Source organism: Falco rusticolus, chromosome 15 (genome assembly GCF_015220075.1).
Source record: "Falco rusticolus isolate bFalRus1 chromosome 15, bFalRus1.pri, whole genome shotgun sequence".
Lineage (NCBI taxonomy): Eukaryota > Metazoa > Chordata > Aves > Falconiformes > Falconidae > Falco > Falco rusticolus.
The window spans coordinates 7,250,170-7,376,896 of record NC_051201.1 but is presented as its reverse complement, the minus strand read 5'-3'; the positions used below and the strand labels follow the sequence as shown (position 1 = coordinate 7,376,896).

Genomic DNA, 126,727 nt, shown 5'->3' with positions numbered 1-126,727 from the left:
GGACATTGCTTAGCTCATGGTTAAAATATCAAGCAGAAAAGTTTCTGTTGATTTTTCTTACGCAATGAAAAAAGGAAGAGCTTTTCTATTTGTATAGCGTAAAACACTCATTTCCCTAGAAATCTCAATTTCCTTTGTCCTGACTTCACCCTCCATGTTAGCCCTTCCTGACTTCTATTTTTAACTGTAGATGTAGACCACATTTTGAATTATTTCTTTAAAGAGTAAGGCAAATGCCACCACTTGTGTAGCCCATCTTGTACCATGACTTCACAATGTGACTCGGCTGCATTCCAAACTCTTGCCTGAAATGGTTTCCAATTTTAATTTAAAACATCTGATATATCGACCAGCTAGACTTTAGATATAAAATGATCTCAAAGTGAGGGGGAATCATACTGCATGCTCAGGAAGTAGTTGTGGCCCTTCCATTTTACCCTGAAAGAGAAAGATTTATCTGGAGTGGCCACATTTTCTTGCAGTTTTTCTTAGATTGGCCAAAAAAATCAAGCAAATGATTGCTTACATGGATACCTAATTGTGTTAGGTCATACAGGGAGATAGCTGTATGATCTAAAGCTTCCATGTAGATCATTTCACCAGGATTTCAAAGCCCTTTAGAAATGTCTCAAAAAACCAGAAATTTTTGAAAGGCACAGCGATCACAACCATGCAATGCTATTACACCATGGTAGTGAACAAAGTCCCCACTTTGACCCCTTAGGACTTCAAGGGCTAGCATCCACTGTGGCCAAGTTCTACAATTTAAGTGTGTTTAAGTATTTTCTCTGAACACTTATTCCTGATAGTTCAAGTTACTAAAATTAGAATCCATTTTCACAGTTTCTAGGAGGAGGGAAATATGAGTGCTTCCCTTATGCAACAAGGTATGTTGTCTACCTTGAGTCAACAATCATGTCCTACCCTGCTACTAAGACGTCTCTTACCATGCAAACTTGGTATCACTGAAAGAAGTGTGAGAAAGCTGTATGGGCTCTCGACTCCTGACCTTTTTTTGCCCCAGAACATCCAAATCCACTTACAAATCGTGGAGTCTATTGGGTCGGATCTGATCTCTCAAAATACTGAAGCACTGGGGAATCATTTGTCTTGGTTACAACTATGAAGGTTTGCTGTGCAAGGTTTACATTAATTTTGTCTCCAGAAATCACCTTTATCTAATGTTTAGCTGATTATTATCAAAAAGCATATTGGAAATTAAGACAATACTTCTTCCAAGCCCCCAAGAAACACAACAGCACAGTCTGTCCCCTTCTGTACTAACACTGGTGTCAGCAAATAGTCCCATTTCAGACTACAAGACTTGTTTTTCAGTTATCTTGCAGTACAGTGAGATACAGCTACAGATGCAATAAAAGTCGTAAAACTAGAACACTTATTCTAGTGCTATTATAAATACTGGGTACGGTGCTGTTACCAACAGTATAAGCTTACCTAAAGTACTTCATTAGTATGCCTAACTAGTCTAAGTAACTACTTCTCTAGGTGGAAAAGGCGTTAAGATTTTTCAGGCCTGTCCTAATTTTTTAGTTTACCTGTTAAAATTACTATAAAAAGAAGACAGCTGTCTCTTTGGTTGTATTGTGTGTTAACTCCCGACGGGCAGATAAGCCCCAAACAGCTGCTCGCTCTCTCCCCTGCAGTGGGATGGGTGAGAGAATCTGAAGGGCAAAATGGAGAAAACTCGTGGGTTGAGATAAAGACAAATCAAGAAGTGAAGCAAAGCTTTGTGTGCAAGCAAAGCAAAATAAGGAATTTGTTCACTGCTTCCCAGGCAGGCAGATGTTTAGCCATTTCCAGGAATGCAGGGCCTCTGCCATAACCCTGAGTATCCCCTCTCCCTCCTCCTTTGCCCCAGTTTTATTGCTCAGCACAGTGTCATACGGTACTGGATACCTGTTCCATCAGCTGGGGTCAGCTGTCCCAGCTGTGTGCCCTCCCAGCTTCTAGTGCACCCCCAGCCTACTTGGTGCCGGGCCAGCGTGAGAAACAGAAGCGTCCTTGACGCTATGCAAGCATTGCTCAGCCACAGCTAAAACACTGGTGTGTTATCAGCACGGTTGTGGTCACAAATCCAAAACACAGCATCAAATGAACTGCTGTGAAGAAAATTAACTCTGTCCTAGAAAAAAAGAATACAGGTTCTAAACCCTGCCTGCGAACTCATATGTTTTTATTCATTGAAAATCCCTGTTTCTGCCAGCCCAGGTAAGATCTAACCTAGCAGCTTTGTAATGAACAGTTCCATTAGCATCATAACTGTGCTCAGAGTAAACCAATCTCCTAATAAGCTGACATCTATGGTTTTTGTTATAGGTAGGTTTTGTTTTGGTTGGTTGGTTGGTTTGTTTTTTCTCCAGAGGGAGACTAGAAGAGAATACAGCAGCACACTCAGCTGGTTTATTAAAATCAATGAGTTAGAAAGCAGTAACTAGCTATGGAACTGAGAAAAAAAGACCATTAACAGACCATGATAAAACAGTCCATAGGAAACACAATTATGCTAGAGAGCATCCTGTTCCTTTCTTCAAAAGGCCCATCACCATCACAGAGGGCACAGCCAGAGTGGTACTGAAAGCTTCATCAAGGGTTTTTTAGGGAAAAGAACTCTTTGTATTGTAAACCTTACAGAAATTCTGTTCTGAGACAGAGCTCTCACACGAGCTGTAAATTAATATAATGCATGCACGTTAAAAATCAAGCTTGAAGCATCACTACTACCAGAGCAGCAACATTTATCTTGCATGCTTACACTGCAACTTCAGAAATATGCAAAACAGACCTCAGCTTAGTAAACCTAAAAGCTCATCTTTGTTTCCTTGAGCAGACTTGGGAGCTACCTGTACTATACATAAAAATACTTAAAGAGAAAAAAATAAGAGCCACAAAAAGTTAAAATAGCTTTGAAATTTGTAGAAGGTAACTTTGATCAGGAATACATTGCATTATTAGATGTAATCAGTCTGGAAGACAACATTCACAGGCAAATGTTCCTGACGATATTGTGCACTGTATTGTAACAGTGGGTAACAACCAGATGTAACCGGTATAATAACTGGATATATCCACTATAACAACTGGATGTGCTTTTCAAACTTATTCTCAGTATTTGTTGAATTCTCATTCTTCTGTACTATTCAGCTCTGTTGTAAACTTCAGAGACATTTTTTCACAAGCTTCTAACAAGTTACTCTGGATCCGTAATTACTGGGAACAAATTGAGTCAAAATGCCAGGTGGGATTACTCTTTCTCAATGCCTGGAGTCACACAGAAGGAATACATACATAAAGCACCATGTGCATCCCCTGATATGTAACAGTCCAGATACTGAGCACAGTACTTTCAACAGGAGATTTAACATGTGCAGTAATTCTTCACTTTTACTACGAATTACCTTAAAGAACAACATATGAATAATGTGATGCTTTTAAGCAATGACAGTACTCTTGTACTCACCTACTGTAACTTTGCTCTCATTGTGATTTGCTATCCATTTCTGTAATTGTTTTCTGACCTTTTTTTTCTTAATGTCCCAGTTGAGTCCAAAAGGAAATATACAGCTTCAGTTTTACTATAAAAAAATAATATAATAGAGGGGGTTTTCAGTGTAAAAAATATTCAGGGCTTTCAGAAAACACAACAGAATTGTTAGAATGTACAGACAGCAGGCGAAGATACTGAACAGTATTTTTTTCATTACACCATGTATTCAGTTAGCCAAACAAATAGATGGTATGGCTCCAAAACTAAATGTTTAAATGAAGCTTTGTTAAAAGGGCTTATTTTGGTATTTCCATGTTTATTGACGACTATCATCACCATGCTGTAAAGAACTCACAATCCATTTAAAGTTTCTTAAATTGTACTATTTCTTGATCAACAATAATGTGATCCATTTATTTAAATTTCTATTGTACCCATCACTGAATTATCTGAGCATAATTTCCGTACAAGACAAATGATAAAGTAACGAAGGAAACTATAACCAAGCAGTCAACAGGGTAAGTCATATTGGCATATATCTGCCTTGTCAAATCCCATGCAAATGCTTTGATTTCTTTTCCTCTTTAATTTAAAATGCAACACATTTTCATTACTCCTGATGATTCTGAGGAGCTTTAAACTGTTTCTATCTACTGCAGGGAAATGTACAGTTCTTTTCAGTGACTATAAACACAGAATTGCTTCATTGCTTCTATGATTGATACATAACTCCACCAGTAAGAGAAAGCCCCTGGCAAAGATAAAATAAAATAAAACAATTATCTCAATGTGAATTAACCTTAGGAAATAGAGGTCTCCTCTAGAGGCCCAAACAATTAAATCTAGCATCCTATGCTCTTAGGAATTCTTTTGGAAATGTCTGTCTTTGTTAATACATTCCACACACGGATTCAGGGGGGGGAATCACCATTTTCCTATTGATAAGAGATGTCATGGACTGTAGGTTATAACAACAGCTGAAATAGGTATCTGAACATGCTTTTAAAACATAATACATAAGATGCATCGTCTGTCAAGCGATGTGGATGTTTTATAGCACACAAAGCTGTAGGGGGAAGATGTTGAACAAGACTGAAAAGTTAAGAGAGTCCTGAGGATTTATTTTCTGTGTCTGCACTAAACAGATTTTTATAACAGTAGACTCTAAAGAAAACAATGTTTTCGAATTCAGCATCTTAAAAGTTGCACTGTTTATGCATTAAAGCAGCCAGAACATCTATCAATATGATTTTACTGATGTAATATATAACTATTAGAAAAATACATTATTTAGCTTAAAAATATTTTTAATACATTATTCTCTAAGCCAAAATGTGACTTATGCCCTAGAGAAAATTACTGAGATAAAAAATGCAATATTATCCATTCTGAGGGTTTAGTTTTGCTGTTTATGTGTTTACTTCCCTTAAGCAAAGTGATTAGCCATTATTCAGGGTCTTAAATGTTGTTTCTGCTACAAAGGGAAAGTGATACAATGACATCAAGTCCTTTTTGAACAGAAACCTCATGGTTCTTCCAAAAAACCCCCTGATACAAATACATAGTAAGTATTTAATACAGGATAGTTCTTTTCCACAAAGGTCCAAGGGCTGTTTGGTTTGGTATGGCTTTTTTTTCATCTCTGCGCAGAATGAAATCTTGAACTGAATTAATCTACTTTACATTTTTGACTATCTTCCACATGGTCTGTGTTTCCAGTAACAACTTTGATTTCTTCAGCTATCTTACTCCAGAAGTATGTAATACTACAGTTAGATTTATCCTGAATGGCTGTTCCCCTCCATGAAATTCAGACGTGAACCCTCAAAGCAACATCTGTGAAGAAGACCACTTTGCACCTGATACAGTCATACATAGGTTCTTTCGCTGAACAAGTGATTGTGTTCTGGAAATAAAGGATCTGAATCAGGAAGAGATGTTGACTGTAACTGCTAGCATTTATCCACAAGTACAATATTCTATTTCCTTTCTTTTGTACATAGCATTTTAAAAAATCACTATTGTAAGGAATAGATATCACCAACTTGACCAGCATATAAAGATGGTGACCAAAGAACTCTTAACTCCCTTTTGTTCAGGTTCTCACAGCATGCTCATTAATATTGTCATACCTGACTATACCCACCCAATCCAGTCCTATGTTTTCACTTTTACAGGTCTAATCCACTCACTGCTGAAGTCAGTAGAAAGCCACCATTAGAATGTTTTTATTGGTGTCTTAAGTGATACGAATGGCCATCCCACAGAGTGTTTCTAGACTGGTTAAATTTACAGTCAACTGTCAGAATAAATACTGCTTTTACATCTTGGCGTACGCTTCTGTACTGCATCATCTAATATTCTTAAAGAAGTGGTTATGATTAAATCAAAATACGGGAATCAGGATTATGCAAAAATATCTGCTACATGTTAACTCAGCTGCCACAACTGATGTGTGCAAGTACTGGTTCTACTGTACGCAGCACGTCCTGTTTCTAGACAGTGGCCATCCTTCAATCATTTTAATGTGCAAACAGTACACAATTAAATCACTCAGAGTAAATTACTTTTGGTTCAGGACCAAAGAGGAATAGAGACAGCTTTAAATCGCTATGGGTACGGTCAGTCAGAAAACTCCCAAGCCATCAGCATAAACCAGGACTACAGCAGCAGGCAAACCAATGCAAAACAAATGCAGTCTAAAGGTCCAGCTTCACTTCTTTGGGCATTTCAGACCGCTGGAGTGATGCACGTGAGCTGCCCCACGGCCTCTTCATTACTCTGGATTTCACTTAGTTGACATATGCTACCTGCTTTGCTTTCCCCAGTCATTCTGCACTTTGCCATTCATTTGAGTTAGAACTGTAATAAGATGCCAGCTGAGTGAATCATTTGGAGTCAAATGCGTGTTATTCTTTATTCAGCTGCTGCCCGCCTGGTCATGCATTCAAATGGCCAGATCTAAAGTGACAGAACTTTGTATTCACTGTTACAGCACCGAATTAGCCGAGTATAGGGAACAGGGAAAGGAATAGTCACAGTATCGCCAGGGGAGCAAGGGGGAAAACCAGCTTCCTGACCTTTACAACAGTTAGATCCCTCCACAGCTGTTACTTGGAATGAAGTGGACGGCACCGCTGTAACACCTCACGCAGAAAATTCTCGATGGTGTTAATGAGCTGGTTTTGAATCTTTGTCCAAAACATACCTCAAGGACAACGTAAGAGGTGTCTGAGGCATCAGGCTACGCTTGTGATAAAATCTGTTTGAACTTCTTGAGATAATGAAGCAAGTGCAGCCTCCCTGTGGCTAGTTCTCCTTCTCCTCTGCTCCTAACATGTATTTGTTTACTGCTTCAATTATGACAGGCTTAGATGACAAATTCTCAGGAATGGGCTTTAAAAAATACTTTGTCTGCAAACTTTTTACAGACTAGACAGAATAAACCAAAAAGTGTCACATACCAAGTACAAAGAAGTACGAAAACTGTGTCCATTCCTCCACCATCTCACTTCGTTAACGCGAATGAACATGTTTTAGCTCACTACTTGTTATAGCTAAAACATTTCCAAGTTTTTTTGCTTCGTCTAAATACAACGCACTGAATACATAACTCAAGATGAAGTAAAAGCATATTGTGAAATCAAGGAACGCAGACCGCAGCAAATCCACAGCCCAAAGAGGTGGTGGTGATAATCCCTACCATGACTCAGAAAGGTCCTGAGAATTATTCAGAAGAACTCAGTTGCTGCCGGGAAGGTGATGGGGGAACTGTATCCACAAAGAGGTCTGCAGCAACACTCACTGTACACGCAGCATGCTGCGAGGAATTTCGGAACTCCATAAATCCATGTATTTACACGCAAAATTTTAGGCATGTAAGAAGTGCATTTATTGAGACCGAGGGGGCCGACAACAAACTGTTGAAGGCATCTCATACTGAACTCAGCAGGCAGAATTTAGACACCCGTGGAACCACAACTAGTGATCCCCCCAAAATCCACGTTCAGCTGTCACAGGTGAGGCTGCAGGCACCCACCCTCACCAACACAGCTGCGTGCCCTGGGAGGTGGTGGAATCACCATCCTGGAGGTGTTTAAAAAACACATAGCTGCGGTGCTTAGCGACACGGTTTAGTGATGGGCTTGGCAGTCCTGGGCTAACGGTTGGAGCCGATGATCTCAAAGGTCTTTTCCAACCTAAATGATTCTGTGATTGTATGATTCTAAGTGGCCGATGCCTGCGCCTCATTAGGTCCCCCTAGACCAGGCTGGTCCCAGGAAGCTCCAGCTGCTGGATGTCTTACAGCACACCCTGAGCTCGCACGAAAGGAGTAAGCTCCCTGCAGAAACCAGCAAACACCGGCATCCATCACCAGGATGAAAACCAGTTGTATAAAGGCTTAAATGTGCTGTACAGCGGCGCTGCGGGCTCGGGTCTTGCCTGCAGGTGCGTGTGTCAGGCGTGAGGCAACAGCCACTTGTGTGGTTTTCCTGGCGCTAGGGGTGTTCACCCAGCTGGCCCGAGAAATGCTTCGGGACGACGGGGAAGGGGCGATGGTGTGCCCCGGGGCCCCAGCAGGGATCAAGGCGTCGTCACCTGAAGGGAGCTTTAAGCAGCCATGCCCTTAGGTGGGGCGCGGAAGGGATGGGGGCGTCTGAGGGAGCCCGGCCTGGTTTGGCAGCCTCTCCCCTGCCCCAGCTTGCCCAGCCGCCCGCCCGGGGGCTTCGGGCTGTGCCCCGGGCGTGAGACCAGGGCGTCGGTGGGGGCATTTTTGAGCTTCGCCTCGCGGGGGGGAGCGCCGCCGGCCGCGGTCCCCGCTCGGTGGGGAGGGGGCAAGGGCAGGCCGCGGCCGCCGGCTCCCGGGCGCTCGGCTCCCGCCCGCCCCAGCCCTGAGGCGCGGGGCTGCGCCCCACCTCGGCAGCCCCTCAGCCGGGCGCGGGGCCGCCCCAGGCCGCCTCCGGGGAGCGCCGGCCCCGCCCGGCCGACAGGTGCGATTTTCGGCGCGGCGGCGGCCCGGGCGCGCCCTCACGACGCCGCCGGCGGCCCCTCGCCTCCCGCGCCGCGGCCGGGCCCGGGCAGGGCACCCGCGAGGGGCGCCGCGGGGCCGCCTCCCTCCGCGCCGGGGCGGCGGATGGCGCTGCGCCGCTAGTCGGTGCATTGCGGCGGGCGGGCCGAGCGCTCCGTGCCGCTCCGCGCCGCGCCCGCGGCCATTCCACACGGCGGCACCGCGCCTCGCACAGGAGCAGCCGGCGGGAGCCGCGCCGCCGCAGCCCCGCCATGGCCAAGGAGGGAGCGCAGCGGGCGGAGGAGACGGAGCAGATGATCGAGAAGGAGGGCGGCAAGGAAGGCGCCGAGGGCAGCGCCGCCGGCAGCCTGCGGGCTGGGGACACGAAGGAGATGAGAGCCGTGGTGCTGTCCGCCTTCGGCGGGCTCAACAAGCTCCGCGTGTCCAAGAAAGCCATGCCGGAGCCGCAGGAGGGGGAGCTGAAGATCCGCGTCAAAGCCTGGTCCAGTATCGCCGCTCGCCCTCTCCCTCGCTCGGGGCGCGGTGGCGGGGCGGCGGGGGCCCCCTCGGGCGGGCGGGGGCCGGGGGCTGCCCCGCCGCGGCCGCCTCTCCCCGCAGCGGGGCTCCCCGGGCCTCGGCAGGGCGCGGGGGCGGCGGGCGGGGGATGCCGGGGCGCGGGGCGAGCCCCGGGGCGGGCGGCCGTTGCGCCAACTTCCCTCACTTGTGGCTTCCCCCGCGGCGGGAGCCCCGCTCGGGCCGCCGCCGCCGCTCGCTGCCCCCGGGCGCGGCGCGGAGCCCCCGCGGAGCCGTGCGGGGCGGGCGGCGTGCTGGCGGCAGCAGCAGTGAAGAAAAAAAAATACTAAAAAAAAGGTCGTTGATGTTCACGGTACCGGCAGGGAGAAATGGGGGGAAGAGCCAGCAGGGCTCAGGGTGGTGTGCGCTTCCCGAGAAATGCGGGTGCCCGGCTGTGTGTGTTGCTCAGCACCTGCCCCTTACCCCTCTGGTGCTGGCCGTTATTTTCCTCCTGGGAATCACTTACTTCGGTCGGGATCGTTTTCCTCCGGAGCTGGTGTGCCAGCAGAGCTGAAGCTGAGGATAACTTAGTGCTTAATGCCTGTGCCCGGCTGACAAGTGGCTAGCGATCTGGTAGCATCCCAAAACGAGCTTTCCTAGAAGGCTAATTTTATTTTTTTTTTCCCCAGATAATTGGAGCAGACTGTTCTTCCTAGATAGCTGGTTCTCAGTGCACATGTTCCTTCATGAAAATAGGATTTTTTTTTTTTAAGTGACAGAAGCAACGTTAGGATCTTAGTGCACAAGTTGATGTGTACCAAAGACTTAACCAGTTTTGCCTAGGCAGCGATTTATCTTTTGTTGTCCTCTTCTGCTATGTGAAAACATGGTGCTTCCAGAAGATAATTTCCAAGGTGAAGGCCGAGTTGTTTCTTTTAGAAGTAACTTGCATTAAAAACTATGCTGGTATGGGACAGTGAGCTTGTTTGTACCAATTTATCCAGTGCATGTACCTCAGATCCTGGCATATTCTGGTAGGTTAGTGCAGCTGAATATCTTGGCCTGTTCAGACACTGGGCTTTCTGGCCTGTGCTTAATGGGGATCGTAAAGGTTTGTGACCTGTGTGAGTATTTTGCTCCCCTCACAAGGCGTTGCCCATGGTAAAATGGTGGTATCCATCAGTCTGAATAAAGACTAATAAATGAAGGGCTGAGATTTTTTGCATTCTCATTTGTGTTTTTTTTTTTATTTTTTCTTTACTATTCGCAACGGATAATGCAAGAAATTCCTTGCTAGGTGAATAGAAGTAGTAACGGTAGCATAGCAGCTGTTAGATAGCTCATCTTTCTGTCAAGCAGGGCTGTAATTCCATTTGAGAATAGGCTGTGTTGTTTTCTAAGTGATTTTTTCCCCAGCTATTGAGTTAACAGAAGTTTAACATGCAAAACTTAAAATGTTCTGAGCATGCAGACATAGTCCTTTAAATGTCTGAGGGGGTTACAGCATGCTCCAGTACCTCTGTGAATTCCACTTTCATCAAAACAATAGTATCACAAATAGCAAGTTACCTGCGAAGGAACACTTGGCTGCAAAATAGAAATACTCAGCTCTGCTACAACCACAGTTGCTTCCCAGGGTTACGTTATCACTAGTGAACTGTGCAAGTTGCATGCTTGCTGTTTGACATCAGTAGACCCACTCAACTGCTTCATAGTTATTGCCAGGTTGCACAGTACTGTGTGTGTTTTGGAAGCTTCCCATCATGCCAGAGGAGCCTGTAGGCTGTGTAGCATCTGCGCGTCATTCCTGGCTGGAAACGGCCACAAGGCTGAAATGCGATCAGGGCACCAAAGTGCGCTTCCAAGGAAGGCAAAATCAATTTGCTGATCTTCTTGACCCAAGTCTGGAAGTGTGGAAGGTTGATCAAGATGATGATGGACTTGCGGTCTAGTCTGGGAGACTGAGTGAGAAAAATGTCTTGGCTTTGCCCGGTGTAGTACGCACATGTTAATGCGTGCGGTGCTGAACGCACCAAAGATGGGCTGCTCTAGAAAGGCATATTGATGTCAAATTATGTTCTTAGTTGAAACAGTTTTGCAGTTGACCATCATTATAGATGGTGATTATTTTTCTCCACAAGTTGATGGAGAAAAATAATCTAAGAACGTGTGCACGCATGATAAATAGTAGGTATCAGTAGTAAGTGCAAGTTCTGTGGAATCTCTGCATTTACTGGGGGATGAAACCAGTTGAATCATATGTATACACCTGTTGAATTGTATGCATATGTTTTGTAGTATGGTACTATAAATGGAGGAGATGGAGGATACGTTGCTGTTAGTGCTAAGCCAGATGAATAATTCTTTTGAAGGTCTGGAATATCAATGATCCAATTGAAAATGTGTCAGCTGAGATGAGTCATGTGTTAGCCTCATTCAGTGACTAAGAAATGGAACAGCCATCGATGTCCAAGTTGAGTCACAGCTTCAGCATATTTCCTGAAATAATTTTTGATTGATAATGACAAAGCAGTTGAAATTGCTGTGTTTGTTTAGACAAGTAGCTAGAACAAACCAAAGAAGTATTTCAGATAGGGTGTGTGAGTAAGGAATGGTATCCTGTAATTACCCCCTTTATTTTTCTTTTCTCTGTTACGATTATTTCTTCTTTGTGCCGCTATATGTGTGCGTCATGAGGAATGAGGCAGAAGTGACCCTTCTGACTCCGATTGTGAGATAACAGTGCTTTGAAAAACTGGTAGCAAATCATAGAAATCCCAAGTATAGCAGAGTAGAGGACGGTGTATCAGTTTTGTTCTTAAAGGCAGCCTTGTTCATGTACTGTGGGTGTTTCTGGGAAAAAAGTGTAGGATCTGACCATTTTAAACCTTTGTCTACCCCCACCCCCCCTTTTTTTGTTAGAGATTGTCAGGAATTTGGCGGGCCAGGGGTAAGGGGAAGGATTTTAAGAATGTAAAACTCAGTGGTCCTCTTATTCACTCTGTTGTATTTTGTGAACTTCTGTAATTAACTTCAGTGCAGTCTTACAATGAAATAAGTAAGATGGGTCAAAAGCAGCACCTCTCCATACGAAAGTGTGAAGGATGGCCTGCATGATTTGGTCTTTTGCAGTGGAAGGTGTTGAGCATCCTGGAGTGCATGGGACAGAGCAAGGAGAACCAGGCTGATGTCTGATGGTGAAAGAGGTCTGGAATACAGCTTTCTATTTGCAGGACTTTCCACAGTTAAAAAAAAAAATAAAGTGCAGCAAAGCTAAACCATAAGTACAGAAAATAGTATTCAAGATCCTCAAAATTGGTGGAAAGGCAGAGCATTGCAGACTTAGAAAGTTAAATTCAGAGGTACTTCTATGTTTGATAATCTCTGCCTCCAGTTATACACAGGTAACATAGTCCATGTGGTTCACACCAATATCCCTGCTCTTTCACAGAATGGTTCTTGCAGAACCCCTATGTCAATGTATTGATCTTGGTAATTCATATCCTTCCCTGTCTTCATCTGCATCCAGCTCTTGATTTAGGATTAAAAACACAGACTGCGAGAAATTGTGCACTTTTTGCCGCAGGATCCCTTTGCATTTACACTTCTCCCTCTGCACATGCCCTTACGTAAAGTTCAGAAGTCACTTTCTCTTGCCGCACACCAGAACAGGCTATGCTGGTCTGTACCCAGTACAAGAAATGAATTGTACTTCTTTTCTAAAACCATCACTCCTCATGAGACACATTTTCTTGTGTCGTTCTGTGCAGCTAGAAATAAGGAAAGCTAGGCTTTCCTTTTTCTGTGTATGCTGTAGGTTGAATCTCAGTGAAGGACTTGGTAAGATTGGGTGTCTTGGAGGTAGTTACTAAACCAGCCATTCATCTTTGGGCTCTCCAGGTCATTGAAAGAAAAAAAAAATTGCTGGTTTTACCATACAGCTTAATTGTGCTTTCAGGTCTATGGGTGTTGATAAGGGTTGGTCAAATTTGGCAGACAAAATAAAACAACTTATTTCTGCCCTTATTTGAAAGTGAAGAGTGGGACAAATGCACGTTTGAGATCAGTAACAGGGGTGTGACAACATGTATACGTATAAGAGACTAAAGATGAAATGAAGAAACTCTCTGGAAAGTGATTAGCAATGCTGATCAACACTCTATGTTCTGGCTAGTATATATATATAATATCAGTATTTTCTTTGTATCTAATATATATTCTATCAATATATAATAACATATCAATAAAATGATAAAAACATGTGACTTAAATACACAAGGTATGTAATACCTTTTTCTTTCCTTATCACACCTGTTCCGGTATCAAGTCTTGCAAGTTCTTTGTAATAGAGATGAACTCTGTTTTACTTGATATTGCTGCCTTTGTTTATATGTTGTTAGACGCAAAACTGAGTATTTGCCCTTTCAAAAACTAACAAGTTATTTTGTAAGAATGAATGTCTCTTGAAAGAGCTGCAATAATGTATTTGTAATCTTATGTCATTATCAGATAGCTATGGCCTTTGCCATATCCATCCATCCCTTGTTGCCTCCTTGCTATGACATCATGGTGCATGTTCCTACATAGGTTTCTGCATCACAGTTCTGCCTCCAGCTGCCCTTTCTTGCAAGCGTGTAGAAAATTAGCTTTTTGTAAAATGTCCACAGTATGGAAAGATGTATTCGAAAGATCATCACCGAAGTTAATGTACACAGATAGTGCTTGCCACCAGTTATGTTGTGGTGGTTTTGGTTTTGCGGTGTGTTTTGGTTTTGGTGTTTTTATGTTTGTTTGTTTTGTTGGGTTTTTTGCCCCCAAATAAGTGCCTTCCAGGCATTGGAATTTCTCTTTCATTATCAACATTATTCTCTTTCATTATCAACAGTGGTGATGTAGGAGGTGGACTGAGCCACTGGATAAGAAGTGGCCTTTCCAAAATCATCTGAAAGCTCCCAGCTTAATTGTGCTAAGCCCCTGCTAACCTTATGTATGGTTAACATTATGAGCTTTGCATATGAGCATGTTGGGAATTTTTTGGTTGGATTTATTATTATTATTATTATTATTATTATTATTAATAATAATAATAATAATAATTTTTTATCCTGAGTGTATCAAGCTAGATTGTCAAAGTCATGATTTCAAAAAATGATTATAATCTTGCTTCTACAGAGCTAACAGTTGGGGATTCAGGTTGCTCTTAAACCCTCCACCACAATTACAAATAATTACATTTGGTGGGTTTTCCTTTTTTTTTTTTTTTTTTACCCCCCCCCCCCCCCCAAGACCTGCGTCTCATGAATGCTGTCTTGTCTTTGTGCTTACACTGCATGTCTACTCTGTCTTGTTTGTTGGGTCTGTTCAATCTGTTTGTGTCTTGACTGGTATCTGACTAAAGCTCCGCTCCATCTTACAAGTACTTGTGCACATCAGTAATTTTATGCACCCAAGGAGTTGCTGATATCATACGCATGAGTAGGGCTTGCTGTCATAGAGTCAGGGGAGTTAGTTATGGAGCAGTTTTGGCTAACAGATCCAGGGCTGTGTTTTGGAAAAATGGATTAATGCTGAAGTATATTTTAGCTATTTAGGTGTTTTAGAAGTTTTAACTGTGTATGGCATTTGTGCCAGTAGTCAGTATACACACATAGTAGATAAATGGTACCTTTTTTGGTTGCTTTTTGGGTTTTTTTTCTTGTGGCTGCCTAGAAACTCACAAAATTTTACTTAATAGAATTGGATAGCAGGTGAAAGATAAAAGGAAAGATGCTTCAAGAGTTTTTCAAAACTGAGACTACAGGGGAAGGCCTGAATTTTTTTTTATTGACCAGCAACACTGAGGGCTCCAAAGACCTAATTAACCTTTGCAAAAGTGTACAGAAGTGATCCAGGAGGAAGAGTTCTAAAGCAACAGCCTATCTGATACTTAATAAGTTCATGTCAAAGGTTGGACTCCCTCCTGGGATGAATACAAGATTCGTTCCTGGAGTCACATCAGAGGTAGGGCAGTTCCATCAGGTTGTTCTTGGCCTAGGACATCTGTAACGTCTGAGGTTTGGTGTGTTCTTCTGAAATGGAACTGGGTTTACTTGCCAGCTAGTGCTGCATGTGTAGTAATCATAATGTTTCACTGTGCTGAATTTTGAAATGCCCTTTGTGAATTCCTATGTGTGACTTCTAAACAGGCTTGTAAGCTTTGGGGCTAATAACAGATGTGCTTGTCTTGCACGTGTACTCTTCTGCCCGAGGCCAGTACAGCACAGCGTAGTCAGTCCGTTCCACGCATGAGGAGTGTGAATGTCTGCTGGGTCCCTCATATGATGTAGAGTCCAGTTTTTTAATGCTGCCCTGAAAGTTTTCTGGCTTTCCCATCACTCAGGTCAAGTTTTCCTCCTCTGCTTTGATCTATGGTAATAGTCTTGATTTTATTTTTTTGCTGTGTCTTGCAGTGGTTTGAACTTTATTGATTTGATGGTGCGACAGGGGAATATCGACAACCCTCCTAAGACGCCACTTGTTCCTGGATTTGAATGCTCTGGAATTGTAGAAGCTCTTGGAGATAGCGTGAAAGGATTTGAGGTAATATTTTCTTTATTTTCAGAGCAAGACTATGCAATCACCAGTTCACTGAGTACATTGTCCCTAATCCCTTCTGGTCTGCCAGCAACAGCAGCCTTCACAACCCTGTTGAGATTTGAAAGGGCAATATTTCCTTGCTGCTTCCCAAGCATGAGAATGACCTTTAAATTAGTTTCTAAAGCTACCACTGTTGTCTCCTTCAAATCCTTCCTGAAAAGCCGCTTGTGCCATGTGCATATCCTGATGGCTAAATAGGAACTGGAAATCATGACTGATGTGCTTTAAGAAAGTAAAACAAATTGAATTAACTTGTTAAGTTTCTTTTCTTGGCCATGTTTGCTGCCATTGTTGCTCTGTTCCTCAAAGCCCATGTGCTGCTGATTCTATTTCCAGTTTTTGACTTTGAGTTAATGAGACCCCCATCTACAATAAGCATTGTTTCTTACAACCATGTGTATTCATGAGACGCAGATAAAATTGGGACCCTGGTTCTGGGTATATAACGCTGATCGCTCGGGGAAAGGTTCTATTTTACCTAACAGAATAGTGATAAATGGCAAATAGTTAATGTATATAATAAAGCTTTCTTAACTGGTTAGAATTAGTATTATGTACTCTGTGGTATCTCTTACTAGATATAAACAGCATTCTGTCCTATCTCCTATTCCATTATTGATGTTAAACATCTGTATTCCCTCCAATGTTGCACTTTATTTCCTAAGTAGATGGGAAAATTTTGAAATAAAAACTGCATTAATGCATGTCAATCCTATCTTAGCTGAGTCAGTCATGTCACCAAGTAATTACATTTTTTGAATTCTTACTGTATCTTGATCTTAAGAAGGCAATTACCTAAAATATGTTTATTTAAAGGTAACATTTTGCTTCTTCTAGAAGAGCTGTAAAATTTCTCAGTTGAGTGAAGATAATGGTCAATTTAGCTTCTAGTAGGGTCTCAGTGATGAGATTTTCTTAGGATACTTCTCTACTTACCTCCTCCTGCCCCATATCTGCCTTGAAACAAGTCAAAATCTTCCAATGTTTTTTTCTGACAAACAGTAACTGAAAATAACTTTGCTGTCTGGAAATCTCTGCTTCAGTTGTTCCACTCTAGTATCTGTGGTTTACAGTTAGGCTCCGTATCAAAGAATATTCTATGAAACGGGCATTGAAAGACTCTGCTCTAGATCAGCATTCTCAGTGTAAAAGTTCTTGCTACTTTTGAAGGGCATCATGAGGCTACAGCATATGGTGCTTGTTGGAATAACATTGCACCTGGCTGAATATACTGTGTCTCTTTTAAAGTTTTATCTTTGTTCTGATTATAGAACGTGTTTGTGTCTGGTCTACTCCCTGAAATTGAAATAAGCCATGGTATTTAATTTTTTGCATATAATCTGCATAGCTGTGGCAGTGTTTGAGTGATCTCGAAGAAGAGTTGACACTCAGAATAACTGCTGTCTGAACCCATTAATGAGAGAATGTGCCATGGGGAAGACGGAAGAATGTTTTGTCGGTTTCTGTATGGATTTCTTGCACAGAATAGGAGCATGCCAGATGCCTGCCTGTGGTCTCCTTGACAGATGCTGTTATCACTGTCCATAGGAATGGCAAAGAACACACCGTGCATCTTCTGACCTTCTTTCCCTCTGTAGATCAGTCCCAGTTCGAGCCACGTTAAAGTTGTGGGTATTTCATGCTTTGGAAAAACGTGTCTTACAGACCCTTAGTCTGTACTACCTGATACTGCCAGCCATTTATCATCTTAATTTGCTGTGATTGCATTACTGTATGACAAGTGACAGCACTGAATGGCAGTCCACTTTGACAGCAATGTGTAAGAACAGATTTTATGTTGAAGGAAAGCCTTTTTTTTATGGAGTAATGGTGTAATACCTATTCCTTCTCCATTAAAATAAAAAGCTGATTTCTGCTGAGCTGAGATGTATCAGGCCTGATCTTTCTAGTTATGGGGATGTTTCTCAGGAGCTAAGGCCTAATCTGACATGATGGCCAAGCTCTTTATAGTGTTTGTGGTAAAATATGGAATTTATTATTGCTAAAAAATCCCTTGGGATTGAAAGTCTCAACAAAAGGGACTTCTCTGCATTCATTTTGGTAATCATTTATGCTTGTTTGCAAGGATATAGGCCATATTAACATCTTCACTAGTTAATCCTAGCAGACTAGATTTTAGGTGCTTCTCTAACAGCAAAAGGGAACCACAGAGCGGTTACCAGTGAGGCATTGTTAATTTGAATGTGTTTTTCAAAAGGAGGAGTCATCTTGGTGAAATTGGAATGACAGTTCTGTTTAAGCATCCTCATTCGCAAAGAGACAAACCCTTCAGAACTGTCAGCAGCACCCTAGCTTTTAGCAAACCCGTGATATCCCAGTGCCAAAGTGATGACAAGTACTCGGGAGACCAAAATGTGCTTGTGCTATAAACGTTTGCCTGAAGGTAAAAGTGTTGTGCTTTACTCCATTGCTGTGGAATATCATTGAACTAGTCCAAGCACAACATGTAGTATTTCTAAAGGATTAGCGGGCATTAGTAGAATGTAAGATAGTGAATATCAGGCAGATGCACAAAGGTATTTTAGAGGGACAGCTGCTGTTTTAGTTAAAACGTCAAGACCTGAAGTTTGACGCTGTTCCTACCTTATTACTGTACTGTGACACCATCCTTTAGTGGGTAACGGTGCTGCTTCTCTTGGTGTATTACAGAAAGGCAGAGAGGTCTAAGATGAGGGAAAAGGTGCTGCTGGTGACAGGCCATTATCAAGAGTTTTTAAGAGCCATGCCCGTGAAGGGTTTAATATACACTGGCCAAATGTTTGCTCACAGGCCAATTTCTACTTCTATGAGAGAGTTGCTTTCCAAGTCTGGTTGTACCCCCGCAGCAGCTTTGGAGCTCCAGCTGCCTTGTTATTATTCTTGCCCATCTGTGGGGAGTCACTATCTCCACTTTAAGAATCTGAGGCTGCGATGAAGGCCATTATACAAACATGTGAATTTGGTGTGCCTGGACCTCCAAAAGGTTCCTAGAAGCAGCTGATTGTATCTAATATTAACGTAAAATCTTCATTTTTCCATAGTGAAATACTCATTACTGCTGTATATTTTAGAAATTGAGTAAAGAAACGTTGCATTCAAAGAGAGTATTTCACTGCCTCTTCAGATCCTCACAGGTTTATTTTGTAGGCTTAGTAGTGCCTCGGAATCCAGAGGTATATTTTTTATGTTTAAGGTGGATGATACGAAGTTGCATGATCAAATTCTGCTCTGACATGTGGCTGTAGAAATTCCAATCACAGAAATGTATTGGTAGAATCAGTTACTAAGAAAATAAAAACAGAGAGTGTATACGGATGGTTTTATCTTCTAAATGAGTGGTTTCTGAACCCTTTCACGTGTTCTATCTACCAGAGTACAAGGCCTCCCCTTCTCAATCCACAGAGAGGAAAAGTATCTCTGATTAGTGTGAAGACTGAGAAAGCAAAGTGAAAATTATTTTAGATGTGATTTTATTCCATGCGTCTCATCAATATCATTATAATATTTTTTCCTTTTTTTTTTTTCTTGTGTAAGCAAATTTCCTTGTTATCAGTAAGAGTGCTGTTTTCACTGCTTACAGCCTCATTTTTTATTTAGGAGCTCTGCTAGCAAAAGGTGATCTGTATTAATGATGGTAGAAGACTGCTCCATCACAGTGTAGCAAAAAAGAAGAGGTGGCTTTAACTTCGGGTATTTTTGTTAAATTGAACTTCTTAAACAAATACAATAAAAAAATGGTAAAAGCCCAGAGCTGAGCAGCTTAACTGCTGTTTTGCCAAAGATGTGGAGCACTGGTATCTTCACAGTCAGTCAGTGACCCACAGCTTGAACAGGAGAGTTTCAGGTCTTACAAGTTGCTCTCTCCAGTCTCAACTGCAGCCGTATCCTCAACGTTGTTTTCTTCTTTCTTTGTAGATTGGAGACAGAGTCATGGCTTTTGTAAACTACAACGCATGGGCTGAAGTAGTATGTACCCCAGTAGAATTTGTCTACAAGATCCCAGATGACATGAGTTTTTCTGAGGCTGCTGCGTTTCCCATGAACTTTGTAACTGCCTACATGATGCTCTTTGAAGTTGCTAACCTAAGAGAAGGCATGTCTGTGCTGGTTCACTCAGCAGGAGGTGGGGTGGTAAGTTGGAACTTTACTTACTTTCCTGTCACCAAGTAACTGAAGCAGTCTGATGCATCTTGATTTCTGAAATGAGCCAGACCTTGCAGTTTGATTTGATATCAGACTTCCCTGTATTAGCATTGCAGTGGGAGGAACTGCGTCTGTTTCCCCATCAAAACGCTGATGTGAATGTTTGGCAGGAGCTTTTGGTGAAATAAAAACGTTGTGACAATAAACTCTACCCCAAAACTCCTCCAAAACCCTCTTAATTGGTTGTCAGAGATCAAGGACCAAGTGTTTTCCCAACATTGCATTCCTGAACTTATGTATCTTGTACTTCTTCTGTGTAAAAGAAGGCTGTAATGAAAGGAATAAATAAATGCACTCGCTGCATGAGCTATTTGTAGGTAACTAATCCCCCTTGCAGTAAATGGCCCTCTTGGAATACTCCTGCAGGTACCACGTGCAAGTGTGCGTGATGCTTTCTCTGTGAAAGATATTTTTCTTCTTTTTTTCCCTCTTTTTTGTAGAGAGATTAAAAGTAAGGAAAAGCATTATCATGCCAACCCTGAGGAAAATATACAAATGCTGAGTTAAGAGTTAGTGGTGGCTGCTGCGTGTCATAGTTTGGATTATTAGTAAGGAGGCATTGTGTTGCATGGGCAAAACAACAGTAGGCCGAATTCAGTGGAATACCAGGGTGTACAATGAAATAAAAGATGGTTCAAGGAACTGGTAAAAGAAAATGCTGACTTTTTAAGAAAATCTCTCTCCTTTTGGAAAATATTTAAGCTTGTACAAAATATTAAGATGCTGACAGGGTTGTTTGTTTACATTTGAAATTATGCAGTCTTTTTCCGTAAGACAGATTTTACAACCTGAGAACATTAGCAGATCTCAGCCTTTCGAATTGGAGTACCTCTTCTGTTTTCCTGCGGTGCCTTATTTATGCTAAATTAATATTCTGTTGTCTGCTGAGGTCTGGTGGGCAGCGCCAAACACCTTATCCCTAATTCTGTGCCCTTAGAACTTCTTTCAGGTTCTCATATAAAAGAAGGCTGTAATCAGAGGAATAAATTCATGGGTTCCCTGTACAAAGTATTTTTAGCTAACGATAATCCTACTTGCAGTAAATGGTCCTCTTGGAATACTTCCGTAAATGAATGGAATTTATAATCGTATTATGCTTTGACACAGTACAACCTAGAGCGTTATGGCTGACTTTATTGTTCTTTAATATTAAATCTTTTCATGTGGAATTTAGGACTGTAAAAGCAACATGAGACCACACATTCAGGGGGACTGTGTATTCTGCAGGAATTGAAGGCTCAGCTTTAGCTATAAAGCCATTTGCCCAGCTGACACTATACGGACCCAGGCTGAGCACACAGAATGAGCGAAACGCCCAGCTGCAATCCCTGCACGGATGCGTGTATCTAGAGAAAGTTAACTCATCTTCCTTGTTAAGTGTTCTTGCTAAATGTCTTTATTCCTTTTTCCCTTCCTATTTCTAACCTCACTTGCCTCTGTTATTTCTTTCTTCTCTTCCTGAAGCACTGTTAATGCTCTACCAACTCTTAGGTAGTCTTCCTCACTAGTGCCCAACCTCTGTGCTGGGCTGTTCCTGTAAGGAGCTGCTGGCTTACTCTCTTTTATTGCAGATGGTCAGTGAGCAGTTTTTGACTGGTTCTCTGCTGTGGCTGCTTGTGGATCTTCTCTGAGGGGAGCAAGGAGACACCAGATCCATCACCTGCTAAGTAATTAAGTAAAACAGAATTTCCAAGGGAAGGACCAGAGATGCAGGCAGAACAGTCAGGTTGGCCAAAAACTGATGAAGGTCTGTATGTGATACAGGACAAGACCGTACCTAGGAGTGAGACGGGGCTGGCTGGCCTGCAGGACAGGAGCTTGTTGCTGTGTCACAGGGGAGAGTGCCGCATGCAGCCTGTTGTTGCTTGTAAGGGAAGAGCATGTATAGCTAGAACTGGGAAGGAAAGTCTTTTCCCATTGCTTGATAGGTCTTACAGGTGAAATATCACTGGAGGTGCATGGAATTTTTTCCTTTCTGCTAACTAGACATAAAGATTTCAGAGGGATTTGTGTTACCCTTTAAACCACTCTAATAGTGTCTGTTAATTCTTTGAAAAATTTAACAGCCACAATCAAACAAATCATTTTCACAAGGTTCTTGGTTAATAAACCAGAAAACTGGCGTTAGAACTGGTATGGGAAGAGGTATTTTTTGTGCTGTTGCTTTAATAGATACAACAACCATTCCCACTTTCAGCAACTGGGAAACCTGTCCAGTTTGTTTCTAAATGTCATAGAAATTCCAGAGCACTTTAATGAGACAATAGGCTCCCTGTGGGACTAGAAGTTTGTAATTGTTCCTTTCTCATTATGCAAGATCATTATTTTAGCTGCTTCAGGCAGTTTATTGAAAAAGAGCTTGTTGCTTCATAAATGTTTGTGACGTTCTTTGTTCTGGCTCCCCAGTCTCCTTCAGGAGGATCTTGCAGCTTTTTCAATAAATGGAAACAGGGAAAATTCTCCGGGACCTCTACTTATGTATTGACAGTTTATTTATGCGGCCTTATTTTTGTTTATAGATATTTTGGTAGTGAGGTAACCATAGCAGTTGTCTTCCCCTCTGTGCCTGGGGTATGATCGGTAGATGAAGGTATCCCTTAATGTCTGACAGGATGCTTTAGGTAAGTCAATTTGTTTATTTCCAGAAGTTCCAGGGGACATCAGAAGATGATGTAGGAAAAAAAGGAAATGCACCAAGATATCTTGAAAAAAAGTCTCGTGTACCTGTCTGTAACAGACACTTGAATCCTGTTCCATATACCAAATGAGCACACTCCCTGCCACCCACTCAGCTGAAAGGTCAGGGCACCGTGCAGTCTTCCCTGTTCACGGTAGGAAGTGTGGCTGGTTGTAAAGAAGCACCTCAACCAGGAGGAGAGAGGTGGACACTCACAAACTGTGCTGCTGCTGACACTGTTGGTATATTGCAGCCTTCCATCTGAAGAGGAGGCGCTGCTGCAGTGTTAGAAGGGGGGGTTGAAAGGAAAGGTTGTATTTGCTTTTGTTTCCTGGGGCTGGCTTGTTGATCTCGATTGTTTGGAAAGAGGACTGCTTTGGGGTTGGGTTGGTTTTCCTCTTTTGCTCTTGAGGTAGGGGTGGGCAGTTGAGAGACTGACTCTCAGCTCTCACCTGGACAGTGAAGCAGGCTGGAGAAATTTTAGGGGCCTTCTAGGAAAGCGTGGTACAGGCTCACAGCTGCGTTACATGATTCAGTCAGACTTTGATGAGAAATTAATACTCTGCCCTGAGATTCTGTTATCATTGCTCAAGCCGCTACTGACCAAGATCTAACAAGACAGTGGTTGTTACACGCTCCCTTTCAGGCCTCTGTTTGGCAGGACGCTTAACACTTCTGCTTGACCAGTTTGATTGAGTGGCAGGGCAGTTTGATAATTAACAAAAGATAAAATTGTGTAATACAAGTAGAATTAAAATGCATAAAGCTACAGAAATGTTTAAGTGTCCTTCTGAACCAATTGCTAAAGTAAGGAGGAAGTCAGCTAACACTGAACTTCAAAAACTTTCTGTTATCCATGCATAAAAATTAATGCTCAGAAATACAAGTGTGCAAGAACATATGACTTACTGTAGGACACATATTGGCCTGTCTTAGCAGTAAAATGCTGTAATGTTGGAAATGACTGCAAGACAATGATGGAGTAGCTCCTTTCACAAATATACTCCCACGCCTTTTTAAATTTTTTTTTTTTAAGTGAAGCAAAGTGGCAACTGAAGAAAATACACCAAGAAAACTGAACAGTAGCATGCACCCTGCTGGGACTGATCTGCTGTATGCAGCAATTAGTTCTTTAACATGAAGTCTGTTTAAGTCAGTGCATTCAGTGCGTGTCACAGCACAGGCTTGTATGAAAGTAATAACTTTAAGAGCAACTTTATAATGTAAATTTGAAAACTGTATTCTGGATTGGTTGAATTAGTATAAATACAGGACTGTTGTATTACCAAAAAACCCAACAAACCCAAACACCAAAAAACCAAAAGAGCAAAATCTTTTGTCTCACCTCTTCTAGCTTTAATAAATGCAGTCTCTCTCTCTATGATACCTACCTGGAAAATTAATTCTTTCAGGGATTTATATGTGTGAGATACAGCCATTATGCCCATGTCCTTATTTGTTTGCTCTTTATGTACTTCCTATCTGAATATTTAGAGCACAAAACTTGGGTCATTTACCAGGATTGTGCAATTTCATCGCGTAACCCCTCAGACGCAAGGCAGAGTTATTAGCCAATTCTTCAGCATTTCAATCTTAGAGATGCGAAAATTAAGCTGCCTTTTGTGCAGGAGCATCGATTGGTGTCCTGAAGCTGTGATCTGACCTTCCCTTTCAGGCTCAGCAGCGGAAGAAGTGCAAGCGGAGTAAGTTACAGATACAGCTCTCATGTCTGAATTTGAAGGGTAAATCTGACTTGGCAACAGATTTGGGTCATCCTGGCAGGACTGGTTACTGCTTGGCAGGAACGCTCTTTTTTTTATTGTGTCTCCCCTGCATGAATTGCAGATATTTGAGGATGTGTTCCAAACGCAATCACTGAAGTAGCGATATTTTATGTGACAAAGAACTGGCACTCCTTAGTAAATCTAGTCACCTGCTATCACAAGTCAGCATATAGGAACCCTTTGAAGAGAATTACCAGATTTCTTCCCCCCAAAAAACCCTATGTGTTCATCTCTTCACGTTCTCTCTGCTTAGTCTTGCTCAGTGAGAAATCTTTCTCAGTTTCCAGACTTTGTTTGTGGCCAGTTAATGTATCTTTGTTGTTCTGCTAGTGTTGCCCATTGATTAAACTTAGCTATTCTTTCCTCTTGGGGCACTTCTTTCACATCTTTTTGGTGTGATGTGTATGTGTTTATGGCTAAAACAAGCTCAGAATCAAATCTCTCTTTGGCCTGGTTTATTCAGACTGAAAGCAGGTTGGTTTGTTCGTAACCCTTTTTTGTAAGGTGAGTTGTCAGTTTCCTTGGTCGTCCTACAGACCTTGGTTCAAGCAGATACATACCTGTTTCCTGGCCTCTGAGCTGGTTGGCAGCAAAGCAGCAGTAAGCTGCTATGAAAGCCAGAGCCTTTTAAAATAGGTCTCACAGCATCCCTGATCCTTTTAAACATTGTATGGGTAGGCTGAATTTAGGTCTGCCTGCACCTAGCAGGTAGGAGCACATTAAACAGCACTCTTGTGTTTGAGTCAGTCCTTCCTGAATGTGAGTAATTAGAATTTACTCTGCACTTTGATGGCCCTGGCCGGCATACTGTACAATGTCATTAATACTTCCCACTTCACTGAAATTTTCACTCAGCACCTCCCAGGACTGCGCTTGCTATTTTTGTATTAGCAGTTCATAGCCGTTCTTGCGTTTGATGAAGTGCTTTCCTCTTATTTCATCTCTAGCAGCCAAGGAAGGGAATAAATCAGCTCACACAGAGCTCTGTGTAACCAAGCCTGGGCTGCTTTAAGTACCCAGGCTATCTCGCTTAAAGCCAGACAGGGTGTGTTGACGCTGAGCTGCCCTGTGCCGCTGAATGCCTCTAAAGCCGTGGACGTGCTCCTTCAGCAGCTCAGGAGAGTCCCTGTGCCATGCCTCAGTCTATTTCCAGACACTGCCTCAGAGCATAATCTGTTAATCAAACACAAAAGCCTGGCGAGCCATACACGAAAAGCAATTTCCCTGACCAGAGCAGGCTGCAGTCTCTGAAGGCCTTTTTCTTTTTGCCTCTTGCAGCCCTGCACTCCCCACAGGACATGTCCTTTCCCCAGTCGTCTGCTGAATCACGTCACAGACAAGCAGTGCATAACTCTTCCTTGGATGCTCTACCTTTTCAGACAGCGTTTATGTCCTCTGGATGAGGATCTTGCCCGGGGTTTGTTGTTGTAGCTCCACTAAACTGAAGAGGATTTATGCCAGATGGAGAGTGAGCCCCGAGTTCTGGATGCACCTCAGCTGCACAGCTTTGCAAGGGGGTAGGAAAAAACATACCCTACTAGTTGTTGCAGAAAATAAGAGATGTTGAGGGTAAAAGAGATCATTATCTCATGGTGACTATTTCTTCCCCTCTCTCTTCCCCTCCTTTTACTCCAAAACTTGCGTGTGATGCACCGGGTGTAGCAGATGCCACCTTACGCTTGTTCAGGAATCACGCTGCAGTTTGTCCACTGCAGTGTTCACCTCAGGGTTTGGTTTCCAGTTTCCTCTGCTGTAATTGGAAAAACAACACCTTCAGGAGAGGGAGTGTTGCGTATCTGACTTCTAACACAAGAGAAAAGTTTTCCTTGATGCCAGGAGGTTAGTAGATGTCTTCTCTTGCAGATTTCTTACTATGTTTGTGTACTTTGTGACACTTTCAGATAGGTTATGTGGCATCAAAGCATTTTGGAAATGTGTATTCTCCTGACATTTGGTTCCAGGCAGGGTTTTTGTGCAAGGTTAGGTCTGAATACTCTTTTTAAAAATGCTGTAGCATCTTTGGGCTACAAAAATATTTCTTGCTGTTGCTCTTGGTCCTACTACATGTAGTTTTGCAGGCTAGTACCTTTTAGATGGTTTGTTCTCTACTGCTATAAAGCAGGTCTTAGTTTACATTATAGCAGAAAAGATGGTTTCTTAAAAATATACTGCTCTGTAACTGCGGTAATTCAGTGCACAGCTTGCACATCTGACTGGGGTCTGGCTTGTGCCATTAGGTCAGACCCTTTGGAAATCCACTAGCTTATACCCCTTATTTATATTTTATCCAGTGTTAAGTTAGTATTAATAGGCTAATTAGATTAGTAAAGTTTTCTTGTATTTGTGCTTCCTATATTGACTTTTAGATGTCAATGACCTTTTTTTTTTTTTCTTTTTACTTTTAGATTGTTTAAATGCACAGAACAGTCTATTTCATTTTTTCTTTTATGTGATTATCTCAGTAGGAGAGGTTTCCAATCCTGCATATTTGAAGTTGGGTTTTAAAGTAAAGGAATGTAAAGAAATCTGTCTTTTTACTGGATCTAAAATTACTATAAGGATATCCATTTATAACAGATTTTGTAATAATCACATGTGTAGATCAGGTTCAACATACTGGTTTTATAAATGGACATGATACCTTGAAAAGGAATTCATCAAATGGACTTTGAAGCTAAAGAGACGCAAGACTGCTATGCCAAATCCAGTATGAGGCATGCTTCATTGCCACAGCATACTTTAATCCAAGTTATTAATTTCTTTGAGGACTCACCATGTGGAGTTTTGCTTGATTAGTAGTATATAAAAAATACATATTTTAAACGAGATTAAAACCATTATACGGGACTGTTTTGTAACCATGTCTATCCCTTCAAGGAAGCAATTGATCATTTTTATGTTTCAAAAAATGCTAAATCCTGTGAAAGGTAAAATTAATTGTCCAATTGAGAATTATTTTTTGCCACTTACTGGTTTTCCCAGGTTGAGGGAGCAAGAATCTAGTCATTATCTATCTGTAGAAACTTGCATCGTATATGAAAAATTAGATGTGTGAAGAGTTTTATCTTCATTTTTCATATCATGCCTATCTAGTTAGACACCCTCTTGGAAGGTTTTAGAGTTCATATGCTATTTCTGATAACATGGTGCCTGCTTCCATATCCGTGTGGTCTCCACAGTGAAAGCTGGTAGCAGAGATGATGCGGTTTTGTCTGGGCAGGGGAGGAGACGGAAAGCACTCTTGTCTCTGTTAACCAGAGAGCAATTTTTAGGAGGGGAATGGCTTTTTGGAATCTGAAAGGCAGGACAGGGTTCATGTGCCCCTGTGATCAAAGGGTGGTTCCTGGTGACGGGGGGGAGCAGGAGCCAGCGTGGATACCATGCCTGCCCCTCCACATCCCTGGGAAGAGGACATTTTTCCTCCTAGCTGCAAACCCCTTTGTGCATACTTCATTTGCGAACTACAGACGTTCTGAACACCAGCACCTCGCATACTTGCAAGTAGAATGTATAGCCCTCTAAACACTAGCTACTAATCCAGAGGTGGTGGCTACATGACTTGAGGGATTAGAAAAGAGACTTAGGAGTGACGTGTGTAGCCACAGTGCTGTTCTGGAGCTTAATCACATTCCACAGAAGTGAAATGTTTTGAGTTCATAGGTTGAGTTCAGTATTACTGTTTTGGTGGGGAAAGCATGAAAGGTCCAATACGGCCTTTATTCTTAGATTTCTGAGATACAAATGCAAAGAATACTTTGCACAAAAAATAAGTGCAAGTCATCATCAAATTCAGGTCTTCAGAAAGCTGTAGAAGAAGAAAGTTTCGTGGAATTGCCTCAAAATACTTAAGTGATGTTCATCCAGTTATGAAAGTACTGGTCATGTGAGTCAGTTATAGGCTTTAAATATCTACAGAAAGCTGGAAAGTATTTTGATCTGGGATTTTAGATAAGATTATCTCTATGGGCGGAGGGAGGGGTGTAATAAGGAGTTTGAGTCAGGAGGAAAATAGGTTATGCACATCCTGGGTTTTTTGTGCAGTTCTATTTATCTGACTGCCAGTTTGTTAAATGTTAATCATCTGCAGGATAAAAACCAACATGTTTTCTACTCTAATATTTGACCTTTTAAACAGTCAGTTTTTTGGTTCAGGATATACTCATTACCCCTCGTCTTCTGAAGTTACATGGAAATTGCAGAAAACTAATTAAAGAATAGATCAATAATGTCAGAATTTCACTTAACTAGCATATATTATAAAATACAGACTTACCTAAACCACTATGTGTGATGGTTTTCTGGGAAACACAGAAAGTGAGAAAAGATAATTGCTAGTGAAAATGGCTAAGAAAAGGAGAGATAGAAAATCCAGATCAATTTATTTCTTGTAATTTTGTTACAATGTTTGTGGACACGAAAACCTGGGCTTCAGAATGAGATGGTAAGTAATAGAGAAATAAAGTATGAGAAGAGTTTTCTACTCCCCAAAGACATTACTTCTTGTGAGATGAGGCCCCTCAGGAACGGATTTTCTTGTGATTTTTCTAAGCGATTAGGGATTCCAACCCAGGAAAATGGGGGATGATTTTAAAAAGGAAAGGTCGTTTGCGTTTGGTATTGGATTACCGTGCTGTGAATCTGCGTTCATATCTGGGTCCTGCTGTAATTTTCTCTGAGCTGTTGGACAGGTTGCTCAACTTGCTGTGCTATTCTGTGTCTCACCTGTAAAGGAAGAATGAGAATGCATCCATCCCTTCTCCTGCTGTATTCCCTGGTGGTGGGCTATGTGTCCAAAGGATCATGTAAACTGCGCCTTGCTGTGGAGCTGTTTACTGACTGATCCAGTAGGAAATCAATCTGAAACTCCTGGGTGCCACCACGTATAAATAATGATATTGTCCTCTCCTGCGATGCTCAGCTCAGAGGATTGTCACTAGCAATTACATTCAGCATTGTATGTGAGGATGCCAACACCCCCAGGGTATGCAGGGTTATCTAATTATTCTACTGTAAATAAAACCCAAGCACTGATTACTGGTATTTACATATTAACAATCAGGGATTCTGGTTGGAATGAACAGAAATGTGTTTATCCATGGATAATTTTCCTGGTCACGCATACAGTGTACAAGTGACAATCTTTTGGCTGTAAATGTAGTCAAGAATCTGCTGAATTCTGTCAGACATTCTTTTTAGAATGGCAGTGCCATTTCTTGCTTCTGGATATATCTGTGTAATAATAAGTGGAATAATGCGGTTACAACACGGGGCAGGATGTGGCTACCAGAAGTCTGTCTTCCGTTTGTTAGTGTATTAAGAGTAAAACAAAAGCCAGGGTTGTAGGAAGATGACTTGTTGGGATCTTTTCTGAAATCTAGATGGCCCAGCATTTATGTAGTGATTCTCTTCTCTCGGCCTCATGAAATTAGAGGTTAAAACTTAGGGAAAGAAGTTAAAGCCTCCTGCAGCCTGAAGCTGGAAAGTCAAAGCACAGACATTTGAATGCGCACATTGTCTTAATGCCGCAAGTCCTACCTAAACAGTGACGTAGCATCTGATTGACTCCACTGGATTCCTGCCCAGACGCAGGAGGGATGTACGAGGGGAATGATTTTCCTATACATGCTCTAGGCAATTTCATCGTCTCTGCTGTTGGTCAGTTTTCAGGTTAGGGCATGAGCCTAAGCAGACGTTTCAGTGGGACTCAAGGCTATTCCTGCATTTTGAATAATCAGTAATAATTACTTTTATGAATAAGAGGTAAAGCAGATTTGCATTATTATGCAGTATTTGTTATACCAACTTGCTGTCTCCCACTGAAACCGTAAGAAAACGTGATCACTTAGGAATGGTAGACTACGTGCTGTCCTGGGACTGACTACGCTAGACCTTCTGTATTAGGACTGCAAAAAGCTGAGGCATGAAAGCTTATCTGAGTACCAGAGGAACCAAGTACTTTACATTATCTGCCAGAAATTCTGTTCTGGCATCAGGTGCTGCAAAGCCTTCCCCATGAGCAGAGAGGTTTTGAGTCGCATGCGGAAGCAGTCAACGCTGTTCTTAGGTGGGAGGTGCAAAGAGGACTGCTGATGTTCCTCAGGGGACACCGGGGGAAATGACGTGGGATGCATATACCGAATGAAAAATATTTCTCTAGCACTGTTGTGAGTAATCCTTTCCAGTGGTCTTTGTTAATTAATGCCCTTCCCTTAAATTACACTGCCTCTGTTAAAAGATCAAGAAGAACTCTTTTTGCAATAGAATGTTTTGATACATTAAATTACTTTTATCCCTGCAGTTGCTTTGTCTTCAGAATATCCTTTTGATTTAAGTGTCTTCTCCTGTGGCTGAACTGCGTTGCACTGGCAAGAAATTAGTTTGGGAAGTCCTTGCACGTGACACAGCAATATCCAAGACCAAACATGAGCGAACTGGCAGCTGCAAAGTCTGTTAACCAATTTCCATGTCAGTCAACTAACATAATAATGTGTTTGCAGGGTCAAGCTGTTGCTCAGCTCTGTTCAACAATTCCCAATGTTACTGTTTTTGGAACCGCTTCATCTTTCAAACATGAAGCAATCAAAGACTCAGTAACTCACCTGTTTGACAGAAATGCAGACTATGTTCAAGAAGTAAAAAGGTAATCTTTTATTTTTCTGAGTAAGGGTTGTATGGTACCTGGAAACAGACAATGAAAGACACCGGGCTGATCATATTTATGGGAGGAGGTTACATTTGTGAGTTTGGCAACTGTAGTTTATTCTGTATGTTCCATCTGTCCACTACAAGGGACAAGATGGCAAGCGTCTCCCTATTTCTTCATAAAGCAACATAAGATTCGTTAGTCTGTGTTCATACGTGAACGTCTGTTGCGAGCAAAGTAAATTAAGTGAAAAAGTGTATCGGCTTTAACAGAAGGATGTACTTTACTGTTATCTGCGTATGTAGGAGCTCACTGCAGTGCACCGAGTAAGATATTTTCAGTGGATCTGCAAGTTATCCAGGTCTTGGAGTTCTGGGTGTGCTTCTGTCTGCCTGGGTTTTTATCCTCTGCCAGGGATTGCTATCAGAGCACATGATGTCTGTTTTAATTTAAGATCCTTAGATTTTGTTTGTTTGCATCCAGATTAGAATCAGCCTGTTGCCTTTTGAAGTACTCATGTGTGTTTGTATTTACATGCTTTCAAATACTTTGATTTCCAGTTTGTCTGTTTTTAGATACTGCTGTTGATGCAGGTGGCAAAACTTTAGAACTGATAAGAAACTTAGTAAAAAATGTCTTTTTGATTTTTATTTGTCAGACAGATAAGAGTAGTATTTTCCCTCCATCCTGTATTTGTCAAAATGCTAGATTATGTAGCTGGGTATAAAACAAGACATTTCTCAAAGGGGAGCCCCAAGGTAGTACAATTGACAGGTTTCCTGCCAAACTTACGCATTCCTCAGAGTGATACGTAAAGTCTCAGGTGGTCTCTTAGTACCAGGGTTACTAGCCCTCAGAGAGGACATTCAGTTTATCGCAGACTTTTGTCAGAGCTGTTAGCAATCCAGCAAGCTGTTGGAGGAGAAAGCAGGGTGTCTTGCTGCTTTTTCTGGAGTGTTCCTAAGGGCTTAAGAGAACATTTGCAATGATCTGTCACAAAGGACATTTTATATCAAAGTAAAACTTTTCCACAGGGGAAGTTTTACAGGAAATGGAGGACCTGTAGAGGTCTCATCTGCTGGATTATTTTCTTACAGCTCAGAAGAATCACAGCACATTTCTTCAGCCCTTTGATAGCCTTTCTTTCGGGGAAGTGTATGTATCTAAGTGTTTTGCTGCCCCTGGAAAATCGCTGTTGTGGGGTTAAGACTGGATTCTAGCAGTCCCCACTTTACAAACATTGATTCAGCAAGAGGGAACACTTGAAAACGTTAATCAGAGTTCAGCACCAACCTTAATCATAACTCTTTGCAGGGGCAACAGATCTGATCTAAGTGGGTATGTGATGTGGGAGCAGATACAACAGATATCATTGCTTATAAAAAGGAATAAAGTCCTTTTAACATCTGATAACCTCATGAATGCAGAGAACGTTGACTGCTTCTGCCCTTCATCAGGACAGTTTGTTTTGGGACAGTTCCTGACACTGCCCCTGACTCTGTATAGCAGACTGTAACTGCTGAAATCAAAAGGAGTCCTGGTTACAAAGGGGTGGAATTCTGCTCTGTTGAGTCTTTTAAAATCGCTTTTGGTGATCCTGCATTTTCACATGCTTTTTCACCTCTCAGTGAACCAATGAGGCAGAGAACCAGTGGGTACAAAAGTTGAAATATAGGTACAGCAACCTAGTTTGTTTGTCTTTCCTGGTCTAGAGGTGCGTAGCATTATATTAGCACAACTGATAGTCCTGACTGAAGTCAGAACTGGCACCTTGCAGAATATGCCAGCACTCTGATTTGTTGCTCAGATCTGTGTATTTTCACTTTGTATTGAAAGAAAAGAAAAAAAGTACAGTGGTGATTTTGAGAGTGTTATGAAGACAAATTGGCTTTTGAACAAGGCAGTGGGGAGAACAGTGTAGTTGCTTGGTTTGCTGGATATTAGCTGTAGACTTTGTTCTGCTTAAAATGTGTGTCCAGCAGGGAGGACAGCTGGTCTGCATTTGTCTGCTGCACACTGGGTCAGGGGGAGCCCTAAGGGAAGGAGAAGACTCTTTCTTTCTTCAGAGGTTGTGAGCAGGAGAAGGTGGGCCAGTGGCTGAGAAAGGATAGTGGAAGGAATCTGCTTTACTGCAGGTGACTGGGGTATTCCAGGGAAGAACTTTCATCAAGGAGAAAAGTAAAAAAAAAAAAAAAAAAAAGCAACCCACCTACCCCCCAAAAATGAAAAAAAACCAAACCCAAAAGTGATATGAATGTGGAAATGATCCTGGGGGATGAGGAATCATTTCAACTGTGGAAGGCACCAAAAGCTGTTTGATTGCAAATTATTCATTTACAGTGAAAGCTCATCCAGTGGCCTGAATGTAAACCACTTAGTACCCCACCTACGGCAGCAGTAGCACACAGTGAAATTGTCCATTTTGCTGCTGTTTGTAACCAGTGGATGTCTGAGTTTTGTGAGGAAACAAGGATGCGTTACAAGCCATAAAGCTTAACCTCTTTCCTGACTTCTCATTGCAGTTACACCACTGCAGAAGGCATGGTCATCAGGTGCTAATTGGTGTTCGTGGGGATTAGACGCTGTTGACTGCCCCTTAAACCTTTGATAGTCTCCAGGTTGCAATTTTCCTGTAGTTTCTGCATCAGTTATTTACATAACTGTTTCAGAGTGTTACTCAAGAATTTACTGCTGCTTGGGCTGTTTATTTGGTTAGGAGGTAGGGTATTAGACTTAGGTCAAACTAGTGATAGGATTTTGCAGCTAGTGTTTTGCCAGAAAAAAAAAACCTACATTGGGGTATTGGTGTGTGGTATTTGGTTTGGTTTTTTTTTTTTTTTTTTTTCTTTTTTTTTCCTTCAGCATCCTATTGACATTGCATTCACAAAGGTGCTTATTGGAAGATCATAAATATGCAAGCTGTTTATGGAAACAATATAAATAGTTTGTGATTTCTATAATATGACCTGATTGTATCCTTAGAGCTGGGTTTCTAGCTCTTGGTGACTTCTCTTTATGCTTGATTTAACTCTTCGCTGATGTCTAGTTTGTACAAAGTCTGAAACAGAAGACTCTTTAAGTAACTGTCCAAGGGCATAATTTTATCTGGAAAGGACTAAAATAAGATATGTTTCCCTATGAATTCCAAAAAAGAATATAAGATGTGAATAACAAAAATGTCTTTTTTCTCTGACATTTGTTGACCAGAAAAAGACAATCTCTGACATTCTCATTCACTCAGAAAGAACTTTGTCTATCACCTGTTTATATATATATATATGTATATATATATATAAAATATAATTTCACTGAAAACCCTCAAAAAGGGGGAACAAGATGGGTTCCCACCCTTCTAAGCCTGAAGGGCATGGGTTGGCTAGCCCAACAGACTTGCATTCCAGCACCTGAATGAGTTTAAAAGGTCTTTTGATGCAGAGAAAGTTTTCACATAGTCATAGCCTCAGCCTTAGAGTCCTTTCTAAAGCACCTGGAAAATGTTAGTACCATGTTACCAATTGGCCTAGATCATGCTGGCTGACCAGTCCTCTGGATCTTACTGCAAAGTGAGATTTCTTTCTTGCTTTTCAGAATCTCGACAGATGGAGTAGATATTGTTTTGGACTGTCTTTGTGGAGAAAATACTGGGAAAGGCCTCAGTCTCCTCAAACCACTTGGGACTTACATTTTATATGGTGAGTGGAAAAAGCCATGTACATACTTCAAAACAAAAGCTTTGCAAAGGTTAAAAATCTCTTAAAATCACCCATGCCACTCCCTTCGTTACTGGAGGCTACCGTGTAATACTTCCTCAAATTGACCATTTCCAATCAAGGATTTTAGTGAAGCTGAGCACGGACTAAATTATTGAGAAGCAATAGGTAATACAAATAAACTCTTTAAAAAAATAATTGAAAAAAATATCTAAAAGTGAAACCAAACGTATGTTTCAGATTGTTAAACATCATTGGGTGATACAGAAGTGTAGGAGAAAGATTGGCTCTCTCATTCTACACATAGGAATCACAGTGTGGCCAAGGAAACTGTAAAATAGTTCTTGTGGGAGGGAAGCTTGGAGGAGGATTTCAGGAAGAATGCTATCATTTTTATTTGACATGACGTTTAGGAATTCAAGCCCAGGCTTCTGTTCACAAATTCCTATTCATGTACATGGACTACTCCACATCCTGAGTGAACACGTCTTTCCTGCAGTTCTGCCAGGCTGCCTTGTTGTGCGTCGATAAAGCAGGCCAAGCTTCTGTCGGGGGACAGCTGAAGGGATTGCTAGATTTTGAAATGAAGAATATATCTGTATCACAGTGGAAGGTGCAGTGGCATCATGGATAAGCACACCTGCGTGCTTGGGCTTTCATCTAGCTAGCAGGATGGCAGTAACAAATGCCTTGTCACTCAGATTCCTGCTTGGGCTGTACAAGCCAACCTGGCTGCCTGTTTGTAATGAGGTCTCTGCCAGCAAATCATCGTTACCTTTCTTAACAGGTTGTAGTGCACGTACATGCACACATGTAGTAGTCGTACACATTTAGCTTTACGGATATAGAAAAAGGATACCTGTGTGGTGATGCTGCTAAGTAATAATGGTCAGAGACAAATGGCATGACAAATTACATTTTACTGCAGAGAGAGCTACAGAAGAGTTTTGGTGTCAAGATGCCTAGTAACACTTAACCTGTTCCTGGTTTTGGAAGATTTGATAGTTTGTTCTTGTCACCTCAAAATACCTATAAACTTGGAGGGCTCAGTCACCTTGGCCTCTTTGTCAATTATTCCCAAAGTATGAGGACATCTACTAATCCTTCTTAAACCTGTGGAAATGTTTTTTCTTAAATATGAATCACGGAAATGATTTTACATATGATAAATGGTCTGCTTGTCGGCATGTAATAAGTTGTGTGTGAATATACTCTTATTTTACAGGTTCTTCTAACATGGTTACTGGGGAGACAAAAAGCTTCTTCAGTTTTGCAAAATCAGTAAGTGTCCCAGTGCTGTGATTCTGCTTTTCTAACTTCAGTCTTTTCTGTAGTATTTTCATCTTCATCATTCTTATTTATCTCTAATAAGTTTTTACTTCTGATGTTGCTAAAGTGGGTGTTTTTCTGACTGCAGTGGTTTGACACGTTCTCTTCTGGTACAGCAGCTAGACAGGAATCAGTTCTGTGTGCAATGCATATTTAAATCATGAAACGGTTTGGGTTGGAAGGGACCTTAAAGACCATCTAGTTCCACCCCCTGCCATGGGCAGAGACACCCACCACCAGCCCAGGCTGCTCCAAGCCCCGTCCAGCCTGGCCTGGGACACTGCCAGGGATGGGGCACCCACAGCTGCTCCAGGCAGCCTGTGCCAATGCCTCACCACCCTCACAGTAAAGAATATCTTATTTCTAAACTAAATCCACCTTTTTTCAGCTTAAAGCCATTCCCCCTTGTCCTATCGCTGCATGCCCTTGTAAAAAGTAGCACTTTAGCTGTCTTGTCAGCCCCTTTAGGTGCTGGAAGGCTGAGATAAGGTTTCCCTGGAGCCTTCTCTTCTCCAGGCCGAACAATCCCAACTCTCTCGGCCTGTCTGCACAGGAGAGGTGCCATCAGACGTACCTCTCTTACACAGCTAAGTGTAAAGTCAGACTGCATTATTTATTTACTTATGGATAAGTATCCATGGATAGGGATAACTGTACCCTGCAGGTTCTTCATATCTGAAAACACTGTCAGGACAGTGCAGTAAATTAAAGGAAGTATCAAAGAAGATATCTCTTTTAAGGTGGGGCTTGTGTCCAGTCATTTCCAGCTTTTCAGAAGCTAGTTCATAAGAAACGCATTTGTCAGTTCTCCATGATCATTGCAAATGACATCAAAGAGGTGATGATGTTGCATTTGTTTCCTAATTGATGATGTCAACAAATCCAAAATTCAAATGTTATATTTTTTTCTTCAGCTTACTACAACAACAAAAAATCTGCTCAGAAATCCTAGAGATCAAAAAAGGGACAAATATATCAAATAAACTGCTAGTGAGAAATAAGTTAACCAGGAGTGAAAGTGATTACTTCAGACAAGAAAAACAGAGCGAGAAGCCTTGACTGAAGATCTGTCATATCTTTCTGCCAGGAGCTCATTTACAGCTTCCAGCAAAAACCCCTTCCCAGGAGAAACTGGCTTCAAAAGTCTCTATGTAGTTGAAAACAAGATAAATCAAAGACTAGCAAGAAGCTGTTCTTTGCCTCCTACATTTTCTTAATGATTGTAGTGGCACGATCTTTGTTGACAATGTGTTTGTGAACTAAAACAAGGTAACCTTTACTATGCAGCTTTTATACTGTTAACATAAACATATCCAGACGAGTATAATTGTAGGGTAGGTTGGCCCGACAAGATCAATTTCAACTGAAATGTTTTTCATGTATGCTGGTATTTGTTGACTGAATAAATTGGATTTATAAAAAATAGCATATCAGATTTTGTATTAAAAGTATAACTACTTTCTTGATGTAATTATACTGCAAAATTAACTCATAAAAATTGTATGAAAATTTTAATTAAAAATTGACTCATTCAAATAAAACTTGCTAGGAAGTAGGATCTCAGTCTCAGGATGCTCTTGGGCTAAATGAGATAAAACAATTTCATGAGACATTGTGAGGGTTGCTCAGATACCACAAACAATAATGGCTGAAAGGTACGTGGAAGCTGATAAGCAGTGCATGATTTCCTTTTTTTTGAGAGAAGAGTACATGTCAAGAGTTGCTTGCGAGCATTTGGGAAGCTCGCATGGCTCTGTTGAGATAGCAAAGGATAGGAGAAAAAGAAGGGAGGTCCAAATTCCTTACTCCTAGACCCATGCCCTAAAACCAGATCTGTTCACCATTTTTCTAACACCCTCATTTCATGCCACGCAAGTCTGTGTTTTATTTCCGCATGTCACTCAGCTGCATACTTTTTTGCCTCTTCCTTAAATAAAATTCTTGCTGTTTCTCTTTGGCTGTTGCTTCAGATCTGACAGATGAGTTGTGTATCACATCTGCCCAGACCGTTTTGTTGTGAACTTTCCTGTACATTTCTTGAGAAATGTTTTTCTGACCCTGCTGCTGTTTATTGCTTTGCAGTGGTGGCAGGTTGAGAAAGTAAATCCTATCAAGCTCTATGAGGAGAACAAAGTCATTGCTGGATTTTCCCTGTTGAATCTACTTTTCAAACAGAATCGAGGTGGCCTGATCAAGGGTGTGATGGACAAACTTCTAAACCTATATAACAGTAAGAAGATCAAGCCTGTGGTTGATTCGTTATGGGCTTTGGAAGAGGTAGGAGCAAAATTTCCTTCCCCATTTTGAAATTTCTGAAATACGTGCACTACTAGATTTAAATATGTTTTCTAGTTATTAATGTATTCTGCTTTTTAGTTTGTGCACAAAGCTGTCTCCAAAGCCCCTGCTATTCAGAAACTCCATGATCCAGAGTTACCAAGACATTTCTCTAATAAATATTTCTGGAGTATCAAATGCTCTGTGCAGCGTTCTTGAAAATACTACTAATAAATGCGGTTTTTCAATCTTAGAAAATTATATCAGTTTCCTAAGTGCATGAAATGTGACTAGTAAGTGTGGCCTGAAGTGCAGACGTTATAATTGAAAACAACTTAAAATCTATTCTGAGGAAAAGATCTAATACATAAGCTTTAGTTTCAGTGTTATATTTGTGCTAGCAAACCTGGGAAGCTTAGAGGTTTTCGGGAGGCTGCTGAAAATGTATCACAGGCAGTCAAATCAGACCTCACTTATAATGTGAGGTACAGTTGTGCAGTACGGTGTTTGTTTGGTTCTGTTTTTAGCTTTAATGGCTTAGCTCTTCTTAAAGACATGTAAAGGCACTTAATATGACTGTAGCCTGGGCAAATAAACCCCTTGATCAAAGCACTGTTTCTGAGACCTTTATACTTAAGATGCCAATAAATGAATGCAGGAATTTTTGAAGGTGTGAACCAGTAACATTTAAAGAAACGGTGTGATTATAGTAGCAGTGCCAGATTAATATGTGTCTTACGTGTTTGTGAAGTGCACTGAGCCTGACCCATCGCGTAGGATGCATGATGCTTTGCTGAAGGTGGACTGTGGTTATATCGTATGGTTGCTATTCAGAAGGTGCTGTGACAAAATTCTGTCTGTGTCTAAACACGTGAGCTGGTATTACCATGCATCCATGAGGAAATAGTAACCATCAGACTTAGCACATTAATAGTGCCTTTTGTTAAGATTTTGAATGCGCTGTGGGCAGGGTTGTGAGCCCAGCGTGATGCTCATTTTCAAGTGGCCTTACGGTACCACCATTGTCACGGACACAGGTAAGATATCCTGAGTTGCGGGGCAGGACTCCGCAGCCTATGACAGTTCTTGGAGCAGGATGCATTACCTGTTCCCTGGGGCTGGCGTGTGCCTGGGCTGGGTTATATGATGACAGAGTGTGTACCGCCTCAGGTTGTGGTAATGTGGGAACTGTACGTCTCTTCATGCTGTCGTTACATCTGCCCCAGTGGACCCCAACATACCACTTTACGTGGTCCAGCAGATGCAAACGGTCCAGCATGAGATGTGCTTTGTTTGTTCCTTTCAAAACAGGGGATGACAGCTTCCCTGGGAATCTCTTCCTGCTTCTCTAGAAGGTCTGCCTAAGGCCACCCTGTCACTGATAGCAACTCAGTTGCACCTCAGGGTTTTGCCAGCCAGTGGCATGGAGTGGCTAATTCTCACCATCGAACTGCTTAAGGGAAATCAGATGTTGTGTTTAAAGAGCAGCTGGCTCATGCAAGACAAAATCCTCTACTATTGCCTGAAAGGAAGAGCCCTTTGAAGAGCAGTGTAAAATAGAAATGGGATCAGATGTAGGTTTTTCACGTGGGTTTTTTTATTATTAAATAAGCTTACAGAGTATTTTAAAAATGTGTCACAAGTCTCTGGATAGGCATTCTGCAACTTCTTCATGTAAATACATACTTTGCATGTATCGGTGAGTAAGAAAAGGATAATTAAAATAGTAACAATAGCTTAAAAAATTCTTGCTTGAGGACATAACGTGAAAAATTACACATGGCAGGCTGATCTTAATAGCCAGCATGATGGGAATTTGTTGGCAGACTTCTGTTTGATAACATTTCATCCAACATTTGGCAGTAACACGTATCATCCCTACCGGTAGATTGTGAAATATGTAAATACATCTGTTAGAAAGCACAGTCAAGAAAACTGCAGCTCATTTATCATGCCTGCTCACTTTCCATGAGCTATCTGGTAATTTACAAAGGAAATGTCTGGCTAGTATCTTCAGGGATATAATAGTACTAGAGGTGTCCTTAATCGATTGCAAAGTATAACTGAAATATTACTCATTTTGCCATTATCATTTTGGGGACATGTTTTTGTAGGTATAAAAATAACTTAAGGCTGACTCTCAAATTAATATGATGCACAGAAAAATGTGTCATAGCTGAGGACCAAGTAGAACCAGACTGAAGAAAGGTTAGTATGCATTTTTGTTCTGTTTTGGGAAGTTTCTTTTTTTAACGTTATGGCTCTAACATCTTCCCCCTTTCAGAGTTTGCCATTTGATTGCTTTCTATTTCCTATTGAGTAAGCCTGATTTTGGCCAAATGAAAGTGGACATGTGGAGATTCTCAGTAGTCTTCATTCGAGAATAAACCAGTGTGACCACGTTTTACTGTTGATGTTTCCTGAGGAAATGTCCTGACCCGTTAAAGAACATTGAGATTAAATATGTTTAAATTGAGAGTGGCCGAAAGGTGGATTCCCTGCATGGCATTTGAAAATGAATGAATGAATAGTTTTCTATGGAAGGATGTCACCCCTCTGCAGATGCTCACAGAAGAATCCATTTGTCCTCTTGACTGGTAATTTTGCCATAGACATGACCTTGAATCCACTAAGTGACATTAATGAAAATATTTTAAGGAAAAAAAATTCAGAGGAGCCTCAACCATGGGACACCTTTCCAAATGTTTAATGTTAAAAACCTGAATGTATCATCACATATGTAAAAGTTTGGATCCATATATGAAAGGCATATCCCCAACGTGCCCCTTCAGCTTGCTTTATTCACACTGCATCTGTTTTCATGTATTCTTTCTTTGTGCAAGTATCAATTCACAAATTAATGCAGATTCTCTGAAGCCAACATAGAAGACATCTGGTTTTCTTCCAAAACTGTATTACAGTATAAATACTTATCTTTTCAACCATAGATCAGTTGCAGTAGCCATCTATGTATCAGAGGTGAAAAGCATCTTTGCGGTCTTAGAAGACAATGAGTTATATCTGCAGTGCTGTTCACCTTTGCTGCTTAAGGCTGGTTGCTACAGGAGTACTTTCTTGCATGATGACCCAAAATTGAGGGCTTTACAATCCAGTGCTTTTGAGAACAGCCAGAGAAAGGTTTTGTGTCTAACAGGTCTCCTTGAACTGGGCAGCGGGGGGGAAGGGCGGCAAATAAATCATAGTTCTGAAAGCCTGGTATGGTTCCTTGAACAGCATTTATTTGTTTGGGCTTTTTGCAAAAGTACACAGTTTGAATTAAAAAGAATATGTACTGATTAAATAATACTATAATTGCAGTAAGATTTTGCGTTTTAAAGTGTTTCAAGTGACAGTAATACAGGGTTTAGACAGATGGGAATCTGATAACTTTATCACGTAGTGTATGTTAAGTGATGTCTAGTTGATTGTCAAATAATACTCGAAGATAGCAGAGCTTGCAAATTGTTAGACAGACTTGGCTTGATACTGTTCCTAATGAATGGTGAAGGTTTGTCTGATTGTCAATGAGATCATATTAATTAGGATACAATCTCTTCTGGTGTTCTGCTTTCCCTGTTTTCAAAGGAAGCCAGTGGAAGGACTCCTGGTTTCACTGCTCTTTGTTTTAGGACCAGGGTTGCCCTGTCTTTTCAGTACAGGCTGCTTAAATGAATTTACCAGTTGTCTGAAGAGAGAGTGGGACAGAATTTATTCTGGATGGAAACTTAGCAGTGACTTAATTTTCTTCAGTGCATCAGATTATGGTTGACACAAGGGAGATCAGAATCTAGACTTGACTACTGCTATGGAGCAAAATTATTTGTATTGCTGTGTTATCTGTTGGTGTTGGCTTGGGAAGGGTGATTTTTATCTCAAATTCACATCCATAAATCCTAGTAAAGTCAAGTCTGTTCTCAAGGAGGCCATTAGAGTCATTAATGTAAGAAAGGTTTAACAAAGAGAGACAGCAGCAAAATCCACAGATACTTCAAAATGGAAATTAACTGGGGAATTACTCATCATGAGATGAGTGAAGTCATACAATGAATTAGCTGTTGTTGAATGTCTCGCTGTTTTGCAACTATTTGTTTATGTGTTCAGGTGTTGAAAAGACATAGATGGTGCATGCTTAAAATATTGTTCCTGTAGTAAAAAACTGATTGTCTGTTAAGATTGCAGTTCATTACAAATAGTGGAGTTTAAAACAGAATTGGTATGCAGTCAGTATTTGTCAAGCTGTGTGGTTGTTTGTTGGTAACTACTCATCTAATCCTTAATTTGCAGTTAGTTACTCTTCATTCTGATTAATTTGTGTGCATTTATGCTTTAGCATTCTCTGGAGGGTCTGTGAATCTTCGGCTTCACACAGTAGATGATTCTAGATTATTAATCAGGGTGAAAACTGGAGGTTCTCAAAATCTGGCATTCAATAAAAAGTCCATGTGGCATTTTCCTATTAAAATTCTGTTTTCTTCAGCTTTTTATAATTGCAAAAGAAAATATATACTCAAGGTGGAAAGGGTTATTAACAGTTACGCACGTTCTCTGATGATTTACAGCAGTTAAAAGTAGCACTGATAGCACGTGAAACAAAACTCGCAAAGTCTTGCGCGTGAGCTGCCAGACAGGAAAGTGGCAGCACAAAATCTGGTCCATGTCATCAAATCCCCGTAAGCCCCTGCCCCTCACACTAGGCTACCTGTTTCAAAAGGGACTCACAGTATGTCAGGAAGTTTTCAGACTTGGGCTATTTTGGCCCAGATGGGTGACCAGTAAGATGATGGAAAACCATCCTGTGTTGTGTGCCAAGGGATTCATTGCATTCTTGTCTCGCAAATGATGTAGTGTGCCATCACATAGTAATAATGGTATCAAAGACCTGTACTGCCTTAGGGCCAGTGAGAATGATGAAGATTCTGAAACCTGGGGAATAGAGCTGCTATTTAGTCTAAAAAGTAAGAGGATAATCTGATGACATTACAAGATCAGGTCGGTATATTACAGCAGGCACTGCACGTCACCCCGTGCCGTTGTTCCGTAGCGATAATGTAGTAATGGCCTCAGCAGCTCCTTACTTAAATAGAGATGTGACAGCTGGAGCCCAGATCCAGGAACATACAGTGGCATTCAGCTGGGATTGGAATCAAGGCACTAAATACACTTAAGGTTCAGGCCCTGTGGATCTTGATACAAATATCAGAAGACACTAATGATTGTGCCTCGTGGTTCAGTGCATAGAATATTTTTGACTGGAATGAGCCATGCACCTTAATTTAGTTTGTAAGGATCACTGCACTATCAGTTGCTTTTTGGGTTTGGGTTTTGGGTTTTTTGTTGGGGTTGTTGGGTTTTTTTGGCTGAATAATTACGTGAATGTTGCAGGTCTAGCTGTAAATAGAATTCTTATATAAATGAGATCTCCGTGTCTTGAAGCCAGAGCTTTCCTCTATGATAAATTCCTAAGGTAAAAACAAGCTGTGTTTAAGAACCTAAACCTACAGGAGTGCAGTGCAACTGATTACATTATAGAATACCTGCTGATACAATAATCTTCTTTAAAAGAAATGTTTTCTCATATATTGCTGTTCTCATATAGTTACTGTTCTCTGCATTAGCTTTCAATGTTACTAGCCTGCAAAGGAACACAGTAGAAACCTTCCATCTCAGATCACACCCTTATCAAGTTGCAATCCAGTGACAAGAACTGGATGAAGGAATATTTTCCGTACAGCATTTACAACATACTTTGGGGAGGGCAAAGCCATCACAATATGGGTGTTTAAAAACAGCACTGCTCTGTGGCTTCAGAGGTTTCAGGTACTGTAAACTTGTTTGGTTTTTTTTTCCGCTGAACTCATCCACTTGTGCTTTTAGATATCAACAATATCAACAGTATTTGGGGCAGGGGGGATGGCAAATCTCAAACCCATGATAGCAGAATAATAACAGTGAACCCCCTAAAGCAGATACTTTGATTTCATCAGATGCTATTCATGCCTTTCACTGATCTTCACTTTAGGGCAAAAAGCCTTCCATGTATCGCTATAGTAAGACACAGAGAAAATTAACCCATTAGTTACTTTTAACATAGTAAGAAGGCAATCTAATAATATCAGATCAGGCTGGTACCTTGTTATGAATACTAAACGCCATCTTGTGTCTGGTTTTTTTAGCGATAATGTAATAATGCATGTGCAGGTTTTTCTGTCTTCTGCTTGATGAAAACAGATTCTTTAACTGACCAAACTACACCTTTTTTGAATCAAGCAACTTCTATAGCATTTAGAGCCTGTATTTGTTCTTCAAGGTATGCAAAATAATCTAGAGTAACGTGATGAAACTGCAAGTTAATTTGTAACCAAAGTAATAACCCTCATGGAAATACAGAGAATAATAATTTTTTCGTAAGCATAGAACAGTTTTCTTTGCAGTGTTATATTGTAGAAGGAGGGAGATGTAACCCATTCTGAGAAAACTCCCATGAACATGTCTGTGTTTCCTTTGCTGTGATTATCTCCTCTAGCATTACAATGCAGAGTCTGCTTGTTTGGATGCTGTGCGTACTACTTTGACAGGACTTCATTTAAATTTGTTTTCATTTGCAGTTGTTCATGAACTGCTTTCCTGATTTACAGGTATTAGCTCTGCATATATATGGTCCTGTGATACTGTCTTAGAACACTTTGTTCTTCCTATGTGTGAGGTTCTGTTTCCTTTGACTGTATAAAATAAACATCTGTAGTTCAAAGTAAATCTAAATATTCTATCAGTACATCACCATTGTTTCTTTGTATACAAACAAGTCTAACACAAGTTTCATACAAGCTTCATGCAAATATCAAAGCGCACAGAAATGCAAGGAGCTGTGTCTTACTGATGTAACAGGTTTCAGAACAGAGACGTGGGGAAAGCAGACTGAGAAGCAAAACCTGGGTAATCCAGGGTAGTTTGTTTCTATGTTCACGATCAAATGATACACAGTTGGAGGCCAAAATACCTTTCAGATGTTGTGAAGAGTAAGGGGAAAACTATTCCACTTGAATTTTACCTCACTAAATTAAATGCAATGAATACAAGTTCTAAATGAATGAAAATTTAATCATGGGTAAGGTAATTTTTAATAAAGACTTTGTGAAGAATTTTTCCCAAGATGCTTATCTGAAGTAAATATTAATTAAAAATCCAAATAATTTTGGTGCTGTATGCTTACAGGAGTGAAATATACCATGGAAGTAGTGGAGATGAATTACATATTGCAGTTCTTTTCCCTCTAAAACATTGTGTGTGCTTGATTATGGGATCCTTGCTGGTCTGACATGAATTATTTTCTACTAAATGCCTATATAATTTCATTTACATTTCTTCCCCGTTTAATACTGTTTAACGGAACTTCATATCACTTTGTAACTCATTCTACCCTTCCTACCTGTATCAGCAAGCAATGGCATAAGCCAGTAGTGGTTTTGGATTCATACACTTTTGATGGCAGTGTAACATGATTATGATTTTATTAAGAGTGAGATAGAAGTAAGACAAGAATTATATATAGGCGCTGTGGCTCTGTAATAAGGCCTCAGATACATGACATTAGCTATGATTACCGCAAAATCAGTTGAGTAAATGAGCTGTTTTAGGAAATTCAAGACTTCACGTGTTAAGTCTGTTAAGTATGTAAGCAGAAGTCAATTATTTTCAATTGCTATATGTTATTCATAAACACTGCATGAAATTCAAGCTACATGGATGGAATTTAATTAAACAAGTAATATATTTCAGGTCTGTGCTTTCTTTTATTTTCTTTTACAGCTTCTGAAATTTAGCTTGTTTTGTCTAGTCTGCTGGTTGAATAACTGTGTTTAAACAACTTTGCCGTCTAGAGTCTTCAGAATGTTCCTTTGTGCATGCTGAGAATATTCATGCTATAATACTCACTTAATAGATAAATAACAGACGAGATGGTGGCTATCTTCATTCGCCTGATGCCATGCAGCATGTTAGTGGAAAGATCATGGATCAGCATGAAAATCTCTTGATTTCCAGTTCTGACCTCTTAACGGCCAAGCCCCTGAGCTGCATCTCAGCATCTCCATGAGCTTATGTGGTTCCGTGTGTTTACTGGGGGCTCTAATTGCAGAATGGTATGTCTTCTACCAGATTTCAGTAAGCCGTTTCATTTCAGGGGAACGGTATCTTAATGTTTTGGAGTGAAGCAGCAGACATGGGAAAAGTATTTTGGCAATATTTCTGATGAACATTGATTCTGTGTTCAAATGTTGCTGCTACAAAGGTTAGAGGCTGACTAGTGTGAGACTAAGCCTCTCTCAATTAACATAAATACAGCCCACAGCTACAGCACTTTTCTAATCTACTTAGTAAGCACTCTGCTAAGAATTAATTAGTTATGGAGATACGCAGGCAGAAAATACTTCTCTAGAAGGCATGAGACACTGGAAGTTGAAAGTGCAGTGGTGAGTCATGATAGGTGTTTCTGGGTCAGGACAGATTGTCATTTCTGTTTGCCCTTGTGTGCTGCACAGATAATAGCTTTCTGTAACTGCAGGGCAAAGGAAAACAACACGTAGACATGGTTCCTGATGGATAATGTGAGGGTGGGGGGAACGGGCAGGAAAATAATACAGGAAGAATTGATAGATTCCACTCAAGAAAGTGTGCGCTATTAAAGATAAACTTGTCAAATGCTTCTAGTTAATTAAATTAGTAACAGGAGTTTGTATATGGGGAAAACTGGTTGGTCATTTATTAGAAAAAAAAGAACAAACCTGTAACAGGGAGCAAGCTGCTGATTCATTCCTGTGAAGAAGCGGTATTTTACAGGGGTAGTCTGCTTACTGAAATACATTAGCTGGCTTTTAGGTAATAAATTGGTACACATTCCTTATGTATTGAACTGATACGGTGATACCGTACCCGTGCAAGACAATAACCAGAGACCTAGTTAGGGAAAGCTTTACCAAAGCAGAGGGGATATACTGTAGACATCAAGGACACTTTTAAAAAACACCAATGCGTGTGCATACCTCCAAGTGATATACAGTAAATTTCTTCTATGTTTATTGTGAATGGTTGGCTCTAACATACTTCTTTTACACTTAATTTTTGCTGTTTGTGTCATAGAATTTAAGCTGTTCTCAAGAGTCAGGAAAACGGTTTCATGAAGTCATTTTGCTGTTCAAAAACAATTTCTAGACTCTGTGAAGTATGAGAGAACAAAAGCTATGTGCTTTTATACCCTTGATTCAAATGTGCTTCATTCCATTCATTTTTATTTCTACCTAATAATGCAATGAAGCATCTGCCTGTCTTCCCCTAGTCTTGCATGCGGGTTGATTAAATATATGCCAACACGTTACATCTATCAGCAGAAATAATTTTGAATGGATTGTAACAGAATGCATACTTTATCTCCTGTTCCACAGACTCGGTAGTACCACTAACAGGTAGTACCATAAAGGAATTCTTAAGATTTGGTTAACAGTGACTGTTTTCTGTCACTCAGAGCAGAACTCTTGGATACCATAAATGAAAAACACTAGATACATAGTAGGTAGTAAAGGGAAGATATTAGAAACTAGGTTTTCAAAGACACATTCAGATGCTATTTCATTCCTGTGCTATGCGCTGTTAGTGTGTGTAGTTAAAGCCGCAGAGCCTGCGAATGGAACCTAGCATTTTCCTCTGTGTCAAAAAATTCCACTCACGCTTCTTTGTTAATTAGTTGACTGGTTCAGAAAGAAAGCTCTCGGTTGTTCAAGTTCAACTGGCAGGGACTGCTAATGTGAGAAATTCAGCTTTCCTCCCAGGGTATCAGGAAGGAGAAATCAGAGGTGTGTGTTAACAATTCCTAGTGGTTGTTTTCATTCTTTCAGAAACATTTTTTGGTCTCAGTTAAAATTTTAAAAGACCTATTTTCCAGGTGCTAAGGATTTTTTAAAAACTGAGGTAGAAATAGTGAAGTCTACTTGGCAATTTTGAGAGAGCTGAGATGTCACCCTTCTGTCTGGCACAACACAGAATACAAATAATTGAGATTCCTCCTGCCTTTGAAGCCCTCCCATTTTCAGACAGAGACCCTTGATGATTTTGGATGAATTTTGGCCTCTAATGTGCAAAAAAATCAGACTAGTTGTTTTGTGTTTTTTTCTGACTATAATCTGTGAGTCTAATACTTCATTAATCAATTAATGCCTAGAACGCCATCTTAAGGAGTCACTGAAAAGAATCAAAAGGGAGTGGGAGAGAACAAGCGAAATTTCTCCTGACATTTAAATGTCGTAGGTCCGTTTTAGACAAAGTGATGCGGAGTTGGCAGCATTGGTCTGTGTGGCCTTCTCCTGTGACTGACAGTGAGCAGAAAGGTTAATAAGGCAGAAGGGAATGAGATGCTTTCAGAGACTGCAGAATTACTGTAGTGAGAAACATCAGTAGATACTAAGCCTTCAGCATTTCTGCTGTATATTCTAGCTCACATTTTTCTGCTTTTGGGGGATTTTGCATGCTTGGCCTAGGAAAAGGTAATGCTGATGTAAGCTTTTACCTATAGTAGAAGGATGTTTAGTTGTTAGTAGATGCAGAACTCTGGTAAATTAAATTAATTGGGCCTTTTTGGTTTTAAAAATGCCTTTCTAAAGTGAACATTCTAGTTCTCCTGGGATCTGCTTATCAGCATATCTATGGAACAATAGCCAAAGAAAAAGTAAATTATTACGTTCATCAGCAAAACCAAGTTTGGCTCTCAGCAACTAATGATGTTGATGACTGGTTTTGGCAGACTGGTAGAATTGTTTGGTACTCTCATGAGCAGTAGCACAAAATTCATCATAATTTTTATTTTATTTTCATACTAATAGTCTAATTAGGTTACTAGATTCTCTTTATTGCAAAGAAGACACAATTTTTGTGTTCTATTCGATACAATTTTGCCAGTATCTCCCCCAAAAAGCACATACCACTGTCTTACCTACAAGACTTGTAGATAAGATCATTTTGTGGTTTTATGTAGGTAATCTACATATTAACCAGATGATCGATTGCTGGCATTGATTGTAATTAGGAAGGACAGTTGACTGTTAAACTTCATGAGTCAATGCATTCCAGTGTTTGAGTCCTACCTTACATACCTTAAGATTCATGACTGGATCATTACAACATGGACTAATTCATTACTTTCTATATATCAAGAAAATGAATATCACAGTTGTGCTTTAAGCCCACTCTTGGGGTTCACCACCAGACTCTTGTAGTTTCTCCAAAGGCTTGTGGAAGTTGATCAGGGGCACTTCATAGCAGAGGGGGCACATACCATGTAGAATTCTGTTTTGATGCCACCTGATCATCAGGCTGTTCTGATTTGGAATTTTTTTCAAATAATCTAAAATTCCCTGTCACGTGGCTTTTAAAGTCTTAAAGGTTTAAGACCTTATAACACATTACAACATTAATGCATGCTATGATTAAATTCTCCTTTTCTAAATATAGTGCGGAACTTCAGTTGGAAGCAAGTTTACTTTTCTGGTTTACATAATTTTATCCTGAAGAAAATGCAATGATTTTATCCAAAAAACCACTTCATTTTAGCGCATAACAATCATTAATCAAGGTAAATATCCTCACCTAATGAAAATGGCTCATATATTCTTTTCAATAGTTTTAAACACAGATGAGTTTTAAAAGCAAAATTACTCTTGGGCATAAAGACATCTCTTAGCATAATATAATCCAAATTTAATGTGATAATTTAGAGGTTTTATGTGTTATTGCAGTTTAGTAATGATATTATTGCTCATTACAGGTAATGATACAAATTAACAGCAAGGCAGCAAAGCAGATAGATTGTCATTTGTATTGACAGTTCCCTGTATATTTTAGTCTGCTGTGAGTGACCAAACACTAAGTTATTTTGTAGGGCAAATCTGTATGTTACAGTCACTGCCATAAAGGAAGCAATTCTAAAAGGAAGCAATGTAATTTAAGATCTTCAACTGAGAACTGATTTTCCACTGTTTTGATTTTACTGAATATGCTAGTTTGACTATCAAAGTTCAGGCCTTGAATGTGGCATTAAATTGCGCCCATTTGAAAATGTAGGCTGTATCTGTAAGAAATAAAGCCTCACACGTCACGGACTGCTTCAAATCTTTGTTAAAAAGCGTTCAGTTTAGTAGAATAAAGGTTGTGTAAAAGTGAATTCCCTACCATCAGCAAATGCAGCTTTGAGAAGAACCTGAGGGGTTTTATTTTATTATATGGTATGGTTATATCCTGGGTAAAATATCTTAAAGATCTTAAACCTTCCTGAGGAAAAAGGGCATTAACGCAATGCTGTATCTTTTCCTTCAGTTTAAAGAAAACATCCAGTGTAATTCTAAGAGTTCCTACAGTTAAGCCTACATTCGCCTGCAGCTAGCAAAATAAAAGTTCTCACCTATTTTCTTGAATTATTGTAGCTAGTGTACATGTTGTTTGTTTTGCAAGTGTAATTGAATTCGATTAGAAGCTGCCTCGGCTGAATCAGTGACGTTCTATCACATGAACGCTTCTGCTTTGGCTCCCTGCTACCAATTACATAGCAATTTGATTTCAGTCAATGCAGTGTAATGCTAAGCTGAATGTTAAGCCACACATGAGCATTAAACGTGTTGTAAACTGAATCAATTTTTATAGCAATCACATTGGCGCAGTACTTAGGCAAAGTTAAGATCTTTAATATAGGCTTAGAATGAGACATTTTTTAGCAGTGCCAGGAGAAATACTAAGTAGTAAAGCAAATAGGACTGCAAAATATATTGTAAAACTGCCAGCTAGCGAACAAGATAAATTCAAATACCTTTCATCTTACCTAGATTAATTAGTTCAATCTTATGGTAAACTGATGTAGCTACTGAGGATAATCATGAATCACACTCTCTAACATTACAACTGTATTAAAATTTAATATATCAGTGGGTTTTGGTTTTATTTAAGTGTAATTTTAGTGAAGTTTTGGAGTGGCACCCAATGGTAGAGTCTGACAGCTTTTTGAATAATCAAAGCATATGATGACTTACGAATAATTAGATTTGCAATCCTCATGGTACTACTTTCTGAAACAAAAAAAGTTATACAAGAAATCAAAGGAGAAATATTTTCTTGTTTGGATATTTAGAGGCCTCTGGGATTTACCTTGGTGAGTTTCAGGAATTTACATAATTGGTTTACTGATTAGGGATGACTTTTATTGGAGAGAATCCATTGTTACAAAAGAACATGGATATTTTTTCAAAGACACAATGTATAATGTGCTCTTGTAATCTGATCCTAGTAGGTGGATTTGTATATGAAGCTTCTTAGACTTTGGAAATTACAGTGTCAAGGCTTTTTAATCACTATGTCTTTACCTTCTGGGAGACTGAATGTTTACTGTATTTTGTAACCAGTAAGTTTGGTTCCCATGGTTTGGAATAGTGGTTCTGGAACAGAGCACAATTTCTTCTCAATAGTAGTAATGAAAACTAGGACAGGAATTTCTGATTTTTAGTTACTGATTTTAAGATCCCATATTGTGAAATAAAAATCTCGGAGTAGAGCTCAAGGAAGAATCTCACTTTAATTGTTTAGAAAATATGATGAAAAGTTACAGTGGCAGAAGTCATGTTGGTCACAGGTTTTGTGCCTGACTTCCAAAAAAAGTCATCTGCCATTTGGGAAAGGTAGGGGAAGAAGCGCAGGTTTTCATGAAGCTGAATCTTATTACAGGGTTCAAGTAGAAGCAAGCAAGGCACAGTCAGCGGCCCCTACTACTGCAAGGCAGAGAAGAAAGGCCACAACAGGGAAGGTTAAAGGACAGAAAAAGGACACAGACGGATGTCATGCAGGTTGTGCTGTAAGTTTGGGTTTGAAAGTGTTGGTGAGAAATACCAAAAGAAATGGTGGTGCTGGTAAGCTATAGAGAGGTCTGGAATAGCAAGGTTGTAGAAATGAGGTTTTTGTGAAGATCCAATTATGGAATGGTGGTGCTGGTGGATTAGAGAACTGGAACAAGACTGTAAGACAAATGAGCTGGGAGTAATATAGGCCATCAGCATGGAGTGCTGGTCAGGTAATATGAGATAAAAAGGGACCTTCCTTTTGGAAAGTCTTCTGCACTTTTGCAGCTTCCTAAAACAAAGCACATCCTCTCTAGTGAGGTACACACAAAGAAATGTCTCCTTTATTTAAAACACAAATGTTTTGTTGCCAATAAACAGAAATTTGAATGAACAGTTACTGATAAAAGCTTGGGAAAGAGCAAGGAAGTAAACACATGTGGGTTTTTGATTTTGTTGGATTCCAGAAGGTATTTGGAAGGGCTTTTGGTCTAAACATAAAACTGTAAAAAAAAATAAAAATTCCCTCCCCCAAACCTCTAGGTTTTTTACCATAGTAGCAAAAAAGAGATAGCACAAATTATTTCTTCTGTACGCACACAAACCCAAATGGTGTGTGTAGGTCCGCATCCTTTAATGAGGCAGAGTAACTAGTACTAATAACACATAGGAGTTAAATGTCCATCTTTATTCATGCCTCAAACTCCAGTTTACCTGGGTGAGCTCAGGTTGCATTATCCCTAATTTGATTGCATTTGAAGCATATTAACAGTCGTATGAGGTCAGAACAGGGTTTCATCTGCACCAATATCCAGCTTCTAACATGACAAGGACTGTTGGTTAGAGAGAATAAAAGAAACAGCGTATAGAAAAGGCACTTTGAGCTTTCTAGAATACTTCTCTTATGTTATTTGACTCTGAACACTAAAAAATTGTAGCAGCTTGTACACTAAAGCTGTGGTATGGTTTAAAGGGCCACCTGACTGAGGCACTAGCACACTGCAGTATTACTCTGGAATATCTAAGTATTGTGTGTTGTCTTAAAAGACAAAGAAACCAAGGCATGTAATTCAGATGCTTTGCACACAGCCATACAGTGAAGCTGTGTTAAATCCACAAATAATACCCTCAAGTGCTGTCACTGTGAAGGTTTAACACTGCCATTACTGTGAAGTCTGCTGTGCCTGGAAACCTGGGCAGTCAGGGCCCCGTAATCCCCAGTGTTGCTCGGATGAAGCAGAGTCCCTGCAGAAAAGAGCCCAGTCTTTGGTATTTCATTATATTCTGGTGTAATTGCATGTGTATACAAAAACATGGTAGAATTGGCATTGATTCTTGACAAATGCTTGTTCAAGAATCGCCTAATATTTGGCAGGCTGGTGTGTTGGGTTCCCCCCACCCCCAAGTGGCACTGGTTGTGCCCCTTTGCCCAGAGGCAGAAGACTTGGATTGACTTGGAAGACCTCGAAGCTCATTAGCTCAGAGACAATTCAGAATACTGTGTCAAAGAAAAAAAAATCTTCTGTCTTTAAATAGTGTCCTGCAAGTGTCTAGACAGTCTGTGTGAAAAGCTGTGGTTCTGGAAGTATTTCAGACTTGGAGTTCTCGTATGGCTGTGAAACAATATAGTTCCAGAAAGGCTGGCTGATCTTTCACTTGTGTGTGAAGAGGGATCTCTGTTTGCCAGATTCCCACAGAGAAGTAACCAGACAGGATTGCTGCTGCAAGGCTGTGGAGGGGAGGTCAACAGCATCCACCTTTACAGCCTAGGCATTATAGTTGGAAAGACAACAATACACCACCAGGCAGAGCAGTTATGCTTACAGTTAAGTCTGCATGTTCTAGGGGTGGAGGAGGGGGTGCGTTTGGTGACAGTCATAACTATTAGAACATGGTGATGTGAAAGAGAACAAATGAAACATATTTGTGGGTTGGTGCAGTTGTTCTCCAGACGTTTTTTTCAGAGAGATCACAGGGCAGTGTTGCTGAGGCAAGAGTTTAAAGGCTGATGTCATGGAGCTTTGATAGTCCATAACAAGATAAAATGTCTTTTTTTTTTATTATTGCATAGTGATGAATAAACTTTATTTCCTGCCATAAATTGTTACAACAGATTGTGATGGAATACACCAAACTGAACATGATATATGAATTCAATTTAGGCAGGAGACTGCTGCATCTTAACCAAATACTGAGGGCTTGTTTCTTTTGCCCGCGACTGCCAAAACTCCTTTGCAGCCAAAGGAATTTTCCCCATTGTGAGATCTGCTGCTGTGGATCAAACCAGACTCCCTAGAGTGGTATCTGAACCACTACGCTTTTAAATACCAAGGTTCAGGAGTGTCTGGGGCATCCCTGCATGTACAGTTGGCTGCAGCTTTCTGTAAGATGCATTATTGCTCAGAATGGAGGAGAGTACCATAAAGGTGACAGTTCTGAGCTCCTCTGCTTGTGGCTTTGATGTGCTTAAAGCCATCTTCCTAGTATAAATTAGGACCATGCTATCGTAATTTCTACCAGCCATCCCAGAGACTCAGATGGCATCTGGGATTTGTTGGCTCACAGGCGTATAGTAGCAACCAGAATTGTGATGTAAGAGGGATCCCCCTTTCATCAGTGGATTTGGGAAACTTCTAAACTTTGTCACAACAGTTCTTTATTCCTTCCACACAGCACTATGCCAGTCTTCAGACTGGTTAATCTCAGTGTAGAGTCCATACGATTGTATTGTGCTATCAACTGGACAGACTGCTGCAGACAATTTGGGTTCTGGCTTTGTTGCTGCTCTAAAAGAAATTCCAGCATGGGATCCTTAAAGCTTCATCCTGATTCACAAGATGTGGCTTTTCTGCTTGAGTGTGTTCCAGGGATTTCTTCACCGATCTCTACCTTTCAGAAACAGCCCTTAACTTTGAAAGTAATAAGGTAATTATTTCCTGTATTAATGCAAAAAAAAGCCTCCCTTTCTCTTCAACCTTATGTTAATAACAAGTGATATTGAGAAAAGTTGTGCTGTGCCAGTTTAAATCAAAAATAGCTTTCCTTCTCACTCTGTACAGGTGTTTTCTAAGATAATACCACACAGTCTTACAGAGATGTTCTTTCTATAGCGTTCCCCATGCAGCCAAAACACTAGTGTTTAGCTGCCGAAGTGCTGAACACCCCTGTGCTGTCCTAACTTGCTGGAATTCTCTGTTGATGAATTTCAATGCCTTTTCTTCTTTTACCATGTAGGAAAGGTCCCACCAAATTGATAAGCTAGGCACTGATGTTTGGTACTTCTAAATATTTAATTTGATGTTGGTTCTGCCTTTTCTTCTGCTTTATCCCTGTTGACTCTGTAAGTAAAAAGCTGGCAAGATTTGGCTCGGTTATTCTGTAATTATAAGGCTTTAAATCTTTTTCCTTGAATTTTACTGAGGCAAAACAAATACTCATTGACGTCAGCAGGAGCTTATATGAATAAGGAAAGAGTGAAAACAGCACCGTTCTGCGGCTGTAGCTCTCCATCTAAAAGATGTATAACTTAATAGATATCTTCAATAGCCGAGGGAGGACTCAGAGCCAGAATTTGCCTGTAGCGTCAGTTTTTATTCCTTTGACATTTTTCTCATCTTGGGTCTGGTTTTAAGTCTTGCTACCATGGCAACATACAGAGAGGCTAAAAGGTATTCCAGAGAAAAGGTCTCTCCTTGCTGACAGGCAGCAGAAGGAAATAGAGGCCAGAGCTGCTGTTCGCAGCTGTGAATGGCAATGGAGGAATGAAAGGGATTTAAAAAGTCCTTTCCATTTTCACCTATGCAGGCGAAACCATTGGTGTGTAACAGAGCATAAACAAGTGGGTTGGATAACATAGTTTTTGATTTTAGATGTATACTAGCAGGATGACATGATGTGTTAGTTTCACAGCAAGGAAACAGACTCCACGACCCAAGTTAGTTTCCTATTCCTGTGTCTAAAATATTCTAAAAATCATTGCTAACAATACTGTTTAACACTTTAGTGGCTGATTTTGATTGTATCCGTGTTTTCCCCATGCACATTTTTTCTCAGTGCTTGATTTCTGCATGTTAAGAGCTGGCTGTATTCACCATGGGCAGGAACAGAGCCTATTCAAAATCCTGTAATATTATGCTTCGCTTTCATCTGTTTTGCGAGGTGCTGCATACCCTCAGCCTCCAGGAGAACGAAGAGAATTTGAGAGGTCTCTTTAGAATTACTGGTGTAGGGAAGAGAGGAGAATCAGCCTGGGAAAGTGAGGATAGTCGAGGGCAATTGCAGATGGCAGGTTTGCCAGCCTCCCATATACCCATACCCAGGTGCCACGCAGACACGCAATTGGAGTATTTTGTCACAGCAGTTAGATCAATTAAATACAAGAAGCACTTTTCTGCTAGTTATTCTGCTGCACAGTGCAAGGAAAATATTCCTATCACAAATGCAGATCATTCCCACGGAAGTGTGTTGTGGTCAATAGAGGTTATTCCATTTCTCCTGGGGAAATAATCCCTACCAGCAAAAGGATGGTTTTGTCCAGGTAACTGTGTCTATGGTAGGGTGATTGTCAGTAATCACCCCCAGGCAAACAGCTTTTCTACAAAAGCTTGTGCAGAAGACTTAGCCTGAGAAAGGGAAGTATTGCAAACTCATTAAAAAAAATAAAAAGCCTTAAAAAAAAGTCAGCATGTTTTCCAATTAAATATTATTCCAGTACATCACATTGCATAAACCTGACAGAGACATTGCAAGTTTAGTGAGGAGGAGCAAATATGCCAGCAAAAAAATAGGACTATATTTTGAGAGATGTCACCGAGAGTAGAAGGACACAGTCACCAGTGGAGAGGAGCCAAGTGCCTGGTCCCTGCCTGTGTCACAGGGTGTCCAGGGAGCCCGTGTTCTGTCCCTTCTCTTAGCCTGAGCTGTGTTAACAGGGCTGTGGCAAATGTAGCCTGAAAGGGAGATTTCCTTTCGCTCTGTACTTCGGCACCCTAATGCCCTGCCAGAAATCTATGTGGAGTAGTACACCAGTGCACTTCCCTCAGAGCTGCCAGCAAGTTTAGAAACTGTTATCCTTGGTTTCTGGAGTTTCCTCCCTTCCATAGAACAAAGCTACAGCCATGGAGACAGGCTGCATGATTTCCCTTTGTAGAGAGGGCTGCGTTCAGTTTTAAAAGCCGTATATGCCAATGACGTGAAAGAAAACTCTTCTCCTGGTCAGAGAAGAGCGTCTGCAAATACAGCGCAGCTTACGAGTTATATTAAAGACAACGTTGCTTTGTAATAGACCACAGGAGCGAGTCTGAAATAAAAATCATGTTGCCTTAAAGCACTAACGAAAGCTGTAATATTAAAGCTTTGCCTACGTGGAGTCTCAGCTAGAATAGACTGCAGTATGCATCTTTTTCTTCATTACTGCATACAAATGATGCTTAAATAAGTATTATTGATATTAGTGTTTGTAATTCTAGTGGAGATAGCTCTGGGCTTATTAAAATAGTGTCTGTTACAAACAGCAACAGAACAGAACCAGCCCTAGAATGAAAAATGGGCACGTTTTTAATTCACGGGATTCTTCCATTAATCTGAACAAGATTTGGATCATTACCTGTGACACTTGGGTTGCCAAAGTAACCTTGACTAGCCAGCTGATGTTTGCATACCGCATGACACTATCACCATGGAGATCCTGGCCGTGTGATTTTGCAGACATGATGCAGTTGCAGGCTTCTCAGACATACGACAGTGAGCAAGAGAGGAATTAATTGGTAAGGAATGCTCTTGCAGACAGCTTTTCTCTCTCTCAGAGAGCCCCTGCATGGAAGTAATGCAGAAGCTAAACTTCTCTTTATTTTTTTCGCAGCATATAGAGGATGAGGGCGAGGGTAATAGGAGGAAGCTCCCTTGGCTTTCGTAAGGAGAATACCGAGTTCTCCTAATGGAAAGTTCATGCTCTGCCAGGAAAGTACTGACCTGCATGAAAACAATGTGTGAAGGATAATACTGATTTACAGAATGTGTGTTCAAGTAATTGAAGCCTATTGAACACTACTAGTTGACAAAGGAATACTGAGACTTTTATCCTCTTTCAATACCTGCTCTTCTCATTCACGTGCAAGCCAGTGATGTCAGAGAAGTTGCATCAGTGGAACAGGGAGTGAAATTTGGCCATATACACAGAATATTTCAAATTCTTCTCAAAAAGTAGCTGTCATGCTGTGTGCTTTCCTTTCCAGTATCTACTGAAGCTCACAGTAGCACTAGGAAGTGGATTTTTGGACCTGTTCTGCACAATACCCAACCAAAGACCATATCGAGTGTTAGAAAGATCCTGTGAAACAATCTAATGTTTCTTGGTCTTTTCCAACCTATTTCTGAACCAGGGCTTGTAACTTTTAAGTTCTGGCATATGCCTGTATGTTCAGACAATTATCTAAACCTCTTTGCTAGTTTCTGTATTTCTTGTATTTGGCCTGTACCTTACTGCTGTTTCTTTCTCTTCTAAATTTGAAAGCTCTTGCATTGACAATACAGTTGAAACCAACAAACAAACAAAACTTTTGAGAAAAGACATGATTCTGTTTCTGATGGTTAAGCAGGCTAAATGGATGCTTTCTCCTTTCTACCCATATTCTTTGAATAACAGAAGTACATCAGCCTCAGGATAAAGCTGTTTTTTCCTGTTGCAAAGTGCTTTGTTCCACCTCTTTTACTTGTCTATGAAATTGGTTGTACGATGACAGGTGGTTAAAAGGTGCTGTTAGTGTTTCAGTGTGCTACAGCTCTAATTAGTAGGCTTGGCTATGATCAGGTGGGGGTTCTGTTGACAGATATACGCACCCCTAAGAAGACACCATCCCTGCTTCAAAAACTGCCCAAGAGCATCAGGTGGTACGAGCCAGGAGGTGAGGGAGCACGGGGTAGCTATCGCATGACTGTGGCAGCTACTTCTCAAATAATCAGCTGTTTTCAGCCTCCCATATACACACCAAATGAGACTTAGGAAGGATTTGAGGGGTGTAGTGACATCATTGGCATTTTGGGGATTGCCATAAAGAATCATAAAGCGCCAGCTTTGGGGTTGTCTTTGTTAGAGACTTTTTTATGTGTAAGTGCAGCACAGGAAAAATCGTGTGAGTGCTTAAAATAATAGTGGGTGAAAGTGCTCTTAGGAGGTGATGTGGGCAGAAAAGACGGGCTGATGGGCAGATGCAGAGACTAAATGTTGCCAATTACGTCTTCGCTTTTCATCTGAAGAATCAGGGAGGGATTAAAGAGGGAAGGGACATAGCTGGAAAAGTAAGTTTTTTGGGGTGATCTTTGCAGCACAGGTTACAGTGGATGAGGGGATTATTTCATGGCTAGAGGGGAACATGGCTTCTTCACCTGCTGGAAGGCTTGGACATTTTCAGTGTGAAAACAGAGGACAAAAGTTTTCTTTGAGATGATGTGTAAAAATAAACAGTAATTTTTAACCTAAAGGTGTGGAACTAATGAGAGGGAAAATTATAGTTGTAGATCATAAACTAAATTAATGCTGTGTTCCACTGTGCTCATCTGGAGGCGAGGGACGTTCCCTTTATTTGGATGCTGATCATCTTTTTGACAACATGTAATGATACAGCATTAGAATGATTGGCGAGTTTGACAGATTATACCGAGATAATTGAACTAATTTCACTTCTGGCTTGGATTACATTTGTAACCTTGGCATAAGATTCTTTAGCCTTTTGTACTATGGCCTAATTTACCAAAAAGAGGAATGAAGGGTGCCTTTCTTGTAAGCAGAAATCCTTTCATATACCTCGGGGAAACCCACTGTCACTGGAGGTGCCCAAGAAGAGAAAGTACACCGTCCTCTGCCACCATCCAATAAGCCTGCCTTAGCTGAGAGTGAGGGGTAGAGAAAGTCATTGCAAAAATGACACTGTCATCTGTAGATGCCAGTTTGTGCAGCAAACTGCATTCAACCTCATGGAATTAGAAGAATACCCACTCCCCTGTTGCAAGAGTGTCTTTTAATTCCTTCTCTTTTTTTTTTTTTTTTCTTTGAAGTAAATGAATAACTTTACTTAAAAAATAAATAAATTATGAAATTCATTACATTACTGAGCTGAACAGCTTCATATAGGATGATGAAAGCGTTATGTTTTGACATTTCCACTAGGAAGTTTTTCCATGGCATGTTGCCTTCATTGTTTCTCTCTACTAAACATCCCGATTACTAAGATGGGCCTAAAACCCCCGATGTGTTATATTGGCGTAGTGAGCAGTTTAATGTTCCAACTTCGCAGTCTCTCTTAAAGATTGTACTCCTGAGATTGGTTCTTTATACGAGCCAAATACAGAAATGGATCATTATGTTTAAAATAATATCTAAAGGCTTGAAAATAGCATCCATTTCTTAGGCAGGCTCCATTTGTCTTTCACACTGTGAAATGGTGCAACAGATAATTAGTAATATATTTTCCATTTAACTTTGCCTTGTATTTATAAAGCGGTAGGCTGCTTTGCTGTATTCTGATAACAAAATGAAGTTCTATAGACAACTGAACGTCAGCAAGCATTTATGAATATCTCAGTAGAGACTACTGTTGGTTCTTGATTTCGAATGCAGAACAGCCAACAAATTAGTTTCAGTAAAATGGGTAAATAACTGGAGGTTTGACAGTAGCAATACAAAGTTGGAGTATAATTATTTGTTTCAGGCATATATTATTTATAAAGGGTGAGACTTACATTCAGGAAAACATCTGTATTCAGGAACTTTCCAAAGTGATCATGGTCTCAGTAGAGTTCTCAAGCTTATTCTGTAATGTGGATCCAGGGTTAAATCATAAGATAGCTTCTGTAAGGGACGGCACTCCTCACTTCGTCTCACTTCAGTTGCAGGCTTCAGGAAATTGAAGGATCAATGCCACGACTACCAGGACAGTAGAGGTGGAGACCTGAAATGAATGACTCGAGATGAAAAGCCAGACAAGAAATCTGTTCCAGTTACTAATTTTACCTGTGAAAAACATAGTGCTAAAAACAAAGAAGAAAAATCCAGGGAGAACATAGGAAAAAACCTAGTGTGTGTACAATGGGTATACAAGATGCATTTCAGGGAAGGAAGTCTTTTAGTCAGTTTAAAATGGACTGGGGTTACACAGTCCCATCAAAAGCTATGGAAAACCTATGTAATCAGAAGCTAGCTGCCGATATCCAAATGTGATGTCATAGTCTGATAGCATATTATGTTACTTGCTCTGTTTGAAATACATGTTGGTTTTCATTATTTTAGATTTGAAGAAACTATTTGAGTAAAAAAATGTATTGTGGCTGCTATTTTTAGTTTCAGTATGAAGATCTTTTTTTCCTGTCTGGTTGGTTACGTGCTTAATTTTACGCTTTTTGAACATGTGTTTCTCACATAGAAATGTATTGCAATTAGTCAGGAGTGCTGACAGAGAGCTTCATTAAACTTACGTAAGTCGTTTGTGGACATAACGCAGTTTCTAGAAGCTGGTTTCTTAGTTGCAGTATTAGTACTTTACTACTAGTATTCTGCTATTATTAGTACTTTACCATTTTAGAAATGCTAGTAAGAAACCAAAATAATTCTTGTTTTTATCAGTTTTTTTATGCAAGCTTGTACTTACTTTAAATTAGAAAAGCTATCAGCTTGCTAATGACAGAATGACTACAATAAAATCACACCATGTTCCCAGTGCATACACTGGTGTTGTATTTTGTAGAGGAAAATAATTTATGGCTGTTACTGCAGGGTATTCTCTTTCGCTTTTAGTGAAATAAGAACTTTGCAAATCATAGTCTGCCATGGGTTATTAGCTAAGGAAATACGGAAATCTGCCTTTCTTTTAGAGATACTATATCAATTCAGTGTCCCATTGCTGCAGGGAACAGGAAATCTTTTGTATTTATAATACCATGCTATTTATCTTTAACGATATCTAGAGCTAATGTGATACTATTAAATTAGCTGTTTTGATCAACTGAGACTATATAGGCATCTCTGAGAGCTACAGCCTAGTTGAAATCATTCTCTTTGCTGCAGTGACAACTTCATTGTTTACAAAAAAATACCATTTTAAGATTTCACAGACAAACTTTAAAAATTGCTTAATTTTTGGCTTATTTTGGCAATAGGTAGCATCAAGACCTAAGTATCAGTAATTTCAAGGTACATAATTAGTCCTTGTAAAATTACATCAAATTCCCCAAATCCAATATAATCAGTAACACAGTCATTTTGACAACCTACTCTATTGGAAAGGTATCGTTAAAAAAACCCACAAAGTAAAAGACAGACTAATCTTTTCCCCATGCCAAAACACGGAAATAAACGCTCACCCAAACCAGACAAACAGAATGCCCCAAAGTACATACAGAGTTGAAGCATTGTCCTGAGATGTGCTGAGGTTTTTCCTGTTGTTTTCTTTATGTTGCTTTTGTATGAACTGGACAGGATTATAATATTCAATAATTTTAACTTATTGATCAGTAAAGGGAGGTTGAGCAGAATGTTGGATGCCATTACCCTGACCATGGCACCATTTCTAAATTTGCAAACACCTATTGGCACAGCCAGTTATATCGAAGTTCTCATTGAGGAGAACAAGTATTGAGCTTTCTCAATTCAGGTTTTAAAAATCTGTAAGACTCACATGGAATTCCAGACATCCATCATTAGAATTTCCAAAATCCTATTCTTTACTGTGTATCATCACTTGCATTGCCTTTGAAAGCCTGTAGAGCTCAGGCTTTCTACTTTGAAAGTAGAAAGACAAGGCAGATAGCTGTCCCGTGAATCTAGAACCCAGTGTGCCTGGTCAGCTTGCTTTTTCTTTGCTTGTCTATTTAGCTTGTATGTAGACTTTTAAAAATACTAACTTATTGCAATACTTCACCTGTACGAAAATGGTTAGAGGGAGGCCTTGTTATTACAGCTTGTTTCTGAAGGCAGAAAATCTAGTCTGGTAGGAGGTGAAAGTATTAAACTATTCTGAAAATTACCGTTGTTGGTTAAGATAAGTGGCTCAGCTTGATTTTGAAAAGATTTGAGGCTGGAGAAGATGAGCCTATTTGGAGCAGAATAAGAAATTTTAAAGAGGGCACTATATTCAACGTTCTGGATATTTTTGAGGAGTACTCCAAGAGAGGCACTAGGGCGTTGTTGGAGCAGATTTAGTACAGCTGTCAAACTTTATAATTCCAGAGAACACAACTGGCGTGAAACCTCTTTTAGAATATTCTCTGACCAGTAACACGAAGGCATTTCTGTTCTTACTCCCCTACCAAGGTCTGTTGACAGTAATTGTCACTGTTGTCGATATGATACAGAATACAGATGGACCGAAATGGCTCTGATTCAAGAGAAGCTCCAAGATCCTGACCATAACATCCCCTCAGGAAAATATACTTGAACGGGCTTTTTTGCAACAGGCTGCCTTTGCCAGCCTTGTGGGTTTTTTTATCCTGTGTTTGTGTCCAGGCTTCTTTGAAGAATTGTGTTGGTAGCATTGGTAGTGTAACACCTTTGTAACTGTGCAAGTGTGTGTTAATAGATTAAAATTTTCTAAGAAATCTTAAAGCTGCTAAATTTTGCCTATAATGCTAACACAGTGCAGTGATTCTGTGCATTCCTGTTTACACGCTGTATATGTTACATTCCTTGTGCCTCTGCTTGGGTCCAGCAGAGTGGTATGAGGAAGGAGCTCGTAGATGGCTCTAAGTCTGCAGCACTTGGGGAGTTATGGTGGAAAATGAGAACGTGAGTGTTTCTCACAGGGCATAGTAAGCATGACTTGTAAAGGACCTTGAGGTACTTTGGTTTTGTCTTTCTAGACCTTGCTTTGTTGTTGTTGTTTTACAGATGATCTCATTATTGGATAGGTCATTTCCAGATTCACTGTCACTGCTGAAAAACACCTGAATGAGGATATGTGATAACATAGCCATGACTGTATTGTTTGTAGAGCTGAAAGGGATGGGAAAAATATCATTGTTCAAAATTGTTTCTCCAATTATAAAAGCATATTCCCTAAAGCAAATGCAAATTGTTTCAAACTGAGTTAAAAAGGTCTTTTGCCTGCATTTGCTATCATTTTCCACTAGACTGAATAGATAGAGGAAGATGATTCTACTCTAGAGTATCCTTAAAAACAGCACATCAGACTACAATATGAATTAATGCAAATGTGCTTGAGGGAGAAGGCAAACTTGGGATTCCTTTTATTTCTCCTTTGCTATTAATAATTTTCCTCTACTGCTGCCTAAGAGTGCCTGTGTTGGATCCACTGGGCAGTGCATGGCTCTGCAGCATTCTGGGTCTGTTGTTTTTCAGTAACTGGTTTGCCAACTTTCCTTACATAAATAACATGGAAAGTGGAAGCGTTTTCTAATTGTCCACTAATGCATATAAATAGTCCCGATTCCAGTGCAGAGCTCTGTGGTACGTACTGCATCCATTTTGGGGCTCTCAAGGCTAAAACCTGTAGTTAGCATTAGTTCAGACACAGACCTTCTAAGGACTGAGCTATACTGAAAGCAAACAAAGGGCAACAGAATTTGTGTCCTTTATTCCACTGGAAACTTTTTATATTAGTAGACACTCCTTTGCACTATTTCCAATCCAAGAACCCTCTGCTGATGGTACTGCACAAGAAGAAATTCAACTGATGTGTCCATATAAAGAAAAACTTGGATTTGAGCTGACAAACGCAAATAGCAGACAATATAGAGTAATTGGTGAAAAGGAATTGAGGGATGCAATTCTGTTAAAAGAGGGACACCCTTTTGATCCTTCCTCCTGGAAAAGGGATATTTATTGTGAATCAAACTTCAACCACTTCAGAAAACCTGCATTAAATTCCAGGATTTCCACATGCCTCACTGGAGTACCAGTTAAGTAAGACTGCGTCTGATTTTAACCAAGTGCAGCATGGTTCACTATCTTTGTTGGTAATGTGCACTCAGGCACAGACTTACGATGAAGCTCCGTACCACGCTCCACAAAAGGCAGGCTATATGCAGCACTTAAATCTTTACAGTTAAAGTAAGTGCTTTTATATAGTTTGCATAGAACAACTTAAGCTTTAACCATACTTGCATAGCAAAGGTTTTTAATGCTTTCTGCCCTCTGTAGGATTAAGAGGGGATGTTTAAATATTCAGGCACCTTGGGAAACAAGTAGTTGCAGTCTTTGTTGAATAAATGGATTGTTAGCAGCCGTAAACATAAAAATTACTCATTTATAAAATAGCTCAGGGTCTCTTTAACACAGACATAGTGTACTGAACGGCATTGCACTAGTACAGAATTTGACTAGCTGGGTAAATAAGTTGCAGATAACACTAAAATATACAGATGAAGTATCAGCTCTTCAAACTTTTTTTCAGATATTTTTATATATTTTAATAGCTCCATCTGGATTCCATAGCCACTATTATTGTTACAAGTTTTATTGTTCCCTTTGCCTCAACCTGCTGTTTGCATTTGCAAGCTACTTAGAAATGCCCTGGAAACAACTTCTGAACCTTTCTCCAGAGTCTTAAATTTGATACTGTGCATATGAAAAATGCAGGGAAAGCACATTTTCTCAAATTTGCCGTGCCAAATATGATATGGTCCAAATTAAAATAAATGTTGCATACCCTGCTTTCCACATGATGTTCTGGTAATAAATGTCAATGGACGGGTAAGTGTGTTTCCTGATTTCTCCAATTCTGTCACATCTATATTGGTTATTTATGCTCTGCTATAGACTCCTAAAAGCTTGATTTGGCTAATAAGAGTAATAAAAAATAATACAGCTGCTGCTGCTTCAGAGTCTTTGTTGGATATTCTTAAAGGAATACTGTCCATAGTGCAGAACAAGTCTTACAGGGTAGTTAGGTGTTGTTTATGCTGTAAGGTAACTTCATCAGTTATTGTGATTTTGTGGACTACATTTAGAGGTCAACCTTCTATCCAGTGGGATTCAGAAGCTTGTGTTTTCCAAGGTTAATTTACAGTTACGCCCAAAGTTAGAAAGTCACTGTGTTTTGCACTGCAATATTTCTTTTGTTCTAACAGATACTTTTTTTATGTCTGGTATTTACTATTTGAGGGAAGCACGTCGCAAAATTAAAGTTGTAATACTGAGTTCACTGCAGTCAGCTTTCAAAATAAGGTGGACAGGTGGTAAAGATATTTTGTGCCCAGCATCCATTAAATTTAATTGGAAGTCAAAAGCTGTATTCACTTTGTATTGTAAAAATCTCATACCTCCTCCTATATTAGATATTCAGTAATTATCTTAGGTACCTGGACCCCAATTCAGGCTTTTAAATGTACTCTGGGACTCACCTGTTCCCAAGTCAGCATATTGTTTCAAACTTCTATGCTATTATTCTTAAAATATTCAATAAAACTGTGTCACATATGGCAGATCCTATTAACATAAAACTCTTTCTTGTCTCAACATATCCTGTTATGCCAGCAAAAAATAGCGTGATGAGGATATGAAACAGCCTCTACGTGTACATCTTCAGTTCCTGAAGTTTCCTACCATGACAGTGAGGAAACTCTCGACATCTTCCAATTTTCAGTGATTTAATAGCGGTCTGCATGCTGCACGTTGAACAGTCCATGCAACATGCACACAATTTCAATTCATCAACACCGAGCTCTCATGAGTTCTGAGATGTCATACATCAAAATAAGCTCCTCTCCAGTGCACTAGTAAGAAGTTTTTGGTCCTTTCTCACATGTGCTAATTGCAGCCAGCTGTTGAAAGTCTAGTCTTAGTGGTATCTGTAGGACACTAGTTATTTAAAATTTAAAAGAAAAGAGGAAAAAAAGTGGAAAAAAAGGAGGAAAGAAATACTTTCTTATGCAGTGAGAACCATCATATTGCAGTAATCACAGCCACTGCCTGAACAGGGCATTCCCTCTATATGAACGCAAAATAAATTAATTGAAAAACATCACAAGTCAATTAAAAAAACATTTCATACTTTCACTGAAAGTAGCGTTTCTTGATAAATATTCTGCAAAGAGAAAATCTAATGAACAACCTGTAAGGATTAACTGTGTGAGCCTACATTTCTCTCTACACCTCAGCTAACCATTACTTTTGTACTGTGTTAACATTTTGTGTGTATTATGCTATTCAGAAACTGTCATCAAGACTCACATCCCATGCAAGCACAATGCAAAGATCAGGTCTTAGAAATTCACTAAAAATGTTTAACCATTAGTTTTGCTTCAAGCAGCTGTTTAAATGACCTTGCACATACCATGCCTTAAATGCTGCTTTTGGAAGGAAGGAATTCAGGCTTCTCTTAGTGTGTGTCTGAAAATTATCAATAGCTTATCTTTCTTTCAGGTGAAGGAGGCCATGCAGAGAATCCATGACCGAGGAAATATCGGAAAACTAATCCTGGATGTGGAGAAAGCACCCACTCCCTTGGTGAGTGCAAAGCGCTACCTGCATGGTGTACAGTCACACAAGTTAAAGCATGGTAGTGACTTTCGGAGACATGAGACATGTCCCTTACAATATTCTTTTTAACACTGTTTTCTTCTAAATCCATAGCACCTAAATAAAACCAGTAATAATAATTTATATATTTAACCCAAAGTGAAAACATAATTGTAATTCCTGGAGTCCCAGCAGTTACTTTTCTGTACTGAATGGCTATCTGCCTCTCCAAAAATGAGTCTGCAACTCGTACATCAGGGTAAAACTGCCACATTTATTTCTGTCCCTGTGATGGAAAACAGATAGACATTTCACGCAATACAACATCCTTGTATTAATAAGTGGATTGAACAGAAAAAACTACAGTCAATATTACATCAGTGTACAAATGCAGAAGTGCTTTCCGATTCCCATACGAAAGTCAGAGTATACCTTTGGTAGGAATGTCTTTTGCTTTTTTAATAATATATGAAGTATACTATCTAAATACTTCCTTCTAGAAATATCCTGAAGGAAGATGGTTTTGATGGAGCTCAGATCCACTGGATTTGGAGCACTTAACATGCTACTGAATCATTACAGAGAGTAGTAGTTAATGAAAATGAGGCTCACACCTAAACATTCACTGATGGTGTAGGAGAGAGTAGTAAAGAAGATAAACTGACTTCAAATCAATACTGATATATGATGTTTTCTTTCAGACCCGAGACATTTTCTGTTTCAAAAGAACAGAAAAGAACCTGGAATTACAGTTAAGCTCTTACTTGTGCTTACTCTAAAATTGGCTTCAAATCTCATACAAAATTACTGCAAGGAAAAGGAAGGCGTTTGGGACCTCACATATGGAAATTGGATGTTATTTTGTAGATTAATTGCATCTTAAAACTGTAAACAAGAATCCATAACAATATTAATTCATTTATTCTATCTGTTCTCTTGATAGTCTATATCACAATAGCCATTTGTTAGAAGGTGAGAACAAATTTGATACACTTTCACAAAAGGGTGTTAATTAAAAAATATAAGTAACTTCAGAGCATTGCTTTTCTCCGTTAAAATCAGGTTGTGTTTGAGATGTTTATTTCCAGTAGAGGCTAGTAATCACACAGGGAAGGTACAATGTCTCTGCCTTTCTCTTTAAAGAGTAAATGGGTCCCTCCCTTAGTTTTGAAATAGTTACAAGCTCATACAAGAATCTTCTTGTGCCCTAAGAGAGGTAATGGTGGCGTGTTAGAGAATTTAGTCATACTAATGTATGCTGTTAAACACTACCGCCTGTCCGGGTAACCACATTCTTGTGCCTCCAAAGACAAGGTGAGGTACAGGAGAGTCTTACATCTTTACAGAGTTTCTAATAAGTATTCCCATGTGAAAAAACACATGCTCCTTAAATGCTATCCTAAACTACAAAATTCTGCAATTGCCTACTACCTACTACTACTATCTTCAATAAAATACAGAAATACAGTTTGTCCCCACTCCTGTATGCTCTGAAATTTGCACTGCCATGGGTATATTCTGCCAGTATCTACATATCCACTGCTCTGTAAAGTTTCATTTGCTCTCTGAGTTTTCATGACATTATGCCTCATGTGGGACCTGATCCCATTCATTACCTGGTGTTAACCATAGTGTTACGTGTGCCTGGAAGAACAGATAACAGGAGTTGTAAGTCAGAGGTCTCACACATTCTGTAAACTTCCTACACAGTCGTATTTTCTGTCCGAGAGCTTTAATACCAGTTTGCTCCAAGTGCACAGATCAGAGTCCATTTGTCCTACAAAGCAGCATTCAGTTGTGTAATTCAGCTGTGAGGGGACAGCTTACAATTTTAGCTGGAAGTGGTGTAGTGTCAGCAAAATTTCTGCACAGACAGACTGTGTATTTTCATGTTGCAACCATGTCTTCTTTCATTCTTAAAGCCACTTTATCAAATGAATCAAACTGAAATAAGAACAAATAAAACGATGTGAAAGGTGCTCTGATGTCCTTCATCTTTCATCCTACAGATGGCCAATGACAGCACAGAGACAAGTGAGGCTGGAGAAGAGGAAGAAGACCATGAAGGAGACAATGAGAATAAAGAGCGCATGCCATTCATCCAGTAACAGCCGGAGGTGGAGGAAGCAGAAAGATTGATGGAAGTAGAAGGGAACAAGACTGGGAAATCTATTCTGTGCATCAGTGAACAAATGCTGTAGTACAGTGTGTGTTGTATTTGTCTGCAGTCAGCTGAGCTATGAGCTGTTGATCATTGTTGTTTTGAACTCAGTGCCATTCTCATCCAGTGCAGTATTATGACATTCCTGTGTAACACCCAGTTTCCCTGTAGGAGTCCCATGGATTTTTCTGTTTGGTTTAAAAGCCTTATTAACTTACTGTGTAATTTTAGATGGGCATCTTTCTCATGCAAATTCCAACATTTTGCATAAAGTTATTTGGGGAGGTTGGGCTTTTTTTGCAAGTTGGAAACAGTAACAAAAAAAATTCCCCACTTGCTGTCTGGAAGATTCTAGTAACTGGAGGGAGGATTTTAAGTTTGTGCATTTTCAGTGTTAAAATAGATTTCCTTTTATGAACCACAGATAAAAGTTGCAAAAAAGATGAGTTTTCATTTTCCTCAGCCCTGCTTTATCATTTTATAAGCAAATCCTATCTTCATTTTCAAAAATACCTCGTTTATAATTGTGGAATCTGAAATTATGCAAGAAATCATTAATTGAGAGACTTTGATTCATATTGTATAATCACCTAAGTCATCAGCACCAGTAATTAAACACATCATTCAGAGTGCCAACTGTCATGCTTTCCTGTTAATCTGAGCTGTCACCCCATACGTTGTAGGCAAAGAAGGTGGTCAGTGAACCACTCTTTTTAGACACAGAACTTCAATTGCCTGTAGCAATTAGCAGTTATTGACAGATGAACACCTTCTGCTAAGGACACATTGATTCAGCTGTGTCCAAAATCAAAACCAATTTTAAATTTCATTTTAAAATCATATTGGTAAGGAACTGAATGTGGATGGAATTTGTCGGTGGAGTTTACTGCTCTGGAATCGCTAAAGTATTGATCAGCTATCAAGCTGGAGCTGAACTCCTACAGAAGTTAACCCTGTTAAAAATGAATTTTAGGCATTAATCCCATCAGAAATTATGCACAGGGATAACTTTATCTAGTTGAGTAGTTCTAGCAAAAGCTCTGCTCCGTATGTCCAGTTATGTTTGTAGGATTTAATTTGCAGGATTGAGCATTCAAAGACCAGCTAGTCTTATCTACCTCCCACTAGCGGAAACTATATGAAAACATGACAAAAGTAAATACTTTTTCCTTGTCTTTCACTATTCAAGCAGCAACTACTCAGCTCCTCAGTTGTCTCGTTAAAACAGTTATTTCAAAATGACTGCAGTCACCAACAATAGAAATGCTAAAGGAATGACAAGAGACCTTGTATAATGCCATGTATCTTTGAATTAATATATTTTTTCCAAAATAAAGTATTTTCCCCAGGCATGGCTAGTTGTTCACCTAAATCTCCAAGTATCCTGTTAACAGAAGTTAAAAAGTAATACAGAAAACTGGAGAGGGAAGGCTTCTAGTGCTTTTCTCAGTGTGAAAGAACTTGTGGGTCTGGATGACTTTTATGTGTGGTTTTACAAGATTCTCTCTTGGTTTTTTGTTTGTTGCATCTTGCTGCCTGAGTATTAATGTCCATCTCTTTACACTGTACTCATGAAGTTGCTGTTCTAATACCAGATAATTGTGCAGAATATTCATTCTGAAGGAGTTTCCCTTGGGTTAAACATATTCAGAAATAATGAGAAGTAGTAACTGGAGAAAAATGCCAAAAAAGCTTTTGAAATATTAGTTGAACCAGAACTTTGGTTTTCTCTAGATGTTGATGCATAACTTCAATATAGTTGATTTTCATTTCAAGCTGGACTTGCCTACACTTCCAGTGCCGTATCAGCCCCAAACAGGGACTTTTTCCACAGAAAAAATAAATGTTCAGTGAGTTTTCCATGTATTGGGCTTGCCAATTGGGCTTTTAAGAAAGACCATTAAGTTTTCACGACTCATAAGCTGAAAACGGTAGGAAACATGCCCAGTTTTGTTTTGCAGTTAGTGTAACGATGTTGTCCTGCAGCAAACCTTAACATAACTAGGAATTTTGATTTGACGCCAAAGTGAGCAATATTGCTGGTGACCTTCGAGCTGGCAGTAAAGTGGCATTCTCAAGGCCTTAAATTAGTAGGGCAAGCAGAATAGCAAATCCGTTCTGTTGTAAACCGCAGCATGGTTGGCTCTACAGTTAAATTGCCCTTCAGAACTAATAGATAGGTGATCTTGGTCATGGCCACAGACACCATAGGGACAACAATCAAATGAAATAATGTTGGCTAGTTCTTTCTGGTTTTGTTAGCAAGGCAAAAATACTCTTCATGCTAATTCATACCAATTTTAGGGCCATTTTCTGATCAGCAGAATGTCAGGTAATTGCAGTGAGTACAAAGGAATACTTCTGGATCTACCTAAGTGCAACACAGATGAGTATTGCCATCAGCAAACTAAACTGCTCGGGTTTTTGCTGGTATTAATATGGCATATGTGAAGGTTACTGTTGAAATGAGTGGCAGTTTTTCAGGTGTGTGTTCTGGAAGCAGGATTTGTGCTAGCAGAATTTGGCCTGCAAGCCCTAAGTACCTTTTAGAATACCACAAACAGTAGTATCACGTGTGACTTGGTAGAGGGCATGCTATACAAAATGACAATGCTGGGACTTGTTACTGACCAAGTCTTACTATAGTAGAAATGAAGGTTTGTGCTTACTACTGACAGTGTTGTTGAAACAGCTCTTAAGACAATTGGATAGTTTCTTCAAGTGAAACCAATTATTTCTCAATTTGCCTTAAAAGAACTGTGAAAGCTTCTCTTTAACTTAAGCCTGATTGAAGTGAACTGAGACACTGTTTAATTGTATTTGTTGCTTTAGAGCTTTTGTTATATTGTGCCTACAAAGCAAATTATGTTTACATAAAAATATAAATAAAATATTGAGCATAGCATTATCCTTGGGTTACATGTTTTATTCTAATATTATGATCACATTAGGGAACTGACTTGGAATTGGTTAAAAGGAAAATGTGAAGTCTTATTTTCTATTTTGGTCACTGAGGAGTATACAGATATTTTTTTTTAATTACAGAGTACATTGAGGTTGTTAAAGTGGCCAAATGTGCTATTGTACAGAACATTAAAAATTTAGATGTAAAATGTTGAATGTTACAGTCTAAGAAATTCAAGACATTATATAAGCAGCATTCACGACGCGTTCAGGGAAGCATATTTTGATACAGATAGAAACTAGTTTCCAGAATTTTAGCACTCTGATTGCACTGGGAGATGAATGGACACACGTTAGTTATCCTCAGAGAGACAGTTCCTTTCAGAAATGAAGATACTCTGAGGGAATAATCTTAAAATAGGATCCAAACTAGCCACCAGCAAATGAGCTGGCAGAAAGCAGGAGGACATGGTTACATCTAAAATCCCACTCTGCCTGGGTCTTGGTCTCAACCGCGGGCTGCAAGGAGGCTTACACCTTTTCTTTCAAAGAATGGATTACAGTTACCAAATCTTACAGGTCATCTCAAGCCTGTACTTGAATACATGGCTTTAAAGGTCTTCCTGCATGAAAAGAAGAAATGGTTCAATGAACTTCAGTTTAATATCTAAACAAAGAGGAAATGTTAGCTTGGGTTCATCCCAGTCGTGCAGGACGTTCTAAAGCCTGTAATGTCCCTGAAAAATCTCACTTCAGTAGTTACTGCATCTGCTTTGTAATCTAAAAGCTCATATGAACACTGGATGATTGTGAAGAGGAGCAGAGTAAATTTCTGCCCTCTGGTTTGAAGTCGTAATAAGCAAATAATGGATCAGTGCATCCCTAATCATAGGGTCAGGATGAGGCTGAAAGCAAACAGTCATAGGCTTTTGCAAAGTCTCAGTGATTACTAATAAAGCTCTGCCTTTTGCCAGCTTTCCCACTGGGCCATCTATACTCGACTGTCACACAATCTAACACACAGATGCTGCTACCAGGCAAGTGGGGATGCAGCAGGCTGCCTTTGTGTGGCATCTGGCCAGATAAAATGCAAAAATCATCCTAGGATGCTGAATATCCCTAGGTCTCACCTCATCCTCCATTTTGTGCTTCCCCTCTCATTTTCTGTGAGCTTAGTGATTAATTCTGGTTGGTTTCTGTCAGAGAAGATTCTTCTAGTATAGCTGTGATTATCAGCACACAGCGCACGTAAAACCTCCAGCTCCTAGAGAATCATGCAGGAGTTTCTCCCCCCGGCAGCACCTAAGTCCCTTGGTGTGAGCTAGTGTTTTGTTTGACTACAGAAAGAGCCAAAACAATCAAAACACCATAATTGCTATCTGCATCAAGACACCTTTTCTCCAAGTAATTTGTAACATCTAGGCAAACATCCTAACGTTGTCCTTTGAGAGAATAGCTTGGAGTGTAAATGCAAATGTCACTTTATCTCCTCAGTCTGAGCTGTGTGCTGATTGACTGTGCTCAGCTGATCCTAAGCAAGCTGTTCCTTTCATGTTTACCTGGCCTGTCTCTGTCAGCTACCACTGCGGGCAAACGGTGTGGTTTTCTGAACATTGCCTTCGTCTTTGCTATCGGTAGCAATGCTGCATTGGGCACCTCACCACCAGCATGCTGTGGAGAAACTGGTAGGTGGCGTGAGAACAGTGTAGATGATGAAGAGTTAGAGAATGAATGCATGAAAATAAATGAATCATGTATGTCTTTGCCCAAGAGTAACAAGTGAGTCGAATCTGCAGCATGTTATCTGTTTATTTATTTGCATGCTTGAAAGGGAGTTTGTGAGGTGGTTTGTTACAGATGTGGGGTTTAGTCACCACCCAGACTGTTGCACTCCTGTGTGGCAGCCTCCAAGGCTTTCTGGTCTGTGCTCTGTTCTCTACTTTGCTGGAAACCTGACTCACTTCAGGGAAAGGCCTCCGTCTCGCTCCCATCTCTTGTCTGTGAAGCTGTGGGAGGTGAGCGGGGCAGCTGCACCATGGCTTCCTACCCCAGCCAGCCTGGTCTCTGCAAAGCCAAGCCAGGGAAAGTCCAATAGATGCAGCTTGTTACTGTGTAAAGGGGTGCCTGACACTGGCACTGCTGTTGCTGAAGTCAGTATCCCCCTTGGAACTACTTTAGCAGCCCCCCCCCCCCCCCCCCCCGCCACCTCTCACCGGGTTTGACATGGGGGTCCCAGCCTTTCTCTGCAGGGTTCCTAGAGTCCCTGCAATACTCAACTATCATTGTTGTTCTGTGGTAGCACTTCAGGAAAATTCATTTTTTACCTCCTGAAAAACACTGGATCCTGTCCACTTTCATCCCCCACACAGACTGCCTTACAAACTCCCAGTGGATTTAGCACGCGTAGATTAACCCTTCACATGTGGAAACTTTCTTCTCATATATGGGAAGCACAGGCATTTTGGGCAAGATGAAAAAAAAGGCCAGGAACCAGCATTGACCGCCCTTATAGTGACTGCTCTGTCTCTTAAAAATTCATACACCTGCCATCTTAAAAAACAAGTTCTCATTTAGAAAGGAACAGTCTTCACAGTTGTTGATAAAAGCTTTAAAACTGACTGAACTAAAACTTAATCTAAACAGGCAAAGAAAGACTCTTGGATCTCTTAGCTTCTGAACCCTCCTGAAGTTTAATGTTTGGTACTGACACCACTAGACAAAGCTGCAAACTGGGCAGCCAGGGATTAAATGGGTGGGCTGAGAGATGCCACTGCCACTTGGCTTAGGGAGGGCAGCTGCCAGCTATAGAAAGGGAAAGAGGGTTGTGGTTTGGGTTGATGGGGTCTGTCACTGAGGGAGGGCTGCAGGGCTGGGGGCCTGCTTGTTTTCCTTTTGAGATTAGGAGGGCTTTGATCTGTCTGGAAGAGCTTTTTTTTTTTTCCTTTTTTTCCCCCCTACCTTGCTTGCTTAGTGACCATCCTGAGGCGCTACAATTAGCTCAAAAGAATGGGGAAAAGTAGTGAAGAAGAAACTTCTGTGCATTCTGAGGGCTTGGGGAATAGGAAATGAGCACTTTTGTGGGGGCAGGAGCATTCGTGCCACCCATGCCCATTGCTCCTGCAAGCTGCTGTGCCCGCCAGGCACAGGGGCTCTCTGCCCACCCCAGGTCCAAGGCCCAGCTGCCATCAATCGGCCTCCTGCTACCTGCAGCCCAGCTGGAAGCGGCTCTGCCTCTGCAACTGCCAGCACTGGAAATGTGCTACGGTCTGCCAGACATTAGCTGTGTCCCTGCCAAACATTGTTTTCCTGATAAGCTGCAGGTTCCAGTACAAATCATTTTATGCTCTTCTGCTGGGTAATCTCTGTAAGTACATTTCCCATGTAGAGAGATGTGTTCCACTATATAGCACAGCAGTAAATGATGCAGCATCTTAGCTGCCCTAGAACGGAGTGAGACAGCAGATATACTAGATGCATTATTTATGATAACGATTGCTGTACTTTCCCCGAAATGGCTAGCCCTTGGGCTGGCCAGGTGATAAGCTAACAACGAAACAATATTTGTAAACGCTAGTGGGTGAAGTTAGCTGTATGGTGACTGGGGTGTTTTCTGGTGATAAAGGCACTGTGTGGCCTGGAGGACGTGTCACATGAGTGATGTTTTCCAGAGGCTTCTAGGAGAAAACATTTGTTTTGTTGCTAACACAGAAGAGAGATGATGACAAGTGGGTTTCTTTTCTAAGTCAGTTTGCCTTGGCAGATTTTCTTTACTGCTGTTTTTTCCTTCTAGTGTCTGCATTTTACATTAGGAATATTTTCCCATTGGGGAAAAAAAAAAAAGAAAAAAAGGAACCACATCTCCTGTGACCCACTAAGTATCTCATTGGTTGTATAAAAGCACCCTTTTGAGTTCCTGGACCATTTGTATTTTAGTCAGAAAAAATGAAATTAGGTGACTTGTCCATAATGCCATAAAATACTGCCATTTGGTTTAAGGACTTACGGTTCTCTATCATTTAATTCTTCACTTACTGAAGGAATCCTGACTAAACTTAGCTGAGCTGGAAGTTTTGCCTCCGTGGCTGAAAGCTGTGTCTCAAATCATACCTGCTCCAAAGCAAAGGAGATGCACAAAACCTTTTGCTGAATGTCCTCAGCCAAGACCCTGTCAGCAAAGCCCCATAGAAATATATACAATTGAGAGATGACAGTCTCCATTTTCCTTGCTTTCTAATCAAATATGGTAGTTCAGAGCCTGAACCAACACTTGAATGTGGCCATTATAAGCATTTTCTACTATTTTCTTGTTCATCCTCTCCACGCATATTTGAGTAGTTGCCACTGGCAGGGCATCACAGGGAAGGAAGCAGCCTGGATCCCTAAACACAACCTTTTCCAACAAGCGATGCCTGGATTCACATGAGAATGCAGATCCAGCCACTCTGGCTCATCCTCACCTCATGGGTGGAAATGGGATTTCTTCACCCAAGGATCAGATGGGAGATGGTATTGCATACTGGGCTGTAAAAATGAGTGCCATAACGATGTCTGATTGTCAAGTGATGTTGGACCCATACATCAGAGGTGTGTTTATGCAGCGTGTCACAGAAGAGAGGCAGTACTTCAGAAGCTCAGCGTAGGCATGTCACAGCAGATTTACAGAAGGAATTGTCTTTAATGTCTCACTTGAATGATCAGTCCACAACCACTCACCTAAATATATCAGATGCCATTAGCTGTGCTGTGTGACACTTGCTCTAACCAATTCTCACAGTTCACATACTAAATATTAGTCTCATTTCAATATTGTTTTTCTTGAAGCACATTCCCTGGCATTGTAGCTTAATTTAATAAAGCATACATAATATGATTCATGGGAAGTTTTGATCTGTATTTTGTTCAACATGTAAGTGATGTATAAAGTTATTACACAGTGTTCTGTTTGCTAATCATCAAGCGAAACAGGGTAATAAAAGGATAATTGTTGCAAGCTTCCTTCCTTATTCCCATTAAGATGGTAAACTCAACTCAAATTGGAATCTCACAGGAGTTCTACCACTGGCTATGATAGGGACAGCATCAAGTTGATTGGTCCTCTAAATGAACCTAATTGCTGCAGTATTAAAAATTCAGGGAGTAATATTTATTTCCAAGTTGTAACTTGGTGGGGAAAAAACACAAGATTTTTTTTTTAATCCTTACTCAGTTCTCCCTATTAAAATATACATTGCCAAACCCAATTATCTTTCTTGAGGATGCAGTATTGGTTTATACTGGTTTTATGGAGCCGCTGGAGCAAGTAAATGGAGTACAAAATGAAAAATCCTTGCACAGGGAATACAGCTGCTCCTCTGCATTTGCAGCTGTGCTGCTTCTGGCACTCCAGGGCACTCGCTGCCCTCCACTCTACCAGAGGCAGCATGCAAACTTTGGCCAAGCTCCTGCATCAAGTGCCAGGCTGTGTAAGAATCCTGGATATGCAAAACCAAGCACTTGCCTTACAGATCCTGCATGAGAGATGAATTTGGCTAGCCTTTCTTTAGAACAGCTGTTTTGGTTCCTGGTCACATTAGATCTCCTGCAAAGGGGCTGCCTTGATAGAGACCACTCACGGCTTGCAACCTGGGGAGCATCTATATCAAGTAGCAGCGTGGAGCCTCAAGTTCCGTGAACTAATGGAGACCCAAGCTGTTAAGTCTACGCAGAAGCATGATGCACTGCGCAAACCTGCAAGTTCATACTTGGGAGCAGTCTTGCCACCCCAGATGGCTGGACTGGGTCAGATCTAGTGCTGCAGAAATATTACTGACTCACTGGTACATGTCCAGCTTTGGTGACCTGGCATATTCTTCTTATGGGAACATGGTCCTGGACTGTTCTGCCATTATTTATCAGAGAAGGAGTAAAGGCTGTTGGCCTCCTGCAGGCAAAACTCTGATGCCTTTAGGGAGAATGTAACTCACAGGAACTTCCCCATTGCTGTGGGCTGAGAGTCTTCCACCAACACACAAGTCTGTTGAGCAAGGGACAGCACAGGGCTTGATAAAGCTAGAAAAAAACAGCTGTCTGCACTGTTTGCCCAGCACATTTGAGAGGGGAGGAACCACGGCACATGGCTGCAAGCTCAGCCTGCACTTGCCAGCACTGCTGCCGCTGTGTACCACTGCCAGTGCTGCAAGGGGAGAAGCACAGGGCAAGGAGCAAGGTAAAAAGCATAAGACTCAGCGGGTCCACTTGGATGCAAGCCTCCATGTCAGCAGGGATCCTGTCAGCAGGCCCTGCAAGGAGGCGGGGATGAGAACTGCAGAGAAGATTTATCCCGTGGCTGGAGGGGCACCGAACATGACACAGGCACTGAGTGTCAAATCCAGTCAAACCTAACCTGTTTGCTCTCCCACTGCAATGAAGTGGTATCAAACACATGTGATCCTGAGATTCAAAGATCTTTAGAAGATTAATAAGCCAATTTAATCTGTCAGATGTCCATGTAACTTGTGAAATCATGTCACCTTGTTATATGAAACTGCTTTAATCCGGGCAGAGCCCATAGCATTATTTTAGGGAAGAATATTGACAAAGCCAGAACAAACAATCTCCCATTCCTTTTGAAACTCCAATTGTACCAGCATGCTTGACCTGATGTCTGTGTGTCTGCAGTTGCTCCTCCTACAGTAATGAAGCATCTAGAAAATGAGTAATCAGACTGAACATGATCCTCTGCTGGGTAACACTGGTGTAAAGCCACATAACAAAGTAGATTTACCCTGAGTATTAAGCAGACAGAGGAGAGACTGATCTTTTCCTTTGATGGATAAGCAATATGAAATCAGAGCTCTCCTAATCATTCCTAGGGCACTTAAGACATCTGCTGGAAATGAGAATAAATTGCAGTGAGAATGTACATGACAGAAAGAATAATGAAGTAACAATAACATTCTGTTAAGTTTATGTTTACACAATGTCTAAATTACTTGGCAAATGCCAGAATATTTTCCATTTGAGAGTATTATTTGAAAATATTTGAATAAATACCCTGTTTATTCCTGCTGTTCTAGTTGCCACTGAGGAATCAAATTTCAGTTTCAAAAAGCTTCATGTGTGAATGAAGACATTGAACTCCTTTCTTCTCTGATATGTAAGGTCACGTAACAGACATACATGCACAACATGTAGCATCATGTGCTGGGACTGAAGTTACAGGACAGGTTTCAGGCCTTGGGTGGATGTAAGCATCAGCTGTCTTTGCGGCTGGACACAGGGGTCACACATATCTCTCTTTCCCTCTTTACTTACAATTTTTTTTAAAAAATGCCTTGCTTACGAACCATGTTGTGACTCCAAGTCCTTTTTAAAGAACTTCCCAGAACACTGTATATTTTGTTGGGGTGTGTGGCCCTGCCAGTGCACATCCTCAGCTGCTTAACCCCACACTATAAGCCCACAACTCAGGTTCTCTGGCTGCACCTCGCTTGTGGGGTCATGATGCAGTGAGAGGATGCTGCACTGGGCTGGAAACACACAGAAGACGGACAATGATCCAGGAGCACAACATGAGGTTCAAACACAGCCCAAGCAGTGCACAGACAGATACGTGTTTTAATGCATCCCCCAACTCTACCAAAGGAATCTCGTTTTTTAGGAAGAAAAGAAGATGAGGACAAGTGGGGATTTGTATCCCCCTTTTCATGACCAGCAACAGCTTTAACTAGGTACAATATGAAAATGTGAATTCCTTCAGTTCTGGAGGATGCTATGTCCAGACCCATAATACCTGCTTCTGAAATCTCCCTAAAATGCAGATGAGTCCACCCTCTCAGGTACAACTACAGCTACCTTCTTGCTGATTTCTTCAGCTTCTAATTTAAAAACTGGGGTTCTCCCAAACATGTAGTGCAGGAGTTGAAATGCCCTGCAATTTCTGAAACGGACTAATCCTACTCGTTAAATAAGGCCAGTATCTCAGGCAGGGTCTGTCTGCACTGTAGACAGTACAGCGAGTGCATTTTTATATAGACATTAGCAAGCTGGCTTTATACTAGATAGCTTGAGTGCCATCAGCAAACAAGCTACAGGACATATCAGAAAAGATAGGTAAATATATGTTTAACTAGTCTGCACTGGAGGCCATGCTAGTCTGGCTACAATCATGACGTGTACTAAGATTTCGAATCCTTAAGGACAGCAGATAACAGGAAAGGTGGATGCTGTGCTACCTTGTCATGGGTTCTTTCTGCCCAAGCTAGACTTCAACAGGGAAAAGCAACCAAGGTCTCCAAAAATCCCTGAAAGATTTCTTCTTTGCAATTAGGAAAATTTTAGGTACAGCGTTTGAAACAACACCTAATACCATAACAGCATATAACTCATCAGTGTACCATCAAAATATAGCCTTAAGGGTAGGAGAGGGGAAGATGGGAGGGGATGTTAATATTGACCTTTCACAAGAGGGCAGCATCCCAGAAATGTTATTTCTCAATAGACGTATTGGGCTGTTAGTGAAAATTGCACTGACAGGTTATTTTTCCTTTTCCACTCCCAGCACCCTTGTGTGAGCATCTCCCAGGAGGCGATGTGTGGTTTGCATGTTCATCCCATGGTGGGAGCAAGGACACGCATGGTGTGAGGTGGTAGGCTTGTTGCGGGATCTGTCTCTGCCCCGAGCTGCCCCTTTCCCAGCCCCCATCAAGGCAGGGCCACTTCTCTGGTCTCATTGCTGGAGTTTGCCTGCAGAGACAAGCGGACATCTCCCAAGCATTTACATTTAGGTACTATTTTTCCTTCCTGACTAGGCAGCTAAAAACCTTCTTTTACATTTTAAAGAACACTGTTTTATTTGGACTACATCACATGTTTTCCAACCCTGGGGCTTGGTGCATGAGCTGATTATGCCTGTGCATGGGGGTAGTGCTGCTTCTAAGACGGTAAAGCAGGGTCAGCTGTTTGCAGATCTTGTGACAGCCTTGAACGGCGGAGCAGTGTTTTGGCTTCTTTCCCCAAGCCAGGCTGGCAGCCCCCAGCTAAAGCACCTCCTTGTCCATTGGCAGCCACACCGGCTGGGTGGCAGCAGCAGCACTGGGAGTGTCTCTGAGAGTACCTCTATAGAAGGGCCATGGCACAGGGGTTGGGGACCTCAAAGGCCGTATGGGCACACACGAGGTGGGAACTGGAGTTTCTGGGTTGGCAAAGTGGAAGGTCTCAGCTCTTGAGCAGAACCTTCAAGTACTCAGTGAAGTGCAGCCACCAAAGGGAGACATGATCACACTCCCGAGAAGGTCTGGTTTTCCATCTCATATAGGAAAACCCTACAAACAACTACACAAGCCAAAATGTGATCCTCCCTCTGACCAGCCCCGCTGGCAGTATGCAAAGCTGCACTGTTGGTAACCTGCTATGAACCTCTGAATGTGCAATTCAGACTGTCTGGAGAGCTTCACAGTGCCTAGATCATTGTCCAAATCATTTTGTCTGGCATATGTAAGGATGAGCAAACCTATTAAGATCATGTTAATGTGAAGAGACTGTGATGATCAAAAATAAAATATTTAAAGGGAGAAATTAAATGCTCAGGATGTTTTCAGATCATTTCCAGGAAGAAAAAAAGGCAGCACACATTACAGGAGAAAAATTAGCACAACAGGTAATTTCTGTTTACAAAAGAGAAAGAGAGACACATTCTCACATACATCCCGAGGGCTAAACAAGCTGAGCTGCTGCCAATAATTCCCAACATGGAAATATTGCCAAGACCACAGGAACAGCATTTTAAAAGGACCCCATTCAACTCCTCTATTTGCACCTGGACTGCAAAGAAACTGCTTTAAATTTTCTCCTAAAGTCCCTTATCTTTAGAGATGATGCAGTCAGCTGATCTGTAAAAAGTCTGTTTTGAGGGGGATTATGGTTAGCTCTCATTGCACATTTCACATAGGCATACAAACATTTTTCTCTAAATAAGTATTTATTTGGGGTGCTTCCTGCCTAAAGAAACAGACAACAACAGTCTGCAAAACACTCAGCACCTACTTATTTTTGCAGCTAAAGGCCTGAAGTAAAAAAGATTTGGCAACTGTGCCATTCATTTGAGCTATCTGAACACTGTGCAGAGTGGCATTGGATAGGTAACCAAAAAAAAAGGATGCAATGGCTTTGCTAACATTGCTTCATGTAGATTTGGTGAATCTCTTCTGAATCTGCCTTTGATAAGCAGTATTTTCTCAGCTTTACAACCTGTAACCTATATTCACTGCCATTACAAGAGAATGAAGGGAGTACAAGTGGGAGTTTGGTCACATAGACAAGATGATATTTGCCTTAAATATGTGTGCTAGATGTAAGACAAGTATTTCTGCTGCCTATTGTGAATTGTTTGCCCACCTGTCTGCTTGCTAAGACTCAGCTGTGAGATGCTTTGTGGCAAAGACCCCAAATAAAAGATACAAAAAGCACTTACTCCAGAAGCTCAAAATACTCCCCTGATTCATCTTTTCAGTACACATACATTATTTACATCTCCAATTTCTTCATTTTTTTGAAGCTTGTATTTACAGCATGGGAAGTGAAAAGCACTAGATCTGTAGGTAATAGCAGTCAGGTCTGGAACTGAAAAATGCCACATCGAGAAGCCTATTTATTGATCAATCCCATTATCGGTACCACAGTGCCAAGGTGAGGCATACATTTGGGATAGCAGCATCACATATTTAAAGAAGACTAAGTGCCCTCATTTCAACACTCAGTGACATTCAGTGCAGGTCCAGCCTGGCTTTGCAATAAACCTGGAATCTCCTTTAATTCTAACAGACAGAGAAGATCACTTGTAGCCAGAAAATTTCTTTCCAAAAGAGCAAATTAGCATGATGGGAAAAAACTTGAACCGATTGCAAAACCCAAAAATATCGTTAATAAGTTTCACAAAACCTTGCATACCAGAAAGCTAGCCCTTCCCTTTTCTAAACCATGGTTCATTTGTACAAATTTCCCCAAAATAACTTTGGTGTTGGGAAGGCAGCCATAATCCTGCCTCGTACCTGGTTGGACTGAGATCAAATCCTTAAGAAAGACTTTGCAAGACTTTTCAAGGCCACGGAAGCCAAGCATACAGTAATTTTCCAGGTACTTCATAATCTGTGACTAGCAGAATTTACAAAATTTGTTACCTTTAATTGAAACAAACTAAAATCAACCAGTGGATCCCATTTACCACCCAAGACAGTTATAAAAATGGATGTATAGGAGGTGATAAGCCTTTTACTAACCTTTGTGTAGCTTACTTTTGTTGGCTATACTGGCTCTTCAGATTGCCTCACTTGAAATTCCTTAGCCTGGCAACAGCTCTGATCAGTTTTCATTTTCTCTTTTTACTCTGAGCAGAAGGGGCAAATAGTTATCCACATGCAAGCTTTTTTCCTAAATCCTACACTGAGCTGATTTTTCCACAACTGAAATGCTGCAAAAAAAGTTTGCTGTGATTTCAGTGGCAGATAGAGCCCATCAGTTTTCCATCTGATCAAACGTGCCACAAAACAATTAGCTGTGAAGCATGGAGGGCACTGTAGATCTCAGTGAAACATAGCCAGCCTACTAGCAATATGTGAGCAGTTCACTTTTAAACAGACTGAAGCATTAATTGTCTTTAAAGGTATTTTTTTGTACAAGTAGGGTGTCTATTTGTAACTCTGCTACCCCAGGAGTTAAGTAAAGGGCATGATTGCCCTACATAGCATCTTACTCCACACAACAGGAAATGGTTTCTGCAGCCAGACCTGTTTCAGGATCCCAGTCCTCATCTCACACCCATTTCTCATACTCTGTGCCCAATTGAATGTTCTTTCCACAAATCCAGTGATGGCTGAGGATGGAGAGGAAAAACAGCTGTATGAAGAGGTTTTCTGAGCCAGTTTACAGGAGAATATAAAGGTAGAACTGTCTCAGAGGGAAACAGTCTTTTTACCTTGAAGAGCCTCTGTGGAGAAACTGAAATAAACCTTGTACCAATGGCTCTGAATGGTGCACTTGTCTGAAAGCAAAGCGAACGAGGCGGGGAGATGGGAGCCAAAAAGCCAGATGTCTGCACAGTACAGCAGCTATGTTTTTTGCAGGATGGTTGTTATCAAACAAGGCACTTCAAGAGTGCTTTGAATTGAATTAAGCACTTCAAGAGAAACCATGATTTTGTCTGTATGCAGAAGTTTTACTATACTGGTGTAAATAAAAAAGCGCAATCCTATCCTAGTCTGGATGCAGCTATAAAACTGTGAGACTCTTTTTATTTGAATAGCACATTCTGCTATGGGAAAAGGAATAGTTTTTCCCAGGAGAAAATAATTCTTTACATATATAACTGTGTTCACTCTCTATGCTGTATGTTACTATAACTATGCCAGTAAAAGAAAAATTGTAACTCTAAGTGACATTGTAATGCTGGTTTCAAGACCACGCACAGACCAGGTACTCACTTCAGTGATGCTCTAGACCTTCTATATGGTTCCATTTCCTGCTTCCCCACAGTAGCACTGGGAGTTTACATCTTCTCAGCAACATATTTTGACTTTTCTCTGACTCTCCTGCCCACACACTATATACAAGAATTTAAACTTGTTTCCTCATTTGCTATAGATTAGTCATAAGTGTGAAACCTATTTCTTAGGTACTCTAGACAAATTCTAGACAAACAAACCCCTATACCCTTGTGGCCTATCACAGCAGCTGCAAGGACAACTTTGTGACTCAGGTTCTAGGAGTGAAGTCCAGCCGAGCTATTTGCAGACTGGTGAAATGGTCAGAGAGACTACTGAACGAGGGGGGTGAAGCTTTCAAAACAGTTTCAGTCTGTTTTTAAAAGGATGTAACACGACATATGCTAAAAAGCACAGGTTTGTATTCAGGCTCTGGGCCAAGAGCTCTCAGAATACCAAATTGTGTTTTCTCTATACCTCCATTTCTACAGAGTTGCATGCTTGCCTCAGTATAGTACAATTTATTTTTCTGTCAGACTCATTTCACAGAAAGAAAAGAAAGCCTGTGTTAGAAAACTCCATTTCCTAGGAGCAGGAACAAATACATTCTGATACCGAGTCCTTCAACAGGCACACTAAAATGCTTGCTGGCCACAGCTACTGTTCCTGCCTGTCTCAAAGCCTGGGGGATAGCTAAGGTCCAAGTGAAACAGCCCTGGGTGTTTACAGCTCCCTTGTCAAGGTAACCCAAAATTATCACTAGGTTAATATGTCAGGCTACAAGCTGCAGTGGTTCAGGACCAGCTTCATGTGCAATTCCACCAACAACCTCTGAGAATGCACCAAGTGAATAACTGGAGGTAGTTATTGATTCAGCTGTCTGCACTTAATTAGCTCATATTGATGCCCCAGTATCACTGGGATAAAATATGGATCAACCCTGAACTTAGGGCTAGTTCTAAATGACAGATTAAATCTTGAACCAGACCCTTGCCAACCTCCTTGTTTTCTTCTCTGACAGCTCACATTTCAGTTTCTCATGTGCTAGTTGGAATGACAGCCCTTTGCACATTTCACTGTGTACTGAAACACGCAGCTGTGGGAGTGATTTGTTAGACAGTTGTGGATGTGCGTGACTCGAAACAGCCATCTCTGGTGTGCTGTGCTCCGTAACAGCACTAAGGCCTTAGCATTGTCGATCCAGAGGTTTCCCTACACAACGTCACATACGTCAATATTATGAAGCAGGGCGACTGAAGTTTTGTCCTATCAGGGTGCATTTATGAAAAGTTTAGTAACTAACAGATGCTTACTGGTGATAGATTATTAGAATACAGCTAGTTGTTTAAGGGTATCCAAAACAGATGGTTCAGGTGTGTTTTACATTATACAAACTGCAAAAACACTGTACAAGGGGGTTGGAAAAACCCATGATGCAATCATGTAGTATAACAGCACTTCCCTAAATCTGAGCTTTCATTTAATAAAGTAATAAGTCTCTTGCTGTTACAGCTCTGAAATAATCTGGCAACATGAGCAGAATGTAATCAAGTCAGAGATGGCAAAGAGACATCTGGAACAACAGCTCTGAAGGGCATGAACAGTGCTTGCCAGCACCCCATCACGCAGTGATGACTTTGGTGTCAATATTTTAAGCAAAACCTCTCTTACTTGGGGAGGAGGGGAGAAAAAGAAAAGAGTGTATGGGTGGGCACATTATTGTGACAATTTCATTTGTCCACCAAAATCAGTGAGAGGTTCTGCTACTTATAGCAATTCCAGTTCAAAGGCAGCCCCAGAAAACTCCAGAGAGCTGAAGGGTGAATGAAGGAGAACTGAATGCGGAGATCTCTCCAGAGTGTAGAGAGACACTGTCTTGCTTCAAGCATCTTGTGCTTTACTCTTCTTCTGACCACACAGTCAGGACTTGGGAACCTTTGGAAGAGTATCCACTGTCTTTTGTTTCCCTGGCTAGACCCTGCTGATAGCACGTACTGCACTGGTCTTAATCAGAAATGTGGTCATATCTATTAGGCATTTATTAACTCTCCATAAAATAATAAATGCACGTCTCACATAATGTGATCTTAATGTATATATACACTCTGTGTGTGTAGTTGCAACGTTTGCATTTACTCAGGGGGTGACATTCTTTTTTTGTTTCAGTGTAAATAAGACCATTCCTGAGGCTGGCATTGCACAACATGTTTTTGGACATCCATCTCCTTTTCCGTACATTTTGGCTTCAAAGTTAAACAGGAATTATAGTGCTTATTAGTGGCAATCAGTGCACTGTTCAGTGCTGCTATGGCCTCTAAAAGCAACCTGTCCCAGCTGAACTCAAAATGGAAACTGGAATTTCAGATGAGACGTGAGAACAAGGGGGTGCCTTATGTTACAGCCAGCTTAAGTATTAAACACATTTCGTAAGCAAGGAGTACAGCCAACCCCATCACTACACTTTTATAAAACTGACCTCAGTCAGTCCCTTCTGAGATGGGTCTATGTGACTTGCTCTCATAGCTGCTAAAGAGAATTTCTTCAAGCTTCTCGTTAAGTTCTTTAAACGAGACATGGCACAAACAGGACTTAGGATTTTTCTACTCATAAGCATACTACTGCTGGATCAGACCATCAGCCAGGCTTCCAAATTCAAAGCCAGGAAGCACAGCAAACGTAGAGTGAAAGGTACTGGGTTTTAACTGGGAGGAGGGATAGAAGCTTATAGACTATGCAAGTTTACTATGTACTTAAATAACATGAACTAAAACCTAACATTATACAAATGTTTATTAACAGAGGACATTGGAGTCTATATTATACCCATTGACTTAGCAAAGCCAAGAATAAGGTGCCAGAATGAGTTCTAGAAAGAGCTGCATAACAGTTGTAAATACGCTGCTCTGTTATGCCTATTAATCGCATTATTTAGGACTCACAGGTACAGCTGAGAGAGGACTCTGGCTCATCATTCTCAGTTATATAGTTATATTGACTAAGATCAGAAGAATTAAAATTCATGTACGTATGATGGAAAAGAGCAGAATAAAATCTTCAGTCTCCAAGGGTTATTTGTTCAGATTTTTGTACCTTGGTCTACAAGGGTTATTGTTCATATTTTTGTACCATTTACTTAATTTTAACAGAATGTCTAATATTTGTGGAATATTACTTTACCTGCATGAAAAGTGCTGTGAAATGGCAAGTTAAACTAATGAAAAAGAATTAACAGGAAAAGATAAAGCATAATTTCCCAGAGCAAAGCTTGCAGAGCAAATACAAAACTGCTGAATGTTGTTTGGAAATGTCTGTGTATTTAATTTAAAGACTTATTTCTAATAAAAGAGGGTATGATGGAGGTTACACTGATGGCAAATATTTAAACTCCTAGTCAATGAAAAAACTGCAGCATTGATAAAGCCGTTGCACAACATGATTACACTGCTCTGGAGCTATACAGTTATACAGACTTCCTTCTCTTTTTGAATCTCCATGGTTTTAAGCTTGGTGTCCTAAGGACAGAATGCTTATACATTTATTTTGCCAGCACATTTGTCTGTTAACTTTCCACTAATAACTTTTGAACGTGAAGCAATTTGGCAGAAGAATGAAATTCAGAGGATAAGTTTCCCAACAGTGGGGGGGGTGGGGGGTGGGGAAGTTCTGCATTAGTGTCCCTCTGTGAAGAGGGTGCACCAGGAGCTCAGCTTGTCCTGCTTTTGGACTCTTTTGAAGCAGAGGAACATGGACAGGCTCTTGTGAATTGGGACTTGCAGGGAGTAGCATGGATTGGGAAACTGGAAGTCCTGCCTTGGGGAACCAGGGAGTCATGAAGGACAGCTGGGGTTATCCCCACGGGCAGTAGGGAATATGGGGAAGAGACGAGCTTTCTGGGGTGCAGCTGGAGGATTAGTTGATGTAACACAGATGCGTAGGATCTGTGGTTTTGTTAGTTCTGCTACATGTGAAAGAGCTTATTTATTCCTCATGTTCATTACTGTGGCTTCTGGAAGGTCTAGTTATTGCTGCAATCAGATTGTCATCTTGTGCAACAGAGACATGCCAGCTAGTTGTTTGATGGTGGTGGAATATTATAATGATTAAGAAAAAAAAGAATGGAAAAGAGGACATGAAAATGGAGTTATGTATAAATTGTCTTGTCCCACCATCTTCTTGGTGCTTTTTTAAGTGCTGCAAAGTGGTGATTCAGACTGAATTTGTGACTCGAGTCGTCAGGCCCACTCTGTACTGACTGAAACAGGAAGGCTCCTCCTGGGGAGGGGAAGTTGCAGCTCAGCAAACTTGACTGCATACATTCAGACAGTGAAGTTGGATTGTATTAGTTGTTCCTCACTGTGTTAAAACAGACTTGTGTGAAACTTCCATGCTCACAGAAATAGCTTCTCTTTGAATAAACACAACTTGTGTCCTGCTATTATTTGCATGTTATATATACACACACACCCCATGATGTACAGGTTCAAAAGTAAATAGGCAAATTTTGCTGTCAATTAGGTACCGGCACACTAAATAACAATTAGCTGCAATCATCCATGGTTTTCAAATCATTATTAGGGTAAAGTCCAACTGAAAATGAGATTTAAACTATGAGATTAAAAGGTAAAGGTGGGTTCCTCCTGGTTTTTTTTTGCAGGAAATCTACAGGAATCCTTTCATTAAGGAAGGATATTTAAAAGAAATCAAAACATCTCAGCAATACATAAAACCATGGTATTTTGAAACAGCTTTTAACATATAAATATTTTGTGTGTGTGTGTGTGCATATCTGTTCATTTCTCTGTATTTCTTTTATTTAAGAAAAAGATGACCTAAAGACCCAGATTGACAAATTGTGGCGAGAAGTAAATGCTCTGAAAGAAATGCAAGCACTTCAGACAGGTAAAGCACCTTATATTGGTTAGTGGCTTCCAAAAGTTATCACTGCCTTTCTCTCTTCTTCACTCCCATCCTTCTCTTTAATGGGGATTTGTGACTGAGAAATACAACTCCTTAAAAGCATGGTATGCTATAGCTGTAATGGTGAGACAAATGTTGAAGGAAGCATTCAAGTAAAATGAAGTCTGAACTAACAGCATACAAGTGATGATTCCTCACTGAGAGCAAGGATTAATCTGGAGCAAGAACTGCTTTTGGTTTTTCTATGCACAACCCCAAGCTGTGATATTAGATATAATCAGAAAAAGGCCACACAATGAGGGTTACTGTATTTAAGAGCTTAGGTGGTCAATGAGTTAGGCCCCCAGCTTTGATATGAACATGGGCTACCTATCCATGCAAAAATGTTCATGGAAAAGACTGAGAATACCCCCAAAAGGAAGCTAAAAGGGCTGAGCCTTTTAGAAGTGTGCAGTATGTGACATTCAGCTGTGAATGGTGCCACAAAACTTCAAAGTAATACCCACTGTGAGTTCAGAAATATCCCGTCTCAATGTGCAGAGTTCTTTAAGTATTTAAATAGCCAGATGGAAATTTCCAAACAAAATAAGAAAGATAAATACACATGCACCTACTAGACAGTTGTGCTTTTTCACAGCTGTTGACACAAAACTTGGCATTTAAATATGTACAAGAGGACACTATAGAGGAAATTACATCATTCACATGAAACAGAACATATTTTCCTTAGGGATGGTAATATCTGGGTTGTCCTGGTTTAAGTCTTGGGTTACATAGAGCTTTTTGAGCTTTACAAAATATTTTTATGTTAAATTCCTTATAAGACTACTTTAGAAGTGTCTTAAAAGAGGGAGCCCGTGCTCGACAAGTAACTGTTGTTTGAAAGTAATCCTTGTATTGCTTCCAGAAGGAGCTTGAGAGTAAGCATGCAGTGGCTTAGAAATGAAACCAAACCCAGGAGATTTTCTATCCTCAAAACTTATTTTGAGCTATATTCTAAATTCAGAACCACACTGTTCAACTGGATTCCAGATTTGGCAAAAAGAGATCTATTGTCCCTCTAGCTCTGACTGAATTAATAAATGGCCTTATGATACTTGAAAAGGAGCTACTTTTTTAGCTTATGGACACTTCCAAGACCAACATCACAATCTGATTTCTTATTTTGCTTGAATTTCCTAGGTCTCCTTTCTACATACTGTGAAATATTGCCACATGCAATGCATTTAGCAGCACATACTTTCTCCCTGAAGAGGGCTCATCTCCATCATTATTGTAGCGTTGTAGAAGTACACAAGGTCTCTCTGACCTTTCCCATGAATATAATTTTGTTAAATAATTGAACATTTAGGAAATATGTTCATTTCTTTTCTTTGGCCATTAGTAGATTGAAATGTTTAAATTTGAAGGATAAGCCCTAATATAAAATTATGACCCTGAAAATGCAGCTAAGGAATGCAATGAATACTACAAATGGAAATACTAAAAAACTGAGACATATAAGATACGGTCCAAAGTGGATTTCCATATCCTGTTGATCAGATACATATATATTTTTTTTTTTACAAGAACAGATGACAGGAATTAGAAACAGATTATAGAAAACATCAGGACAGAAGATGTTCATACTGTTTCATGACATATTTCTAATGTAAGGAGATGAGTTTAAGCAATACATGAAATTATCTGGAAGGAGTCACATGCAGGATTCTAAAAATAATTGTTACAGGAGTTTATTCAAGGCCTTTGCTACCTTCCTTAGCTCAGAAGGAACACTCCTTTGAGGAGGGTTCTTTTCTCGTGCTTTTCTTGAGAGAACCAGTTTTTCACATATCTGCATTAGGAGAGCTGGAAAGCAAAGTTCAAGTATTCACCCCTGCAAGCCTGCCCACACAGACCTAGGGCTGGAAGAACTCTTGACAACAGTTCTGCAAGGCAATTTCAGTTACAGAGCATATGCCAAAATAATGTTCCAGTACATTTGGACTTTACATCAGGATTTCCCTGATATGTTCCAGTAGAACTAAAAGCAAACAGATTTATAAATGCAAATGTTTAGATTGTTTGGTTCAGATTGTCATGCAAGCTCAGTACTAAGTGTACACTTTTTAGAAGTGTTTACAGATTTAAGTCACTTCACCTCATTTGAATTTAGAGTTTGAAGGGATAGACTTTGCTGGAAAGACCAGCAATTAAGAACTAGAGAGGTGAATGTGTACTCTTCTGCAGGTGGAAATATACTTCTATAAATCATCCAGACAGATTTGTATTATGAATTTTAAATCAATATTTGGTGAACAGGACACGTTTAAAATGGCACTTTTCTGTCCTGCCTTTGTTTCCTAGGAACTAGGCTTATTTAATACATAAAACCACCTTTCTTTGGCACTTAAATATCATAAATATGAAAGACTTTTAGATATGTGTCATTACTAGAAAGCCAAGTATAGATTTCCTGATGACAAACTCACATCTGCCAACAATACAAACATCGATACCTCATCCACTCCATCAGTTTAAAGACTGAACAAATAAGGCAAAAAGGCATGAAAGCAGGACTATTTGCTAAAAAGAAGGCAAAAGATATGCTGACAACAGGCCTGGGCTATATTTTAGCATTCTGGAACAACAACATAAAAAAAAAATTAATCCTTGAGAGAATTACATTACTGGAGGGAATTTAGGGCTCAAGATCATGCCTATGGCTTATCAGCATAAACACAGGAACTGTTCTCCAAAGCACTTTGTAGTGTTAAGATCACAGCTATGTTTGTTGTTCCTCAGAAGCGCCTTTTCTCTGGAGCAGCTATAAGAGCATGCTCTGCTCTTGGCTGTCCCTTGTAGTCCCAGATGTCTTGCAGAGTGTCTGTGAACAGTCTGTTCAGGCTGGGATCCCAAAGCCACACTAACATGCTGGCTGTGTAAAAGTTCCTTCATGAACAGGAGGAATAACAGGTAAGTCTGATCTTGCTGCCGCTTTCAGGTCCACCATGTGGAGGCAAGAGCTGAGGGACTTGTCTGCTTAATTCCCAATATGCTTTTAGAAAATTATCATTTTAGAAAACATTATTCAAACGTATAAGCCAAGCTTTTACTGAACATACAAACCAATACCTATCTATTCACAGTCTGTCTTCGTGGGACAAAGGCCCATAAGAAGTGCTACCTCATATCAGAGGGTACCAAACATTTTCATGAAGCCAACGAAGACTGCATAGCCAAGGGAGGGACACTGGCGATCCCAAGGAATAACGATGAAACAAACACTCTTCGAGATTATGGCAAGAAAAGCATGCCTAGAGTGTCTGAGTTTTGGTTGGGTGTCACTGACATGATAAACGAAGGGAAATTTGTTGATGTCAATGGTATGGCTCTACAGTACTTCAACTGGGATCGTGCCCAGCCCAATGGGGGGAAGCGTGAAAACTGTGTCTTTTTTTCTCAGTCATCTCAAGGCAAGTGGGTGGATGAAGCCTGCCATACTGCTAAAAGATACATTTGTGAATTTCTGATCCCATAATTACATGCACAAATGACCATGGCCATGTTTTGGGATATTAACATTTGGTTTTGCTTGTTAGTAACCCCTCCCACTTAGACAGTGGTGAGTTAAAAATACCCATTTCCTGCATTGTACTCACTCTTTCCTGAAACAGAAGTTTTCTTTATTAATTTATTTTCTATTCAGATGCTAAAATGTTATGTTTAGTGAGTGCTCTCATTATGTATAGGAATATATATTATGTTTTGATCTATATTGTATCATATTTTGGCATATTATTTCAGCCTGATGTTCAGGTTGCTGGAATTCACCTCCTATTCTGTACTTTGCATCTCCATGGTAGAATAGTACTTACTTGAATACAGAACTCTAGTGAATTTATTGGAAGTTTACAAAAGATTGCTGTATGGTGACATGTGCCAATATCAGGTGTAGGAATCCTTTCAGTTCCAGTACTTAAGAGGGACTTTGGGATTATGGGAGGTCCTGTGAAAAATGGCCATGGCCCTTATAGAGTTTAATATGATGGATCTGTGACCAAGAGTTTTACCTATGGGTTAACAAAGCCAAATGAAACAGAAAAATCTGATGTTAATTTTTAAACTGCATGGAGTAAAAAGTGATACACTGTTAGAAAATGGGGGAAGTAACTGTTCTAAAACATCAGTTAGTCTAAACATGTTTGCTTTTAAATGTCTCAATTATGGTTAAATATTAGATGTCATTTGGAACATTCCCGTAGAAGAAACCAACGTGGGACTAGATCATACTTCTACTATGCAATGCCTTAATAAGACTTGCAAAAGCCTTCTCTCCTGCAGGATCAGAAAAAGGCTTTATAATTCAGGCAGTAACACCTGCCTGACAGCACAAGTAGAGAGGCTGGATCCCTTTTCTAGGCACAATATCACTGTTCATTCACCTCTCTCTCCACATGGCAGGCAGTATACCCAATTGGCACAAAAGAGTGGGGCCAAACCACAGCTCGTTAGCTCGTTTGGCCACATGAAAATTTTCCCCATTTAACACCTGACATTTGAAAATTAAGTAAAATGTGCTGTTTATTTTTTGCTGTTCTTAGCCTCGCAATAGAGATTTGCCTTTATGTTATAAATAGTGGTTCCTCTCTTGTGTGAAGGAATTTCATTCAAGTATTTAAATATATTGCTGTTAGGGGGCTAATTCCTACTTTTTATCTTATAGTTGTGCAAAATTTTCTAAAGTATGCAATAAATTTGTGGCTACTGGTATTTAATTGTAGTAGTATTTTTGACGACTTATGCATCCATGTGAAGGCCATTCTTTCTTAGGACTTTTCTTGAGGATTCAAAAGCAGTAACATCTTTGGGCACATTATACTACACCTTTTTTCTTTTACTAGTGTATATACATGCCACAGGACAAAATCTGAATCCCTGTTTGCCTAAATACTGTGTAAGATGCAGCTGTTCAATGCACCACTGTAATGTGTTATAATTAATTTTATCTTCCAACACTTAATATATTTGTAAAATAGGCATGATTCTGAATTCTCTTTAGCTCCTGAATTAAAATAAAGGAGCAAAATGTCCCCAAATATCTCCAATTCTTGTTCAAAATTATCAACCTTTGCTAAGGTTGGAATCAATATTCCTTTTACCTGATTTTTAACATGATTAAAAAGCCTGCAGTAATTTTGTAGGGTTTCTTTACCTCTGGCTTACCTGAAGTAAGTCAGTATCTCAGCATATCCCTATAGCTACAGTCAAATTGAAAGTTCACCACAAATTCCATAATGTGTTTACCTTTGAGGAGTTTATAAATTTATGTCCTATTTAATCTATTTCAGCCCAGCTTCTAAAGTTCTATGCAACAGTTGAAAATGTTTATAGATATTATTGGTGGATGTTTACCAACTAGTGGATACAGATACCAGATAAATAACTATTTGTTTAGTAGTGATTTACTCCACAAAGACAAAATTCACCATAGAGAAGTCAGTAATTAATTTCAAGATTCACAGCAGAATGCTTAGTAAATAACAAAGGGACGTAAACTAAACAGGAAAAATGATGGAGGAAAAATCAGCTGGATAGGGGTGGAAAGGAGATGGTAGGAGGATAAAAAACTCTTCCAGAAGTGCCTGCAAAGGGAGCAACAAAGATAGAAAGTAAAGTAGAAACACAGCAGAGAGCCAGACTTTGTCCTGTCAAATTAGCTGTCACTATCTTTCCTCTTGATCAAATGTGCCTGTTCAAAGTGAGCTCAGAGCAAGGATGAGTGTTTGCTGCCTGGTGGGCCTGCTTTGACCACTGCTGCACCAGTTCTTCTCCCCAGACCTTCGCTCCCTGCCTTTCTCTCTTGATAAACACATGGCATTGCCCATCTTTTCCATTCAAGAAGATTGAGCTCACTTCTCTACACTAGTCTCCCATAATTAGTTTCTGAAATCCTCCGAGGTCTTGAGTGGTGTTTTCCCTTCAAATTCCAGTTCTGGATTCCTCATCTCTCCAAAAATCACACAACTGTGCACCAGGGACCCCTGCTTCTCAGTACACGCACATACAGCTGGCAAAACGGATATAAGAGCAGTTTTATGTGCAGCTGGGGTGTTCTGCTCTGCAGGTGGGTGCTGTATCATGGAGTGGGCAGTCAGTGATTTCCAATTTGCACACTGGATAGTCATCACGATTCAGTTGGGAATTGCTTGGGTGACTGGGAATTCAACAGGACACACGAGAGCAACTTTTATACACATTACTGCAAAACCAACAACAGAAGAAGCTCCAACACTCACACCTAGTGGTGTAACAGGAGACTGCAGAGTTTACAAAGTTTGAAGTGCCACTTGAAATTGCCACTTAAAAAATTAAAGTGCCACTTTAGTTGCAACACAGGCATGTAGCTTCCGGCCTTGCAGTCTCTCTGAGGAGAAACGTGCTATGCAGAACAAAAGTACTATAGGGGTTTTGCTGTGCCTAATTTGAACTGCATGAATATTTTATCATTAGTACAAGCCTTGTCCCTCCACATTTGGAAAGAGGAAAACAACTGGCTTTAAGGGGTCCCAAATCCTCTTACTCATCACTGTTGATGCATGAAAAAGGAATATCTTCCATGAATCAGATAAGCCTTACTGGTGATCAAGTATCTTGCAGACAGCCTGTTGAATATCACATTTTAAAGTAAAAATGTGATGCATAATCTTAGATTTGTCCTAACAGCTGGATGACTGCTTATGAATTGAGGCAGAATTTGTCCCATGTAGACTTAGCTAAGCCTCTAACAGTTCCAGTACTATTTTCTGAGGGGAGGGGTGGGGGTGGGGGTGGGGGAGTGGGAAGTAAGGCTTAACTGTGCATACTTTCTTCTTTAAAGGAACTTTACTTTTTCCCCTGTTTATTTCATCCCTGCTGTGGCCTACAATTACTCCCTAAAGTCTAGAAACATTCCCTTCTTTATTGACTTTCTATTTACTATGTAGAAGGTTTTTTATAGTCTTTCTCCTACAAAGCCTCTATAGCTTCTCTTTTCTTTTAAAATTCCATCTTGTGGATCACTTTAGAGAAGGATAAAAACCACTACTAGATCTTGGAAACTAAATGATAGGTACCTTAGAAACAGTTCATTGCACTGATAAATAAAACACCAATCTCACTTACTGTTGTCTAAACAAAAGAGAACTTCCCTGGCGTGATGGTTTTGATAAAGCATTCCTTCCCCCAGCCAAGTGGGCAGAAGGGGATGGCTTGAGAGTGTTTTAAACATATGTTTGCTCTCTCAGGTTGCAGCTGTCCATAGGCTTGGAGAAATAGAGGGGGACAGTATTGCAGTGTGCTAGATAGCCTTTTCCTTCAGCAGCACCTGAGAGGAGGGTACAGATGGCCATACTCTAAATTGCTAGGAAGGAATAGCCCAGAGGCTGGGGTGCGTGCAAACATTGCTTCTTTGTGCAGCCTGTGGAGAAAAGGAGACTCTCTAGTACAGGGGTTTGAATGTACATAATCTAGTTCGGTTGGTTTTCTTGAGAAAATCACTTCTATGACATTCAGAGTATTACTTTGGCTCATACATGCTGTCAACTAAGTGGAAAAGAAGTTTAAAAATTTTCTTTGGTAGTGAGTAAAGTTACTGATACAGTACAGCAAGGAGCCTCTGGATGGCACGCTCAATCACGCAAGCTGCCTGTAAGATGGATATATTCAGACTTAAAAGCACTGATTTATTCTTCCATGCTTATGCAGAAGAAATGTGGAAAAATCCACAAACATAGATCCCTTCCATGAGCATAACCAAAGATGAATATTGGTGTAGTTAAAAAGAAAACCAGCAGTGCAGGAGGGACAAGACTCTAAAGATGGTTTAGTGGTTAAAGTACATGATGTACTTTTAAATGAGCTGTCTTTTCTCTGAACTGTATCACAGCTATGAGAGCTGCCAGTAATTAACAAACTCTTTGAAATAATCTCTTCCTTTAACTTAAACAAATAAAATGAAAATTAGCTTTTCCAGGGATACTCAACCTTCTCAGTAGCACAGTGGCATTTATCTTTGTTCTACTGAAGTACTACTTTATTTTACCATGTAATGGTAATGATTTTGCAAAAGTAAAATGTACATCCTTAGAGAAAATGGAGCAAAAACCTCCTAAAGTTGCATTATTAGGGCGTGACCCAAAGTTCTTTACAGTGAATGCAATGAATTCTGTTGAAATCAAGGACCTTTCAACCAGATTATCCCAAACTCTTCATACACAAATATTGATGTAAAATCTTCTTTAAGACAAGCATTCTCAAATGCTCCTGCAGAAGATGGCTGTTCAAAAGATGGTGTTGCCAGATCCTTTTGGGTTTTTTTCAGAAATTTCAACTGTAAATGAAAAGTCTCATTCCTCCTTCAACATTAGTGAGTTTTTCCCTCACAGTGAAGCAAGCAGAAGCAGAACTAGGTCTTAGTGCTGTTTGCTTTGGAGATGAATTCACTAGTAAAATCTTTGTGTCCATTCAGGGTGCAAAGGCCTGATCTGCAAACTATCGAAGGAAAAGGACTGTTTTTCAATTTACCAGATATTGGGTTGAAACAAGAACTTGTATTTCCCCTTCTATTTTTACTATCACCCTGGTTTCATTCCTAAAGCTGTTCAAACTAGTAAATGCAGAGATCAGCTCAAGATGGACAGGAGCAGAGAAAACACTGATAGTTTTATCGTGATTTCCCAGCCCCAACAAGGTGTGACTCCTTAGAGGGCTAAGGGGGTATCTCAGCAGCAGGAGATTTCATCTTCCAGCATAGCAGCACCCGTGGGTGCTGGCTTCCCCAAATATTGATGCCATCTGCTACATGACCGCTGTCTCTCAGAAATCTCCACGGTGAGAGTGGCTCTCCTGCCTGCTTTGCTAGGACCCAACAGAGCTGTCGGTGGGTAAGAGCAAGGGGATTTTCGGGGGAAGTTGGTGCGTGCTGGAGGAACCGTTTCCACGCCGCTTTCGCGCTTCCCCCGTGCACGCAGGCAACACTCATCGCCCACCCGACGGCGGCTCCCGGCGCACCGGGACCTGCCGGCCCGGGAAACGCAGAGTTCCTCAGTGTCCAGCCCGCTACTAGCTGGGCTTTTTTGGTGGGTTTTTTTCTTTTTTTTTTTTTTTCTTTTTTTTTTTTTCTTTGAGATGACCCTTCTGTCCCCGAGGTCCGCAGCGATCGAGACACTGTGGCGCCGCCGCCGCGGGGGGCTGGGCTCCGGGACTGCCCCGGCCCCCAGCAGCGCCCCGGTCCCGCTGGGCGCTGTCCGCCGCGCCCGGTGCTGACTTGCCTGAGGTTTGCCAATTTTTTTGTTGAGCTGGGGTTAGTGTGCAGTATCAGGGTGTTGCTCTTCTGTGAGATTGTTCAAGACATTTAGAAAATCAGCTGAAATGTGGTTATGATTGCAACTTCTGTCTAGACACAAAGGTATTTGCCATGTGTTAAACATGTTGGTAGGAAAATGTATTCCTGCTAGTCCTGCTGTCTGCTTTTGGAGGAATAGAGTGCAAAAGAAGTATGAGAAAGAGGAGTTGTGGGAATATTGAGAAAGGAAAGAGGTAAGGATTAAACAAGCAAGCTGTTTTCTTAGGGCAGAATCAGCTTTAACCAGAAGTGCCCAGCAGCTGCAGAACTAGCCCCTTTCAAAGGATGACTGATTTGTTTAATTTTTCCCTGTAGGAAATCAGAGTTAGTTCTAACTTCAAACACTAGCACATTCTGTGTTCAGGGCCTTCTTGTGTACATGGTAAAACAAAGTGTCTGTGCCAAAAAGTTTACGGTCTAGATAGACAAAATGAAGATTATTAGCCCAATTTTACAAAGGGGAGCTGAAGAATTATGAGATTAAGGACTGAAATAAAGCATCATTGAGCAAGGAAAAGGAATTGAAATCTGGAGCCAGCATCTCAGCCACCACATTATCTTTCTTTCCCAAGAGTCAGACCTGGGGTGTGTGATGCAACGAACATCTACCTCCACCCTGAGCGGAGCAGCTGAGCGTGCATGTGTGGGAGCAGCAGAGGGACTGGGCTGAAGGATCTGGGTGCAGGTAACAAAGACAGCAGCTGGGGGAGGGCGAGGAGGGCAAGGACTGTTCCTGCCAGAGCTATCTTGGCCTCGGACAGAGACACTGAATTTACCTCCTGTGGCAAAACCCATATCAAATTAACTTTATTTTTGATTCTTGGGTCAGGTAATGTTATGCCAAGCATTCAGTTAATAAATACTATATTTTGTATTTATTCCAGTATGTCTAAAATAATTATGTTAATGTGTGCTATGTGATTAGTGTAGTCAATGAATTGCTGTTGAACTGCTGTATAAATCCAACATGCTGTTGAACTAATTATCATCTTTTATATTTAGCTAAGCAATCAGTCTAAGCTAGGTAAAGCAATGTGAAAAATATCAAGATTAAAAGCACAAAAGAAACTGTGGCTAGTACCTAATTAAGCAGGGAACAATACGGTGAAGTGCAAACATGGATACTGCAGGCGAATTTATTTTAGGAACCTGTCCAAGTTTGAGAAGGCACTATTTCAGTCAATTTCACTGTAGTCTGCTGAAGACTGAGATATTTGTCTTGTTTCAAATATGTATTCTATATTTATAATGTTACAATTTCAGTTGGTTAGAGAAATGGAAGGAAGAGAAAATACTTCTGTACTTATTGCAAATATATTTCATCCCTGCTACACAAAGTTAAACCATTTCCTATAAAACTATGTCTAACGCAAAGTTTTAAGACTGTAGTCTGTAGTCTCTAGGCATAATTATGTTGGCACACTAGATGAGAAAGAGCTTCCTTTTCCAAGCAACAAGGTTAGAGGTTCAAATGTTATCTTGAAAGGTGTTTACTCATGCCTAACCTTACCTTGGCTCTGGAGTCATTGACATTATCATTACCTGCATTACCTGCAGCCATCTAGTATGTTCTTCTGCTAATTAAAACACAACATTTGCTGAGAATATCACTTACTAAGAATCATTGTAACCATTTTGGAACATTAGAAAAAATAGTCAAAAGGTGTTGCTAAGAAGCCCTTGGCCACCATAAATCCTGAATTTCATAAAATCTGTTGTATAAAGACAATTATGTGAACATTTACTTAGCCTCTAGTTCATTAGAACTCTGGTACAAATTCTATGCAAAGACCCCCGTGGAATTTCTCCACTGCTTTAAATGAAATTGAATTCTAACTCCTTAATCTCCTAGGCTGCATGCCCTGTCTATAAAATGGAACATACATAACTAGTTCAAAGTGTTATCAGGTGCAAAATTTTACTAATACCGCTGCAGTACTTTGAGATCTTGCTAAAGAATTGGCAGGTGTATTTAGTCTGGGTGAGGGATCTTTCAAAGGAGGTGTAACATTTTTGTCTATGTTTTCTTGTAATTTATTCCTAATGAGTCTAACTGGCATAGGACTACATTTTCATAGGCTGCTTTGCTGGTACACTCACTATAAAGAATGTGAACTCCTTCATGCACTTTGCCATAGCAAATGTAAAGTAAATTTGAATATCCTTTTGTAAAAATTATTTTTCAGGTGATTCTGTAAGGAATCATTTATCTTGAGACTGGCCAAAAAACCTGTGGTAGTGGAAAGATCTTATGGAGATTCCAGGTCATCCCAGATTACATTGTAGAATCTTGGAATGCATATGGTGCAAATGCAGCTTTTGAGATCAGAGACAGGTAACAAAGAAAACAGCTTCAGCTTTCTTTTGTATACTCTGCTACAGAGACACTGTGAGAAATAGAAGACAATGGGCTCACAGGGATTTTATAAGCATGTGAATCTTCCCAAGTTTTTGTCTGCACAGCACTATAATATTCCCTACAGTATTTTTGTTAATAAATAGTAATTAAGTAACATCCACTGGATCTCGCTGACACAGCATGGTCACTAGGAGACTTAATGTAGTCCTTACCCTTCAAAAGACAAAGTTTTCTGCCTTTTGTCAGATTTTTAAATCCATATTTTTCATTCTTTGCTAGATGCCCTACTGAATCTCTATATTCTACTAGTGTTCAATTGAAACCAGATGGTTTCTTAGGAAATATAAACTGTATCTGCACGTGCATGTGTGTACACAGCTGTTCAATAATGTTAATGACTGGAATCTAAGTCCATGAATACACTTCTAGTAAGATTTAATAAAGAAACTTCTAATAGCACTTTACATGAACAGTGTGTACCATATATCACTATGCCTCAACCTGGGTCATTGATGTTTTGCCAGACATCACAAGGTAGCCTGAAAAATGGTCTCTCTCCCTTCCAGAATAATGGTCTCACAAACAATCCTATGCATGACCAAACCATCAAGGAAAATAAGAAAAGATAAGTTAATATGAATAATAAAATCTAATAAATTCATATGAAACACATTACAGCAGTGATGCACAAAATAGTCCATTTCTACAGGACTAGGCAGTCGGCATTTTTTTCAGGATAGTAGATGGCCCTTTGTTTTTAAAATGCTTTGAAGTAACTTTAAGCACTGCAGAAAAGCTTTATAGTTATAAGCAATTTATTGGTTGGCTTGTCAATGTAATAGCTGTTTATTAAGGGATACATTAAGCACTCTGTAACCTTTAACAAATTATTTATAAGTGTTAATTAATGAAAAACATCTTTTTGTTAGCATGCTGCCAGCATTACTAATCTGTTCTTAATATCATGAAAGACCGATAACCCCAATAGTCTCATTCAGCTTTCTTGGCAAGTAGGAATAAGTAGGAGTAAATAACCAAGTTTACATATGAAACATTGATTAGAAGGAAATTATTACCACATGAATTGGGCAATTCTAGTGAAATATTAATGGAAGGTGATAAGAATAGAATGTTCTGGAGACTATGCCAGTTTCCTTTCCCATGCATTGCATTAGTAGTATTGCAGTGTTAATCCATTCAGTCATTGAAAGAAAAGAGAAAAAGGCCATTGGTGAACAGGCAGGGAAATGTCAAGCTTTACAGAAGATGCAGATGTTCTTCATTATGCAGGGTACAAAAACTCTGAGAAAGGAGCTCATTAGCAGGGCTGGGTGAATAATGGGTTGTCTGGTTTTGTGGTCAAACCAAAAAACCAGGAGGGGAAAAATAATCAAACTAAGCAGAAAATTTTGAGGTTTTTTTTTAAAATTTATTTTCTTGGAAGGAAGAAGAAAGACAAACTGGATGCAGAAGGCAGGTAGGGAGAAAGGAACCAAAAAAAATGAGAAAGGAACAAAAAAAAAAAATGGTAGCAATTCTACAAGCTATCCTCTCCAAAAGAGCTGATGAGAACAGACACGTTTCAGGACAGAATGAATAAGGTATGTCTACAGTGTCAAATCATCTAAGTCAATGAGACAGCTAGACATGATTTTCCTTTTTGGAAACTATTTAGTCACCGAGCATGGAGCTGAGAAGCTCTGATGACACTAACTGTCTGCCTTAGGTGCTATAGGTGTACCTTTTGTCTTTAAACTCAAGCCTAAAAAAGCGAAGGAACACCAACTACCATAAGCTGTGACTGTTTCACAAGTCTTCCTTAGCTGCCATGTCAACCAGACAGTATTAAAAGGTGATTTTAATCTTTTTGTCGTGATACAGTAAAATTTGCTGGAAATATAAGGTAAGAAGCTCTTCTTTTCTTCCTTGTACTTCTTCCCACTTTCTTGCTCGACAGTGATATGTATTCTATATAGGCATCTCTGCTCTCCCTCTTGTGTCAGGAACTAAGACAGGTCCTCACATTCTTCTGTAAGATCAAGATACAATTGGCTTTTATTAAGGAAAAAGTTAAATAGTATGTTATCAAGCTCTGCTCCCAAAGGAATCACACTTGTTATTAGAAGCTGATGAATGATGTGAAAAACATTCAGGAATATGATCTTTAGCTGAGAGGGCTGAGATCTGCTTTTTAACACTGTCATGTACTACATTTGAGTACTCCAAACACTTGTTGAGTATTTGTAGCAAAAGATCCCCATTAGAGTCTTATGTCTGACTTAGGGATACAAAACTGTGTGATTGAAGATTTTTATTAACGTGTTTTGGAAGTTTCATTTTTGCCACTGAAGATAGAGTAATTGTGAAAGTTTTGTGACTTTGATTAGAGATTTAAAATGATAGATTCTCTCCAGTTACAGAATAAAGGCTCCAGTATGGAACTGTTTTGTGCCAAGAAAAGCAATTTAAACATGACTAATGAGGGCACATTGTTAACCATTACTCTTTAAAGATCTATTTTTCATTTTTAAAGGCTGCATAAGCACTGACTATTTTTGGAATTAACTTCCCCTTTGGTCCCTCTTCAAAACCACAGAACATATATTCTTATTCAGTAAGGAAAGGTGAATACCTTAATTCAAACATCTTGTACAATAAAAGCTAGACTTTCAAGGGAACTCATGACCAGGTTTTTAAGAGTACATTCAGACCTAAGACCTAACGTTCCACAACATTCAACACTCAATAAGTTAAAACCTTTTAAAAATCCATCTAATTTATGCCAACATGAGATTTTAGGCATTTGGAATTTTTTCTGTGATAGTGACATACCATTCAGTGAAATGCACTGTGTTTTCCAGGCCATTATGTAACATTTGAAATGAAATCCAATGTATCCATTAATTTGCACTTCCATAAATGCTTTTGTTCTCATTAGATCATCCTAACACCAAATTAGTAGATTAAGCAACTGTGACTGCTCTTTTGTTACTGAATTACAGAATCAGTAGATGTCAGGAATGTAAATGAATGTACTGCTAGCTTTTTACTGAATTCAGATTGATTTTCAGGCAGAACAAAAATTGGCTGACGGACCATAAACAGAAGATAATAGACCACTGAGGAGAAGTACCCAGTGAATTGCTTCAGGGACATGCATTAGGCCTCATGCTATTTAATTTATTTTATTTAGATGACAAAGCTGATTCTGCAGCTCTGTGAGACTGTAGACCATTTAAATTCAAACAAACAAACAAGACTAGTTGTTGGCGAAGAAATTTTACAAAAACAAGGTGCTTGTCACTAGTCTGTGCTGCCAGTCTTCTTTCTACCCCTTCTCTCACACAATAAGCCTTACATGAAGAGCCTTTTTCTATTCTGTCTAAGCCTACTGGCTAGCTTGCCATAACCCATGCATGCCCTAAGAACTGTTTTGCCATGATTTTGTTGTTAGAGGTGGCCTTACATCAAGATTTGCATGATAGATTATTTTGTAGAAGGTCATCTGTGATACAAATGAAATCCAGCTGAATTTAGATAGTTGGTCCCTTTCCCCTGTATTTGTAGATGTTTTTTAAGAGGTACAGTGTCACTCACGCCAAGCATATGGATATTCTTAATTGGGTCATGAAGTATCTTTAAAATCAAGTGCTATCAGACAGCTTGAAATGCTGTTACAGTGTTGTATGTAACATGCATGGGGGAAGAATTGCCGTAGTCCTACCAAGAAAATGGTTCTTACTGGAAACCACATGTGATGTGTTTCACTGGGATGACTGTTAGAGATTTGGAGAGAGAGAAGAAAGTGAAAGCAAGACTTTTAAACAGATATACAGTGTATGGTGATCCAATGATAACTGAAATGAGGGTGTAGAAGAACTTATGATACTTCTTTATATGCAAATGTATTATACACTGAAGTTAATTTAAAATACAAGCTGGATTCAAATCTCTCACTAGTGAAATGTCACTATGTCATTTCTCAATAGCTTAAGCAAGATCAGAATCAGCTCAAGATTTTTCAGGGTATTTCCAAAATAGGTTTACAGTAGTTCATACTGCACTAACTTCTCTGACATATCAGTCCTGGTTTTCCTTTACATAATCCAGCAGCCAGCCTATGAAAAAAAAATATCTGTTACAATATTTTTGTAAAATTTATCAGAAATACTATTGTTCTTTGTAGCAGTTCTATTTTTTTCTTAGCAGTTTGAAAGTGGATTAGAATGTTTTGTTTAGTGGGGATAAAGTCTCTTCTATGTGATCTTCTTGATCCTGTATCTAAATAATACCTTTTCTTCTGTAGTGTTGTAAAGTAATTACATATCATCAGTGCTCAGTATTTATTCTAATGAGTTGTTTTCATAAATCAGGCATTCTTGGTCAGTTACATGCTAGATCAAGAAAAGAAGCTTGCAGTTACTTAGTTACAATGGCTACTCTGCTGAAATAATTTTAGGAGAGAAGAGTTTTTAACAAAGAACATTTTTTCTAAGAAAAAGGCTAGAGTTTTATCTAAACAATATCTATGTTTGAAATGTATTCATTGTGCATGGACTGCATCCATTGTTATGAGTGTGAAGAAGCTCATTAAAGAATTAATCAGGAATGATAGCTAATTTGATTAAGAACGTGAACTGGTGATTAATATTCATAAACTGTTATAATGGTTTTTCTATTTTCTTTTAGTTATGCTCCATCTCTTTGATTTCTCCTGAGTAATTAGAGACAAATCATCCGAATGCTTTTAAATCTCTCAGAATGAAACCTTCATCTTTTTCATGTCTGTGATCAAGTATCAATTCTCATCTTCATTTAAAATATACTGGTAATTCTGCTTCTTCCATTGCCGGTGATGTTGCACATGCATATTCTAGCTTCTCACCATTGCCTCAGGTAGAAGCGAGACTAACAATGAAAAAATGAACCAGATGTTCTCCTATACCCTTTAGGTCTGATGCTGCAAACATTTCCATGTTTAAGTTTAGATATATGAGTAGTATTCCTGAACTCAGAGAGACATTGCAAAGCAAAGAGTGAATAAAGTGTTCATTGCATCGCGGTATAAGAACTTTACCATTAATCTGTTCTTTTACTGATTAATCTTATTTACCTCTTGCTTTCTTGTCTGTGCAAAGCAATTAAAGCCAAATGTTTAAAGGAGTTTAGATAGCTGACTTCCATTTCTCTTTTTTCTTTTTTTTTCTTTTTTTTTTTTTCCTAGCTTATCACTGTCCAATTTTGCAGTGTGAAAGATGAATAATTACTTAGTAGGTGTGAGTAAATACTTCTCTGTATGTTCAAATATGGGTTTTGTACCTAAGGGAGACTTGACTATTGTTTTTTCTTTTTTTTTAACTAGCTCAGGAAGAATATTCCATCAATCTTTTAATGACTTCGAGATGGATATAGAATACAGGGTGAATGAACTGACTTTGGTTTACATCCAACGTAGCAGGAGACTAACTGAGATATGGTGACTCTCAGGAGGTTTAGAACTGCCTTCAATGAGGGGATCAATGTCATTGCAGAAGACAAAATTGCCAGAATGATGAATTTTGACACTGGTAAGACTAGAATTTATCTTACAGGCTTTTATGCATGCTGATATACATATAAAGGTATGGAAAAAAGATCATGCAATGTGCAAGAAAGGAAATGCTTTATTATCAGTGTATTTGTCCTTGTAAGTACCACTATTGGTTGAACCAGAGCACTCCAGGCTAAGGATATTTAAACCTTAGAAAGAAACAAATAGCATGAAAAAATACTAGTGTATAAGACAAAACCTATAAGCTCTAGAAATAACATATACATAGACTGAAAGTTTGGCTGAACGCTGCCTTATCCTTTGAATTATTTGACTTTTACTTTTCTGCAGTGGTTAAGGTTTACCGCTGGAAAGTGACAGAAAGTCCTTACTTGGAAGGTGAATAATAAGAAAAAAATCTTGTCCTTTATAACATTTATAACCAAACTGTAAATATATCTTCCTATATTCCATTATTTTCTTAATAATGTTGAACAATTTTAATATTTCTATTAATAAAATATCAGAATATGCAGGTAAGAACATCTAATATAACCCTGCACATTAATTTCTACACTGTGCATGTTCTGAATAAATTAATATTAGATTAAGTGTAAAGGTAGACTTTACAATATTCAGATACAGTGCATCAGAGGTTACTGATTCCTCAAGCATTTCAAGGCATGATTGTATGCCACATTTTTTTGCACCTTACTCTATGTTATTTTCTCTGGAAATATTATTATAAAAAACGCCACGTCACGGAAACTCTTATGACTGGGATTCCAGCTCTCTAGTTTTCACAGACGTTTCACACAGATTCCATAGGCAAAATGTTCTTTATGTTGTTTTCAGAGGAAACTAGATCATCAACACAAGGCCTATTTGAATCTTATTAACTTTGAAGTTATGTCAAAAAATGTATTATTATATGTAAGGAAGAAGGATAAGATTATTGAAATCTCTAAAAGTAAACTTGGGTAAAAACTCAGGGATTTAGAAAGTTTGAACAGGTTTCGTAACTTGAAAGAAAGTAAAAAGTGACCTTGTAAACTTTTTTATGGAAAGCTGAGTTTAACTCCACACACACACACACACAAAAAAAAAAAATCTCCCTTGAAGGACATGGCACATCCACACTATGCAGTAGCTCAAATATTCATTTATCATGTCCCAGTGAATTAAAATCATAGCCTTATGCAGACTGCACTGCTTTAATGCTGAGGTAAGAAAGGCATGAGTCACTGAGGCAGAATTTTCACCAGGAAAGAAATTTTCACCTGGAAGGAAACAGCTGTAGCCTATGCAAACATGTTTTGCCAGCTGCTGAAAAATTATGATCTGAGGGCTGCTCAGATTTTTGTCATATTCCTGAATCATGATTTCTAACAAGTAGACACATGCTCTATCAAAAGGGTAAATCAACCTTTTTGCTGTGTCATCTGGATGCTTTTGCAATATGTCACAATTATTTTTCTCTCATCCAGATAACTCTCAGTGCCTAAATCCTTGTCAGATAAATCAGTGCTCAGATCTCTGACAGACAATGGCCATGATTCAGCAAAGCATATAAGCCTGTGACTAGTGTTAAGGAAATGTTACGCCTTTGCTGCCTTAGCCTTGCCAGTGTAACTGTACGACCAAATCTTTGTCAGTGTTTCTCACGGAGAAGCTAGAGAAATACATTAGATTTTGATAGTTTAAAGACAGCTAACAGAAAATGAGATAAGATTCTAACTGACTTTTATGTTATTGTCAAATCAATAATCATTTCTAAATGTCTTCTTGTTTTAATTTATTCACTTTCTGGCAGGCTGTGGAATTAATCTTGGTCTGTGAGGCTTAGAATCATCAGAAAAATTAATTTAGATGATGGCTGCAGCAATGTATCAGAATGATGTCTTTGAAGCATATATGCTAAAATATGACTCTGAAAGCAAGTGACAGAAGTTTTTAAGCAAAATGGGTTATTTACTACTCCGACTGTATGAACATGACAACTGAGATCACTGTAATAACTGAGACTAGTAACTTTATGCAACTGTTATTACAAAAAATCCAAACAAAACCCAACCCCCCAAATAACAGCCAGAACAATGCACATACTGTACACGCCAAGGATAAGTGTGTACACTCAGTCAATTTATATACAATTTCTTACTTTCCTAACACAGACCTACCTGATGGGGAGGAAGTGATAAGGAGGAAGACTGCATTACCCCTATGATTTTAGGATCTAAAAAAGTGTCTTAATTTGTGGCAAAACTGTTACAGGCCTTAATCTGTGTCCTAAAGTTAGAGTCCTGCTCTTACAGAAATCATGGCCATTGCTTTCTGTCATTTGAGAAACCTAACAGAACTAGTTCTGCAATTTAGTACAGATGGGCAGAAACCTGAACTTGCATGGACCACCACTGAAGTCATAACTAAATGTCATATTGTTCCCATGAAGTTTCTTGATGTAATCTTTATTATTTAGTTAAGATATGTAGGTAATCAATGTAAAAAGAAAAAGCTGTAAAGATAGCAAAGGACTTCTCTGACCTTTGAAAGGGAACTAATCTTCCATTTGCCAGAATTTGAAATTGAAATACATGGTTGAATTTCAACATTCTTTGAAACAATTAAGTAAATAACACAAGTCACCAAATTATCAAAACTTGTGACTCCCCCCCCCCCCCCCCCCAGTGAAAACCTGAAAAGTAGGAGGAGTTTTAAAGTAGAGAGGAAGAAATGTTTGTGTAAAGTATCATAACTGTTGGAGTCTCTATTGATTATTAGTTTTCAGAGACGAGTGTGGCATTTCTTAAATATTTTTTGTAGAAACAAACTGTACTGAAAACAATATAAACACATAGGACTTCTGTGGTATCATATTACTCACGTACCACGGACTTAAAAACAATCTGTTAATACCCACCTTGATCTGTCAAACAAAGCCTTTGCTTTTTCATTCAGTAAATATTTCTACATGAAAGGCAGTGGTCCTATTAAATGGGTATATACACATACACACATATATATGCTTAGTTTTGAGATTCTATTTCTCTTTCTAATCTAAAGTACACCATACACCCTTTGCACTGAAATACTGCAATGCCGCTGTTTACATTTAGGACATAACGCGTACTTCACGCAATACAGATGTGATAGGAAAACTGTCAGACAAATGATCTCCATGATCCCACTGAATGCAATTCATGGAATGCTGGGTGCTGAATCCTAGCAGACAGCAACAGGAAGAGAACTAAAACCTACCTTTTCCTACAGTACTACTGCTAGATTAATATACTTTTCTGAACTACAAATATCGACTTAAATGATGTATTTTCTTGAGACCTGGCACATCTCTCCACTCATTCACCCATGGAGTATTTCAGCAGCTTCCTGGACCAGAAGTGAGTGTGTCGCTGAAGTTTCCCTTCTCATATGTTTACCAAAGATAGTATGGTCACAGTCTGTTTTACTACTCCCAGCAATACTTGCATGAAAGTTGGCTTTTGATGATGCATGAGTTTTTATTTGTAGCAGGAGGAGATAATTTAGGAGGTGTAATTCCTCAGGGGAACCTGTAAAGCAACGGGAGCAGCAGGGCAGAAGAAAGTTCAGGCTGCTTTTTCTAGACAGATACGCATGCCATTAGTGGGGGGTGAGCGAGCCGTGTAGGTCAGTGTCTCAAATAGTGCATGAAAATGTTACCCAAAGGAGTCATCGCACTCCACTGCTTTTGTGAGGTTGCACTGCCACCTGGTGCAGTCCTCACGGATTACAGGCTCTGTCCAACAGTCCGCTTGGCTTTATTTGGCTTGTAACACCTGCCAAAGGACCTGACAACGGGAAGACGCTGCTACAAATGCTGACAGTTGGGTCCGGTTATATAAATAGGTAGGAATATGTCAGCATACGGGTACGGGACCAAAAGCACTGAGGTGGGCCTGGGATGTGTGCTATGCCAGCTGAGTAATGCTAACAGACAGGGTCTTTTGCGTGTCACACCTGCAAAGTGAGCTGCCTGGACTCCAGCCGCCAGGACCTGTAGGTTGGTGTCAATTCACTGACCTGGGATGCTCCAGTCTTTGCAGCTGACGGTACTTATGTCGCCGGGTGGCACAGGCTTGGCAAAGGGGCCTGTGAAGCCGGGTGGGGGAAGCGGCCCGCAGCCTCCTGCGGGGGGTGTTCCCAGCAGCGAGGTACTCCCTTCCAGGCAGGCCTCCCTCATCGAGGAAAGCGACACAGAGGAGTTCTGACTAGCACGGTCACAATGGAGATCCCACACGGTCTCATCCCAGAGATCAGGAAGTGGCAACTAATGGTAAAAAGCTTAAAGAACAGTTCATTTTTCATTGCTTTCTGCCACCTTGCTGTGTATTCGTACCTGTCTCTGAAAACAGAGGGCTGGAAACACCTAGGGCTCCCAAAATCTGAGGTTCTTGTGCCATCCATGACGATGTCAACTCAATCCAGGGCCCCTTAGGGGTTTGTTAAAACTCAGTAACACCGCTACGACCCAACAGGGCTGAGGGCGCAGCCGCTGCTCAGCCGCGGGCCGAGGGCAGCGCCCCCGGCCCCCTCATGCGCCCCGCGGCAGCGAACTACGCTTCCCATGGTGCCCCGGGGCGGGCGCGCCGAGCCATTGGTCAGCCCGGCCGGAAGGGGCGGTGTGGCGCGCGCCCGCTGGCTGGCGGCGGCGCGGGGCGCCCGTCCCAATGGCGGCGCTGAAGTACGCGGGGCTGGAGGACACGGACAGCGAGGAGGAGCTGCCGCCGGGCTGGGAGGAGCGCACCACCAAGGACGGCTGGGTTTACTACGCGAAGTAAGGGAGGGGGGCGAGTCCGCCCGCAGCCCTTCGCCCACCCGCCCCTTCGCCCTGGGGCGGCATCCGTGGGGCCGCCGGTGCTGCCCCTCAGCGCGGGGGCGGGGGGCAGGACCCGCCATTTCCCGCCCTTTCCCACAGGGGCCAGCTGCCGCCGTGAGGCGGCGGGGGCCGCAGCCGGGACCCGTTCCCCTGAGACTCGGTTTCCGCTTTCCTGACTCCTGGGAGCGCCGAGTGCGGGCTATCCTCCCCCCCCCTCCGCGGCGGCCTCCCGGTGCTGAGCCCCACCGGTGCCGGTGGGCGGTGGGAGCGGGACCGGGGCGGGGCGGGCTGCGCGGTGCTGAGCGCCGCCGGGCAGCAGCAGCCCCCTGCCCGCGTGGGAGCGATGCTGGAGCGGCTCCGAGAGCGAGTGGCACACAGCTGTTGCTTTTGCAGTACACGTCGGGGGTCTGTGGGTGATCCCCATAGGATGGGCAGTTGAGCCTCACACAACATCGGAGTTTTCTTAGTTTTCCTCCTTGTAGGAGTAGAGGGGAAACGGGTACAATAGAAGTTAAAAGCTATAAATACTTTCCCGCAGCTCATCGGTATACTACAGCTTCAACAAGCGATGAAAATTTGCATTTGGCACCATCTGGCTTCTGCCATTCTGAAAACGATTGCATCCTCGCTGGTTGCAAAAGGGGATGTACTGTAGGGCTAACTAACTTGTGGGGATATATATTTGTATCTTTTCTCTTCTGGTGGTTTCTGTAGCCATGCTGAACTGGGAATTCTGTTTCAGGGTGTTTAAAGCTGCAAGATTTAATCCCTTCCACAAAAAGGGGGGAAAGTATAGTGCATTCTCGCCAGTGGCAAGTTGGCATCTTCCTCCCAAGTTCTGTTCTCCAAGCACTGGACAGAATGCTTTAGTTTAGCTGTGCTTGGTTTGTAAACACTGCAGGTTCTCTCTAGATGTTTTTCTTAAGTCAAGCGTTGGTATATTTCCTTTGACTTCAAAAGCTCACTCAGAAAGGGATTGCCTAGTGAAAGTAGCAAATTGACAAAACAAGATATTACAGAGTACTGTCTACACAAACATTTCAACAGCTGTGGTTTGTAACTGTTGTGAAACTTAACTGATTCAATTTAATGAATGACATGACAGTAGTAGGTCTTTACTGGCTGAAAGTCTTGCTCTCTGTGTCTAAAAAAATTTGATGTGAAGAGGTGTTACACTGCTGCTACCTTTAATATAAGCTTTATATCTACGATACCTCTGCATATTCTGGAAACTTGCTTTTAAACCTCATCAACAATATGAACTTTAAACTTAGATGGAATAGGGTTGCCTTGGTTTAAGACTTTTAAAGGCCTTTGTGATGAGTTAGGTGTGCACACAGTTAGTTGCCAGAGCTCAGCGTGTGTGTGTTTGTTTGTCAAGCTGTGGTAATTTGGTTATATATCTTACATCAGAGAGGAGTAACTGGGGATCTGGTGTCTTTAGTGTATGAGTGTCCTGAAGTTCAAGTGCTACTACAGGTCACAAAGATGTACTTACTGAGTCTTGGACCACCAGCTGTGATTCTTGTAATACGGTATGCTGTCGCTGTGGGCTAACTGCATGATTGTAAGAAGGAAAAGTTACTTGCTGTGTGTAAGTTGTTGTTGGTACTAGATCTGTAGTTTAGTGATTATTTGTGTATGTTATTCAAGAATGCTGTTAATCTTTATTTCCTACTTGGGCAGCTGTCGATTTGGGCACTTTCAAGTAATCCCTGCCTGACTCGATATAAAAACTTGGTTATTATTTTAAAATATTTAGTGGAAGATAAGATTTTAATATCCAACCTGATTTTGGCACTTTGGGTACATTAAGACATTTATGTGCACATCACTTTGCTTATTAGTCTGTAGCGCAGAAAACCTTGTCAGTGTATTAATTCTGTTACAGTGATTTAAATGAATAAAATCTCTGAATTAGAAGAAGAAATGTGGTACCATTTTCACCCACATTAAATAAATAGCCTGATAGTCTAGGCCTTTGGATAAACTTACCTGTCCAAAGCTGCAATTGCTCATGTAGAAATCCAGACTTATTTACCTTATAGCTTGCAAATCAATGTTACTAGACAGGAGTTTTAGAAAGATGCTTTTGCCATTTGAAAATTTCCTAATATTATTTCTACTAGTTTCTGATAAATGTTCTTGCTTCTTTCTTCCTTTTTCCTGCCAAGGATCACCATTTTTTTGAGACATTTTCTGAGTCTGTTGATGTTATTCTTTAATGGCTTTTAGGTCTTCTTTCTTCTCATCTAAAGCAAGAAAACTTAGATTGGAAGTCAAACATTTATTTGAAATTTTGTAGACTCCTACGCTTTCTGGCTAGTTACTTTTCCTTCAGAACTGTGGCACTATGGAAGCCTGATAACTTCTAACAGCAGTTTTGACCTTTGTTAAACAAGGGACTGATGTGTTTCTTTCTCTGTGGAAGGCAAGCCATTTTCTGAACCATGTTTTTAAAAAAATAAACTGCATGAAAACAAAAATTTTAGATTACAATACAAATTATTAAGCAATTTTTTAAAGTCTTAAACTTTTCTTTTCCTACAGCCACCTGGAAGAAAAAACACAGTGGGAACATCCTAAATCTGGGAAGAGGAAACGTGTTGCAGGAGGTTTGTTTTAAGTTTTTGTAATGAACTGAAATTGTTATAAATGTCAGTTAGAGTCTGTGCAGGAACTAGATTTCATTTTGACGCTGATCACCTAGGCAAACTGAGCTTGCAAAATACAGCTGGTTTCAGTGGGGTTTTACCTATGTGATTGTGTCTCTGTAGGGTGATCATCTTGCAGTTTTATGGCTTTCCCATGTTGCTCTGTAAAGCCAAAGTACTAATTCCAGGGTGTAGGGATTGTTTTACTGTGGCTTGTAAAACATATAGTCAAAGGCTGGAATTCTCTGATTGGGTACTGATATCCTGGTGTCCATCAGATAATGTTTATAGCTGGATTATATTCTTCAAAGAATATATTTCATCAGAGAATATCCCTGGCACAGGAGGTAGTCCCATTAGTTTTCATTTTACTTGTTTTTCCTAACCCAGTTGAATTTTTGTGCCAGAACACAAGACAGCCAGTGTTGCAGAACACTTCAAAGGTATATGACTTCTTAAGGACCTTGGATCAATGCCTTAAATTGGATCTTCCCAGAAGATTCTCTGTGGTGTACCTAGGGTTACTATACTGTTGGCAAGCCATATTTCTTTTGGCATTGGTAATGAGACTATACTGGAATGTTTTCAGTGGATTTTGTGCTGATTGAATTATAAATTAATACTTCTTGGCCAGGATTAGAAACATGGGGAATGCTATCTGTCAAGTACTTCTGTAGGGTCTTCTATATAAAGTCTTGTTTTGTAAAGATTTATCATTTCTGTTCTTTTATTTGTCCTTCCAACTTCACAGAATCATTTAGGTTTGAGTTAACGTATCCCATATCCACATGCACATTCTGATCTGCCAACTTTTGATATGTTACATGTTAACTCCTACATTTAAATCAGTGTTTTTACTGTTTATCAGGGATATATACAAAACTGTGCAGTATAGACACATATGTAATAGTAGGCATGGTTGCATTTTGCTGTCTTGTGCTGTAAGATGAAATAATCTTTATAAAGAATTATTAGATTATCTTTATACTTAATATGCAGTCATTACAGTTGTACCAGATCTCCTATGTATTTTACTTTTATTAGAGTGCAGTTGTGTGTGATTAAGGAAGCAGTTCTTTCAAGTTCCAATGTTCAAGTGCAGTTTATCTACAGAAATAATGCAGAATTTTGCCACATGTGTCTGAGAAATCACTTAAACTTAAGTCTGAGTGTACTCAAATGCCTGAAAAAAGACAATGTTTTATATATTTCCTAGGTCTGCCATATGGATGGGAGCAGGAGACTGATGAAAATGGACAAGTCTATTTTGTAGAGTAAGTATGTCAAAACGTAGAGGAGTAGGACAATTGTGTTTCATTTTGGGCAGTCTCTGAGTTATACTGTGACAGTATCAGCTGGAAAGACAAAGAAATAAGTACAACTTCAGAATCCATATGCAGATATTACAGTTGTAGTGGTGTCTAGCCACCCATTTGTTGTTTTCTGAATTCTTCCATGTGTACAGAAATATAAGCTTGGGTGGCAAATTGATGTGACTTATGTATCCACATCTAAAAATGTGAGCTGACCTTCAGGCAAAGTTTATGTAGGCTCATTTTGTTTGTATACCTTTGTGGATAAACTCTGTACATGTAACTTTAAAAACATATCCAGAATTTCATGGCTGATTATGAATGTTGCAGTAGTGCTTTAAACATACAAGATGATAACGAAACTGCTGCAGCCCTGACTCACTTGCAGTGTAAAGCACAGAAAGAATATAGCACAGGGACTGAGCTAGCAAAAATTTTTAGAAAGGTGAGGGAGGAAGAAGTTCACAGAAGCAGAAAGAGATTTCTGGGAACATTTCCTTTTTCAGTGGCAGGGTCAAAGTGGGGTACTCGCCTTAAACTGACTTGGCAGAATGACGAATATTCTCAGGCCAAAATAGTATGTGTAACCTCTCTGTCCTGAATACTGAACGTTGTTGCTTAGTGTCACTTTCTGATAATTGTCTGAAGAAAAAGAAAAGTTGGTTTTAGAAAGGTGAGCTTGACCCAAATTGTGCCATTTGCTGAGCTGATGTGGAGCTATTTGTTTTCAGTTGTTTCAGAAAAAAGTACTGAGCTATATTTCTTATTGGTATATTGTTTCAAGGGAGTAGCGTAGGCCTCTTTTATAGAGCTTCTAAGAGAACATGATCTTCCCTAATATAATAAGGTTTTTCCTTTGGCAAAGTTCTGCTTTCTGTGTCAGGGGTTCACATGAAGTTCAGAATGGGGCTGTGAAGTATGTGAATACAATTATTAATGGATGCTGTCACAGTTGGAAGAATGTTTGATAAAAAAGTAACTGGGATCATTTTAATAAAACTGAGGAAAAAAATTGATTTTTGGGAATTTAAATAATCCACTGGAATTGTACACAGCAGTAATTGAAATAAATTTAAAATCTAAACACAGAGTACAGAAGGTTCCAGGCAGTTGAATTTTTATGTTCTTTTACAGCCACATAAACAAAAGGACTACCTACCTTGACCCAAGACTGGCCTTTACAGTTGAAGATAATCCAGTAAAACCTGCTACTAGACAAAAATATGATGGAAACAGTACTGCAATGGAAATACTCCAGGGTCGTGACTTGAGTGGGAAAGTGGTTGTAATCACAGGAGCAAATTCGGGTATAGGTAGGTTAACATTACACATAAGGTGAAATAGGCAATCTATCATACTGTCTATTAAACAATCTATCAAAGGCTACTTTGTTGTTTAAATATCTGTCTACTTTTGGTATTCAAACTTGGTTTGCATTATTTCCATATAAACCCTCTAGTTAGACTATTTAGGTTTGTATACTACTTTACTAAAAAGTGTGGTAAGTTGGGAGCTTAGATGAGTGCTGCAGGAAAGACATTAAGTTCTGAAACTATTGATTTTTGTCGCGAAAAATATTAATGGAGGCATTTTACATTATGTGAATATATAAAGGATGGCTGTGAAAAGGGTGGGAAGTTTCTTTTTATGGTCTTGGTGGCTAGGACAGGGAATAAAGTTTTTATCGCTGCAGGGGAGTTCAGATAAACTATTCAGAAGAAGTTTCTAATGGCAGCAAGTGAACTCAGATAAAGATTTTTCTAAGGAAGCTGTGGAATTTTTATGTCTGAAGATATTTTCAAGTTAGCTTGGTGATAAACTTTTGTCAGAATGTCATGTTTGATGCTTCTTTAGGGCAAAAAAAAATTTTGTGACCTTTTGATATCCCTGCTAGTTGTATTTTCTAACAGGTTTGTAAATCCTTTTAAACACTCAGCTTGTTTAGGTGTCTGTTACATAGTATTACTTCTATAGGGTGTGAGTATGAGAGATTCTAATTAGCTGCTTTTGTTTCATTTTATAATGAAGCTTTGGTGCTTAGGGGCTTTGCCTTTCTTCTCAGAAGACAGGATTTCTTTGCCAACTTAATTTGCTAGGCTGTTTGAAGTTCCACTTGGCAACCTGCACAGCCTATGTCTTTTTCCGTGGCTTAAATGTGTGGAGGAGCCACAAATATTAAGACGCTGGTGTGGTTTGGTGTTGATTTAAACTTTTTTGGTAAGTGAGAGGGTCTACCTAAATCCTAGATAACAGCTAGGCTTTTGGTCCTTTCTGTGGTTTGCGTTTTTCTTTATGGTGGGATTAGATCAATATTGAGAGTCCTTATGCAAATTATTTAGTGTTTTTTTTAATGCAGGATCTTGACTCAAACACATTTATAAGGGCACTGGAAAACCTCAGAGTCATTCTGGAAAACGGGTTAATAGCAGGACTTATCACTCTGAATTCTGTTGGTTTTTACCCCTTAAATAATTAAGGGAGTGTTATCCCACAGGAGTCAGATGAAGAATTTAGAGCTTTGTGGCTTGCAATTTAGGCATTAACAGCACTTGTCCTGCTGTCGTCGCGTGATACGCTTCTACAGATTAGTATTGCAGTTAGGGCAGCAAGTGTTGTACTTACCTGTCTCTGAGGAATTTGTAGTTTCAAGTGAGGTTTGTATTCCAGATTCTTGGTGCAGCATGTCTTCACATTGCATCCAGCAGTAGAGTTTGCTTTGTATGCAACCGCGCAGTCTCAGAACACTTAAGAATTACCGGGACTCAAATGATTTGATTCTTATTTTTTTAACGATGATGGCGGGGGTTGGAACATGATCATCATTAAGGTCCCTTCTAGCCCAAACCATTCTATGATTCTATGATTTTCTTTTGGCAGGAGAGGAGCTACCATTCAGAGTTGCTGAATGAGCTGAAAGTGTTTCTTATATGACAAAAGATTAATCCAAGATATAGGATGCTTTTGTCAAGATTTTTTTACCCCCTGTTTCTCCCTTGCTTTATACTCTGGATTCATCACAAGTAAGTGAGCGTATCTTTGCACCAGGTGGTCTTTGCTTGTGATGTACATGGGCAGATTATATGTACACATATATACTTCCTTGATTTCTGTTAGTAGGTGAGGGAAGGATATCACTCCTGGTCAGAAGCATAACAAGAAGAGTGGAAGCATTAGTGAAATGAGCCTTGGGTTTGTGCTGCTATACGAGGTTAGGATATAAGAAATCCAGAAGTATGAAAATGATGTAGCAAGTAGGTGATTAAGGTGGTGTTATGGCCTATATAACTCAAAACTCTTGCATACCGTGTTGCGTTTAGTATAGCTGTAGTCCTGGATTCTGTGTCTGATACTGCTTACCAGTTGCAGTGGAGCATGGATTAAGGAGAAAGCAGCTGCAGGGTTTACGCTGCTTATGTAATCCATGTTCTTTTCTCCTAGCTCTAAGGGCTTCTGAGAGGACATAATCTGAGCTGATTTTGTGTTGGTTATGACTTTTGATTGACCTGTTGGATGGAGAAAAACGAGGTTCAAACTCCTCAGTGTTAAGGGAACGCTCCACATTTGGGGTTGGCTAATAATGTACTTGTCTAATTAATTTGGACATAAGTGGCAGAACTTGAAGTTTTTGAAACTGTTGTCTGAGTTTTTAAAATGTATCAGTCTTAGCTTAACTCCTAACCACACTTTGTGACTCTTGGCAAACTCCTTTGAATGTGTCAGTGTCATGTAATGGATTGCAATGTAGAGATTCCTTGGAGCTTCAATATGTCTACACAATTCTTTGGGACTCTGTGTGGAAATACTAATTAGCTAGCTCAAGTGGAATCTTACCAGTTTTGGAGCTTATTTCCCAGTTATTTTAGGATTTCCGTGCTGTGCTCCACTTTGTGTTGTAGATACTCCTTTTAAACTCTGTATGTGTTTTGGGGCTAGTATTTCTCTCACTGAGTATTTTGAGGAGTAAACTATTGCTGTGTTTTCAGAAGACTGACATGCTTTCTTTAAGAGGTAAGTCTAAATATTTCCAGGGAAATACTGCTGTCCATTAAGTGACTGAAAAAGAATGTATTAATTGTTGAGCATTTGTACTTAATAATATAAGGAGAAAAAAAATAATCACTCAACCCTTTCATTGTCAAAATTAGTTTCAGTGGTATATTTACAACTAACATTATGGTATCTCTACATTTGTTGAGAAATTCTTGATTTCAGGATGGGTAGAACAAAGATCAAGGTGTAAGCTAGGAGAGTGCAGGGTATCAAAATGCAGAAAAATGCTTTTTCAATTACTGCATCACTGGATGCTCAAGATAAACTTTAGAAAATGCTGAGAATCCCTTGAAAGATGGATGAACATAGATATGTTTTTTTATTATTATTCATCCATATACACTGCTTTAAGAGAACAAAAGTTTAAAAACAGATCAGCAAAGATGGAATGCAAAGTTCATTATTTGTGAATCTAATACAAAGAATTCAACGTAGCTTGCCAGGAACATTTATTTTTCTTATAGTTGAAAAATCTCTTCAACTTCTGAAAAATAGAGTGAGTTAATTACTAAGGGAATACTTTGGATGACTTCCACAGTGGTAGAGTTTTAGTGCTATTGCACATACTGGCTTCTCAAGTGTTACTTCAATGCCATTAACTTCTCTGAATATGTCTGTAAAAAAACCCTGTTTGCCCTGTGGTGGTTCGTTTTATTACTGATTAGGAATATGGACTGTAAGAATTTCTGAGATTCCATACCCATTTTCTTAACCTAGTCTTTAAAATTGCTGTCAAAAGTTTTGGGGAAAAAAAGTACTAAAAAAAAAATAAATTTATAAAACACTTCCTTAGTTTTCATTAGCAACTTGCCAGAGGTTAAATAATTACTCTGTTCTTACAATATAAAGATATCATGGAAGATTGAGTTATTAGTAAAATTTTTTGTTTGTTTGTTTTGGAAGCTTTTTCTTCTGCCAGTGCAGTCCAATTCTTTAGATTTTTTTTCTGATATATTTTTTTAAGCTTAATCAGAATTTTAGTCTGACTATCACATTAGAAGTTGAGGTAACTTTTGGTCACAGTAAAGTTGGTACAGTAAAAAGAAGTAAGACTGAGTTACTGAACAGTTTAGCTGTCTTGTGTCAGTCCTCCTGGTTTTAATTACGGTTATATGTACATTTAATTATGAGTAGTGTAAATTGTCAGTTTGTTCTCTAAAAGTAAGACTTATTTCACTGTGAGGAATTGAAGATAGTGTGCAGTTTGTGTGCATTGTTTTTCTGTTTTAAAGGTCTTAGCATCAGTTAAGTTACAGAGAAAATACTTCCCTAGCATGCTTCTTGTATGAATAAAGTCATACTTTCTAATTTTTCCACTAGAGGGCTGTGTTGCTCTTTGAAAATACTAAACAAAAGAGACCTGGTGCTTTTTCCTGTTTTTAGTAAATGCTCCTGTAATTTTGTTGTTTGTGTTCTTAATTATGAGGGCTAGAATTTGAAATTTTAAAAAGCATGTCATCTGTTTCTAGGTTTAATTTTGTGAGGAGATGTGGTATTTGCAACTGCATGTGTAAGCAATCTCCTGAATTTAAACAAATTTTTTAAAAATAGTAATAATTGGATTCAGTATTGAAGAGACAGTTGTGTAGCTGATGAGATTTTCTATGATTTGTATAAATATTGCTAGCTGGTTTTAGGATTCTTATAGCTGTGTGACCTTGAAACTGCAATGTGTTCTGTTTTCCGTACCAGGTGCAGTTGTATCTAACCTATTGTGACTGCTAGAGTATGCATGAGTAGTGAAATGTAAGTAGTATTGCAGTATATTATGGAAGGGCAAAATATGTATGTTCTGTGCAGTCAGGCAGATTCCACAAAGTAGACTTTTTCTCAATGCATTTCCAAGATTTCATCACAGAACTGTATTGATAACAACCAAACCACTGCACAAACAGCAATTCTAATTTTTCTGCCATATGAAGGTCAGAAGAAATCTGTTAATTGCTTTTGTGAGGGGTGCCCAGAACACAAGCAGCTTAATTTTTTTTTTCCAAATACTGAAGAAAATCCAGAAGCTTCGGCTATAATGTGGCTTGCTATATTGCTTCCCTTGATTATGTTTTACCAGAGTAAAGAATATAACTTTATAATTGTGGGAATGTTTTATATTAACCAACAATTATTTTTAAGAAATAATGTTTGGTTAAATGGAATTCTCTCTTTTTTTTTTTTTTTTTTTTTTTTTTCCCTGGCACTTTTACTGCTTTGCTATGAAGAGGTCTTGGGAGAAAAGTTGGGTATGAGGTACTATTAATCAGTACTTAAAAGATGAGTCACTGCTCCAGTGAGCTTTCAGTCTGCATATACTTCTGGTGTGAGAAGTTACTGTATTTCTTTTATTTCTTGTATAGAACCTCAGTATTAGCAGCTTTTGTCATACTGATGCAGAAGGTTGGGAAATGTGCTTATAATTTATCACAGTTAAACATCTGCTTTACGATTTAAAAAGTTGTTCTGAGTAACTGGCCCTTTAATTTATAAATGATAAACCAAAACTTTCCTGCTTTATTCCTCTCTCTCTTAGCTTTTATTCTTCTGATGTCTATTGGTGTATTATGTTTTAGGTGTGGAAAGACAGTAATAAAAAATGGTTATTGCAAAACTTGTGCAAGTTAGGTTATAGCATATCACTTAAGTTTTTAAACTCTGAGTCTGATTAAGTTACAACTAAAAATAATCAGTAAATTTAGCAGAAGATGACATGCTTTATTAAAATGATTTTACAAACCAAGGAAATGCAGAGCAACCTACTTTAATTTTTTTCTTCTAACTACTAAAATACAGTTAGAAGCTATATTCTTTCATTCTTTCTTTTTGAGTTGATTTATGCTACACCTATGGCTGATTTTTACCCCCTTAAACACATGTAGCCAGTAACTGAGGATCAGGCATATGAAATCGGGGGAAGAGCCTTAAAGTTAAACTCTGTTTTGAGCTCAAAACAATTAGAATAGAGCTTATGCAGCTTTTGACATGCATTGCGTATTTAATGAGCTGTATTCCCAGTATCAAATGTCACAGTTAATTGCAGCGAGGGTTTATATATATACACAATCATAACTGAACATTGTGAAACTGTAGAAGGTAACATTTTGACAATGGGTAACTTGGTAATTTACTTAGTATTAATCATCATGGTAACATGTAGATGATTAGATTTTGTTCACACATGGTGGTGCTTTTGTGATAAAAACTGCACGGCTATGTAATTTGTATATCATGTGCATTTCACTGTATCACCTGCACCTCATTCAGAAATCTCTCTCATATGGGACATTATTTGAACACTTTCCATCTGTGATCAATGTAGAATGGCTACCCTTCTTTAAATTATTTTATTCCCAAAATAATTCCCAGTTTTCTGTCTCCCTTACTGGAAAAAATACAAGTTTCAGTGGTCTGGGATGTGGGATTTGCTGTGTTAATTCTGGGACCAGTAACATCTAAGATCTTAGACTGTCAGGGTGGAAACAGAACTTTAAACTATTGGAAAACTAGGAATCTCTCTTTTCAGTAAGCATATAGTGCTTATATTATTTCAGAAGGTCCAAGATATTTTTCTTGTGTAATCGTTTTATTGTATTAAAGTTTTATTTTTGGTAACTTTTGGTTTTTTTTCTGTTTATCAAAGGAGTATAAAAAAATAAGTAAACCTGTACATAAACAATACAATACACATGGCCAGACTGTGCTTTGGCTACTTGCTTTTGTCCTTCATCCTGGCAGAAGCTAATGTAAGTTTGTTTTAGTGGGTAAGTGACATATTGCATAGCCTCAGAATTTCTGAATTCCTGATTTCTGAGCTGTTGTTTTTGTATGTTGTGTGGTAGTGCTTGAGCACTTCTTGTATCAGTATTGTTCTGAATCTTTCCTGTAGTTAAAAAGCAGAACCTATATTCAGAGCCTTGGTAGAGGCAGGTGTAGTTCAGCTTTGCTGCATTTCTTATGCCAGTTGAGTAATAGCCATTACTCAATTAGCTGTTTAAGCTACTGCCTGTAAGAGGAGTGAAATTAGACTTTTAAAGCTTATCTAAATTTCTTGTGAGACCATCTCTAATAGAGAAGTCTCCAATAGATGCTGGCTAGCTTTCATCGCTATACCCTAAATCTTTTGGCAATGGAGAGATAAGAAAAGTATGATGAAAAAGAACACCTTTACTTCTTAAGGAATCAAAAATGGACTGCTTTGTACCTGCAGAGAAGAGAATTTTGTGAATATGGGGAACGATTCTAGCTGAAGAAGTTACTGACATTATTTGTGGGCAACGTAGCATTTTTACTGAGGCTAGCTTTATCGGCCTTCACAAAGAAGGTAACATTTGCTGAATCCTAATTAGACCAGTGAATGGTCTCATTTAAGTCAAACTCAGATCATATGGGAGGAATAAAAGAGACCCTTACAAATACCATTGAGGACCCTCATTTTAATAGTATTAGTGTGACTGTCTTAAATATGTTCATTGTCTTTCGCTGTATTGCGTGGAGTTTGGTGGTCTAAGCCTGCAGATGTTTGTCTGAATATTCTGCTAGATTGCAAATTTCCCTTGAAAAAAGTGCACATTTTTCTTTGAAAGCATGAAGTTTATATTCTAATTTCTCTTGTCTGTTTCCAGATGAAATAGCATTTAAAGGTGATACAACTGGCAGGACTTCTACAAAGGAACTGTTCAATATACTCCTCTGTTTCAGATGCACTTTAAGATTTCTTGTATGATTTTGGAATTTTTCTTATGTTGTAACACCTGAATTTTGTCAGCGTTGAAAAAATCAGCCTGTTTTTGTTTGATAGTTTGTTTTGGGGAAGAAAAATCCTTAAGAGAAAATTAATGTGTCTGGTTTTGGTCTGTATTGTTATTTTTCTCAATGCAATTCATATGTTTTCTTGAAGATTTCTAAGTGTAAACTTTTTTCTGTGTTTTATTATGATGAGTAAACAGCAGGGTGTTTGCTTTCCAGGAATTGTCTATTACTCGCATCCCTTTTTCTTAGAAGAGCAGAAAAAAGGGATGTGGCGTGGGTGAGCAAGCTTGTGGCAATGCTTCTTGATTGGTCTTTTCCTACTATCTAGATCTTTTCCTCAATTTAGTGGTAAGAGTGTGTTGTCTGAATCAAAATTAGTGTTCATAAATGCATGAATTCCTATGGATTAATAAGGTGAAACTTCTGCCTGTTTTTATTAGGAATTTCTGTACGTGACTATATTGTAGCTCAATGGTGCAGAGAATGGAAATACTGGTGTTTTGCGAAGGAGATGCATCTTATGTTCTTGCTAAACCAGCATAACTTGTGGTAAAGACTGTTGCAGCCTTTGCACTGTTGTATGTTTTCATGCTGGAAGTGTTTCACATGTGGAGAACTGAAGTGGGTATTATTTATGGAGGTTTGGGTTCAAAGCTTATTGTGAGGCAGACAGAGAGATCAGCAATATATAACCTTGGATTATTTTTCTTGGCCAAGTCCTAGCTGTCCCTGAGATTGGTTTAATGGGATAGTTTTGTATTTATTGAGCTTTTAAAATCATGAAGGAATTGTTCCTTTTTTTTTTGTGTGTGTGTGTGTGATTTCTAGGCTTCATGTATCACAGATTTCACTGCTATAAGCAGCACAGTATATTATCAAAAAAGCCCAGCTGGCCTGGGTGCTGCCAGTGTGTATATGTTTTGCCCTGGAAGAATAAAATAACCTCTCATGAGAAAAACAAGTTACTCAATAAAAACATCGGTTTGCAGATGTAACTTTTACAGCAGGGTCTTCTGCCAGCACAGTTGTGCTGTTTAGGGACTGTTTTCTTGCCAACTTTTGCCAGCAAAATAGTGGCAATGAAGATTTGGTTTTGAGCCCTTTTAAACTGTGGTTGGGTGGGGAGGGAGAGACAGGGGGAAAATAATAATCCTTCAGCCTAATACAGTTTGGTATATGCAGCTACATATTTCAGTTTTGTGTTGTTACTCTTGCTTCGACAGACTTTCATTCTCTTGAGGAAAAAATGCTTGCTTAATGAAGAATTCATGGGAAAGTAATGCTGAAAAATTAAAGGCTGAATTTTTAAAGTCCTGTGATCCATGTGCTGTGGACCAAACTTGGCATGCATTATCTTAAACCTACATGAGTAGCCCTACCATAAAAATATGGGTGTCTGTATAGTAGCTTTGTTGTTTGCTTTGTACTTAAACACACCTTAAAAAACAATCTTAACACTTCACTCAGTTTTTTCCAGGTAATTTTGTTGTGGAAGTCCAAAGCTTTGTAGCAGGCATGAATTTTGTTGTACCAGTGTCTTTGGGGAGTGGGAGTACAGTGCTTTTCCAGGAGAGCCTGGATCGTGCAGGAAGTGTATTTTTGGCCAGAGTGCATTAGCTGGGTAATTGGTGTAGAAAAGCACAATTTATAGAGGGGAAATGTGCCTGTGGGGTAGAACTTGTAGCTCGTTCTGTTGTGGGATGTTAGTAGCTGTCACTCAGGGATTAGTACTGATGTATTTTGAACAATTAAAAAACTACTAAAAGCTATTATTTTCAGACTTTGAATAATGTTAATAGGAGAGGGTTCTCC

General features: G+C 39.8%; 3 protein-coding genes across 4 annotated transcripts in view; all 3 read left to right on the top strand.

Annotated features, from left to right (window-relative positions):
- Window positions 1-8,625: 8,625 nt before the first annotated feature.
- VAT1L (vesicle amine transport 1 like) lies at window positions 8,626-72,682 on the top strand. The gene is made up of 9 exons (XM_037409455.1): window positions 8,626-9,015; window positions 15,476-15,605; window positions 19,578-19,793; window positions 30,824-30,966; window positions 34,558-34,661; window positions 35,905-35,960; window positions 38,091-38,285; window positions 67,518-67,601; window positions 69,623-72,682. The coding sequence occupies exons 1-9, from the start codon at window positions 8,786-8,788 to the stop codon at window positions 69,719-69,721; spliced, it is 1,257 nt and encodes a 418-aa protein (XP_037265352.1). The 5' UTR covers window positions 8,626-8,785; the 3' UTR covers window positions 69,722-72,682.
- A 14,957-nt stretch (window positions 72,683-87,639) lies between these two features.
- Window positions 87,640-94,807, top strand: CLEC3A (C-type lectin domain family 3 member A). Its single transcript, XM_037409280.1, has 3 exons — window positions 87,640-87,821; window positions 89,952-90,032; window positions 93,179-94,807. The coding sequence occupies exons 1-3, from the start codon at window positions 87,707-87,709 to the stop codon at window positions 93,568-93,570; spliced, it is 588 nt and encodes a 195-aa protein (XP_037265177.1). The 5' UTR covers window positions 87,640-87,706; the 3' UTR covers window positions 93,571-94,807.
- A 17,162-nt stretch (window positions 94,808-111,969) lies between these two features.
- Window positions 111,970-126,727, top strand: part of WWOX (WW domain containing oxidoreductase) — a 531,203-nt gene continuing 516,445 nt past the window's right edge. For both annotated transcript variants that reach the window (XM_037408960.1, XM_037408959.1), the window contains exons 1-4: window positions 111,970-112,116; window positions 114,709-114,773; window positions 116,029-116,086; window positions 117,260-117,438. In XM_037408960.1, coding sequence (XP_037264857.1) covers window positions 112,010-112,116; window positions 114,709-114,773; window positions 116,029-116,086; window positions 117,260-117,438 — 409 coding nt within the window. In that variant the 5' untranslated portion in view covers window positions 111,970-112,009. The remainder of the gene's footprint in view (window positions 112,117-114,708; window positions 114,774-116,028; window positions 116,087-117,259; window positions 117,439-126,727) is intronic.

What these genes read in the sequence shown, in the direction of transcription:
- VAT1L (XM_037409455.1), top strand. Translation starts at nt 8,786, where the DNA reads ATGGCCAAGGAGGGAGCGCAGCGGGCGGAGGAGACGGAGCAGATGATC. An exon ending in TGGGACTTACATTTTATATG is followed by an intron (nt 34,662 to 35,904) that starts GTGAGTGGAAAA and finishes CTTATTTTACAG; the next exon opens with GTTCTTCTAACATGGTTACT. An exon ending in CGTTATGGGCTTTGGAAGAG is followed by an intron (nt 38,286 to 67,517) that starts GTAGGAGCAAAA and finishes TCTTTCTTTCAG; the next exon opens with GTGAAGGAGGCCATGCAGAG.
- CLEC3A (XM_037409280.1), top strand. Translation starts at nt 87,707, where the DNA reads ATGGCACAAACAGGACTTAGGATTTTTCTACTCATAAGCATACTACTG. An exon ending in CAGCAAACGTAGAGTGAAAG is followed by an intron (nt 87,822 to 89,951) that starts GTACTGGGTTTT and finishes CTTTTATTTAAG; the next exon opens with AAAAAGATGACCTAAAGACC. An exon ending in AATGCAAGCACTTCAGACAG is followed by an intron (nt 90,033 to 93,178) that starts GTAAAGCACCTT and finishes ATCTATTCACAG; the next exon opens with TCTGTCTTCGTGGGACAAAG.